Consider the following 144,179-nt stretch of genomic DNA (forward strand, 5'->3'; position numbering starts at 1 on the left):
TCTTGAAGTTTAAAAAAGAAGTTTTGAAAGGATGTCAAAACATCGATTTTTTGTGAAAGGTGGTGTGATACCAACTCAAACATTTTTTAGCAAAACTCCTAGGAGTCGGTTTACCGTATTCTCGTTACAATATGCTTTCGAATTAACCCTGCTTCAATTAGGACTTTTGAGGGTTGTAACGTGGCCAGGTTCACGGTTATAGGAAAAAAAAGATTTTTAGGCTCAAAATTTTATTGGTGCCCACCCCCTTCGTGATGTTCTCCAACCTAAGTTCAGTTAACTCGATGCGAGTATTCATCCTTCAAGAGGAGTTTCAGACGATTGAGGAATCAATTAGGTATTTGGACATGGCAGTCACTTTACCTTTCATTCTTGGCGTCTGATCACACGATCTTGAATTTATAGACACACGAATTTGCCCCTTTTGTTGAGGATCTTTTTTGTTTCCCTAACTTTTGCCTGGACAAATTCTTTTGAATTCTGAGTTTGAAGTCCAGCGGGATGCCCTAACTTTTGCCTTAGTCATTTATTTTCAAGTTATTGACTTAGCGGGCTTTCTTTTCTCTTTTTTTTTTTAATTCGTTCTTTTTATTTTTTGAGCAAGTCGTATGATCCGGAGACGTCTTTTTGGAAAGATTGTGACTACCTCATTTCTTGGTCGACGAGGGATAGTCGTTGTTGTATCGTCATATTTGACCTCTTATTACGCGAGAGGTGACCATTGCGGTCTCGACTTTTCCTGAACCTTTTGAAGGATAACCATTATTGTTTCCTTAGGTGCGAGGTCCTGCTGAATTTTGAACACCCAATCAGGTTAACTGAACACTACCCTGCCCCTAGGTTAAATGTGAGGGTTTTTTCGTATAGAAAAGAAACTCCTACTTCAAGGCTCAAAAGGGGTTGGCAAGGGATTAACTTCCTTATATCTCCAGTGTTTGGGAATCTGAAACAATGCCTGTACATCATCAACAGGGTTTTACTCGAAAGCACACCATTTGAGATTATTGGTATTATGTGTTCGTCATTCTCCCTTCAGAGTCATCATGCTTTATCATTGAGAGTTTGGTATCACAAGCAAATAAGAACATATTAGAGCGAGAGCGAATGAATTTTTTCAAGACAAACACATCCAATGCATCGTTACTATAGTTCAAAAACACACAAGTATTGCATATAGACAGTATTGAACAAGAACAAGAAAGATTACGCATGAAAATGCATGAGAAATTACGAATTGCCAACATTGAGGAGATTTTCTCCGTCTGGACTTATTGCTTCAGAAGATCCATTGAGTCGAAGGAGAACTTCAAATTTGGCTTTGATAACCTTTGTGTCGATCAGGCTTTGAACCTTATCTCAGAATGGCTGACGATCATCAATCAAATGGTCAAGTGCCCCAAAGCGGGAGACAAGCCAAGAGTTAGTATCCGAAACTGCAGGTTACTTATAAGAAGAAGAATTCGACGAAGCCACACAGGAGTTGTAAGTATCAAGCTTTAGGGATTTGAGGCAGAAAATGAGAAGCTCGTTGTCTGGAAACCTGTTATGCAATGATATGTATGCAAATGCATATGCAATGTTTTCAAGGATCTTTTTGGAACCCAGTTTGCAGCGTTAGATATCGAACTTGGTTGCAGCTTTGTTTGAAGAATTTTGACTTTCGTCTTTGAATATCCTTCTATAAGAATCAAGCTCACCATATCCAGTGGGTCATAGCCTCTGATTCAGGGTACGTTACTTTTGAGTTTAAAGGCGTATGGCTAAAGGAAAATAAATCCTCTTGCCCCTTGATAGGAACTGTACCTTTGAGTTTGAAGGTATCTGGCTAGAGGAAAATAAATCCTCTTGCCCCTTGTTAGGAATCTGGCTCTTGATGATGGCACCTGGAATTGCGCGCCCTAAATACTTGAGATCCTTGAAAATGGTTAGTTAGGTGATGAGGACGAGTAAGTCCTATAAAGAGTTCAAGTTGTTAGTGTACACACAAATCCTATAAGGAATTCAAGCTGTTAGCGTACACACAAATCCTGCAAGGAAACCAAACGGTTAGGGTATAAACAAATCCTGCAAGGAAACCAAACGGTTAGGGTATAAACAAATCCTGCAAGGAAACCAAACGGTTAGATAACAATCAAGTCACACAGGTGTCCTTAAGTTTTAAAGGCTTGCATGGAGTCCATAGGTAAGTACCCTCCCCACTGAAGTTTAGTTGGCTCGACCTGTCCTATATAAAGATCGGGTTCTAGGGAGCTCATATCATTGACCTTTCTCGAAGGCGCTTATCTCAGTTTGGCAATCGAATCGCCAACCGAAAAGGTCCCGAAAGTCCAGTCCATATGAGTGTAGCTTCGAGTATCAACCAACTTCAGTCGGAACCAAAGCCAGCCATCTCGCTACTTTCTAAAAGGCCAAAGTTTAGTTCAACTAAGGTTCTAGGGGCGAATTAGTGCTTAATGACACCACGCGGTAGCCAAGCATTTCCTCGAGTCGGATCCCAAGGAACACCAGGACACACCAGTGTGTCACACTATCAACCACATCAGTATACGCTGTGCAGTCTCCTTGGTCTCATGCCATTTACCTAAGGTACTCAGATCCGGGTTAGGATCTTTCACACAAGTAAATATCCAAAACAACCCTTAAGAATAAAGCATACAAACAAACAATTAAAAACATTTACAATGAACTAAGCCCTAAGGTAAACCCCTCTTAAAGAATCCCCAGCAGAGTCGCCAGTTCTGTAACTCGGTGAACTGACTTTTTATCGAAATGTGCAACAATGTTGCGGTGAGCAAGAGTCGCCACCGACTTTTATTTTGTCCAATGTTAGGAAAGGTAAAAAGTACAGAAAAAGACCTTTTTAAAAGAAAACGGGCTCGGGGGTAAGTTATGAAAAGGGAAGGTGCAAGCACCCTTTTCATCCGTAGTTATCTACGGGCTCTTAACTTGCTTAGCTCATATTTGTTTGTTTTGAGTTGAAAAGGAACATAAGGACTTTAGCGTAAATGCGTAGCCTTAGTTTTTTTGAAATAGTAGTGAAAAGATGTCTTTTATTGAGCCAGGCAGATTAAGAACACTACCCTAACTAATTGGTCCTTTTCTATACTTTTTACGGTTCCTAGGATTATCCATACTATATAGAAGTAGGAAATCCTTGTTTATATTGGACGTATGGGTCATCGAGGTCATTTGAAGGCAACAGGTAGAGGTACCTTTAGCAAATTTGAAGGGACAATCATCTTTCCGTAGGCAACAGTTCGAGGGACTAGATCATGTATTCGTAGGCAACATCATGGGTCATCGAGGGACTTATGATCTTTGCGATGATTTTTAGTCGAGGGACTTTTGCTAACAGGTACCTCTACATTTCGAGGGACATGACCTTTTAATCGAAGGCAACCAAGAGGGGCGTACCCTAAGGGTGAGTGCGTGCAAGTGTGTTGGATTCGATTTATAGTTTATCTTGTATTTTTACGTGATCTATCGTTTCATTTATCTTGCCATACACACCCTAATTATCATTCATCTAAATAGAATATATAAAAAATGCGGAAATTAAAAGTGCGGGAAAGTAAATAAGTTCACTATGGTATTTACATTCTTTGACCTATATACATTCTAATGCCTAAAAAAAACATAAAATAAATCAAACATGCGCCATACAAGGGTTTTTTAGAGATGAGAAAAGAAATCGGGAGAAAGTAAAATGATTTTTGGAGCTAATTAAATTAAAGAAATTAATTAATTAAATCCTAAATTTAAGTTAAATTATTAAATTAAATTACTAAATTATATCCTAAATTAATTAAGCCTAAAAACCCTAAATTATTAAGTAAAATGTTAATTGATTTTAATTTGTGTTTTTTGGTTATTGGTTATTAAATTAATTAAAAAAAAGCAAAAGCAAATAAAACAACAAAATATAATAAACAATGCTGAAACAAAAACGTCTGATCCCCTGTATCGCTTCCTTGTACGCCTATGGTGAGCCTTCATCTCTGTTCGTTAGATCTGAATCCGTTGAAATCCAAGGGTTGGATCTGAAGGTGCACCCAGGATGCATATGGGACGGGGAGCACCTGATCTGGGATTTATCATGTGTAAGAAAATAAGGGAAAAAGAATTGTCTCGCGTGAGGATCGAACTCACGCACTTGGGCCAATGCTCCTCGCCTTTACACCAACCCAGCCATGATGTTAAGTTGTTTTATAACTGAAAACGAAACAATAAATAAAAGAAAACAACGTGAATCAATGGAATCCCACGCGCGGCCAATCAGCTTTCAGGTTCGTGGGTGACTTTTTGACCGCCCAACTGCGCAGCGACACGCCTGTCTCCTTCAACCTCTCCACCTTCAAAAACCTGCAACTTAATTTGCTACGAAAAAGCTTCAATTTTGCTACGATTTTTAGGGCTTTTTCGTGGCTAATTCGGGAACAAATAAACCTGCATAAAAACGCGATTAACCAAAACAAAAAGGATCCAATCCTACATAAAATCATGCCCTGAGTTCATTGGAGCAATTATTTTGGCCTGAAAAGGCGTGTATATACGGTTACGAACAAAAAGCTCTCACGAACTCATCCATGGTGATTTGGATTTCTTGCGTTCCTGGCCCTATGTAATGGTTCAGATCTGTTCTAAATCACACAAGGAACTTAAATATGCAGTTATGTTCGATTGAAACACGTTAAATCATGCAAAACGAAATTCAAATGCGTATGAAATTGTATGAACATTTTACCACCATTCTACACGTTAGGGGACAGTGCTAATGCTTCAATAGCGACATATTTTACCTCTCGAGAAGCTTTGGATGGATGGTTGGTGCTGAGAATGGCTGCAAACTGTAATACGAAATTTCAAGCTTTTGGTTGATTTTTGAACTTTGAGTAAGGTGTGTTTGGGGCTAGGGTTTCGTCAGTGATGAGGCTGCAATGTTGTGTTTATATAGTAGATAAAATTAGGGTTGAAAAGGAATGGAAAGAATCAAGTTTTAAATGAAAGAAATATTTGATTTTTTAAGAAAAATATGAAACTTTCCAATTCAATCTCCCATCTATTTTCCACACTTTTTCTCACGTTCAAATTGGCTTTGTTGAGTGAACTTGGACATATTTTCATAAATGGAAAGTTTTGGTATGATTTTATTTTATTTTATTTTGATTTTATTTGATTTATTTTGATTTAATGTGAATAAAACCAAAAATAAATGAAATAATATCATAAAATAAATAAAACTTAGATCTTGGGCCCTCTATGAGTTTAAAATTTCGTGGATGATTCAAGAATTATGGCCCATTACCCAAAAATATAAATTTCATCACTTAGGTTTTTGCGCCTTTCTTGAAAATCGCCCACCTTGTACCAATCATATCTCCCTCATTTTTTATCACATGAAGGTGTTTTTGTACATTTTGGAAAGCTCAAAGAGTCTTCTAAAAGATGCTTTTAGTTTCACCTTTATTGAACTTACCATGCTCATTTACCATCCTTTGAGAAAAAACGTCTTCTTGTTGACTTTCAAAGGGACCTATAATGTATTAGCCTGTATCTTTCAACTGGTGCATTTCTTAACCTTGGGCCTAACATAAAAGTTGTAGAGAATTGAATTTCCTTGAGAATAGGCTTTGGTTGGGCAATTTTTGATGAACTATGCGAGAGTTATGATCGGTCAAAGTTCGGTTGACTTTCCCTTTAAAACCCTAATTTAGTAACTTCTTCCTTTGATGGTTTTGGACCTTTTTCTTGATGAATCATGATCAAATTTTGATCAAATGATGAATATAACATAGAAATGTTGATGTTACCCAAAAAATCGGGAGTTTTGACTGTATTTTGACCATAATTGACTTCTAGTTCAAAGACAGTCGACTGTTGATCGTTTGAGCGTTTAGATGAACAATCCTGTGGATCAAGGCTTGAAATTTGTCATGAGGGTCCTTTGAGGTACATGAGAGGCCATGGTGCCCATTCGGGGTCTCAGCCTTTGATTATCTTTGAGAAAGAATCAAACCCTAGTTGGAGGATAGTTGATTAGGAGAGGGTGTCTTTGAACATTGTACCTTGATTTGACTTATGAATAGGAGAAATAGTATGGGCAAATTTTGGGGTATGACACTAATCAAGAGAAAATATGAGGTATTTGAAGTGTTTAAGAAATTCAAGTCCATGATTGAGCGACAAAGCGATCACAAGCTCAAAAATCTCAAAGCAGATGGTGGAGGCAAATATATCTCAAATGACTTTGAGAAGTTTTGTGATGAAGAGGGGATAGTACATGAGGTAGTACCACTCTATAAGTCGCATTAAAATGGTGTTGTCGAAAGAAAAAATCGATCGATTATGAACATGGTAAGAAGCATGTTAAAAGGGAAGAACTTGTCAAAATAATTGTGGGGATAAGCGGTATCCATAACTGCCTATTTGTTGAATAAGTGTCCTACAAAGAAGCTTGAGAAGATAACCCCAAAAGAGGCATGGTCTGGATTCAAACCGAATCTGAACCATTTGAGAGTTTTTGGTTCTGTGACGTATCGACAGGTTCCGAGCCAACTTAGAAAGAAGTTGGATGACAAAGGGGACATGATGATACTTGTAGGGTATCACCCTACCAGAGGTTACAAGATGTTTGATGTTAAAAACAAGATGATTGTGATCATCTGAGACATTGTATTCGATAAATTGAAACAAGTAGAACAACCTGTAACCGGTTACAGACAATCAATAACCGGTTACATGCAGTCGTTAACTGGTTTCCAATAAGGCGTAAACAGTTACATGTTTGAATTTCCAAATTCTATAGATCTAGAAAGGCCCGAAAGTCCGCATGTCGAAGCCCGAACTGATTAAAATGAAAGAAGACCAACTATGAAAAGAGGTTTGCCTCAAAGACTCCAAGATTGTGAGATATTCTACAACAACAAAATCAAAGATGATGGAAATTTCGTCCATTTTACGCTTATGGCCGAATTCAAACCCGTTAAAACGGAAGAGGCCTTAAGTGATCCAAAGTGGATTTGTGCTATAAAGGAGGAGCTAGAATCGATTGAGAAAAATAATACTTGGGAGTTAGTTGGTCTTCCGGAAGGAAAGAAATCGATTGGTGTAAGATGAGTCTATAAGGTGAAGGCAAATCCCAAAGGTGAAATAATAAAGCTTAAGGCTTGATTAGTTGTAAAGGTATTTTTGGAAAGAGAAGTTATAAATAGACTTTGATGAGGTATTTGCATTGTTTGCTAGAATTGAAACCATAAGTCTAGTTGTTGGTATTGTGAATAACAACAATTGGATATATATCAAATGAATGTGAAGTCCGCATTTTTGAATGGTCCGCTTGAAGAAGAAGTGTATCTAGAACAAACTTCTGGTTTTGTTGTGAAAAACCAAGATGGAAGGTTCTACAAGTTGAGAAAAACGCTATACGGATTGAAACAAGCTCCAAAAGCTTGGAACAAAAGGATAAATGGTTTCTTAATTGAGGTTGGCTTCAAAAAACGTGTGTTTGAACATGAAATTTATGTGAAGACGAATTCAAATGAAGGGATGATAATTCTTTGTCTAAACGTAGACGGTTTATTTGTTGAAAATGAATTACAAGTGTGAGTGGTATGAGGAAGTCCCACATCAGTTAAAAATATGGAGACTATATCATATATAAGTGGGAGAACCCACACACCTGTCACCTTAAGGTTTTGAGTAAGTATGTGGTGTGTCTCTCACAAAGGTGTGTTGTTCAATAGAAAAGTTCCCAAAGTTAAAAAAATGATCCTCGTTTGACCCCCCGAATTGCGTTAACAAATGGTATTATGATCCTTTGGTTCAAGTGAAGGGACTGACTTGTATCAAAATGTCCATAGAAGGTGTCCCGTTGAAAAGTGTCAACGACGGTATACGTGTATGTGGATAAAAGATCTTCCACTTTAGGGGGAGAACTGTGGATAGACTCACACTTGAGGGGGAGTATTGAAAAAGTATTACAAGTGTGACTAGTGCAGGGAAGTCTACATTGGTTAAAAATATGGAGATTGGAGCATTTATAAGTGATAGAACTCACACACCTATCACCTTAAGGTTATAGGGGAGTATGTGGTGTGTCTCTCACAAAGGTATGTTTCTCAAAGGAAAGTCCCCAAAGTTAAAAAATACTCCTCGTTTAACCCCTTGAATTACGCCAACATTATTGATCACGGGAATCAACGAGAAGAGTATTTCTAAGTTCAAGAGTGATCTTATGAAATAATTCGAGATGAGCTACCTTGGTATCATGACATACTTCCTTGGAATAGAGTTCCATAAGTCCAAAAGGGGATAGCTTATGCATGAAAGGAGATATGCTCTTGAGATATTGAAGAAGTGTGAAATGGAGCATTGTAATGTTGTCATTACACATGCTAAACCAAGGTTGCAGCTGTCAAAGAATGAATAGGAGCAAGACGTAAACCCAACTCAATATAGAAGGTTGATTAGATTATTACGTTACTTGTGCAATACGCGACCAAATTTGGCATTTAGTATCAGTATTGTGAGTAAATTCATAGAGAGACCGAAGGTGTTTCACTTGGCAGCAGTCAAGAGAATCCTCAGATACGTCAAAAGGGTCTATTAGTTACGAAATTCTCTTTCCTGCAGCGGATACAGGAAGAAAATGCAATTTACTTGATTTTATCGATTCCAATTTGTGTGAAAATAAAGATGATCGAATGTCTATGCTGGATACATCTTTATGTTCGGTGGAACACCAATCTCATGGTGTTCGACGAAGGATCCAGTAGTTGCACTCTCGTCTTGTGAGTCCGAGCATATTGTCGCTTTGTTATGTGTGTGCCAAGTCATGTGGCTAATGAATCTATTGAAGGAGATGGGCAGCAATGAGGGCGGGGCTGTTATGCTCTTGGTTGACAATATTTTTGCTATTAGTCTTGCTAAGAACTCAATTGCACATGGGAGGAGCAAACACATTGAAATGAGGTTTCACTACTTGAAGGAGCTTGTTAGTGAAGTAAAGTTAAGATTGAGATATTGTAGAAGTGAAGACCAAGTTGGTGATTTGCTGATTAAGGGAGTCACTAATGATGTGTTCAAAAGGTTGAAGACGAGCATGAGCATGAGCATGAAAGACTTAGAGCACTTGAATTAATGTGGTGTGTTAAGTGAAAACTAAGTAATTCAAGTGTTGTAATTGGTTAACACGGAGGTGTAATCAGTTACATCTTGTTGAAAAGCGCTTTTGGAAAGGGAAAAGCACTTTTGGAGTTGACGTAACTGGTAACGCATTCGCAGTAATTGATTACACATAATGACATTTTTCTATTTTGTATCAACCGTAACCGGTTACATGCGCGTTTTTTTGTTGCTTTTGTATGCTTTTGAATTGTGTGTTTTGTGTCCCAATCACTTTGTAATATTTGTATAAATGTCTTTGAGGCATTCTCATCAATTGTAGTGAAAAATATCATTCCACCATTAATTCTCTCTCTCTCTCTCTCTCTCTCTCTCTCTCTCTCTCTCTCTCTCATTCTTTTCTCCCTCACTATCTCTTTCTCCACATACTTCATTGTTTATCAATTGTGTGATTGAATGTTCCATCACGAGAAGTAATTTTGACATGCTTGGTTTCTCTCTAGTAAAATTTATTATGTTTTTTAGAACTTAAAGTTATGATTTGAAGTTTTTAAATTTAAATGTAAATCTTATGCTGAAATTCATAATTCAACTTATTTTTAAAATTCTTTATCTAAACATATATCACATTAATTTCAATCCATTTTAAACCAGAATAGTTTTTACATAACCATTTCATTCAAAATCTATTTTCTTCACCGCTCAACCAAACACACACTTATCAAATTAATTACTCCCATTATGCAGAAGAGAGATAAAGAAATAATAAAGTGTGCGAGCGACATGGAAATGTTGGAATGTAGAACAAAAAGAGAAGGCGTGGCAACAGTGCAAGGCCAAACAAGACACGGGGCACATATGTATGTACTGTCTTTAGTTTGGCCACCTCCAACCAGGCATCAGAAAACGGTAATAACCCTATTGCCAGTCTCCTCTGACACATGACACAGTGTCTGATGAAGCCAAGACACTATTTGGTCTACATCCATTGTTCCTCATATCACTAAAATAAAATACACTCTTCCTTTCACCATTACCTATATAACTCCATACTCACTCAGTCCCTACTCATCTTTGCTTTTGTCTCATTCTTTGTCTAATCTCAATGACTTCAATCCCTATCCGAATCACACACAACATCACGTTTTACACCTACACTTTCATGTTTTGTTTGTTTTGTATCATGGATCATTGGATCTCACATTATATTATGCATGTGTCTGTGTTTCTTTCTTTTTTGAATAAAAGATGTAGCAGCATTAGTTTGGTGCCAAAACCTTGAGTATATGTGTATCAGAAGCTGTCTGCCATTAGATTGAACGATAATTAAGAATTAGCATAACAAAGTGAGAAGATGGAAATACAATTCTCATACAACCAAGCTAGTCAGATTTTTCTGTGCCATGACAATCAATAAGGCAAGAAAATGCATAGGGACAGTTGGCAGCAACTTGCATATGTTTTCTACTGTGAAAGGTTGATTGGTTCTTTTCCCATTTCTCGTTAAATTGGCATGTGAGAACACGTTTTATGATTGACTATGTATTTTTAAGAATCAATAATATAGTGTATCAATCCTTATTAATTGTATATATGTTATAAATTTGGAAGAAAAGGTGATAAAAACTGCAAAAGATAACTACTTTTATATGCACCTATTTTTTTTTCATTTTATGATACAATATTGAGACACTAATTTTTGTTGTTGATTTAACAAAAAATTTAGTTGTTATTATTTATAAATTAGAAATGTTTTTTTTTTTACACTAGTTTGTAGGATAAGTTATATCATAATCTAAGTATTACTTCAACTTCTATGTCTCTTCTTAACCATCAAGTCACTTTACCATTCCTATACACGTACCAGTATTTGGATAAGAATAAAAAATTGATGATGTGTTGCTGAAGTCTATTGTGGAAAACTTTGATACATTAGTGAAGTAGTGAGAGTCTCCGGTAAGTAGAGAGCGAGTGTATTGGTAAGGTAATCTTTTTTAATTAGGATGGTAAACAGGCATGCCCGCTCCGTTTAGGTTTGCTCTGCAAAAGAACGAGGCATGACGAGATGGACATAGTTGAGGGTGCGAGCCTAAAATCTTACCCCACCCCACACAAAAGTATGAACGGGACGGATATAGTTGAGGGTGCGAGCCTAAAATCTTATACCTCCCCGTACAAAAGTGCGGGCGGGACGGAGATTGCGCCCGCGGGCACTACACCTTTTAAGTCTTCAAAAACATAAAATTGTGTTAATTCACAGGCCCGCAAAAAAATGGGACGGGGCAGAATCGTCACATTAAAGGGTGATGGTCTAAATTTTTGATCTGCCCCGCACTAAAGTGCGGGCAAAACGGGCATGCCCAACGAGTCGAGCCCGTTTTGCCACCCCTACTTTTAACGTTTAAGTCAGCGAAATGACAAATGTGTAATTTAACAAGAATATAATTGTTCTGGACCCGTGCGACGCTAAGAAGCGGTCCAATTCATGTCCACCTCTGAGACGGTCCAATGACCTAGGCCCAATCACGCACGGGCGAAGAAGACATTCTCCCCGCGCCCGACACGCTATCTAACCGGCCAGATCAGCTCCCGCGTCCCTAGGCGTTCGTTCAGCTCCCCAGATCTCACCTCGTGTCGACCAGAATCGCCCTTCTACTCGCCTAACGACTAGTGTCGAGCAGTCCCCCAGAATTCTTAGGTCTACTACTCCTATAATTCTGACAGTTACGTGTTTTGGGCCTAAACTCATGGCTTAGCCCAAAAACTCGGACCGTTGGCCACGCGCTGGGGGAATTATATAAACCCTCTCCCTTGAGAGGGCCAGGTAACACATTTCTCATAACCCTAAACACTTACACGTATTTGTGACCGTACTGACTTGATAGTCGGAGTACCTTGCATGTACACCCTCCTATCCTCTTCCTCGACACCGTGCAAGACCTTCGTGGCCCTTTCTGGTTCCGACCCCGAGGTCGAAACAATAATAATCCGTACTTTGGTGCATTACAAAACCACACTTATATATGGTCAACCGTAAGAACCGCCTCTAGTGAATACGGTGCCAAATATGGGGATTTTGGGATCGACTCCAACTACTAAGATGATTGTGTTGCATGGCTTCAATGCACATTTCCTTTGTGAGAGTATACATGTTTGTCAGGCCGTCTGACTGGTGTGGAACAATTAATATTCATCTTATAACCATTTTATACTTCATTTATTCTAGAGATGAATAATTAATTAATATTCATCTTATAACCAATTTACATACTTAAATCTAGACGTCGATAGGTGGAAAAAATAATCATTTCGTTCTCACAATCATTCCATTCCACCACAGTTCTATAGGTTGTCTTAGACAAACCTTCTATTTTCTTTGCTCACCGCGGTCATGACTAAATCTCACTTGTCTCTATATCGTTGTCTCATTGGGTTTGTATCATCATCATGTTGTATTGTTGTCTCTGGCATCTCGACGTCATGAGCAAAATTCATTATTGTGTCCATAGTTATATAAATTTGTAATTCGCTTCGATACATAGTATGAATTCGGATGAATAGTTCACAACATTCAAATCGGTATATTAGGTTCGTGGTATGTTAAAATATAATAATTGATTGGCTATCATTAAAAAAAATTGTTTGATTAGAATGAGATAAAAATGGATAGAATTTGGGGGTGTTTGTTTTATCTTTAAAAAATGGATTTTTTTTTGTATTTTAAAAAATATATTTAATGAAATTGGTTTCAAAATATTACATGTTCTTTTATATTCGTTTTTTCCTAAATCGAAAGACTAATTTTGAAATCCTATATCATGAATATATATTATTGAAGATCAAAATATAGTCGAAACCGCAATTTTTTTCAAAAAGTTGTATTTTAAAAATTATTTTTATGAAAAGCTATTTGAAATAGCTTCAAAATTAAGTGATTTTTTGAAAATTTAATATCCAAAAATATTTTCATTAAAATGATGAAATATCTAAAATAACATTTTAAGAATAACTATTTAAACGAAAATTTCATTTAAAACTTTTATGAAATTTTTTTTACACAAAATTATATTACATTATAAAAATCATTTAAAAAAAACCAAGACAATTTTAATGCAAACAATAAATGATTTAAAAATTTTAATACAAACATTAAAACTTAACTTTTTCTAAAGAATAATTAACATCTCAAATTTCCTTTTTACAATAACTTTTAAGAGAATAACTTCATAATCCCTAATAGACTATTTTATTAACGTTGTTTTAAAAAAGACTAAATTACAGTTTTGGTCTCCCTATTTTGGCCAACTCATGAAATCAGTTTCCCTATTTATTTTTTAAACAGTTTTGATCCCCATGTCCATTTTTCATTCAAAAAACTATGTTGTGTACTATTTTTTAGATACATAGCATATGTTTATTGACTTAGAATAAGAAATATTAATTATTGACGATATTTTCTTCCTATAATCGTCTTCTCTGATCGTCGTCTTTTTCTCCCAGCTTGTTCGTTCATCTCTTTCATTCTCCAAAAAACGCTCTCTACGTTCTCTCTCGTTTAAAAAGTATCCCATGAATACAAAAAACTGAAAAATCAACATTTTTTGGACGAAAAATGGACATGGAGAACCAAAACTGTTTAAAAAATAAATAGGGGGACTGATTTCGTGAATTGACAAAAATAGGAGGACTAAAACTGTAATTTAGCCTTTAAAAAATTAGTTATAAATAGTTAATGTATATTACTTGTACTGGTAAAAAAAGTATAATATGTGATATTTTAATAAGGGAAGGAGATACTCATATGCCTTAGTAGGTTTATAATAATTTAAGGGGATTAAGACTTGTCTGCAGTGTTAAGAAGTCCTGTATGGTGGTGTTTTGATGTTTACAGTGGTTTTTAGATGATCTGTTTTGATATTAGCGTAATGCTTAAGTATGAGATGTAAGTTATGATCTCCCTTTCTACTGTTAGGGGAGAAGTATTTATAGGGACTCAGAGACCTATGGTTTAGGAAACCCTTAGAGGCAATAATTGTTCCCCCTTAACTAGGGAAGACTGTTGACTACCTATTTTCTAAGGAGTCATGGTATGATCCTTTCTTATATTAATTCTAAATTGACTAAAGTGAGGGTAACTGTATTATCCACATCCTTTTTCTCGGAGGCGAGCCCTCATATTCTATGAAGGTGTCTCCCGCGTGACGTTATGTTAAACGAGGACCCTGGAGTCTCCCCTGTTTGGGACTATCACAAATATAACACCACACAACCCTTCAAGCACGAAGGCTTATAAAGGGAGAAGTCTTTTAAGACACATTTTAGGTTCCACCCAATGGTATGGGGAGCGACCCTTTTGAACGGAAAGCAAGTCCTTCAGCTTGGGGTGAGCCCCTCAACTAAAGGAAACCTTTTTAATGGGAGGCAAGTCCCTCAACTTATGGATAGTCCATAAACTCAAGGAAACCTTTTTATGAAAGGCGAGTTCCCCCTCCCCCCTCTTAGGGTGAGTCCCTCAACTGAAGGCAATATTTTTAATGTGAGGTGAGTACCTTCTTTTATTTGCCTAAGCCACCAAATTAGGGGATGAGTCACCCCCCTTTCCAGATGTCTCCTAATTAACCAAAATGTCAGTGGGAAATGTCAATCAATCATTCAGACAATCATGCTTACTTCTATTTAATACAAGTAATAATGGCTTATTTGTTGAGAACTTAAACGCTAGTTTCCCGTGTCTGAAGCGTGTCGAGCGTTTCAAAAATAATTTATTGAATTATTAAAATATGTTGGATGAATTGGATCGTATATAAATGGATGAATTTAGTCCAATCTATTGACTTATTTTTTATGTAGTGGATGGATTGGATAAAATATCTTAGTGGATTGATTTGATGAATTTTGTCTAGATGGATTCAATTGATACCCCTATTTAAATATTGATAAATCCATTATTCCAAATAAGAATCTACAATCTAACTATAACAAATCAATTACATGTTTTGCCTAAATTGTCCTTTCTATTCAAAATTATTACAGTACTAAAAGGGCTTTTAAGTAGACAACAAGTTATCCTACAAGTGTTATTTGTTTATTGGCCTAGTTGATCAACTTTTCCTCCCAACACACACATTCTCTTTTAATTAAAATTTTAAATTTCTATCACATTTCTTTTTCCACACTTTCTTACTTTCATTTTAATTTTTTCTCTATTTATTAATTATCACTAAAAATATTAATAATTCATTTTTTTGATTTTAATAAAATAAAAAATATTTATCTCATGAGTAACTATCAATACAATATGTATTTTATTTTAATCAATCATTATCTTAATTTGAGAGACAAAATTCTTATTTCTAAATTTTTTTTCTTTCTCCATCTCATGATTCATTTGTTTTATTATTTTTGTATGATTATGTAATATAATTAAATTTATATGATTATTGTTCATTTTACAATTAAGTAAATCATTTCTAACTTTACATTTGTATTTAAATATATTGTATATCGTATCGAATAATTTTTTATTTCACGGGTAATTATCAACATAATATTTATTTTATTTTAACAACAATTATTTTTATTTCAGAGACAATTTTTATTTTCAAATGTTAGAATTTCATTTTTTCTCTCCATATTATGGGTCATTTTTTATATGGTTATTTAATACAATTGAGTTTATAATATTTTTATTCATTTATAATTAAAATCACTCATTTTAAATTTACACATGTCTAAATATATTTTATATCATATCTAGGGATGCAAATAGGCTAGGCTAGGCTTTAAAAGGCCTGAGTCTAGCCTACGATAAACTTAAAAGGCCTAAGCATGGCTTATGGCCTATCATAGGCTAATTTTTTTGCTGTGGTCTGACCTTTTTAAAAGTCTGACCTAACCTGAAAGGCTATTTAAAAGCCTGTATCTCATTAAAGTTTTCAATTAATTCATATTACTTAAGAAGTTTTATAGGTCGGCCAATATATATATATATATATATATATATATATATATATATATATATATATATATATATATATATATATATATATATATATAAGCCGATCTATTTAGCCTTTGTTCTAATATATATGCATATATGGGCCAACCTATTTAGCATATCTCTAATATATATGACAATATAGGCCGACCTATAAGACTAGGCTTTTTTAATAGCCTAAGTCTGACCTATTTAATAAAATAGGCTTTTAAAAAAGTCTAAGTCTGTCCTCTTTATTAAATAAGTTTGGCCTGATCTGACCTTAAGTAGGATAGGCTATAGGCCAACCTAGCCTATTCCCACCCCTAATCATATCTAATAAATTTACCCGTACATAGGACGGATATCTTCTTAGTAATACTTTAAAATGAAAAATGAAATGAAAAGAAAAATTATAGAAGCCAACTTACATAACATGTTTTATTGAATGCAAACGCTTTATTGAATCCTAATTTTCACATATCAACCAATTACACAAATTAGACCTTATATTTAGAAAATTTCTTTACCCACCTCTTATCCTTCTTGGTCACCTCTGGCGAATTTACGAAAATACCCCTTGTTTCGGAAGTTCATTTCCAAAAACGTACTTTTATTGGAAAAAAAGGTGTTTTCGGAAATGAATCTCCGAAAAGTTGAATATTTTAATGAAAAATATTGATTTCGGAGATGCATCTCCGAAATAAGGTTAATTTTCAGAAAATTGGTGAATTCGGAAGTTCATCTCCGAATTCACCCCCCTTAGAGAAATTCGGAAATGAACTTCCGAAATAAGATCTGGACAGAAGAAAAATAACAAACAAGAACGATTCGCTTTATTTAATCGGATGAAGATTACATCGATCACATTACATAAGATTAAAGTTACATGTTGTTAAACACGGGTAGGTGCGGATGAGTCAACATTTTGATAACGTCGGCCCCCGATCTTTGAAGTTTCGCGTCCAATTCGATCGGACCCTTCGAAGAAAATCGATCGAACATTGTCCACATAACCGCTAAATCTTCGTCGTTCTTGATCTCAAAAGGTGTGAATTCAATGCCTCCCTCGTCGTTAAGCGATGGCGAGCGGTACTCGAGCTTGACAACCTTTCGATTTTCGGGATATTGCAATAGCGTGTGGAGCAACGTTATCAACTCCGCAAACGGTGTGTCGCGCGAGAAGCGAAATTGGAACGGCATCGGGTAGCCGGTGGTGAAGTAGACGAATGCTAGGTGGGGGTAGGTTTGTGTCATTTGTGTTTTGTGGTGTGAAGAGGATGAAGAAGAGTGTGTTGTATTTATAGACTTATTGGAGCAATGATGGCCCAACAAACCTTATCCTGCCTCAGTGGACTTTTCGGAAATAAACTTCCGAAAATAGGAGGCAGACTAGCATATTTCGGAAGTTCATTTCCGAATTATGCATAAAACAGAACTAAATTTTGCATTTTGTTGATTGGTTAGTGTTTTGTGTAAAAAATACAAAAGGAATTCAAAATACACATAAATTAGCCAATGATGACATAAAACATAATTATATTATATATGTATTGAATCGGTCCGATTTTACATGATAATCAACAATACATACAAAAATGGTCATTACAAATAAAAAACGATCCGGAACAAACTAAAATTCACCGAACCAATCGGTGGATCCTAAGTCCAAAATAGGTACGTTCTTCGACCGCTCTCTATTTTGCTCGCGCTCTTGGCTCATCATTTCTTCAAACTCCGCCATTCTTGAAACGAACGGATCCGGCCAAGTCTCCGCCTCATTTGAACGATGTGCCGTCCATTGACAAGAAGTAGCCGGTATAGGACACCCCGGTTTCAAAAACACTTGGACGAAGTGCCGCGATCGTAGATACCCGATGCATATGATGCGGCTCGATGCGTCCAACGGCGGTCGACTATGAAGTGGAAAGAAAGTCTCACTTAGTCCAAACCTCGTCAAATCGACGCACACCATATCGTATGCACTTGCTATTAGATGACCCATTTCGGGGAATGACATCCATTTCGAAACCGGAGCGATACCGGTAAGTGATGGAACAAGTGCATCATGAATTTTCGCAAACTTTTCTTGATTTTCATATAGTCGGCCGTAGATGTCCCGATACGAAGTCAATTCCGCAATGAGTTCCCGTCGGACTAAAGTGTGATTATTTTCCCCTTTACCGAGCAAACCCGCAACGGCCCGATATCCACAATTGTCGTCGCCTCCAACATCAACGATGTTTTCGATATATTTGTGCATAAAAAGTGGCATCTCATCAATGTAGACAATCGGTGATTTTTTGATCGGCGGTGTGCGAGGTGGCTTCGAAATATGGGATCCTTTGTTACCACTACACTTGGACTTCGGTGTCGGTGAATCCGGGAATGATGCATCAACATGTTCAAAGTAGGAAGGAGATCGTTTTGTTGATGTGTCTTCTTGTGTAACTTTGGACTTTTTCGGCGCACCTTTCGTTTTAACCGGTTTAGATGGCGGTTTCAAATCGGTGGTCTCCGGAAATGCAATTTTTTGCAATTGTTCTTTTATGTGCATTTTCGTGGTGTCATCCGCTTTAGCAAACTTCTCCATTATCACTTCCAACTCGTCGGAGATGGTGATTTTGGAGTCATTTTCTTTCGGCGGGTCAAAATCATCAAAACGAAGTTTCTTCCAATGGTCGGCTACCTCATCCATGCGTATTGGTGAATTCAACTTCTTCTTTTTTGAAAGTATACAAGCACATGGAAGGCCGTATGTATTTCTAATGGTGCACCCACATAAAGAACTATCCGGCCCCGTGGTCTCCGACCGCTTCGCTTCATGAAACAAAAAATTCAAACCCGTTCGGGATATGTTGTAAATCAATTGGGAGAATAAAATTTGGCCCTTATACCAGTGTTCCATAACCGTCTTGCTCCGACCGAACGATGTTTGAATTTCATTGTGTTGATTTTCAAGCATTTGGTTCACGGTGTCCCATCCCCGACACAAATCTCCCTTGCTATCACCCAACCACCTCTTGAAGACCGCATGTGCGGATTCAACTCGGTTAGTCGTGGTGCAACCAAGATGTCTAACTCGATTTGTCCAAGCGCACACGACTTTTTCTCTTACTTTGTCAAGAATGGTGGATTTGACGTAATGACAAAAAGTCTTAATGGAACCACACAAAGACCTAAAGTGTACCAATTTCTCGGTATACACCTCTTCGGAGTATGCATCTAAAATTTCCCTCCATGCCGCCATTATCCTCTCAACCACAACACCAGCTTTGATAACTTTACCGTTTTCATCCGGCCTATCTTTTGTCCCAACCGCGGGTTTCAACTTACTTCTCACGTTGCAAGTTATGTGATACCGACAAAGTAACGCGGTCGATGTCGGGAAGACGGTATCAACCGCATTCATCAAAGCATTGTCCCGGTCGGTCACAATGACTTTAGGCATAACATTTTGATCAACCAACAAAGACTTGCATATTCCCAAAGCCCATGTAAAGTTTTCTTCTTTTTCACACTCCAAAAAAGCAAACCCGACCGAATAAGTCTTGTCCGTCAAGGTCACACCGACGATCTCTAGAAGAGGAAGCCTATACTTGTTTGTCTTGTATGACAAGAACGGTTGGAAATGTGTTGAACAATTTGATACTTTCGGGATGAGTCCAAAAAATATCACGCACCGTAACTTTGTCCTCGGACGTTCGGAAGCTTGACACATATTTGTTATCGCCTAATAGTTTCAAAAGTTGTTGCATTTCCGACCGAGGGCCCATTTTCAAAACTTTGAGATTGTGTCGTTCATTGTAAACTTGCTTGATATTTGAAACGCTATCCGGTTTTTTACGCTTCAAATCGGCAAGAATGTTGCGAGACGCCACTTTGACTATCGTTAAATCCGAAATCACATTCTTCTCTTCGCGGGACAAAAGACACGCCATTGGATGTCCGTGTAACTTGGAATCCAAGGCATGATTATGAATTCCACAAATCACGGTTAGATGCCACAAATCATCAACCCTCCGAGTTGCCCGCAACTTAAACGGACACCCGCACTTTCTCGATCCCGTGTCTTCGTGTTTTAGCACCCGATTTGATTGTGCATAACTCCCACCCCGTTCGCAAATCAAAACAACGAAAGCTTTCCGCCTACTATTTCCATTGTCGGACCGTAAAATTACAATTCCGAATCCAACTTTACTAGCTTCGTTCTGAACCCAATCAATCAAATGCTCGCGACTACCGAAGCTCCGATCATTGGTAAATTGTTGCCGAACATCAATCGCATTGATCATAGCTCGATCGTCGATAACCGAATTGTTTTTAACGTTGACAACTTCCGGAACTACTGCGTCATCGTCTTGCACAATGTTGTCCGGATGCACCATACCTAACATATGCAAAAATTAGCAAAATTGGCCAAAACTGTTTTTTTTGAACTGCCAGGGCATATTTCGGAAGTTCATTTTTGAAATTTGTTAGGTAATATATTTCGGAAATGAACTTCCGAACCATCGCAGGTTTCAGCATAAATTTGTTGAATCAATGTAGTGAAATAGGGGATGAAATGAGAGATGTTTACCTCAAATTGTAGCTTCCTATGCTCCCTTTAACGTGATCAACGGTTTGAAACTTGATTTTGAGACGAAAAATGGATGGAGATTGATTGCGTTTTGGAGAGGGTTTGGAGAAGTTTTGGAGAAAAAATGATGAAATAGTGAAGGAGGGAAAATTGTATATGCAGGAATATTTTCGGATATGAACTTCCGAAATATTCACGGTTTTGAATTTTTTTGACTTCGAAAATGCATCTCCGAAAACACCACTTTTTTGGTGTTTTCGGAGATTCATTTCCGAAAAGTATGAAAATTCAAAAAAAAAATTAACTTCGGAGATGCATCTCCGAAGCAGGGGTAATTGGGGATTTCACTGGGGGTGACCCCCATAGGGAGATGGGTAAAGAAAAATTCTATATTTATGAGAGTTCTCTCTAACCAACTTACACAAAAATAGTACTTTTGGTGGTTATAACAAAAAATAACTAACCACTACTTATAACTATCACCTTAACTAATTACAATAATAATAATCAATAAACTCTTTAACAAATAGACTTAAATTGTTTAACAGTTTTTACCATGTGTTATATGTGCAACAGCTTTGCATTAGAATGGAATAAATAGAACAAAACTAGATGTAACAAAGTTGAACTCATCATTGCCCTGCATGCTCCTGATTTTATATATTGCATCAAGTTTAAGCTCATATTGTATTTAAGGGACAAATGATAAATATTTTTTTATTAAAATATTATTTATTATGTAAAAACTAGATTAATTTGTATGTAAAAACCATTTCACACTAAGAAAATATGGTGCTTATAAAAAGAAAAAAAAAATAAGGGTTAATGAACTTTTTCGTCCCTTTAAATATTTCAAATTTCGTTTTTAGTCCCTCCAAAATTTTTCTTCAAGAAATCGTCCCTTCAAAATTTTTCTTCAAGAAATCGTCCCTTCAAAATTTTTCTTCTGAAATATTGGTCCCTAACGTCAAATTTCGTAGCTAATCGGTGGCTAAAGTCGTAGCTAATCTCTAGCAAATTTGATGTTAGGGACCAATAGTTTAGACGAAAAATTTTGAAGGGACGATTTCTTAAAGAAAATTTTTGGAGGGACTAAAAACAAAATCTGCAATATTTAGAGGACCAAAAAATTCATTAACCCAAAATATAATTAATATCATGTCATTTTAAAAACAGTTACATTAGTTGAACATTTTCAAACATACAGTCAAAATAAACAAAACTAAATCATATTAGAAAAATTATATATCTATGGTTTGGGATTTATGAACCATAAACATCCATGAGTTAACATCCAAATACAATACAGTTTTGAGCATTAAGAAACATGATTAGAAAAATGACAACCTTAAAGAAAAACATTGAAATGGAAAACATAACGAGATTGAATTGAAGCCATTTTGAAACTATGGTTATAAGTAGGGGTGATCGTATCCGAACCAATCCAAAAGGAAAACCGCAAACCGAACCAATCCAAATCGAAAACCGCAAAAACCGTGTTTGGTTTGGATGGTTTTGGATGATTTTTTGGCCAAACCGCACGGTTCGGTTTGGTTTGCGGTTTTCATTTCACAAAACTGAACCAAACCGAACCGAACCGCATATTTAACTAAAATTTTGAATTTCTATAATTAATTTATTATATTTCCAATCCAATTGCAATATTGTACACTCACGTCACGTGACTCACTATTCCTTCATTCTTCCTTCCTATTCAACATTTCAACTTCATTCTCTGATTTCTCTCTCACTCATTCTAGAGAAGCATTTGGTGTATACGTAGTACTGATAATATTTAGTCCTGAAGTTGTAATGTTGTATTAATATTTAGAACTGAAGTTATCTGATACTTGTATATGTAGTATGTAGTTTATTAGTATGAAAAACTGTATATAGTATGTAGTATGAATAACTAAAGTTATATTAGTAATTTAGTATGTAGTATATGTAAAATATATAGTATGCTACTGTAAAATACATGATACACTTATATGGTAGTAAATTATGTGTAAAATACATGTATGGAAGAATGAATTATTTTGGTGTAATTAGTATGAAAAACTTCTTTTTAATGTTATTTTCTTTTTTTTATTTTAGTACATTTTTATTTTAGTACATTTTTATTTTATGGTGTAAACCATAGCCCACCGAACCAATCCTAACCGCATTGGTTTGGTTTGGTTTGGTTTGGATGACTTTTTAAAAATTAACCGAACCAAACCGAACCGCATGCATTTTTATCTCGCGGTTAGGATGACTTTTATGCTCAAAACCGAATCAAACCGTACCGCGAACACCCCTAGTTATAAGAGAATATATATGCAAATGACATTACTACATAGGGGAGATATTTAAATTTCTTTGTTCCTCCTGCCATGCAAATGACATAACTACATATTGGAAATATTTGAATACTACAAAAATATTTAATTGTTGACAGCAAAAACCAAAATTTGCTTGAAACAACACTGAAGTAGAACTCTAATTAAATCACTATGCATTTCCCCACCTTGGATTTTCACATTCCAGTTCCATTTCTTAGCCAATACCTCCACTTTGCACTCATTACCTGTAGTGACCACGAAACCTGCTCCTACCTGCCAATATAGGCAATGCCACAACACTCCAATAAAAATTCTAAATTTGTAATAATGCATAATGAATCATTTAATTCTAGTATAGGCTATGTCACAACATTCCAAACAAATTGACATCTTGAGAAACAAAGAAAAAATTACTTGGCAATCAGGATTTGTAGGATACCCCTAAACATGGCCTTCAAACTCCATAAGCATGAATGAGTCAAAACCTACATATCATATAAGGTAATGCATAACCATTAAAATCAAGAGAAAAACAAACCATACTCATAATGTTAAATTATCTTCATTAAAGCATGTAAATTAGGTCCTCTCGAAATGATGAACAGATCACAGACTGTTACATAGAAGAAGTAATAATAGAGTATAGAACACCCAAGCCACATACATGTGGTGGTGGTGGAAACTTAGAAAAAAAAAAGATTTTTCAAACCTTACAACGCCTCTTTTGAGAAAGATGATGGTTGATATTATCCAACCTTTATTATTTTGTTAAATATTGGTCTTCTGTAAGGTTCTTCATCCCATCATTCCTCAATTAACCTATATAAAGAAAGAAAATTCTATGAATGATGAAAACATATTCCTTTAACCAATTCGACAATTCTATGTTTTGAAACATAACTTTCAATCAAATATGTTGCCAATAAAATATATTTAAGCTACTTACTCTTTTAATATTACACATATGCTTTAGGAACTTCATTTTCTAGCTTTCTATAAAATGGTGGACAATCTTCTTCAATCATCTAGAGTAACAAAAAAATCATGTTCTGGTCAATATTTTTCCAGTATCTCCATGAATAACAACAACCTATTCTATATATCTACATTTAAAATGGGCTCTAAACTATCCATAAACAAAACTATCCTAACACAAACAGTATAAGTAAAAGGCTTCATTTGAATAAATTTTTTCTTTCAATACATAAACTTTATAGCTTGAAAAATATGGATTTGATTATATGTTAAGATGAAAGATTAAGCATGTAATTGATTACAACTCTAAATTCTTAGCAGCTTGTTCTTGAATGCAAAAATGATTGCTCCTGCATGTTCAATTGCATTACCAGAGAAGGATTCGTCAGCATCGTACTCGAGCTTTCCTTCGTCGACATCACTACACCAGAAAATCAATAGACCAATAAGAAAAAAATGAATGCACAACACATACCAAGATAAAAGGTCATCAACAAATGGTAATTAACAAATTCAAGCAACTATTTCAAGTCACTTCTTTGATGAAACCACGCATTCAATAAAATCCATTAACATATAATGAATCTACTAAACTTGTGCTAAATGTAGTTAAACTAACTGAACCAATTGAATCATGATTTAGAAGTTTCATTGGTTCAATCTTCTGTGATGTTTTTAAACATTTATCTAAGGATGGTGAAAAGAAAGAAAGACACAAAATCAAAAACAACAAACATACAAAGTATGTTTCAGAACCTGTAAAGAAAAAACCTTTATTGAACCTAACTAACAAAACAACATCAACAAATACATCGATTGAGAGTAAGAACCCTTTCACTACTGCCCTCAAACATGTGAATGAGTTTATTTAGAAACAGATATAATTGTAGTAAAACCTAATACATAATACTCCCTCCGTCCCACAATGAGTGACCCATTGGAATAAAATGATGTCCCAAAATAAATGACTCATTTCAATTTTCAATACATTTTTTCCAATTCTACCCTCTAATTATTAAAAAGTTCACCATTCCCAATAAATGATAAGGGTACTATGGTAAAAACAATATTATCTCTCTTACTTTTTTACACTTTTCTTAATCGGTGTGAAATGATATGATGGGTCGTTCATTGTGGGACAAAGGGAGTAGTAATTAGGATTAGAATGATTCAAAACATTCATGAATACATTAATCGACTGAAATAACATGATGACTTTCCAATTGAATCGAAGTCCGACTGAGGTGAACATCTTTGTCGGAGGTCGGTATGGCAGAGGGAGGATCAAAATCAAAGACATGTGTGGTGTCTTTGAAGGACCCGTGATAGAGTAGGGTTATGCGTATGACAGAGGGCGGTCGACATGAGGCGTGGAGGTATGCGTTTGTGAAGGGTTATAGTTGCTCATGAAGATTATTTATCAAAAATTGGTTGGAATACACAATGGATTGATAATTATGATACCAGTAGTAAATTAGTAGCATTGACATTGACAGAACATGAGATAATGTGCTATCAGAACCTTGAAGAATGCAAAGAATCGTGTAATTAATAATTAGGAATTGTTTTGTAATTAATAAGATTTCTATGAAATGAAATGACAATAAGACTTAAGAAGAAAGATAAAATGTGTTTAAATGTTTTAGGCTTCTCCCAACAGTTATGTTTGAATTCCCAATTGATATCAATAATTTTACATCTCTCAATGTGAGATTGAATTGTCATGTAAAATGTATCTAATCATCATGAGTAATTGAGAATTAATAAAATAATTAATAAAATAATTAATTAAATATTAAAAACAATTAAAGATAATTATAGAAACATTTCTTCAAATAGCAATTATATAAATAATAAAGACTCTAAAAAGTTGACACGTGGCAAACTTGCCAAAGTATTCATCTAGTTTTATTATATTCTACTAGCGTTCAAACGGGCACTCCCGTGCCCATTTGTTCGCTTTTTTAATGTGCACACCGTTAAAACACAAACGTATTTTTTTTTTATTTTGATTTTAATTTAAAATATTTATTAAATAAATTTTAAGATAGAAATTAAAAATAAAATACATGAATTGTACTAAATAAATAGGTATTAAAGAGGAGTTAATTACATGCATATATTTTTAATTATCAAATGTGTTTTAAACTAAGATATATTCGTCTAAACTCACTTAATTATATGTCCGCTTTTTTTATTTCACACATTTGTATGCATTTTATTATTTTTTGGCATATGTTTCTTTAGTAAAATTTATTATTTGAACATAGTTATTAAAAATAAAAATAAGATGATAATATTCACTTTCAACATATCTTAACTTCTAATCCATTTCTCCTCTCTCTCTCTCTCTCTCTCTCTCTCTCTCTCTCTCTCTCTCTCTCTCTCTCTCTCTCTCTCTCTCTCTCTCTCTCTCTCTCTCTCTCTCTCTCTCTCTCTCTCTCTCTCTCTCTCTCTCTCTCTCTCTCTCTCTCTCCTCATTACTACAAAAGATACACTCTCTCTACGAAAAATATTCTCTCTTTACTAGAAATATAATTATATCTTTTTTCCTCTCTGTCTAACTTCCAATCTTTTAACTTGCAGGTAGTAGTTATTATAAGTGGAAGTTATTTAAATTAATGCCTTGAGTCGTAAAATATAGAGTTAAGTGAAAAGGTAGTAGGTATTATACGTGCAAGATATTTAAATTAATGTCTTGAGTCGTAAAATATAGAGTTAAGTGAAAGATAATTGTTATAGAAGTTATAGATATCACTTGTTTTATTATACAAAAAGAAAATAGTGAAGTATTAGAAACAAATGAAATTGTGCTGCAGAACCGTACATGAATAATTTCTTTTATATGCTTGCCTTCCTCTCCACCTTCTAATTTTATAGGTTGTTTATATTTAGAAGGTATACTGGAATTGATATTTTACCTTGGTAGAAATGAACGGTACGTCATTATGAAATACAAAATAGAACACCATTTTCTACGATTCAATGATTCTTTCACCAATTTATAAAAATAAATTATTGATGGATGAAAATTTCATTATCAACCGTGCCATCGCCATCTTTAAAATTGAAAATATATATCAAGCATGATTTGGTTGGTAATTGAAGCGAAGAGTAATAATAAATATCATATTTTATAAGGCAGTTAGAATGAAACATATAATACACATTAAAAAAAAAGTAACAAATTAAAGGAACAAAGTGTCGATAGTACCATAATTGTAGAGGAACAAAGTGTTATGGTACCATAAATGTCGGATTTGATACTCTAAATGCAATCGGTTTTCTTTTTCTTATGTTTATAATTTAATAGAAAGAATAAGAAGAATAATTTAATAGAAAGAATAAGAAGAAGTATGAGAGAAATATGTAAACAACAAACACTGAAAAAATAAAAGAAAATGTTACAACACTAATATAATGAATTTGAAAGAGACATTCTCTACGTAATTCTTTTGAATGCCCAAGAGATAATTGTTGTTGCTTCTTTTTTCTTTTTCTCTCTCCACTTTTATTTTTGTTTCTTCATACGATTATGTGTTTATATACTGTTTTATATGTTTAGCCGCTCTATGTTAACTTCTCTCACATAAATTTTTTAGTTTTTTTAAGTAGTTATTTTTAAAGTTTTTTAATTTATAATTAAAAGTAAAATTTATTTTAAATATTAAAATAAAAAAGAGTAGTTACGCAAAGAGCAATAATAAAATAAAAATGGGCTAGACCAAAATGGTGTATCCCCTTTATATATTGTTATAGACTAGAAGCAGTTGATCTTTTACAAAGAGTCTAAAAATTTATGAATAACAATGTTATATCTTCAAAATTTATAAATATAATTTTTAAAAGGATTGACATTATTATTTAAAAAAATAGCGGCACATCTTATTGTTTATTGTTTGTGTATCATTTATTTTTATAAACTCATTTATTACAATATATATCATCGATGTAAAATTAGAGCTCGTGAATTGTGTAGTCGGAGTACCCGAGATCCTAAAGAACTTCCACGCAGAGCTAGATGCTACTTTCTACATAGCAGACTGGAAGATCATCTCAGCTAGCTCCTGTTTTGCAGAAGCAACCTTTGGCTCTCCCCATTCCTTGGTCTTCTTCTCAAGGAAATCAAAGTCAGCTTTTCCAGCCTCTATTTGAGCCCCAATTTCTGTATCAAAACTTTGATATCGCTTGCGGACAAGCTCGGCCAAAGAACCGTCCTCAACTAGCTTGGCAGCATTTTTGAGGCCTCGGGCCATTGTATCCATTCCTACAATATGAGCTATGAACAAGTCTTCAACATCTGTGCTCTCTCTCCTTAATTTGGCATCAAAGTTGAATCCGCCTGGTGCAATTCCATTATTTCTGATAACGCTGAGCATAATCATTGTTGCCTCTTGGATATCTACGAGAAACTGATCCGTGTCCCAACCAACTTGAGGATCACCAGTATTTGCATCAATATTACCCAACAATCCATTAATTCTTGCAGTTTCGAGCTCATGATGACAACTGTGGCCAGATAGGGTGGCATGGTTGCACTCAATGTTAAGTTTGAATTCCCCTATAAGTCCATATTTTCGCAAGAAATTAGCTGTAGTTGCAGCATCCCAATCATACTGGTGTTTTGTAGGCTCTTGTGGCTTTGGTTCAATTAAAAGTGTTCCATTGAATCCAATCTTCTTTTTGTGTGCAATAGCAGCTTCAAAAAATCTAGCCAAGTGATTAAGCTCTCGTTCCATATTTGTGTTCAAAAGAGATTGGTAACCCTCACGACCGCCCCAAAAAACATAATTTTCTCCTCCCAAATAATGTGTCACCTCCATGGCTTTCTTCACTTGAGCAGCAGCATATGCATACACCTCTAACTCAGAACTAGTAGCAGCACCATGCATATAGCGAGGATGCATGAACAACTGAGCTGTTCCCCACAAAACGCTCTTTTTTCCCTTAATCTGAAGCTCTTGAGCAAGAGCCACCACTTCATCCAGGTTTGCATTTGTTTCCTCAAGAGTCGGAGCATCAGGTGCTATATCCCTATCGTGAAAGCACCAAAAGTCCACACCAAGTTTGTTTATGAACTCAAAATTCGCTCTCATCCTTCTTTTAGCCATTCTTAATGAATTGGTACCATCTTCCCATGGCCAATGTTTGGTAGGTGCACCGAATGGGTCACCACCTATTCCACGGAATGTATGCCAAAATGCAACACTAAATCTGAACCAATCCTTCATCTTCTTCCCAAGAACTTCCTCTTCTGCATTATACCATTTAAATGAAAGTGGATTCTTACTCAAAGGCCCCTCATATTTAATTTCGGAAATGCCAGGGAAAAACTCCCCTTCCCAATCATCCGAATCACCGCAATTACCAACATTAGCAGTAGGACAAGTCTCAGGTATAGCAATCACTACATAACAGAAAACACTAAAACTAATCAACAGTGATAATTTCCCAAATTTCATCATCATAGATTTACGAAACTTCTTATGAGATTTCTTTATAAAGTTTGAAATCTAAACTATGGTATACTGATCCCATAAATAATAAATAATAATATGTTTGTTTTAGAAGTAAATAACACGAAATATGCATGCAAGCCTCATTTAGTAATAGTTCTTTTTTAAGACCAACTGTTTACGCGGTTTTCGTTGAAGTTTATTTCAGTTTTCCCTTTTACATAAAACTAAACGCGTTTCCAGATAAGATTATTTGGTAAGATTTTTCAACAAATCTTTTTTCTTAGTAAACAAAAACAGTTGTTGTTTTAGAAAACAAAAACTGTTTTTTTTAGAAAACAAAATCAGTTATCTCACATTCTATAAAAAAATTAATTACCATATTAACAAAAAAATTAATTGAAATTCCCAACTTCAATTTTTTAGAATTTATTTTAAATAAAAATATATATTTTTTAGATATTAAATTGTAAATTAATTATATTTTATTTTTTCAATAAAATTTCGTCGATTAAATTACGAAAATTAAAATTAGTTATTAAGGATTTATAAATTTGTTGATATTTTAAATTATTTTCCATGCAAAACCAATAGAAATAAAAGATATTTGGTCATAATATTTATTTTTAATCAAGAAAATAATTTAAAAAATTATAGTATTTAGTTAAGAAAATAACTCTAGTAGTTATAATTTTTAGAACAATTTAAATAGTTTATTTTATCATAACTTAATTGATAGTTAAAGAGACATTCCAATATATGAGAGCAAGTTTGAATTATCAAAATATATATTTTTGGACATATAATCTAACATCAATTTTGCTTGTGTATAGTTTGCACTTTTCACCTTATATTTTTTTGGTCTCAATTTTTGATACCACATTGGTTTTGGTCTATTATACTAAATTATTGTGATCATATCTTATGAGAATGAATAAGTTATATGAGAATGAATTTGAACCATTAGATTTTAAAATAAATTAATAAGAAATCCGTGCGAGGTCCCCGTATCACATGTCTACCAAATCATCCTTTCTAAATTTCGAATTCATTCTTCAATTTGTTAGCATTGACATAGTTACAAATATATGCTAATAATATACACCAACTTTTAAGCATGGACAGCGAGAGAAATATTTAAAAGTTGGATATTAAAATGAATAGTCTAGTGCTGGTATCTCATAGATACGTTTACATCTACCCGTGAATACATATGAGTTAACAAAACTCGGAATCCAAATGAGTTAATTTTAAAACTACACTTGAATAAAATCATTTTTCCAATTCAAATAACATTAATTTTTTAGATATTACTCAATTTTTCCAAACCAAAAATTTATACCAGCTTCCCATCAAATATCAATTTTAAATCGTTCTTATTTTTACAAACCTGCAATATATGACAGCTCTCCATCAAATTTCAGTTCTAAATGAATATCTACATTCCATTGTAACTTGAAATTTCAGTTCTAAATGAATATTTTCTCTATCTTTTTTGTCTAAGAGAATTTCATAATAGAAGTTTAACTCTACAAAATTTTGTAAATTTCAAAAAAATTAAATTCTTTAATATTTCATTGAATAATTTTAAATAAAAATATAATAATTTTTTTAAAAAAATGTAATTAATAATAATAATTTTGAATTTATATAAAATTTAGTATGCTTGATAATAATATATAATGATAATAATTAGAAACTAAATTAATTGTTTATAATAACTTCTTAGAGATATTTTTGAAAATCAACGTATTCGATCACTATTAAAATTAGCGTTCAAACGGGCACTCCCGTGCCCGTTTGTCTGCTTTTTATAATGTGCACAGTGTCAAAACATAAACGTATTTTTTATATTAATTTGATTTTAATTTAAAATATTTATTGAATAAATTTTGTGATCGAAATTAAAACTAAAATAGATGAATTATATAATAACATCATCTGAAAATACCAAATGTGTTTAAACTAAGATATATTCGTCTAATGTGTGTATGTTAGTCTAACTCGTGTCCGTATGTCCGTTTTTCTTATTTTACAAATGTGCATGTGTATGTATTTTATTATATTTTCGCATATGTTCCTTTAAAAATAATTTTTTTAACATAGTTATTAAAAATAAAAATGAGATGATAATGTTCACTTTCAACATATCTTAACTTCTAATCTCTCTCTCTCTCTCTCTCTCTCTCTCTCTCTCTCTCTCTCTCTCTCTCTCTCTCTCTCCCCCTCCCTCTTACTCCATCCCACTCTCTCACTCTCCCTCTCCATCTCCTTCTCACCTCTCTCTCGCGCTTTTTTTTAAAAAAATTCTCTTCCACGTTAAAATATAGAAAGAGTATTTTTTGTGTAAATTTTGTGATATGTACTTTCGTGGTCATTTGTTCGCCCTTTTAACACACCTATCCAAAAAAATTATAAATATTTATCTATCTCTCTCCCATATCCTCTCTCTCTCTCTCTCATTCTAATAAAATATTCTCTCTCTGCTCTCCACCCCTTTTATACTAAAAATACTACCTCTCGCTCTATACTAAAAATACACTCTCTCTCTCTCTCTCTCTCTCTCTCATATTCCTTCAAAAAACACACTCCCTCTATGAAAAATATTCTCTCTATCTCTCTCCTCATTCCTACAAAAAATACCCTCTATCTCTACGAAAAATATTTTCTCTCTAATAAAAATATCTTCCCTCATTCTCTCTTTCTCCCTACCATTTCCTAATAAAAATATTCTCTCTTTCTCTCCATCCTTGCTCGTAGTTCAATTTTTTTAATGCGCACAACAGAAAAAAATAAATGTGTATATATTTTTTTATGAGGTTTTTATTATATGTCAATTTAAAAATAATATTATTTAAACACAATTAGTAGAATTAAAATCAAGATGATAAATGTATGTTCCAAATGGGCATGGTTGTCATCTTTTTTAATACACACGCGTCAAAATATAATCATGTATTTTTTAATTTAATTTTGATTTTAATTTACATTATTTATGCAATAAATTTTGTGATATACATCATTGTTATAAATAGGTCGAGGGTGAAAAATATAAACAATTTTAATTTTAATTTTAATTAAATTATTTAGGTGGAAAAAAATGTGATACGACTTCAAATATATAGTAAATTTTTGAATAATATGAGAAGACTTTAAATTAGAAAATATTTTTAAATAAATAAAATTCAATCATGAAAATAATATGCACATATATCATTAATAGGTTGATAAATAAGTTTTTATTGATTTCTAAAAAAAATAAAAATAAAAATATCTTATGTATTGAATATTTAATTTACCCTAGCATTAAATTGACCAGTCAATTAATTCTACAGAAAAGAAAATTAGAGAGCCGGTTACAAATCAGTTTATAGATAATAAGCACATGCATTAAAAATGGAAAAGAACATTGCATGAATTAAATTAAATTAAAATAATAAGAAATAGTGTATCTATATTCTCTCTGTCACCATTAGAATACATGGTCTAGTCTTGGATTTCAATTTTTCTCACTCGGTTTTCTCCCCGCTCCTTCTTTGATTTTTATGTACATCATCTTCTTTGCCTCATTGTCACTTTTTTATTGAATTATGTTTTTGACTTTGAAACTTACCAAATTAATGCATTAAGACGCATATGTCCAATAAATTGTGTAAGGCATCAAACATAATTAATATATACCATACTCTTATTATTTGTAACAAAATAGTGTTATTGTTTGCAAAACAAAAAATAAAATAGCAAACAATAAAGCAAAGGTAAATTTAAAGAAGAAATCGAGCAGAGAGATGGAAAAAGAGAGTTATTAAAAATCAACCAAAAATAAATAAAGATATAAAACAAACAATAATAGTTTTGAATAAATATCCAGTGGATTGTGTTGTTACCACATAAGTGCATATATACATAGTTATGTAGAGTAATTTTTTATTGTGTTCCGATGTACAACTTGTTGAATATACAAACACATCCCTAAACACAAATTAAAAAAAAAATTGAGAATTAATTATTCAACTAAAATTAAAATTAAAATAAATAGAAAAAAGAAACATATACCAATGAATTTATTATTTCACTGAAATTGATTTTCAAAACAAATAAACATGTCCTAGAGAATTCATTATTCTTTTGAAAATGAAATAAAAAGAAAAAAAATACCAGAGAACATTTGACGACATCCATAAGCGCAGTGTTTGTTTCTTCTTGATCATAAGAGCAATAGGAAATCTATAAAATTAACAAATGAACTCTATTGACAAATTAAAAATGTCCTAATCGACCGATTCTTTATGTTGTAGTAATGAATCAAAAGGGAATTCTATGTTAAACTATATAAAGTGCTAATTTATAAATTAAAAAAAACCATTGAGGAGGGAAATACGAATGACTAGCCAAAGTGAGAGAGAAAGAGAGAGAATATTAATATGCAATACATTATGAAATAGGGAAAGTAGTTATGGCAATTGTAGTAGCGTGAGAAGTTATATTGGACAGTTTATCATTTAGGATGTGTATGGTTGATTTCATAAAATAATTTATTTGAGATTTTAGTAGTAGTTAAAGGGTAAATATGGAAGTAAAATAGGCCAACCCATTTTCTTGTATCCTCTTTATATATAGGTATAGATGATATGTCTAAATTTTGAAATTCGGATTAACAACATTCGAAAATTGAAATCTGAACGCGTCTCAACAAACCACCACACACCCAATCTCAAAACCAGGAAAAATCAACTTTAAAAGATTTATCTAGATTTCAAAATTTGGATTTTACCTTGTTATCACAAAAACATAAACAATTTCTGACAAAGGATGAAGAAAATCATAACTTAACATAGATTTTTGTTATGACATACACAAAATACATAACATTACATAGAAATGTATAAACTTAAATATAGCATAACATTTCATCACTAACAAATGGTTCAAGAAGTTTCAACATCTTCATAATAACGTTGGTTTATCTTACAATTATCGCACCCACCTCGGTTGGACCCTTAGTTGTGTAACAATGAACTATACTCCACATAACACTTAAATTTGCATTCTTCTTCGGCTCAAAATTACCGAACTTCATCTTCCCTTCATTAACAATTGAGGGTAAAGGATTCTCGATCTTAACTATGTTGGGGAGTTCGGGAAAGTCGGGAGCACCAACGGTACCAATGCTCTAGGACCACAAGAGAGGGAGCCACCACATCTCAACTAAAAACTTCAAGGTGCTAGGTGAATGGGTCCTCTCTCTTATAAAGCTAGCATTCCACCCATTCAAAGGCAATGTGGGACTTTAATCACTCACACTCGCATATAACATTCTCCCCCACAAGTGTGAGTACCCCACATCCAATAATAGGATCCAACACCAGATCTAGCTACCGCTCCTCCACCAAGCTAAACCACGGCTTTGATACCATTATTGGGGATTCCGGGAAAGTCGGAAGCATCAACGAGACCAATTCTCTATAACCACAAGAGAGAGAGAGACATCACATCTCAACCAAAAACCTTAAGGCGATAGGTGAATGAGTCATCTCTCTAAGAAATCCAACATTCCTCCCATTCATAGGCAATGTGGGAATTTAATCACTCACACTTACATTCAACAAACCACTTTTTCGATTGTATAAGTAATACAAGAGATTTTCCAGTTTGGATTTCATATCTACAAAATGGGTGTCCTCGGTGACCCTAAATTCAAAAGTAGGTATCACGCTGTTGAAGTAAACAAATGCGATATACTGATATTTTTTAATTCTAGTGTGTTTTTGTTAAAATTTTTAGATCAATATAGACTATACAAAAGCTATCATGTCTCAGGGGTTTGTTTGGATTCCAATTTTTGAATTCACCCTATTATGTACGAAAATAACACAAAAAAGAGGATCGTGCAAATATTGAAATTTGAATTCACCCCATTTTCAGAACACATGAGATTTTTCCAGAGTTTGAAATTAAGATTCACCCTTATTGAGGCCAACTTCATACCATGTTTTAACAAACAAACATAAATAGTTTTATGACATGCAAAATGTATCTGAATTACATTAGTAAAAACAAAAAACTAACATTACATACAAAAATTATGCCACCACCTAAATAATTTGTAAGATAAAACTAAAATGCATCTAAATATGTATCACCACCTAAATCTATATCTATGGATGGTTACTCCTTTGAATTTTTCTGATTTGACTGTCTTTCAATATCGCTCAAGTTGGTAAACTCTTTCATTCTATCCAAAAAATTAATTGGCCAAGTTTTAGAATTTTTGTAGATGAATTGTCCACTCAAAGGATGTTCTTCTAATTGTAGAACCACATTTGGAGATATCTTGACCTATTTTCTCTACTCTGACAACTTCGTGAAAAATAAAGTTCAATCTCGCTTAAGATATATTATCGACCAATTGTGTATAAAGATTTTTGTTTTTAAATTTATGTTCTAATTCAGCAATGCTGCAACTAAATGATATTAGTATCTCATTATGCTAATTTTTAATCATTTGGTTCATGGATTCCCAACCCTTACACTAACCCCCTTTACTATTTCTCAACAAGTTATTCACTATAGTATGAGTATATTCAATTGTATTTGTTATAGTATTTTCAAAATGTCTAACCTAATCGATCCAAATAGAAAAAGTCTTCTCCTTCACCGGGTCTAAAGCATGCTTCCAACATATTTCAAGAAATTCAGATATCTCGTGCACACTATTATGAATTGTATGACATATTCAAAATATAACTCTTCATTAGAAGAATTTATGATGATATTTTAGGCATCCATCATGTTTTTCAATATCACACTAGGTTTGACCATTTTCTTGTGTTTACCCCTTATTTGTTTGGTCCCTCTCGCGAGCTTAAGTCTACCTCTTACAATTTTTGTTAAATGATACCTACACAGTAAAGTAAATGATGTAGGAAACACTTTTACAGCTGAATTCATTAGTGCAATATCCTGATCGGTGGAAATCACGTGTGACATGTTTTCTAGGTCTTTCAACATAGTTCCAAATCCCACGTAACTTAATCCTTTTTTCTACTTTCCAAAAATACAAACCCAATTGAAAAGGTCATCTATGTATACGTAACACCAACAATTTCCAAAAGTGGAAGCATCTACTCGTTGGTCTTATGTGTTAAATTAATTATCAACACAATGAGAAATATGTTAAACAACTTGATGGAATCAAGATGATTCCAAGAACTTTGTACCTATATACTCACACACTTTGTACCTAGATACACAATGATCATCATCCAAGAACTTCAATATTTGTTTCCTTTCAAATCTCGAAACTTTTATCGATGTGTTGCTTCGGGAATGAAAATTGTATACTTGCTTAATATTTGATACACTTTAGGGTTTTTTCCTTTCAAAGTGGATAATATGTTTTTGGGCTTAACCATGTTCAGTGTCATGTCAGAAACAAGTTTATTCTCTTCAGAATTCAAACGACATACAATTGGATGCCTGACTAAATTGTGACATAAAACATGGTCATGTGTACCACAAATCTCATTAAACATCCATGTATTATTCGCCTTGTGGTACTCGCGCAACTTAAAAGGATATCCACTTTTCCTCGATTTGGTGGCATTGCGTTTCAACTTACATATAGGCTCTTTATAATTGCCACTCCATTCGCATTTCATCGTAACAAATGCTTGTCTTTTATAGAATTAGAATTCAACCTCCCGATAACAATGTCAAATCCTAATTTGACACCCTTTGTGCGGACCCATTAAAGCATATGTTCACATTAAAAAAACTTTTGTTCATTGGTAAATAATTTTCCAACATTAAACTAGACATCACCTAGTTTAACATCTTTAGATGCAGTAGCTTTGGTGAGGACATCAGGGTGCGCCATAACTACAATCAGTAAAACAGATTTTCTCATTAATGATCAATGGAATACATGTATATTACATGTAATTCTATCTTCCTTTTACGCATTTTGATGTCTAAATACAGTAGAATAATGTTTGCAAGGAAAAATCTTGAATGCGAATGTAAGGAGATTTTGGTAGGTTTTTCAATATTGGTGTTATGATCATGAATACACCCATACATGCAAGGTTATGTAAACTTCGTTTTCCTGCTTGGTGTTTTCGGATTTCAATATCCAGAAGATGAGGGTATATCTGAACATCGAAATCCAGACTGTTTTTTTTTTGGGCAAAAATAAGGGTGTCTCTTTAATGAAGTGATTTTGTTTTAAAATGAATATGTCCAGATTCCAATCTTAAAAAGTTACTAATGACATTTCGAGTTTTGTGATATACATCATTTTTATAAATAGGTTGAGGGTGAAAAATATAAATAATTTTAATTTTAATTAAATTATTTAGGTGGAAAAAAATGTGATACGACTTCAAATATATAGTAAATTTTTTAATAATATGAGAAGAGTTTAAATTAGAAAATATTTTTAAATAAATAAAATTCAATCATGAAAATAATATGTACATATATCATTAATAGGTTGATAAATAAGTTTTTATTGATTTCTAAAAAAAATAAAAACAAACAGTATCCTCAAAAGGGCTTCATTTGAATAATTTTTTCTTTCAATACATAAACTTTATAGCTTGAAAAATATGGATTTGATTACATGTTAAGATGAAAGATTAAGCATGTAATTGATTACAACTCTAAATTCTTAGCAGCTTGTTCTTGAATGCAAAAATGATTGCTCCTGCATGTTCAATTGCATTACCAGAGAAGGATTCGTCAGCATCGTACTCGAGCTTTCCTTCGTCGACATCACTACACCAGAAAATCAATAGACCAATAAAAAAAAATGAATGCACAACACATACCAAGATAAAAGGTCATCAACAAATGGTAATTAACAAATTCAAGCAACTATTTCAAGTCACTTCTTTGATGAAACCACGCATGCAATAAAATCCATTAACATATAATGAATATACTAAACTTGTGCTAAATGTAGTTGAACTAACTGAACCGATTGAATCATGATTTAGAAGTCTCATTGGTTCAATCTTCTATGATGTTTTTAAACATTTATCTAAAGAGAAGAAGCATGTTAATAAGTGATTCTCTACGTAATTCTTTTGAATGCCCAAGAGATAATTGTTGTTGCTTCTTTTTTCTTTTTCTCTCTCCACTTTTATTTTTGTTTCTTCATACGATTATGTGTTTATATACTGTTTTATATGTTTAGCCGCTCTATGTTAACTTCTCACGTAAATTTTTTAGTTTTTTTAAGTAGTTATTTTTAAAGTTTTTTAATTTATAATTAAAAGTAAAAATTATTTTAAATATTAAAATAAAAAAGAGTAGTTACGCAAAGAGCAATAATGAAATAAAAATGAGCCAGACCAAAATGGTGTATCCCCTTTATATATTGTTATAGACTAGAAGCAGTTGATCTTTTACAAAGAGTCTAAACATTTATGAATAACAATATTATATCTTCTAAATTTATAAATATAATTTTTAAAAGGATTGACATTATTATTTAAAAAAATAGCGGCACATCTTATTGTTTATTGTTTGTGTATCATTTATTTTTATAAACTCATTTATTACAATATATATCATCGATGTAAAATTAGAGCTCGTGAATTGTGTAGTCGGAGTACCCGAGATCCTAAAGAACTTCCACGCAGAGCTAGATGCTGCTTTTTACATAGCAGACTGGAAGATCATCTCAGCTAGCTCCTGTTTTGCAGAAGCAACCTTTGGCTCTCCCCATTCCTTGGTCTTCTTCTCAAGGAAATCAAAGTCAGCTTTTCCAGCCTCTATTTGAGCCCCAATTTCTGTATCAAAACTTTGATATCGCTTGCGGACAAGCTCGGCCAGAGAACCGTCCTCAACTAGCTTGGCAGCATTTTTGAGGCCTCGGGCCATTGTATCCATTCCTACAATATGAGCTATGAATAAGTCTTCAACATCTGTGCTCTCTCTCCTTAATTTGGCATCAAAGTTGAATCCGCCTGGTGCAATTCCATCATTTCTGATAACGCTGAGCATAATCATTGTTGCCTCTTGGATATCTACGAGAAACTGATCCGTGTCCCAACCAACTTGAGGATCACCAGTATTTGCATCAATATTACCCAACAATCCATTAATTCTTGCAGTTTCGAGCTCATGATGACAACTGTGGCCAGATAGGGTGGCATGGTTGCACTCAATGTTAAGTTTGAATTCCCCTATAAGTCCATATTTTCGCAAGAAATTAGCTGTAGTTGCAGCATCCCAATCATACTGGTGTTTTGTAGGCTCTTGTGGCTTTGGTTCAATTAAAAGTGTTCCATTGAATCCAATCTTCTTTTTGTGTGCAATAGCAGCTTCAAAAAATCTAGCCAAGTGATTAAGCTCTCGTTCCATATTTGTGTTCAAAAGAGATTGGTAACCCTCACGGCCGCCCCAAAAAACATAATTTTCTCCTCCCAAATAATGTGTCACCTCCATGGCTTTCTTCACTTGAGCAGCAGCATATGCATACACCTCTAACTCAGAACTAGTAGCAGCACCATGCATATAGCGAGGATGCATGAACAACTGAGCTGTTCCCCACAAAACACTCTTTTTTCCCTTAATCTGAAGCTCTTGAGCAAGAGCCACCACTTCATCCAGGTTTGCATTTGTTTCCTCAAGAGTCGGCGCATCAGGTGCTATATCCCTATCGTGAAAGCACCAAAAGTCCACACCAAGTTTGTTTATGAACTCAAAATTCGCTCTCATCCTTCTTTTAGCCATTCTTAATGAATTGGTACCATCTTCCCATGGCCAATGTTTGGTAGGTGCACCGAATGGGTCACCACCTATTCCACGGAATGTATGCCAAAATGCAACACTAAATCTGAACCAATCCTTCATCTTCTTCCCAAGAACTTCCTCTTCTGCATTATACCATTTAAATGAAAGTGGATTCTTACTCAAAGGCCCCTCATATTTAATTTTGGAAATGCCAGGGAAAAACTCCCCTTCCCAATCATCTGAATCACCGCAATTACCAACATTAGCAGCAGGACAAGTCTCGGGTATAGCAATCACTACATAACAGAAAACACTGAAACTAATCAACAGTGATAATTTCCCAAATTTCATCATCATAGATTTACGAAACTTCTTATGAGATTTCTTTATAAAGTTTGAAATCTAAACTATGGTATACTGATCCCATAAATAATAAATAATAATATGTTTGTTTTAGAAGTAAATAACACGAAATATGCATGCAAGCCTCATTTAGTAATAGTTCTTTTTTAAGACCAATTGTTTACGCGGTTTTCGTTGAAGTTTATTTCAGTTTTCCCTTTTACATAAAACTAAACGCGTTTCCAGATAAGATTATTCGGTAAGATTTTTCAACAAATCTTTTTTCTTAGTAAACAAAAACAGTTGTTGTTTTAGAAAACAAAAACTGTTTTTTTAAGAAAACAAAATCAGTTATCTCACATTCTATAAAAAAATTAATTACCATATTAACAAAAAATTTAATTGAATTTCCCAACTTCAATTTTTTAGAATTTATTTTAAATAAAAATATATATTTTTTAGATATTAAATTGTAAATTAATTATATTTTATTTTTTCAATAAAGTTTCGTCGATTAAATTACGAACATTAAAATTAGTTATTAAGGATTTATAAATTTGTTGATATTTTAAATTATTTTCCATGCAAAACCAATAGAAATAAAAGATATTTGGTGATAATATTTATTTTTAATCAAGAAAATAATTTAAGAAATTATAGTATTTAGTTAAGAAAATAACTCTAGTAGTTATAATTTTTAGAACAATGAAAGTAGTTTATTTTATCATAACTTAATTGATAGTTAAAGAGACATTCCAATATATGAGAGCGAGTTTGAATTATCAAAATATATATTTTTGGACATATAATCTGACATCAATTTTGCTTGTGTATAGTTTGCACTTTTCACCTTATATTTTTTTGTCTCAATTTTTGATACCACATTGGTTTTGGTCTATTATGCTAAATTATTGCGATCATATCTTATGAGAATGAATAAGTTATATGAGAATGAATTTGAACCATTAGATTTTAAAATAAATTAATAAGAAATCCGTGTGAGGTCCCCGTATCACATGTCTACCAAATCATCCTTTCCAAATTTCGAATTCATTCTTCAATTGGTTAGCATTGACATAGTTACAAATATATGCTAATAATATACACCAACTTTTAAGCATGAACAGCGAGAGAAATATTTAAAAGCTGGATATTAAAATGAATAGTCTAGTGCTGGTATCTCATAGATACGTTTACATCTACCCGTGAATACATATGAGTTAACAAAACTCAGAATCCAAATGAGTTAATTTTAAAACTACACTTGAATAAAATCATTTTCCAATTCAAATAACATTAATTTTTTAGATATTACTCAATTTTTCCAAACCAAAAATTTATACCAGCTTCCCATCAAATATCAATTTTAAATTGTTCTTATTTTTACAAACCTACAATATATGACAGCTCTCCATCAAATTTCAGTTCTAAATGAATATCTACATTCCATGGTAACTTGAAATTTCAGTTCTAAATGAATATTTTCTCTATTTTTTTGTCTAGGAGAATTTCATAATAGAAGTTTAACTCTACAAAATTTTGTAAATTTCAAAAAAATTAAATTCTTTGATATTTCATTGAATAATTTTAAATAAAAATATAATAATTTTTTTTAAAAATGTAATTAATAATAATAATTTTGAATTTATATAAAATTTAGTATGTTTGATAATAATATATATAATGATAATAATTAGAAACTAAATTAATAGATTATAATAACTTCTTAGAACTAAACGTATTTTTTATATTAATTTGATTTTAATTCAAAATATTTATTGAATAAATTTTGTGATCGAAGTTAAAACTAAAATAGATGAATTATATAATAACATCACCTGAAAATATCAAATGTGTTTAAACTAAGATATATTCGTCTAATGTGTGTATGTTTGTCTAACTCGTGTCCGTATGTCCGTTTTTCTTATTTTACAAATGTGTGTATGCATTTTATTATATTTCCGCATATTTTCCTTTAAAAATAATATTTTTTAACATAGTTATTAAAAATAAAAATGAGATGATAATGTTCACTTTCAACATATCTTAACTTCTAATCTCTCTCTCTCTCTCTCTCTCTCTCTCTCTCTCTCTCTCTCTCTCTCCCTCCCTCTTACTCCATCCCCCTCTCTCACTCTCCCTCTCTATCTCCTTCTCACCTCTCTCTCTCTCTAGCGTTTTTTTTAAATTCTCTTCCGCGTTAAAATATAAAAAGGGTATTTTTTGTGAAAATTTTGTGATATGTACTTTCGTGGTCATTTGTTCGCCTTTTTAACACACCTATCCAAACAATTATAAATATTTATCTATCTCTCTCCCATATCCTCTCTCTCTCATTCTAATAAAATATTCTCTCTCTGCTCTCCACCCCTTTTATACTAAAAATACTCTCTCTCTCTCTCTCTCTCTCTCTCTCTCTCTCTCCCTCCTATTCCTTCAAAAAATACACTCCCTCTGAGAAAAATATTCTCTCTATCTCTCTCCTCATTCCTACAAAAAATACCTTCTATCTCTACGAAAAATATTCTCTCTCTACTAAAAATATCCTCCCTCATTCTCTCTTTCTTTCTCCCTACCCTTTCCTAATAAAAATATTCTCTCTCTTTATCTCCATCCTTGCTCGTTGTTCAGTTTTTTTTACAAATGTGTGTATGTACTTTATTATATTTCCGCATATGTCCCTTAAAAAATAATATTTTTTTAACATAGTTATTAAAAGTAAAAATTAGATGATAATGTTCACTTTCAACATATCTTAACTTCTACTCTCTCTCTCTCTCTCTCTCTCTCTCTCTCTCTCTCTACCTCCCTCCCTCCCTCTTACTCTATCCCCCCCTCTCACTCTGGCTCTCCATCTCCTTCTCACCTCTCTCTCTCTCTCTCTCTCTCGCTTTTTTAAAAAAAATTCTCTTCCACGTTAAAATATAGAAAGGATATTTTTTGTGTAAATTTTGTGATATGTACTTTCGTGGTCATTTGTTCACCCTTTTAATGCACCTATCCAAAAAAATTATAAATATTTATCTATCTCTCTCCCATATCCTCTCTCTCTCTCTCTCTCTCATTCTTATAAAATATTCTCTCTCTGCTCTCCACCCCTTTTATACTAAAAGTACTACCTCTCACTCTATACTAAAAATACTCTCTCTCTCTCTCTCTCTCTCTCTCTCTCTCTCTCTCTCTCTCTCTCTTCTCTCTCTCTCTCTCTCTCTCTCTCTCTCTCTCTCTCTCTCTCTCTCTCTCTCTCTCTCTCTCTCTCTCATATTTCTTCAAAAAATACACTCCCTCTATGAAAAATATTCTCTCTATCTCTCTCCTCATTCCTACATAAAATACCCTCTCTCTACGAAAAATATTCTCTCTCTAATAAAAATATCCTCCCTCATTCTCTCTTTCTCCCTACCATTTCCTAATAAAAATATTCTCTCTTTCTCTCCATCCTTGCTCGTAGTTCAGTTTTTTTTAATGCGCACAGCAGAAAAAAATAAATGTGTATATATTTTTTTATGAGGTTTTTATTATATGTCGTTTTAAAATAATATTATTTAGACACAATTAGTAGAATTAAAATGAAGATGATAAATGTATGTTCCAAACGGGCATGGTTGTCATCTTTTTTAATACACACGCGTCAAAATATAATCATGTATTTTTTAATTTAATTTTGATTTTAATTTACATTATTTATGCAGTAAATTTTGTGATATACATCATTTTTATAAATAGGTTGAGGGTGAAAAATATAAATAATTTTAATTTTAATTAAATTATTTAGGTGGAAAAAAATGTGATACGACTTCAAATATATAGTAAATTTTTTAATAATATGAGAAGAGTTTAAATTAGAAAATATTTTTAAATAAATAAAATTCAATCATGAAAATAATATGTACATATATCATTAATAGGTTGATAAATAAGTTTTTATTGATTTCTAAAAAAAATAAAAACAAACAGTATCCTCAAAAGGGCTTCATTTGAATAATTTTTTCTTTCAATACATAAACTTTATAGCTTGAAAAATATGGATTTGATTACATGTTAAGATGAAAGATTAAGCATGTAATTGATTACAACTCTAAATTCTTAGAAACTTGTTCTTGAATGCAAAAATGATTGCTCATGCATGTTCAACTGCATTACCAAAGAAGGATTCGTCAGCATCGTATTCGAGCTTTCCTTCGTCGGCATCAATACAACAAAAAACCAATATATAGAACAATAAGAGAAAAATGAATGCACAACATATACCAAAATAAAAGGTCATTAAAAAATGGTGATTAACAAATTCAAATAACTATTTCAAGTCACTTCTTTGATAAAACCACACATGCAATAAAATCCATTAACATATAATGAATCTACTAAACTCGTGCTAACTGTAGTTGAACTAACTGAACCAATTGAATCATGATTCAGAAGTCTCATTGGTTCAATCTTCTGTGATGTTTTTAAACATTTCTCTAAAGAGAAGAAGCATGTTAATAAGTGATTGATTTTGAATTACCTGCAAGAGTCGTTCTAGTAGTGGCCAATTTATTCTTCTGAACTTTAAATCAAAAGGATGGTGAGAAGAAAAAAAGACACAAAATAAAAATCAACAAACATACAAACAAAAATTAAGTTTCAAAACCTGTAAAGCAAAAACCTTTACCGAACCTAACTAACAAAAACAACATCAACAAATACATTGTTTGAGAGTAAGAACCCTTTCAGTGCTGCCCTCAAACATGTGGATGAGTTTATTGAGAAAGAGGTCTAATTATAGTAAAACCTAATACATAATAGTAATTAGGATTAGAATGATTCAAAACATTCATGAATACATTAACCAATTTAAATAACATGATGGCTTTCCAATTGAATTAAAGTTCGACTAGGGTGAACAACTTGGTTGGAGGTCGGTATGGCAGAGGGAGCATCAGAATGGAAGACGCGTGTGGTGTCTTTGAAGGACCCGTGACAGAGAGGGGTTGTGCGCATGGCGGAGGGTGGTCGACATGAGGCGTGGTGGTATGCGTTTGTGAAGGGTTATAGTTGCTCATGAAGATTATTTATCAAAAATTGGTTGGAATACACAATGGATTGATAATTATGATACCAGTAGTAAATTAGTAGCATTGGCATTGACAGAACATGAGATAATGTGCTATCAGAACCTTGAAGAATGCAAAGAATCGTGTAATTAATAATTAGGAATTGTTTTGTAATCAATAAGATTTCTATGAGATGAAATGACAATAAGACTTAAGAAGAAAGATAAAAGGTGTTTAAATGTTTTAGGCTTCTCCCAACTGTTATGTTTGGATTCCCAATTGATATCAATAATTTTACATCTCTCAATGTGAGATTGAATTGCCATGTAAAATGTATCTAATCATCATGAGTAATTAAGAATTAATTAAATAATTAATTAAATATTAAAAATAATTAAAGATAATTATAGAAATATTTCTTCAAATAGCAATTATATAAATAATAAGACTCTAAAAAGTTGACACATGACAAACTTGCCAAAGTATTCATCTAGTTTTATTATATTCTACTAGCGTTCAAACGGGCACTCCCGTGCCCGTTTGTCCGCTTTTTTAATGTGCACAGCGTCAAAACGCAAACGTATTTTTTTATTTTATTTTGATTTTAATTTAAAATATTTATTAAATAAATTTTATGATAGAAATTAAAAATAAAATACATGAATTGTACTAAATAAATAGGTATTAAAGAGGAGTTAATTATATGCATTTATTTTTAATTATCAAATGTGTTTAAACTAAGATATATTCGTCTAAACTCACTTAATTGTATGTCCGCTTTTTTTACACACATTTGTATGCATTTTATCATGTTTTCGCATATGTTTCTTTAAAAAAAACTAGTAACAAACCCGTGCGTTCGCACGGGTTCTGGTACGGGACGCGTATTTGTTTCAGATGTACACTTTTTAATAAAAAAATATTTGGTACCCGTGAAAAAAAATAATTGAATGTATAATTAATAAAAATATATTTGATGCACGGGTTCTGGTACATGACGCGCATTTGTTTCATATGTATATTTTTTAATAGAAAAATGTTTGGTACCCGTAAAAAAATAACAATTAAATATATAATTAATAAAAAAAATTGATGTACGGGTTTTGGTATGGACGCGCATTTCAGATGTATATTTTTAATAGAAAAATGTCTGGTACCCTTGAAAAAATAATAATTGAATGTATAATTAATTAAAAAATATTTTAATCAATAACTTTATGTTTTCATTACTAATTAATTAAAAGATATTTTGTAAGTGCAACTTAAATAAAAAAAGTGCGTACTGAAAATATATTTTCGATTTTATAAAAAAATGTTCTCGAGACCAATTTAACATAACAAATGATAGATTGAGATAATTAAACTTTATCAAATATATTATACTTCTAATAACTTGAATGTTAAATGTTTCATGTATTTTATTTAACTTCTCATCTCTCATATTTTTTAATCTTAACCCCCATATCTCTCTCTATATCTATATATAATAAATGTCGTAAAGATGAGATAAATAAGTGACATAAAAAATATAATAACATAGTATATTCTTTCTATTTGAAACCATGAAAATTTTAAATTTCTATTAATTTGAACAATTTAATTGACTTTATTAAAAGTTGACGAAATTATCCTTTTATATGAAGTTACGAAACAACATATTTTTTAATAAAAGACCAAGATCAGCAATGAGCAAGAATACACCAATCTCATTTTTTTTAAAATCATATCTACATCTTTCACTGTCCACATCCAAAACAAAATAGGTAGACATTCCAATCAGTTAGAGTATTTAAAAACAATCATATATGAGAAAAAAACCGACTCCTTTAGTTCAGCCTGATAAGACCACTGTATTAAAACAATGATAGAACTAATTATATTTTATCCTTCTTAAGATGTGTTCTTACCAGTTTTAATTTCTTTTAGTTTGAATTCATCATTAGTGTACCTTTAAAAAAAATAAAAGTTTTAACTTTTAAGAATAGAAGTAGCGTTTTAACCATAAAAAAAATAAACACCGCATTTCCTCATATTGGTTCAAATATAATAGTTACAAGTAGTGTCAAGATTTATAAGTTCATTTTATTGGTTCAACTAAAACACTCATCATTGCAAAATTTGTTTGAAGAACACCTACCAAAATTTTCTTGAGAACCAACAACTACATTAAAATCACCTATCATACATGAATGTTTAAGGTTTTTTCTTTACCCACCTTTATATGGGGTCACCCCCAGCGAAAACTCCACTTTACCCCTGCTTCGGAAATGCATTTCCGAAGTATTTTTTTTCTTCTAAATTTTCCCAGACTTCGGAAGTGCACTTCCGAAAACACCAAATGGGGGGTGTTTTCGGAGATGCACTTCCGAAAACACCTTTTTTCAGATTTTAGTGTAATTCGGAAGTGCATTTCCGAATTATGCAGAAGTCTCTTTTTTTTTATGGTTTTCTAATAGTCCCGTACGAAAGATATATTGGACGTATAATATATACAAAACGAAAAAGCCGAACAAAACAAACGACATATCAACGTAAAATACGAATATAATAAATAAAATTCAAATAATATATACAGACCGAGTCATAGTTTGCGAAATATATAATCCGAATACAAAAAAAAAACCCGAACCCCTACTGGGTATGCCTAACCCTCTCTCCCTGAGACCTCCTCTACCGCCTGTATGCCGCCGCATGGCCCGCATTAGTGACGATCCTCTCCATCACGGCGACTGCCTCTGGACCGCCATGATCAACGATACCTCGATCCAACGCGTCCCGCCCAAGCATCTTTATCCGCTGGCAGATCGGCAGGAGATCAATGGCGTGGTCATCCTCGGCCTGCTGGTTCTCCAGGATCTCCTCGTGTGCTGGCCTAGGAGCGCCGGGAGCGTCGGGTCTCATCAGAGGATGTGACACCCGATAGAACCATGTGACATAGCCCTCCACACTGTGCCAATCCTGGGTGACCCGAATGCGACGATACTCCTTCGGGACCACATGACGCTCCCAATCCTCAAATATGCCAGTGAGCTGCACTCGGGTCACTGTGTCGGGAGCAGCCTCAAAAGGTGACCTGGGTATCATCTGCACATATCCAAACTGCCGCATGCACCGCTCAGGGAGATACCGCACCATGGTGTTGGTCCCGCATGCCAACCAGCCAGAATATAACGATATGTCGTCAAAGGGGACAACATGAGTGTAGTCGCTGAATGGCCTCCAAGTGACGTCATCGTGCATCGTGCGGTCGAGGTACCCACGGTATGGTCCCACTGCATTGTTCCCCCTCTGGAGAACGTATCTGGCGGCCCTGGGCATGGCGTCCTCGTACCCAGGATCAACGCGGAAGCCGTGGATGCGGGAGAAGTAGGAGATGATCCAGCTCTGAAACACAAACACGATAATGTATTAAAAATAAAAACGAAACATAAATAAATGTGAAACAATTAAAATGAAACGTACCGTAAGTAGTGTGTAGGATCCGGTCAACTGCCTGGTCCTCCAGTTGAAGGCCTCATTCAGCTTCTGGTATAGGTATGTTAGAACAGCTGACCCCCAGTTCCACTGGTGAACGGTAGTCAAGTCCATGAAATAGCGGAGGTAGGTCACGTCGACGTACCTTGCAATCTTGTCCACAAAGAGTGCAGCGCCTACCACAAACATGTACCAGCACCGGAGAGCGCAGCCACGGTGATACTGCACAAATAGGGCGTTATCCTCCTCCTCGGATTCGGCCGCCGCCACCAGGTGGTGCTCGAAATAAGCGCTCAGTGTGGTGAACCAGATATGAGGCCCATTTGTCGTCATGCACTCAAAGTCAGCAACTTCGGGCTCCATACCCAAATAGAGCGCCATCCACTCACTGGCTTCGATCCTCTGGATCCGGGAGTGGTCCAACAGCGTCCCCCTGATCGGCAAGTGGAGAAGACACTACACATCGTGCAAGTTGATCGTCATCTCCCCAACCGGTAAGTGGAAAGAAGACGTCTCCCTATTCCACCTCTCCACAAAGGCCCCCTGCATGCCGTGGCTGATGGTGGTATACCCCGTCATGCACAGCCCACTAAGCCCTGAAGCTCTCACCGCGTCGTTAAACCACTCAGTATTCGGTTTAAACAGACTGAAAACCTTCCGGGAGTGGTTCACCATTTTCAAAGTCTCTCTCTCCTGTTACAACAAAAACAAATAAAAAAGTATGTTAATTAGACCGTTAAGAAAATATTGAATAAACGGCTAAATTATAAACGGTTAAATAATAAAGTCGGGCAAATTATAAAAAATACATCTCCCTCCCAGATACGCCGAGCACCGTGCTCGTGGTAGGTAATCAGCACGGTAGTGTCACTGGGCCCTCCCGGGTAGCCCTCCTCCTGCTCCTCCTCCTCCCCGTGTGGAGGGTCAACATCCGGTACCTCCTCTCCCTCGTAGTATGTCACTGCCTCCTCCTCCTCCTCTCGCTGGCGGGAAGAATATACCCGAGCCAGACGACTCCTCGATCCAGATGTAGAGGTACCCTCGTCCATCTGCACGGGAACTCGCACACGTCCCCGGCCCTGCCCCCGTCCCTGCATCGACGCCAGCTGCGCCGCCCGCTCGCGTCTAGCCAACGCAGCCTGGGTCTCTCTACCCTGTCTGATGCGTGCTTGGTTGCCAGCCATGTTCCTGAAAACAATTGAAATCAATAAATATGCGAGACAACAGAAAAAACTAAAAAAAATTTCATTTCTGATACACTTCGGAAGTTCATTTCCGAAACTGGGAATGAAGGTGTTTTCGGAAATGAACTTCCGAAACACCCCTGCGAAGAAGTTTTCTGCAACTTCCATGGCAGACCCCAAAAACCAACTTCAAAACTATGTTTAATCATTCTAAACGACCTAAATAGCAGTACCAACCTACCCCAATATAATTTTTGCTATTTCTAAACACCATAATAGAAATTTTAATCATAGACCTAAAAATCGAAAAGCTTACCGATTAAAGAGATTGGAGGACTTTTGAATGTAGTATAGAAAGGTTATTGGAGCCTTTGATGTAGCCTTAGAAGTGGTTTGCACAAAATCTCTCTGGGGTTGAGTTTGAACTTGAGTTAGGGTAAATGAATTGGGGGAGGGGGCTGTTTTGCTAAATCTGCAAAACGCGCATTATTTCGGAAATGCACTTCCGAAATGCTGTTTTCGGAAATGCTATTTTTGGAAATGCATTTCCGAAATAAGACAAATTTTGAAGAAAAAAAAGGCGCTTTCGGAGATGCATCTCCGAAAACACCTTTTTCTTGCATTTCGGAAATGCATTTTCGAAGGCAGGGGTATATATGGTTTTTCACCAGAGATGACCTAGAAGGTTGGGAGGTGGGCAAAGAAAATCTCATGTTTAAAATTGGCCAGTTGAAGATTGATAAATTTAGTCCATATCTGTCTAGATACATTTTTTCTTTATTATTAAGTTAAATTTCAAAATATGGATACATTTATAGTATTAAATAAATATATAAATCATATAAACAACCATTTTAAACTCTAGTTTGAAAGCCATACAAAAAACTATTCATAAGCCACAATATAACTTCATACACATTAGAAAAATAACATGAAATTTCAATGTTATGACATCTAAAAATACATTACCAAAAACAATTAGTGTTTTTTTTTTAAATGTGGGGAGGAGATGTTGGAAGGTGAAAATGCAAAAAGATTGAACTATAGTTGAACTTAAAAGAAACCATATATGGTAAATAACATATTTTACATTAATTTATACCTAGCATTATGACACAATCCAAAGTTCTTGTAAGTTTTATTTCAACTATTCCCTAACAATATGAAGCTAACTACTACTATTGCATAATCCTGATAAATGATTATGAACCTTCTGTACTACTACACTGGTTTGGTTCAAATGATTAACATGTATAGGACTGACAACAACAAAAAACCGAATTTGCGACGACACCGTTGGTTGATATTTAACTCATAAATTGTTAACCATCATCATTAATCAGCATTCTCATGGTTGTTCTCAAACTTGTGTAACTCTGACTCTATAGTCTTGGCAATATTTGCATATCTCATCGGTGATAATGTCTGCTTTATCTGTTGTTGATCTTAATACCAAAACTGATGCAGTTGCGATTATTGTTCACTTCCGGTATAAAAACAATAACCTAAACATTAGGAAAATGTCAACTGCTAACATTTATAAGAAAACCCTACTTTCTCCATTCAACTTCACAAAAGATTATAAAATTATAATAGTGGAGAAAAAATTTCATACATACGAAAGTCATTGCAACGTATTAGTCAAAAGATTCGGTTGCGAAGAAACAACATGTACATGTAATGAGCTGATTAGCCCATCAGAATCAATTTTTACGGGATACTTAAGAAGATGTCCTTGTGTAAAGCTCTCTACCATTTAACATAAATACTATTACTAAAACATAAAAGTATGGTTCAAAGAAAAACTTAGAAGTTTGGAACATAGAAGTATATCACAGTTTCACCATTTAACAATGCCCAATCATTAACTTTCGTAAAGTCTTTAAGAATTTGATAAATGTGCCTTTGAAGGCTATACTATAGGTGAGTAATTTACCACTGTTATGTATATACCAGATATTAAATATTTGCCACCCTTTCATTCTACAACATACAAAAACAACACAACAACTTCATGTTAACTATACCCAAGTGATCAAGACAACACACTTTCATTCTCACATCTCAGCGTAAAATTCAGCTTCACCGCTACGATATCGATATTTACACAAGATAACAAAAACAAAGACCTTTGCTTTAAAATGATACCGTCTCAGTTCCGAAATCTAGCGCTTCCCTCTTCTGATATTCTCCAATTCTTCTTCAGAAATCTTTTAACTTGATCACTACTGCATAATGGTTGATACGGTATTGTAAAATGTCTTGAAAATGATATCAGAGCATCAACACCATTAACCTGTCAAGAAAATGAATTAAGCGATTGTAATCCCACATGTTAGTATCGTGCGTCGGTGTTAAAGAGATCGAGAACACAACAACTTACCTCTTCTGGAAGAAGTGGCAGCTTGGTAATATTGAAGTCATCATAAAACATGTAAAACTGGTCCAAATACTTCTGTTGAATTTTCATTCTTGATTTAAGTAACTTGGATTCAACGTCTGTAGGAGAAAAAACATAATAACGGGCATTATTTAAAAGGACATGCAAAGAAACATATATGTCATAGATGTATCGAGCACGTTACCTTCATCATCGAAGATTACTTGATTAATGATGATGTTGTGTGTGTCAATCTCAAACTTTGTGAGTTCTTGAACCAATCTTTCGGTTTCATAAAGCGAGAGAAATTCGGGAATGCAAACACAGACAAAGGTTGTCATGTAGCCTTAACATGACATAGGATAACAGTTTCTGAAAATGTTTCTCCGACTACAAAGAATAGACATAAACATTTCTCTGCCAATCATTTCTCTCATTTATTTCGGCCAATCTCGATTGTTGAGCTTCAATCTCCTCAATCAACATTGAATGAAGATGTTCCCGACAATAATTAGCAACCTATGAAAACAACACAACATCAACAGTAATCAGTGAAACCACAGAGCAAAAAACGTAAAAATCAAGGAAGAAGAAAAAGAAGTCTCCGCCGCGAAAACACTGACGACGAAACCCACAGCTTGATATTACAGCAGCAGCAGCGAGAGTATGCTATAAGGTTGGTTTGTCGTAACCCACTTACAGTTTATCGCTAAATCTGAATAACTAATAAGGTTGGTTTGTCGTAATCCCCGTAAACTATGATAGATACAGAGCCAGAGCTAGAGTCAGAGTCAATTTGGGATCATTTGCGAAATCTTTAAACTGAAAAAACAAAAGAATCATAAAATCAGGAAAACAATTGATTCAAGCAAAACACCAAAGCCACAGATGATCTAAATCATATATATAATCTGGAGAAGAATTTTCTTTTCATAGTTATGCTTAACTGCATGCATAAACTCGTCTAGAAGCTCCGCATATCCCTAAACACAATGTTAGCAATATAGAAGTTTCACACCCAATGTACAAAATCCAGTGAGTGTCATTCATACAATTAAAAATTTTACAAATATGAATTTGTTCGTTCTAATCAGACATCAATGAAAGCATGTAAACCGATTCGCGTTTGAAACCCTAAAATCTCAATCCAAAAGATGCATCAACGTAAACCGATTCGAACACCATTCTTGTTTCGGTGTGATACCGAAATAACAAAAGAGATAGCGAAAGAGGTAGAGAAGGAAGAAGAACAACAAAAAGAAAATGGATCAAGAGAGATATAGAAGAAGAAAAATGAGAGAAAGAAAGAGATATAGTGAAAAAGGATGAGAGAGAAAGAGAAGATGATGAGTTTTTTTGAATTAAAGTTGATTTTGAAAGAAGAGGTTAGAGATAAGGAAGCTGAGAAAGAATGCAGAGGGTGTCCACGTGGAACAACATGGAAGAAAGGGGGCAAATCGGTATTTTCCAGAGCAGTTAACTTTCTTATATTGTAGATTATTATTTGAACATAGTTATTAAAAATAAAAATAAGATATAATATTCACTTTCAACATATCTTAACTTCTAATCCATTTCTCTTTTCCTCTCCCTCTTTATCCCTCTCTCCCACCCTCTCCCTCTCACTCTCACTCCCTCCCCATCTCTCTCTCTCTCTCTCTCTCTCTCTCTCTCTCTCTCTCTCTCTCTCTCTCTCTCTCTCTCTCTCTCCCTCTCCCTCTCTCTCTCTATATTAAAAATATTCTATCTCTTTCTCTCCATCCAACTTCATACTAAAAATACTATCTCTTGCTCTCTACTAAAAATATTTTCTCTCTCTCCCCATTCCTATAAAAAATACACTCTCTCTATGAAAATTTTTCTCTCTCCCTCTCTCTCCTCATTACTACAAAAGATACCCTCTCTCCACGAAAAATATTCTCTCTCTACTAAAAATATAATGATATCTTTTTTTTCCTCTCTGTCTAACTTCCAATCTTTTAACTTGCAGGTAGTAGTTATTATATGTGGAAGTTATTTAAATTAATGCCTTGAGTCGTAAAATATAGAGTTAAGTGAAAAGGTAGTAGTTATTATACGTGCAAGATATTTAAATTAATGTCTTGAGTCGTAAAATATAGAGTTAAGTGAAAGATAATTGATATAGAAGTTATAGATATCACTTTTTTATTATACAAAAAGAAAATAGTGAAGTATTAGAAACAAATGAAATTGTGCCGCAGAACCATACATGAATAATTTCTTTTATATGCTTGCCTTCCTCTCCACCTTCTAATTTTATAGGTTGTTTATATTTAGAAGGTATACTGGAATTGATATTTTACCTTGGTAGAAATGAATGGTACGTCATTATGAAATACAAAATAGAACACCATTTTCTACGATTCAATGATTCTTTCACAAATTTATAAAAATAAATTATTGATGGATGAAAATTTGATTATCAACTGTGTCATCGCCATTTTTTAAATTGAAAATATATATCAAGCATGATTTGGTTGGTAATTGAAGCGAAGAGTAATAATAAATATCATATTTTATAAGGCAGTAGAATGAAATATATAACACACATTAAAAAAAAGTAACAAATTAAAGGAACAAAGTGTTGATAGTACCATAATTGTAGAGGAACAAAGTGTTATGGTACCATAAATGTCGGATTTGATACTCTAAATGCAATCAGTTTTCTTTTTCTTATGTTTATAATTTAATAGAAGGAATAAGAAGAAGAATTTAATAGAAAGAATAAGAAGAAGTATGAGAGAAATATGTAAACATCAAACACTGGAAAAATAAAAGAAAATGTTACAACACTAATATAATGAATTTGAAAGAGACATTCTCTACGTAATTATTTTGAATGCCCAAGCGATAATTGTTGTTGCTTCTTTTTTCTTTTTCTCTCCCCACTTTTATTTTTGTTTCTTCATACGATTATGTGTTTATATACTATTTTATATGTTTATCCGCTCTATGTTAACTTCTCACGTAAATTTTTTAGTTTTTTTAAGTAGTTATTTTTAAAGTTTTTTAATTTATAATTAAAAGTAAAAATTATTTTAAATATTAAAATAAAAAGAGTAGTTACGCAAAGAGCAATAATGAAATAAAAATGGGTCAGACCAAAATGATGTATCCCCTTTATATATTGTTATAGACTAGAAGCAGTTGATCTTTTACAAAGAGTCTAAAAATTTATGAATAACAATGTTATATCTTCTAAATTTATAAATATAATTTTTAAAAGGATTGACATTATTATTTAAAAGAATAGCGGCACATCTTATTGTTTATTGTTTGTGTATCATTTATTTTTATAAACTCATTTATTACAATATATATCATCGATGTAAAATTAGAGCTCGTGAATTGTGTAGTCGGAGTACCCGAGATCCTAAAGAACTTCCACGCAGAGCTAGATGCTGCTTTTTACATAGCAGACTGGAAGATCATCTCAGCTAGCTCCTGTTTTGCAGAAGCAACCTTTGGCTCTCCCCATTCCTTAGTCTTCTTCTCAAGGAAATCAAAGTCAGCTTTTCCAGCCTCTATTTGAGCCCCAATTTCTATATCAAAACTTTGATATCGCTTGCGGACAAGCTCGGCCAGAGAACCGTCCTCAACTAGCTTGGCAGCATTTTTGAGGCCTCGGGCCATTGTATCCATTCCTACAATATGAGCTATGAATAAGTCTTCAACATCTGTGCTCTCTCTCCTTAATTTGGCATCAAAGTTGAATCCGCCTGGTGCAATTCCATCATTTCTGATAACGCTGAGCATAATCATTGTTGCCTCTTGGATATCTACGAGAAACTGGTCCGTGTCCCAACCAACTTGAGGATCACCAGTATTTGCATCAATATTACCCAACAATCCATTAATTCTTGCAGTTTCGAGCTCATGATGACAACTGTGGCCAGATAGGGTGGCATGGTTGCACTCAATGTTAAGTTTGAATTCCCCTATAAGTCCATATTTTCGCAAGAAATTAGCTGTAGTTGCAGCATCCCAATCATACTGGTGTTTTGTAGGCTCTTGTGGCTTTGGTTCAATTAAAAGTGTTCCATTGAATCCAATCTTCTTTTTGTGTGCAATAGCAGCTTCAAAAAATCTAGCCAAGTGATTAAGCTCTCGTTCCATATTTGTGTTCAAAAGAGATTGGTAACCCTCACGGCCGCCCCAAAAAACATAATTTTCTCCTCCCAAATAATGTGTCACCTCCATGGCTTTCTTTACTTGAGCAGCAGCATATGCATACACCTCTAACTCAGAACTAGTAGCAGCACCATGCATATAGCGAGGATGCATGAACAACTGAGCTGTTCCCCACAAAACACTCTTTTTTCCCTTAATCTGAAGCTCTTGAGCAAGAGCCACCACTTCATCCAGGTTTGCATTTGTTTCCTCAAGAGTCGGCGCATCAGGTGCTATATCCCTATCGTGAAAGCACCAAAAGTCCACACCAAGTTTGTTTATGAACTCAAAATTCGCTCTCATCCTTCTTTTAGCCATTCTTAATGAATTGGTACCATCTTCCCATGGCCAATGTTTGGTAGGTGCACCGAATGGGTCACCACCTATTCCACGGAATGTATGCCAAAATGCAACACTAAATCTAAACCAATCCTTCATCTTCTTCCCAAGAACTTCCTCTTCTGCATTATACCATTTAAATTAAAGTGGATTCTTACTCAAAGGCCCCTCATATTTAATTTTGGAAATGCCAGGGAAAAACTCCCCTTCCCAATCATCTGAATCACCGCAATTACCAACATTAGCAGCAGGACAAGTCTCGGGTATAGCAATCACTACATAACAGAAAACACTGAAACTAATCAACAGTGATAATTTCCCAAATTTCATCATCATAGATTTACGAAACTTCTTATGAGATTTCTTTATAAAGTTTGAAATCTAAACTATGGTATACTGATCCCATAAATAATAAATAATAATATGTTTGTTTTAGAAGTAAATAACACCTAATATGCATGCAATCCTCATTTAGTAATAGTTCTTTTTTAAGACCAACTGTTTACGCGGTTTTCGTTGAAGTTTATTTCAGTTTTCCCTTTTACATAAAACTAAACGCGTTTCCAGATAAGATTATTCGGTAAGATTTTTCAACAAATCTTTTTTCTTAGTAAACAAAAACAGTTGTTGTTTTAGAAAACAAAAACTTTTTTTTTTAGAAATCAAAATCAGTTATCTCACATTCTATAAAAAAATTAATTACCATATTAACAAAAAATTTAATTGAATTTCCCAACTTCAATTTTTTAGAATTTATTTTAAATAAAAATATATATTTTTTAGATATTAAATTGTAAATTAATTATATTTTATTTTTTCAATAAAATTTCGTCGATTAAATTACGAAAATTAAAATTAGTTATTAAGGATTTATAAATTTGTTGATATTTTAAATTATTTTCCATGCAAAACCAATAGAAATAAAAGATATTTGGTGATAATATTTATTTTTAATCAGGAAAATAATTTAAGAAATTATAGTATTTAGTTAAGAAAATAACTCTAGTAGTTATAATTTTTAGAACAATGAAAGTAGTTTATTTTATCATAACTTAATTGATAGTTAAAGAGACATTCCAATATATGAGAGCGAGTTTGAATTATCAAAATATATATTTTTGGACATATAATCTGACATCAATTTTGCTTGTGTATAGTTTGCACTTTTCACCTTATATTTTTTTGGTTTCAATTGTTGATACCACATTGATTTTGGCCTATTATGCTAAATTATTGTGATCATATCTTATGAGAATGAATAAGTTATATGAGAATGAATTTGAACCATTAGATTTTAAAATAAATTAATAAGAAATCCGTGCGAGGTCCCCGTATCACATGTTTACCAAATCATCCTTTCTATATTTCGAATTCATTCTTCAATTGGTTAGCATTGACATAGTTACAAATATATGCTAATAATATACACCAACTTTTAAGCATGAACAGCGAGAGAAATATTTAAAAGCTGGATATTAAAATGTATAGTCTAGTGCTGGTATCTCATAGATACGTTTACATCTACCCGTGAATACATATGAGTTAACAAAACTCAGAATCCAAATGAGTTAATTTTAAAACTACACTTGAATAAAATCATTTTTCCAATTCAAATAACATTAATTTTTTAGATATTACTCAATTTTTCCAAACCAAAAATTTATACCAGCTTCCCATCAAATATCAATTTTAAATCGTTCTTATTTTTACGAACCTACAATATATGACAGCTCTCCATCAAATTTCAATTCTTAATGAATATCTACATTCCATGGTAACTTGAAATTTCAGTTCTAAATGAATATTTTCTCTATCTTTTTGTCTAGGAGAATTTCATAATAGAAGTTTAACTCTACAAAATTTTGTAAATTTCAAAAAAAATTAAATTCTTTGATATTTCATTGAATAATTTTAAATAAAAATATAATAATTTTTTTAAAAAATGTAATTAATAATAATAATTTTGAATTTATATAAAATTTAGTATGTTTGATAATAATATATAATGATAATAATTAGAAACTAAATTAATTGTTTATAATAACTTAGAGATATTTTTGAAAATCAACGTATTCGATCACTATTAAAATTAGAGTTCAAACAAGCACTCCCGTGCCCGTTTGTCTGCTTTTTTTAATGTGCACAACGTCAAAACATAAACGTATTTTTTATATTAATTTGATTTTAATTTAAAATATTGATTGAATAAATTTTGTGATCGAAATTAAAACTAAAATAGATGAATTATATAATAATATCACCTGAAAATACCAAATGTGTTTAAACTAAGATATATTCGTCTAATGTGTGTATGTTAGTCTAAGTCGTGTCCATATGTTCGTTTTTCTTATTTTACAAATGTGTGTATGCATTTTATTATATTTCCGTATATGTTCCTTTAAAAATAATATTTTTTAACATAGTTATTAAAAGTAAAAATGAGATGATAATGTTCACTTTCAACATATCTTAACTTCTAATCTCTCTCTCTCTCTCTCTCTCTCTCTCTCTCTCTCTCTCTCTTACTCCATCCCCCTCTCTCACTCTCCCTCTCTATCTCCTTCTCTCCTCTCTCTCTCTAGCGTTTTTTTTTTAAATTCTCTTCCACGTTAAAATATAAAAAGGATATTTTTTGTGAAAATTTTGTGATATGTACTTTCGTGGTCAATTGTTCGCCTTTTTAACGCACCTATCCAAAAAAGTTATAAATATTTATCTATCGCTCTCCCATATCCTCTCTCTCTCATTCTAATAAAATATTCTCTCTCTGCTCTCCACCCCTTTTATACTAAAAATACTACCTCTCGCTCTATACTAAAAATACTCCCTCTCTCTCTCTCTCCTATTCCTTCAAAAAATACACTCCCTCTGTGAAAAATATTCTCTCTATCTCTCTCCTCATTCCTACAAAAAATAACCTCTCTCTCTACGAAATATTCTCTCTCTACTAAAAATATCCTCCATTATTCTCTCTTTCTTTCTCCCTATCCTTTCCCAATAAAAATATTCTCTCTCTTTATCTCCATCCCTGCTCGTTGTTCAGTTTTTTTTACAAATGTGTGTATGTACTTTATTATATTTCCGCATATGTCTCTTTAAAAATATATTTTTTTTAACATAGTTATTAAAAATAAAAATTAGAAGATAATGTTCACTTTCAACATATCTTAACTTCTACTCTCTCTCTCTCTCTCTCTCTCCATCCCTCCCTCGCTCCCTCTTACTCTACCCCCCTCTCTCACTCTACCTCTCTATCTCCTTCTCTCCTCTCTCTCTCTAGCGTTTTTTTTTAAATTCTCTTCCGCGTTAAAATATAAAAAGGATATTTTTTGTGAAAATTTTGTGATATGTACTTTCGTGGTCATTTGTTCGCCTTTTTAACGCACCTATCCAAAAAAGTTATAAATATTTATCTATCTCTCTCCCATATCCTCTCTCTCTCATTCTAATAAAATATTCTCTCTCTGCTCTCCACCCTTTTTATACTAAAAATACTACCTCTCGCTCTATACTAAAAATACTCTCTCTCTCCTATTCTGTCAAAAAATACACTCCCTCTGTGAAAAATATTCTCTCTATCTCTCTCCTCATTCCTACAAAAAATAACCTCTCTCTCTACGAAATATTCTCTCTCTACTAAAAATATCCTCCATCATTCTCTCTTTCTTTCTCCCTACCCTTTCCTAATAAAAATATTCTCTCTCTTTATCTCCATCCCTGCTCGTTGTTCAGTTTTTTTTACAAATGTGTGTATGTACTTTATTATATTTCCGCATATGTCTCTTTAAAAATATATTTTTTTTAACATAGTTATTAAAAATAAAAATTAGAAGATAATGTTCACTTTCAACATATCTTAACTTCTACTCTCTCTCTCTCTCTCTCTCTCTCTCTCTCTCCATCCCTCCCTCGCTCCCTCTTACTCTATCCCCCTCTCTCACTCTACCTCTCCATCTCCTTCTCACCTATCTCTCTCGCGCTTTTTTTTTAATTCTCTTCCACGTTAAAATATAGAAAGGGTATTTTTTGTGTAAATTTTGTGATATGTACTTTCGTGGTCATTTGTTCGCCCTTTTAACGCACCTATCCAAAAAAATTATAAATATTTATCTATCTCTCTCCCATATCCTCTCTCTCTCTCTCTCATTCTAATAAAATATTCTCTCTCTGCTCTCCACCCCTTTTATACTAAAAATACTACCTCTCGCTTTATACTAAAAATACTCTCTCTCTCTCTCTCTCTCTCATATTCCTTCAAAAAACACACTCCCTCTATGAAAAATATTCTCTCTATCTCTCTCCTCATTCCTACAAAAAATACCCTCTCTCTCTACGAAAAAATATTCTCTCTCTAATAAAAATATCCTCCCTCATTCTCTCTTTCTCCCTACCATTTCCAAATAAAAATATTCTTTCTTTCTCTCCATCCTTGCTCGTAGTTCAGTTTTTTTAGCAGAAAAAAGTAAATGTGTATATATTTTTTTATGAGGTTTTTATTATATGTCGTTTTAGAAATAATATTATTTAGACACAATTAGTAGAATTAAAATCAAGATGATAAATGTATGTTCCAAACGAGCATGGTTGTCATCTTTTTTAATACACACGCGTCAAAATATAATCATGTATTTTTTAATTTAATTTTGATTTTAATTTATATTATTTATGCAATAAATTTTGCGATATACATCATTGTTATAAATAGGCCGAGGGTGAAAAATATAAATAATTTTAATTTTAATTTTAATTAAATTATTTAGGTGGAAAAAAATGTGATACGACTTCAAATATATAGTAAATTTGTGAATAATATGAGAAGACTTTAAATTAGAAAATAATTTTAAATAAATAAAATTCAATCATGAAAATAATATGCACATATATCATTAATAGGTTGATAAATAAGTTTTTATTGATTTCTAAAAAAAATAAAAATAAAAATATCTTATGTATTGAATATTTAATTTACCCTCTATAAAAGAAAATAAGGAGCATTAAATTAACCAGTCAATTAATTCTACAGAAAAGAAAATTAGAAAATTAGAGAGCCGGTTACAAATCAGTTTATAGATAATAAGCACATGCATTAAAAATGGAAAAGAACATTGCATGAATTAAATTAAATTAAAATAATAAGAAATAGTGTATCTATATTCTCTCTGTCACCATTAGAATACATGGTCTAGTCTTGGATTTCAATTTTTCTCACTCGGTTTTCTCCCCGCTCCTTCTTTGATTTTTATGTACATCATCTTCTTTGCCTCATTGTCACTTTTTTATTGAATAATGTTTTTGACTTTGAAACTTACCAAATTAATGCATTAAGACGCATATGTCCAATAAATTGTGTAAGGCATCAAACATAATTAATATATACCATACTCTTATTATTTGTAACAAAATAGGGTTATTGTTTGCAAAACAAAAAATAAAATAGCAAACAATAAAGCAAAGGTAAATTTAAAGAAGAAATCGAGCAGAGAGATGGAAAAAGAGAGTTATTAAAAATCAACCAAAAATAAATAAAGATATAAAACAAACAATAATAGTTTTGAATAAATATCCAGTGGATTGTGTTGTTATCACATAAGTGCATATATACATGAGGCGGTTTTTCTTCTTCTTAACTGCTTCATAGTTATGTAGAGTAATTTTTTATTGTGTTCCGATGTACAACTTGTTGAATATACAAACACATCCCTAAACACAAATTAAAAAAAAATTGAGAATTAATTATTCAACTAAAATTAAAATTAAAATAAATAGAAAAAAACATATACTAATGAATTTATTATTTCACTAAAATTGATTTTCAAAAGAAATAAACATGTCCTAGAGAATTCATTATTCTTTTGAAAATGAAAAAAAAAGAAAAAAAAATATCAGAGAACATTTGACGACATCAATAAGCGCAATGTTTGTTTCTTCTTGATCATAAGAGCAATAGGAAATCTGTAAAATTAACAAATGAACTCTATTGACAAATTAAAAATGTACTAATTGACCGATTCTTTATGTTGCAGTAATGAATCAAAAGGGAATTCTATGTTAAACTAAATAAAGTGCTAATTTATTAAAAAAAAAACCATTGAGGAGGGAAATACGAATGACTAGCCAAAGTGAGAGAGGGAATATTAAAATGCAATACATTGTGAAATAGGAAAAGTAGTTATGACAATTGTAGTAGCGTGAGAAGTTATATTGGACAGTTTATCATTTAGCATGTGTATGGTTGATTTTTTCAAATAATATATTTGAGATTTTAATAGTAGTTAAAGGGTAAATATGGAAGTAAAATAGGCCAATCCATTTTCTTGTATCCTCTTTATATATAGGTATAGATGATATGTCTAAGTTTTGAAATTCGGATTAACAACATTCGAAAACTGAAATCTGAACGCGCCTCAACAAACCACCATACACCCAATCTCAAAACCAGGCAAAATTAACTTTAAAAGATTTATCCAGATTTCAAATTTTGGATTTTACCTTGTTATCACAAAAACATAAACAATTTCTGAAAAAGGATGAAGAAAATCATAACTCAACATAGATTTTTGTTATGACATACACAAAATACATAACATAACATAGATATGTATAAACTTAAATATAGCATGACATTTCGTCACTAACAAATAGTTCAAGAAGTTTCAACATCTTCAGAATATCGTTGGTTTATCTTACAATTATCGCATCCACCTCGGTTGGACCCTTAGTTGTGTAACAATGAACTATACTCCACATAACACTTAAATTTGCATTCTTCTTCGGCTCAAAATTACCGAACTTCATCTTCCCTTCATTAACAATCGAGGGTAAAGGATTCTCGATCTTAACTATGTTGGGGAGTCCGGGAAAGTCGGGAGCACCAACGGTACCAATGCTCTAGGACCACAAGAGAGGGAGCCACCACATCTCAACCAAAAACCTCAAGGTGATAGGTGAATGAGTCTTTTCTCTTATAAATCTAACATTCCACCCATTCAAATGCAATGTGGGACTTTAATCACTCACACTAGCATATAAAATTCTCCCCCACAAGTGTGAGTACCCCACATCCAATAATAGGATCCAACACCAGATCTATCTATCGCTCCTCCACCAAGCTAAACCACGGCTTTGATACCACTATTGGGGATTCCGGGAAAGTCGGAAGCATCAACGAGACCAATTCTCTATAACCACAAGAGAGGGAGAAACCACATCTCAACCAAAAACCTTAAGGCGATAGGTGAATGAGTCATCTCTCTAACAAATCCAACATTCCTCCCATTCATAGGCAATGTGGGACTTTAATCACTCACACTTACATTCAACAAACCACTTTTTCGATTGTATAAGTAATACAAGAGATTTTCCAGTTTGGATTTCATATCTACAAAATGGGTGTCCTCGGTGACCCTAAATTCAAAAGTAGGTATCACGCTGTTGAAGTAAACAAATGCGATATACTAATATTTTTTAATTCTAGTGTGTTTTTGTTAAAAGTTTTAGATCAATATAGACTATACAAAAGCTATCATGTCTCTGGGGTTTGTTTGGATTCCAATTTTTGAATTCACCCTATTATGTACGAAAAATAACACAAAAAAGAGGATCATCCAAATATTGAAATCCGAATTCACCCCATTTTCAGAACACATGAGATTTTTCCAGAGTTTGAAATTAAGATTCACCCTTATTGAGGCCAACTTCATACCATGTTTTAACAAACAAACATAACTAGTTTTATGACATGCAAAATGTTAAGTTCACTATTTATACAAGTAATGTTATATATATATATATTGAAAAAGATCAAAATGTATCTGAATTACATTAGTAAAAACAAAAAACTAACATTATATACAAAAATTATGCCACCACCTAAATAATTTGTAAGATAAAACTAAAATGCATCTTAATATGTATCACCACCTAAATCTATATCTATGGATGGTTACTCCTTTGAATTTTTCTGATTTGATTGTCTTTCAATATTGCTCAAGTTGGTAAACTCTTTCATTCTATCCAAAAAATTAATTGGCCAAGTTTTAGAATTTTTGTAGATGAACTGTCCACTCAGAGGATGTTCTTCTAATTGTAGAACCACTTTGGAGATATCTTGACCTATTTTCTCTACTCTGACAACTTCGTGAAAAATAAAGTTCAATCTCGCTCAACATATATTATCGACCAATTGTGTATAAAGATTTTTGTTTTTAAATTTATGTTCTAATTCAGCAATGCTGCAACTAAATGATATTAGTATCTCATTATGTTGATTTCTAATCATTTGGTTCATGGATTCCTAACCCTTACACTAACCCCCTTTACTATTTCTCAACAAGTTATTCACTATAGTATGAGTATATTCAATTGTATTTGTTCTAGTATTTTCAAAATGTCTAACCTAATCGATCCAAGTAGAAAAAATCTTCTCCTTCACCGAGTCTAAAGTATGCTTCCAACATATTTCAAGAAATTCAGATATCCCGTGCACAGTATTATGAATTGTATGACATATTCACCATATAACTCTTCATTAGAAGAATTCATGATAATATTTTAGGCATCCATCATGTTTTTCAATATCACACTAGGTTTGACCATTTTCTTGTGTTTACCCCTTATTTGTTTGGTCCCTCTCGCGAGCTTAAGTCCACCTCTTACAATTTTTGTTAAATGATACCTACACAGTAAAGTAAATGATGTAGGAAACACTTTTACAACTGAATTCATTAGTGCAATATCCTGATCGATGGAAATCATGTGTGACATGTTTTCTAGGTCTTTCAACATAGTTCCAAAGCCCACGTAACATAATCCTTTTTTATACTTTCCAAAAATACAAACCCAATTGAAAAGGTCATCTATGTATACGTAACACCAACAATTTCCAAAAGTGGAAGCACCTACTCGTTGGTCTTATATGTTAAATTAATTATCAACACAATGAGAAATATGTTAAACAACTTGATGGAATCAAGATGATTCCAAGAACTTTGTACCTAGATACTCACACACTTTGTACCTAGATACACAATGATCATCATCCAAGAACTTCAATATTTGTTTCCTTTCAGATCTCGAAACTTTTATCGATGTGTTGTTTCGGGAATGAAAATTGTATACTTGCTTAATATTTGATACACTTTAGGGTTTTTTCCTTTCAAAGTGGATAATATGTTTTTGGGCTTAACCATGTTCAGTGTCATGTCAGAAACAAGTTTATTCTCTTAAAAATTCAAATGACATACAATCGGATGCCTGACTAAATTGTGACATAAAATATGGTTATGTGTACCACAAATCTCATTAAACATCCATGTATTATTCGCCTTGTGGTACTCGTGCAACTTAAAAGGATATCCACTTTTCCTCGATTTGGTGGCATTGCGTTTCAACTTACATATAGGTTCTTTATAATTGCCACTCCGTTCGCATTTCATCGTAACAAATGCTTGTCTTTTATAGAATTAGAATTCAACCTCCCGATAACAATGTCGAATCCTAATTTGACACCCTCTGTGCGGACCCATTAAAGCATATGTTCACATTAAAAAAACTTTTGTTTATTGGTAAATAATTTTCCAACATTAAACTAGACATCACCTGGTTTAACATCTTTAGATGCAGTAGCTTTGGTGAGGACATCAGGGTGCGCCATAACTACAATCAGTAAAACAGATTTTCTCATTAATGATCAATGGAATACATGTATGTTACATGTAATTCTATCTTCCTTTTACGCATTTTGATGTCTAAATACAGTAGAATAATGTTTGCAAGGAAAAAACTTGAATGCGAATGTAAGGAGATTTTGGTAGGGTTTTTCAATATTGGTGTTATGATCATGAATACACCCATACATGCAAGGTTATGTAAACTTCATTTTCCTGCTTGGTGTTTTTGGATTTCAATATCCAGACGATGAGGGTATATCCGAACATCGAAATCCAGACTGTTTTATTTTTGGGCAAAAATAAGGGTGTCTCTTTAATGAAGTGATTTTGTTTTAAAATGAATACGTCCTGATTCCAATCTTAAAAAGTTACTAATGACATTTCAAGTTTTCATTCACACATGTAATGAGGACGACCCATAAAAAATCCATCCAATAGAAATATGTTGGGCTTAGATTAACAAAAGAATGAAATAAGCCCAATAAAAATAATACAAAGGATCTTAGGAAAACTAAGTGATTTATATTAAACTAACATCCTTTCAAGCCGGGCTATGTATGAAGAGCTTTTTTTCAGTATACAATATATATAAAATAGTAATTGGTAATTTTATTATCAAAACTTAATCTTTAATTTATTAAAACCACATTTTACTGGTAATTCCTAGTCTTATTATCAAATATGTAATTTATAATCTTTTGGTCAGATTAGTTTTTATTATATGATTTTATTTTATTTTAATTATTATAAAAATTTGACTTAGTGGCTGATTTTTTTAAGGAGAAAACTTATCTATAATTTATTAGATGTGGTTTATACTATTTTCCGATGAAAATATGACAAGTGTACTTAAATGTTATTTAAGTAAAAAGAGGAGAAAATTGCATATGTATAGGAGAAAATTATACATTTGTCATATTTTTATTGAAAAATAATATAAACCACACCTAAAAAATTGTATATAAATTTTCTTCTATTTTAAATTTGATTAAGGTTAGTGATGATGGTTGAAATAAGCGTGAAAAGTGAAGGATAGAAAAACACTTAGAAAGGGGGGGTTTGAATAAGTGTAGTCTAAAAACTTGAACGATAAAAACAATATGCACAGTTATTTTTATCCTGGTTCGTTGTTAACTAAACTACTCCAGTCCACCCCCACGGAGTGATTTACCTCACCTGAGGATTTAATCCACTAATCGCAACAGATTACAACGGTTTTCCACTTAGCCCACGACTAAGTCTTCTAGAGTATCCTGATCACAACCTGATCACTCTAGGAACAAATGCTTAGACACAAGCTAAGACTTTCTTAGAGTATCCTGACCACCACGTGATCACTCTAATTATAACTGCTTAGACACAAGCTAAGACTTCCTAGAGTATCCTGATCAACACTTGATCACTCTAGTTACTTACAAATTAATGTAATCAATTCTAAGAGTATTACAAATGCTTCTGAAAAGCTATAATCACAACAGTGATATTTCTCTTAACGTTTAAGCTTAATCTCACTAATATATTACAACAGCAATGTAGTGAGCTTTGATGAAGATGAAGTTTCTGAGCTTTGAATTTGAACAGCGTTTCAGCAAGTTAATTGTTAGCAAATCGTCAACCTTGCTTCTCATCAGAACTTCATATTTATAGGCACTTGAGAAGATGACCGTTGGGAGCATTTAATGCTTTGCGTGTTCCGTACAGCTTTGCATTTAATGTTTCACGCTTTTGTCAACTACCTCGAGCCTTGTTCACGCTGTGTCTACTGACGTTGCCTTTAATAGCTTCCAACGTTCCTTTTGTCAGTCAGCGTAGCCTGCCACTTGTACTTTTCTTCTGATCTGATGTTTGTGAATAAAATATTTGAATATCATCAGAGTCAAATAGCTTGGTGTATAGCATCTTCTTGTCTTCTGACCTTGAAGTGCTTCTGAGCGTGATACCATGAGAACTTCAGTGCTTCTGCTTCTGACCTCAAGTTCTTCTGATGCTTTCATAGACCCATGTTCTGATTCTGCCTTGACCATCTTCTGATGTCTTGCCAGACCATGTTCTGATGTTGCATGCTGAACCTTCTGAGACAAAGCTTCTGAGCGCTGATTTGTGCATACTCTTTATATATTTCCTGAAATGGAAATTGCAATGTATTAGAGTACCACATTATCTCACACAAAATTCATATCCTTGTTATCATCAAAACTAAGAATATTGATCAGAACAAATCTTGTTCTAACAATCTCCCCCTTTTTGATGATGACAAAAACATATATAAATGATATGAATTTGCGATCAGAAAGAGCAGACGGCTAAAGACAAATTACACAGCTATAGCATAAGCATGTGAATATGTCTCCCCCTGAGATTAACAATCTCCCCCTGAGATGAATAATCTCCCCCTGAAATAAATACTCGAAGAACTTTAATAATAAAAGACTTCCCTGATTATTTCGGTAGAGACGATTACATAAGCTTCTGTCTTCAGATAATTCATAGCTTCTGACTTCTGCTTCCATTGGACAGCTTCAGAACTTGAATTTCTTTAGATCCCTAGAACACTCACAGCTTCTGATTCCTGCTTCCATTTAGGACAGCTTCAGAACTTGAATTTCTTTGATCTTCAGAACATTCACAGCTTCTGATTCCTGCTTCCATTTAGGACAGCTTCAGAACTTGAATTTCTTTGATCTTCAGAACATTCACAGCTTCTGATTCATGCTTCCATTTAGGACAGCTTCAGAACTTGAGTTTTCTGGATCTTTAGAACATTCACAGCTTTTGATTTCTGCTTCCCTCGGATAGCTTCAGAGCTTTGAATTTCTTCTTACATCACTTCATGCTAGATTGTATCAGAACATTGTTGAATGTACCAGAGCATCATCAGAGCATCTCTACATCCTGAAATGTTACAGAACAAAACTAAACGACAAAAGTCAGCATGAATGAGTTAGAACATAAAATGTGTATCAGAACACAAAATATGTATCAGAGCCATATAAGCCATATAGAATATATCAGATCCAATAGACAATGTATCAGAGCAAATAGACAATGATTTGGATCATATTCTATTATCAGAATTTCTGATCATTCTTCCTTCTTGCTTCTGATTCTGAAGCTTCCTAGCACTCAGCTTGCTTCAAGAATCCAAGAGCTTGATTCATTTTGTTGCTTCTTATGTTGATCTTGAATTTTTGATTCCTGCAACAACACAACTTAAAAAGCATAGAACTTTGCAAGTTCTGTTAGTAAATGTGGAGCCTTTTTACTCGGTAACTGATAATATTAATCAGATCATTTATCATATATTTTCTCCCCCTTTTTGTCATAACATCAAAAAGCATAAAAGATTCAGATGTAAAGCAAGAGACAAAAGGAAAGAAACATAAATAACTTTTCATTGATTTCAACAAGAAGGATTACAAAAGAGGAATGCAGGAAAACAGATGCAACAAGGAAAGAAAACTACAAAGACTTAAGAACTACAACCCTAGCTTAGACATAATCCTAGCTAACATATCATGAATCCCAGCGTTGTTCTTGCTCTTGCTTGGTCATCAAATCTTAAAACTCTGCATGCCTGAGCAGCTCCCAGAGAAAGAAGTAAATGAATACAAAAGAGGAACTGAGAACAGTTCACCAGGAGAGAGCGTATTCTCAGATGGGCTTTCCCTTAACATAGAAGTTAAGTCCTTATTGGAACCTAACTTCATCCAATATCTCAAGAAAGTCTTCTTCCTTTGGATAAATGTGGATAACAGCATCAAAGAAGAGATCTGACTTGAGAAAATCTTGGAATGCCATCCCGAGAGATGTTTCTCATCCTGTAACCGATTAACCATTCCATCCGTTCTATTCAAATAGATCATCCACTTTTGAGACTTAGTTTCTTCAACAGGTTTAAAGTTTTGATGAAGGGAACTGGGCGAAGGATTCATGATGAATGCTAGATCGATGAAGAATGAACTAGGGTTTTCGCAAAAGATATTCATAGAAAAGTGAGAGGGAGCGCAAAGATTGATTGAAGAATGCAAAGAAATGGAGAAATAAATAGAGGGAATGTGGGGAAGGAAAACGTTCTAGGGAAGGGAAACGTTCGAGGAATATAAAAAAGAAAAGAAGGACAATAAAAGAAATGATGAATGGCATTTAATGTAACATGACGTGAGGAGAGATAATAATGACAAAAGACGAGATTTGCACAGTTACCTAAGTAGACGTCCCCTCAACTGCACGCACGCTTGTCCAGAAATAGTCAACACGTGTTTACCATCTGGATAGCCAGTTACAGCTGTTTTGCTTTTAAAGAGATTCTGAATCAACTTAGACAATGAAACGTTAGTAATAACTGAATCACAATTTCTAATTGATTTCAATCAGAACTTCTTAAAAAAAATCCAATTTCATTTCAGAAGATACTCATACATAAGATCTTCTCATCTTCTCATTCTGGGCATAAATCCATACTGATATTCTTCAGAATGAACTTAAACCTATCTTCAGCAAGGGGTTTTGTAAAGATATCAGCCCATTGATGGTCTGTATCCACAAAGTTTAAAGATATAACACCCTTCTGAACATAGTCCCTTATGAAATGATGTTTAATCTCAATATGTTTAGCTTTTGAATGTAAAATAGGATTCTTAGATAAACATATAGCAGAAGTATTATCACAGAAAATAGGAATGTTACTCTCATATATCTGATAATCTTCCAGCTGACTTCTCATCCAGAGCATTTGTGTGCTACAACCAGCAGCAGCAACATATTCTGCTTCTGTTGTTGAGAGGGCAATAGTAACTTTCTTCTTGCTGTACCATGAGATCAGATGACTTCCAAGAAATTGACAACTTCCAGAAGTGCTCTTTCTTTCTATTCTATCTCCAGCATAGTCGGCATCACAGAATCCTACTAAGTTGTAATCTTTAGATCTTCTGTAAACTAAACCAACATTAGTAGTACCTTTCAGATACCTTAGAATTCTCTTAACCGCTGTTAAATGAGATTCTCTTGGATCTGATTGGAATCGAGCACACAAATAAACACTAAAGAGAATGTCAGGTCTAGAAGCAGTTAGATATAGAAGAGATCCAATCATACCTCTGTACAACTTCTGATCTACCTTCTTACTTACCTCATCCTTACCCAGTACACATGTTGGATGCATAGGAGTTTTGGCTTCTTTGCTTTCAGAAAGATTAAACTTCTTCAGAAGTTCTTTCACATACTTCGTTTGATGAACATAGGTTCCATCGGAAGTTTGGTTGATTTGAATCCCAAGGAAATACTTGAGTTCTCCCATCATGCTCATTTCAAATTCAGCCTGCATAGACTCAGCAAACTCCTTTCCAAGTGTAGCATTAGATGTTCCAAAGATAATATCATCAACATATATTTGACAAATTAAAATATCCTTTTTAAATGTTTTACAAAAGAGAGTAGTGTCCACTTTTCCTCTAGTGAAATCATTTTCCAGAAGGAAAGAACTCAAACGTTCATACCAAGCTCTGGGAGCTTGTTTCAATCCGTATAATGATTTCTTTAATTTGAAAACATGATTTGGAGACATGGAGTCTTCAAAACCAGGAGGTTGGTGAACATAAACTTCTTCATCTATATAACCATTTAAGAAGGCACTCTTGACATCCATCTGATAAAGAGTGATGTTGTGTTGAGTGGCAAAAGAAATTAATAAACGAATAGATTCTAACCTGGCCACTGGTGCAAAGGTTTATGTATAATCAATCCCTTCTTGCTGACTATAACCCTGAGCAACCAGTCTGACTTTGTTTCTTACCACTTCACCTTTCTCACTTAGCTTGTTTCTGAAAACCCACTTAGTACCGATGATGTTAAATCCTTTTGGTCGAGGAACCAAGTCCCATACATCATTCCTTGTAAAATGATTTAGTTCTTCTTGCATGGCAATTATCCAGTCTGGATCTTCTAGAGCTTGATCAACAGAAGTTGGCTCGATCAAAGAAACAAGACCTAATTGACATTCTGCATTGTTCTTAAGGAATGCCCTTGTTCTGATGGGATCATCTTTCTTTCCAAGGATCACATCTTCTGAATAAGCTGAGGCAAGTCTAGGTGATCTTCTGATAGTTGGTTCTTCAGAAATCCTAAGATTCTCTAAAGATGCAGCAACTTGATCTTCTGATCCATTGCTTCTGAGACTGCCAGCTTCTGCAGCTTTGCTTCTTGATTCTTCAACTTCTGATATATCAATATCAAAATCTGCAAAATTCTCAAACTGCTTTGGTTTTTCAAGACCAAGCTTATCATCAAACCTGATATTGATTGATTCTTCTACAATCAATGTTTCAGTATTGTATACTCTGTAGCCTTTAGAGCGTTCAGAATATCCAAGAAGGAAACACTTTTGTGCTTTGGAATCAAACTTACCAAGATGATCTTTAGTATTCAGAATAAAACATACACATCCAAAAGGATGGAAATATGAAATGTTGGGCTTTCTGTTCTTCCACAATTCATAAGGAGTCTTATTTAGAATAGGTCTGATAGAGATTCTATTCTGAATATAGCATGTAGTGTTAATTGCTTCTGCCCAGAAATGCTTAGCCATATTGGTTTCATTGATCATGGTTCTGGCCATTTCTTGTAGAGTCCTATTCTTTCGCTCTACAACTCCATTTTGCTGTGGAGTTCTGGGGCAAGAGAAATCATGGGCGATACCATTTTCTTTGAAGAACTCCTCAAAGAATCTGTTCTCAAATTCGCCACCATGATCACTTCTGACCTTTATGATTTTACACTCTTTCTCAGATTGAATCTGAGTGCAGAATTCAAAGAACACTGAATGAGACTCATCCTTGTGTTTCAAGAACTTTACCCACGTCCAGCGGCTATAATCATCAACGATGACTAATCCATATTTCTTCCCTCTGACAGATGCTGTTTTGACTGGGCCAAACAGATCAATGTGCAAGAGTTCTAACGGCCTTGAGGTAGAAACAACATTCTTAGACTTGAATGCAGGTCTGGAGAACTTGCCCTTCTGACATGCTTCACAAAGAGCATCTGATTTGTATTTCAGATTTGGGAGTCCTCTGACCAGATTTAGTTTGTTAATCTGAGAAATCTTTCTCAAACTAGCATGTCCTAATCTTCTGTGCCAGACCCATTGCTCTTCAGAAACAGACATAAGACAAGTCACCTTCTGCTTCTCAAGATCAGAAAGATCAATCTTATAAATGTTGTTCTTCCTCTTGCCTGTAAATAGGATTGAGCCATCCTTCTGACTTACAGCCTTGCAAGACTTTTGATTGAAGATTATATCATAACCATTGTCACTTAATTGACTTATGGACAATAAGTTATGCGTTAATCCTTCAACAAGAAGTACATTAGTTATGGAAGGAGAGCTACCAAGACTTATGGTTCCAGAGCCAATGATTTTGCCCTTCTGATCTCCTCCAAACTTGACTTCTCCGCCTGGTTTAAGCACCAGGTCTTGGAATGTAGACCTTCTTCCCGTCATGTGTCGCGAGCACCCAGAGTCCAGGTACCATGACATTTTGCTTTCTGTCCTCTTTGCCGCCAAGGATATCTGCAACAGAAATTATCTTCTCCTTAGGTACCCACAATTTCTTGGGTCCTTTCTTGTTAGTTCTCCTCAAGTTCTGATTGAACTTGGGTTTAGCAAAATATTTAACAGGAGGAACAGTATGATACTTCTTATTCTGAGTTCCATGATATTTCTTAGGTTGTGTCACATGCTTCTTGGTGTGTGTTATGTGAAAACTTTGTGCATGTGATGTGTGCTTAATATCATGGGAGTGGCCAAATTTAAATTGATTATACTGAGGCTTGTATGATATTTTCATATCATCCACAGATTCAAGCTTGTATGGGATTTCACCCTCATAACCAATGCCAACTCTCTTGTTCCCAGACACAGCATATATCATAGAAGCTAGCTGACTTCTGCCAATACTTTTAGATAAGAACTTCCTGAAACTTAAATCATATTCTTTCAGAATATGATTCAGACTGGGAGTGGATTTTTCTGAATCAGAAGGAGATCCAACATTATTGGATAATTTTAAAACTTTTTCTTTTAATTCAGAATTTTCCAACTCAAGCTTCTTAGTTTCAAATTCAAATTGCTTTTTCAGCTTTTTTTATTTGATACTAAGATGAGCTTTTAATTCAAGAAGCTCTGTTAGACTGGAAACTAACTCTTCTCTAGATAGTTCAGAAAATACCTCTTCAAAATCTGATTCTGATGTAGATTCTGATCCATCATCTTCTGTCGCCATCAGCGCAAAGTTTGCCTGCTCTCCTTCAGAGTCTGATCCTGATTCTGATTCAGAATCATCCCATGTTGCCATAAGACCTTTCTTCTTATGAAACTTCTTCTTGGGATTCTCCTTCTGAAGTTTCGGACACTCATTCTTGTAATGTCCAGGCTCATTGCACTCATAGCAGACAACCTTCTTCTTGTCAGATCTTCTGTCACCAGAAGATTCTCCACGTTCAAATCTCTTTGAACTTCTGAAGCCTCTGAACTTCCTTTGCTTGCTCTTCCAGAGTTGGTTTACCCTTCTGGAGATCATGGACAGTTCATCTTCTTCTTCAGATTCTGATTCTTCAGGATCTTCTTCTCTAGCCTGAAAAGCGTTAGTGCATTTTTTAACATTAGATTTTAATGCAATAGACTTACCTTTCTTCTGAGGTTCATTAGCGTCAAGTTCAATCTCATGACTCCTCAGGGCACTGATCAGTTCTTCCAAAGAAACTTCATTCAGATTCTTCGCAATCTTGAATGCAGTCACCATTGGGCCCCATCTTCTGGGCAAACTTCTGATGATCTTCTTTACATGATCAGCCTTGGTGTAGCCTTTGTCGAGAACTCTCAATCCAGCAGTCAGAGTTTGAAATCTTGAAAACATCTTTTCAATGTCTTCATCATCCTCCATCTTGAAGGCTTCATACTTCTGGATTAGTGCAAGAGCTTTGGTCTCCTTGACTTGAGCATTTCCTTCATGAGTCATCTTCAAGGACTCATATATGTCATGGGCCGTTTCCCTGTTAGATATCTTCTCATACTCAGCATGAGAGATATCATTCAGCAAAACAGTCCTGCATTTGTGATGATTCTTGAAATCTTTCTTTTGATCATCATTCATTTCGCTTCTCGTGAGCCTTACACCAGTAGCTTTAACAGGATGTTTGTAACCATCCAACAGAAGATCCCATAGATCAGCATCCAGACCAAGAAAGTAACTTTCCAATTTATCTTTCCAATATTCAAAGTTTTCACCATCGAATACTGGTGGTCTAGTATAACCATTGTTACCATTGTATTGCTCAGCAGAGCCAGATGTAGATGCAGTTGGATTTGTTTGAGTTTCACCAGCCATCTTTTACTGAAGCGTTTTTCTCTTCCTGAATCTTTTCTAAACACGGTTAAGTGCTTGCACCTTAGAACCGGCGCTCTGATGCCAATTGAAGGATAGAAAAACACTTAGAAAGGGGGGGTTTGAATAAGTGTAGTCTAAAAACTTGAACGATAAAAACAATATGCACAGTTATTTTTATCCTGGTTCGTTGTTAACTAAACTACTCCAGTCCACCCCCACGGAGTGATTTACCTCACCTGAGGATTTAATCCACTAATCGCAACAGATTACAATGGTTTTCCACTTAGCCCACGACTAAGTCTTCTAGAGTATCCTGATCACAACCTGATCACTCTAGGAAAAAATGCTTAGACACAAGCTAAGACTTTCTTAGAGTATCCTGACCACCACGTGATCACTCTAATTACAACTGCTTAGACACAAGCTAAGACTTCCTAGAGTATCCTGATCAACACTTGATCACTCTAGTTACTTACAAATTAATGTAATCAATTCTAAGAGTATTACAAATGCTTCTGAAAAGCTATAATCACAACAGTGATATTTCTCTTAACGTTTAAGCTTAATCTCACTAATATATTACAACAGCAATGTAGTGAGCTTTGATGAAGATGAAGTTTCTGAGCTTTGAATTTGAACAGCGTTTCAGCAAGTTAATTGTTAGCAAATCGTCAACCTTGCTTCTCATCAGAACTTCATATTTATAGGCACTTGAGAAGATGACCGTTGGGAGCATTTAATGCTTTGCGTGTTCCGTACAGCTTTGCATTTAATGTTTCACGCTTTTGTCAACTACCTCGAGCCTTGTTCACGCTGTGTCTACTGACGTTGCCTTTAATAGCTTCCAACGTTCCTTTTGTCAGTCAGCGTAGCCTGCCACTTTTCTTCTGATCTGATGTTTGTGAATAAAATATTTGAATATCATCAGAGTCAAATAGCTTGGTGTATAGCATCTTCTTGTCTTCTGACCTTGAAGTGCTTCTGAGCGTGATACCATGAGAACTTCAGTGCTTCTGCTTCTGACCTCAAGTTCTTCTGATGCTTTCATAGACCCATGTTCTGATTCTGCCTTGACCATCTTCTGATGTCTTGCCAGACCATGTTCTGATGTTGCATGCTGAACCTTCTGAGACAAAGCTTCTGAGCGCTGATTTGTGCATACTCTTTATATATTTCCTGAAATGGAAATTGCAATGTATTAGAGTACCACATTATCTCACACAAAATTCATATCCTTGTTATCATCAAAACTAAGAATATTGATCAGAACAAATCTTGTTCTAACAAAAAGTTACATGGACTTGTATTTCATTGAACGAGTTTTTATTTGCTCAATGACAAGTCTTTGAGAAATAGTAAAAATACTAACCCCCCCTGTAATGTTAGCGAGATTATGTTTTAGCCCCTGTAAAAAAAATTTTTTTGATCCCCCCTTAACTTCTGTAGATTCCATCCCTAGACCCCCCTAATTGCCACGGTTGCACTCAGATTCCCCTAAGATTCTATATTGTATCATACGTGGAATTTTTTTCTTAATATCCACCATGGCATTTCACCATCATTTCAAATTACTCTTCATCTGGAACGAAGAAACTAGGGTTCCTCCATTGTTACTCTCTCCATCGTTCCTCTCCTCGTATCATTTCCTTCCTCGCTGCTTCATCGTTCATCTCACAACATGGGTAGCAAATATTCATCTGTAGGAAACTCCGGTTGCAAATATTCCTCGCTGCTTCATCGTTCCCAAGCTCCACCTCACTGTGGTTGCAACGTTACCATGAAGATGTGGGTATCAAACACCCTTGATAACCCTAAACGCAAATTCTGGAAATGCAGAAATGTACTGGTAAGTTCATTCACTTTTTTTAGTTTGCTCTGTTTGCTGTGCGATAAAGGTTACTTGTAATTTGCAAAATGATTGTGGTATGTTCATATGGGATGATGAGCTGGGTGAATTCAATAATACCGAGGTGATTCAATGTACATGCACTGAAATGACAAAAGATGCGTTGAAAGAGATATTGAAGGACATTGTCACTGACAATCTGGGAGCAGACACAAGTTATGAGAAGATTATGAGGTTGAAGAAAAAAGTTGCAATGGAGAAGAAAAAGAACCATAACATGATGGTTGCACTTGTTATGTCTTGGATGTTTTTTTCAGCATTTTATATGTTTCTGTAATTTAGTTTAGGGAAGTGTATGTTGTTTGTGATTGTATCACTTGTATCACTTTTGTGGTATCACTTTTGTGGTATGTAACAATTTGATCTTGAATAGAATGAGTCTATTATCATTTGTTTATAAAGATTTGCATACACCATAATATGAAGTAATTACGAGATTAGATAACATTTGAGGAAATTGATCCAAAAAACCATTACAAATGTTATAGGTCATTACCCTAAAAGTCATGTAGATCATCACCCAAAATACCATTACAAATGGCCACAAAATAAAATACCATCACACTAAATACCATAACACATAGTACCATTACTAGACCATTACAAGTTAACTTAATGTCAATTGCTACAAAATACACAAAATAATCAACTGCTCTTTTGGTTCTTCCATTTCTTCAAAGACCTAGTTGACACTCCAAGGTTTGATGATGTCTCTGCAAGGTCTATAATTGTGATTGGTTGCTCAGATGAACCTGGACCAGTAATTGGTTTCTTGAACCAACTTAATTTGACTCTTTCACTCCTCCTTATCTTTAAACCATGGTGAGGTTTGATTGTCTTCTTTTTCTTGGGCTGTGGTTGACTAGTGTCTACAACACATGACTGGGTCTGACTCTCCACATCATTTGGCACAGCATCATGAACATTCTCAGGCTCTACATCATTTTGCACAACATCCTGATCATCATTCTGAACAACCTCAGTCTCCACATTATTTTGCTCCTCATTTGGCACAACATCATGTACAACCTCAGTCACTTTAGCTTTGACCTTTCTCTACATCACAGTCACAAACAAACAATACAAATTAAGACATTGAGTGCAACAGAAATATTTATGAAGAAAATATAACATGTCTTACCTTTCTTTTGAGTGCAACAGGGTCCTGTGTGGGGCTCTTACATGTCAAAGCATTATGACCAAACTGGTCACATTTTGTACATTTGTATGCAACCCCAGTCCTTCTTTTCCTAGCACCCTCTTCACCACTTTCTCGAATCCTCACCTTTCTAGGTCTACCAGGCCCTTGTTTGTAAGCTAGTGGTAGCATGTCTTCAATCTCAGGTTCTGGCCACATGTCTTGGCCATTTATAGGTGACACAGAGAATCACTAACATATGCATTTTCTTCACATTTCTTATTGGGCCTAGTCAACAATCCAGCAACTACCCCCTCTTCCCTTAGTGGCAAAGTTACATCAATACCCTCAAATCCATCTAACAAGGCAGTGGCTCTGTCGTCCTCACTATCATCCAATCCCTCAACCACTTCATCTCCTAAGTCATCTACATCAGTGACTCCATTAACACAAGTAGGTTCCCTCACATAAAGTTCTATGTTTTCAGCATCATGTTCCAGATATAAGTCTCCCTCAGTACCATTTGCACAAAAATAAGAAGCAAAGTCATATGCATCATCATCCTTTCTAATCGGAATATAACCCTCATCTATTTCCAATATCTTCGCCCATACCCTATAGCTCCCTTTCTTGTACCCTCACTTATTCACTAGGTTCTCGACAATTTCCATGGTCCATGATTCTATGTGTAACCCAGAAATAGTAGAATCTACCCCCCTTTATAGATTATCTCATCTCTGTTTACCCTAATAAACTCACCCCCGTGGTGGAAAGTAACGTTGAAGTGTTGCATATCCTGCGTTTAATCATTCAAATCGAAATAAAAACCCCAACAGAGAAAAAACACGAAATGGAGAAGAAGAAGAAGAAGAACCATAACAACACTAACCTCTGACATTGCGCCGTCGTCCACCAAACCTTTCTACGCCGTCCCCGTCGTCACTGTTGTTGCTAACTTGGGAATGTCTGAAAACGTTACTAAACCTAATTTTTACAAGGGGGTAAAGCCAAATGACTTTATTAACTCTTTACAACAGTGTGGCATGTATATTTTACCAATATTGCCACGTATGTAACATGTTACAGCAACATGGACATTTTAATTTAATTTTAATAAATCTGATTTAACAAGTGGCATTGAGGGGTGTTTTGGCGTGGAATCTTTGCAAGTTAAGGGGGTGATGAAAAAAAAAACTTTAAAAGGGGCTAAAATAAAAACTCGCTAACATTACAGGGGGGGTTTGTATATTTAACCCAAAATACTATTAGCGCGAAAGTCTAGCATCAATTGGGGATGTAGCTCAGATGGTAGAGCGCTCGCTTAGCATGCGAGAGGTACGGGGATCGATACCCCGCATCTCCATTTAGTGCTCTTTTATGTTTTCGTTCTGCAGTGTTCATTTTATATGTACACACGAAGCATTTCTTTGTACAAAATCGTCTACTCCCACTACTTAAACTTTGTACAATCTCTTTATTTATGGTACAAAAATGTACTATTCAATAGCTACAAATTTTGGTTGTTAGCTTGTTTCTTCATGAAGATGAGGAAAGAACGAATTCACCATTGGACAATCGTAATTCAGTTCAGCAGGTCTTGCAATTTTATGCCTTCACACATCAACCATCATCATATAAGTAGACATAGGAATAACAATCTATAGAATAATTACAAACATAATCATCTTCTTACCATTCTTGATCAATCAACATTTCATCTGTCAATCCAAATTCTCTTAACTCTTGTTCATCATGATGCATCAGTAAACTATACCTGTTAAAAAGTTTATGCTTGTCACATTTAGTTATTAGATTAACATTGTCACAGACACCAAAAACACGACGCCAACATTGAGATATATTATAACATGTATAGAGACCACGACACGCCTACAATATAAAACATTGAGATATGTATAGAGACCAAGACACGCCTACAATATGGAACATTGAGATATTATAGAGAGGATTATTTCCATCAATTACCTTCCACCATAACCCTTTTCCATGACAAGCTCACCTCCATTGCCAAAGTTATTGAGACCTTCAAACTGTTCAACTGTCCACTTATACCACCTCATGAGAAAAACTCTAAGTGTTAAACCGTGCGACACGATCACCAAGTTCACATCAAAATTCTTCTCCCCCGGTGGCTGATATCGTCCAATATTAATATCGGCTCTCAGTGTTTCTCTAAATCCTAAATTTCAATATTAAATCCAACATTAGATTCAATGGTGTTTACTTCCGGTTCACATTGACAAGGTTTTTAACGCGACATTAGGATTTTTTATATATCGAGGCCTATTTGACATAACTGTAATTCTTAACAATGTCAAGAATTTTAACTACTATTTTAAAATTTTATTACCTGTGATTCTGTCATATACATCGGCCGCGGATTCTCCATTTGGAAATCGGTAAAAGAATCTACCATAAAGATTTCGTTGCGCCTTTTCAACTTTCATCAACTCTCTATTTTGAAAATTCCCTTACATAACATAAATCACAAAGAAATAAATAAATTTAAAAACACACAATTATATATACAATGCAAAGAACTAATTGATACCGAAATCTTGTTCACGAATGCGAGGCTCTTCTCGAAAACCAGCAATTCTGGAGCGTTCAAAAGGACGAGCTAAGCTTTGCAAAGTTTCGAGTGTTCTTCTATATGGAGACACATAAAAGTAGAGTTGCCAATTTTCATCACCATCTTTTTCAATCATGTTCTTGATTCTTTGACCACATTCCTCTGCTTGAACCTTTCCTTTGTTGGTGAGGCCTATTTTAGGATCAGGTACTCTTGTGTAGACACTTTCATCCACGTTTCCTTCACTTTCTCCATGCCTAACAAGGATTATTCTTCTAGGCCTTGGAGGTACTGCACCAATAGTGGAAGCTACTAAAGGGTTTATGAGAGGATTTTTCTCTGGAAACCTGGCATGTCCATTGTTGTTGTTAAGTGAATATATGGATTCTGTTTGGTTGTGACAACATTGGATTAGTACTAAGTATGTGTTGTTTGTCTTATAATACTTAGAAATAGGATTGGATTTGATTTTAAGGTGCTTTGGTTGAGATGCAGAGAGAGGTAGTGTTGCTATGGCAATGCTCATGATATGCTTGAATGCAATTCTACTCAATCTCACATATTTATTTTTCACTTCATCCAGTCATGAAGAGAGTGTGATATTTGTGGTTGACATGAATCCTTCCAAAATCTTGGATATCATGAATGATAGACCAACCAGGTAGTCCATATCTATTGACAAGTGGCGGTTTTCATGCGGTTTTAGATTGTTGACATGTCTTGTACCTTGGATTGGAATTTGAAAAACATTTTGATTTTTCTTTATAGTTTCAAAATTGAGGAATATGAAAAAAAAAAATTTTAAATTTATTAAATACTTTCGTTGATACTTTGATGGGCTTTATTAGGTAAAATATTATGGGAAATACAAGACATATTTTGTGAAAAAGATAAAATGTGAAATAAGATGTTTCAGCATGTGTGCAGCATCTGGCCTCAGTCTATCGACCAAAGTTTGTGAGTAAATCAGTGTGTGAATCTCATTGTTTTCAAGGAGATTTGTTGTTTATGAATTGTATCTTTTTGCAAATATATTTTTAGAAGGATTTGATAAAAAATTGTCCAAATCGAAATCAAATTAAATGAAGATTTATAAGTAAATGAAGATCAAATCAAAACAAATATAATTTTCATCAATATTAAATCTGGTTGTTCTCAAATCTAATGTTCATTGAAGAAAAGCCCAACATATGAATAATTATATAAAGACTCCTCCTAACAACATTGAAGACACGAGTTAGAGTTAAATATCTTGAGTGTTAGGTTTTGTTCTTGAGTCATTTTGTATTTGTTTTTATTTGTGCACCTCTGTAGCACATAAGTTTCAAATCAAAGGTATAAAGGTTATTTGTTTCAGTTTGTTTCTATAGCGCTTGTATTGTGTATTGATCATTAGGGTTATTGATTGAGAGAAAGTGAAATGGTCTCATATTTAGGGGAAGTCCTAAATAAAAAGACACTGGTAGTATTATGGAGTGGGGAATTAAACAAAGGTTGTTCATCTAAGACACTTTGTACAAATACTATTGAGAGTGAATTTCCTTTCTTGGGTTGGAAGCCCCTCAGACTTAGGTGTTGCACTAAACTGGGCTGTCAATTCCTTCATTTTCTTTATTGCTTTATGATTTATCATCTTGTTTTCTGTCAAACTGTTATAAGCTTGTTGTACACATATTCCCAGACATTTTTCCAACATTTATCTTGTGAAGAACAAAATTTCAATTGGCATCAGAGCAGGTTCCCTGTTCTGTTTGGGTGAGCTATAGGAAAAGTATATTTTGTTCAAATGGACAACACTAAGGATGGAGGATCAGTCAATAGGCCACCTATCTTGGATGACTACAACTATGATTATTGGAAAGTCAAGATGGTTGCTTTTCTTAAATCCATGGACAATAAAACATGGAAGATTGTTATAAAAGGTTTGAAACACCTTGTGATTACCTCTCAAGATGGAACATCAATCTTAAAGCCTGAAGCTCATTGTTCTAATGCTGAAGATGATGAAGCTCTTGGAAACTTCAAAGCCTTGGATGCTATTTTCAATGGTGTGGACAAGAATATGTTTAAATTGATCAACACATGCACTGAAGCCAAAGAGGCATGGGAGATCGCAAAATTGCATATGAAGGTACGTCCAAAGTTCGTATGTCAAGGCTGCACCTCCTCACAACAAAGTTTTAAGAGATAAGATGGCTGAAGAAAAGCTGGAAAAAATCCTCAGATCACTACCTAAGTAGTTTGATATGAAGGTTATAGCTATTGAAAAATCACAAGACTTAAGCAACATTAAAGTTTATGAACTCATTGGTTCTCTACAAACCTTTGATATGACTATCAATGACGGGTTTGAAAAAGAAGAACAATGTGAAAGTGAAGAAAGTATATCGGATGCTAACGCTCTTCTTAGTAGAAATTTTAACAAATCCTTGAAGAAACTGGACAGAAGATGGACGAAAAATGTCGAAGACAAAGTGTTAGACAACTTCAAGAAAATTGATCCTCAGTGCAAGAGCAAATATGAAGACAAACCAAACAAAGTCAAAGGAGTTCAATTTCATTAATGTGAAGGTTTTAGCCACATTAAATCTGAATGTCCTACATTTTTAAAGAAGCATAAAAAGGGAATGTCAATCACATGGTCTTATTATGATGATGAGAGTGAAGAAACAACTAGTAAGGTAATGACTTTCACTAGAAATATATGAATCTTGTAGTGAGTCTAGTGACGAAGACGTCTCTAATGAAGAGTTAGCTATAACATACCGACTTTTGTATACCAAATGGGAGGAAGCACGCATAGTAGGAGAGAAACAAAAGAGAACTATAAGTGCTCTATTTCAGGAAAAAAGAGAAACTTGTTTCAATCATCACTAATCTGGAAGAAGAAATAACTCTGTTAAATTTCAAGCTTGAAAATATAACAAAAATTCGTTCGTATGTTGAACAATGATTCACATATACTAAATGAAATCTTGAAAGTGGGGACGATGTCTAGGAATATGAAGGGAGTATGGTTTTACTATAGCTCCATGAACAAAGAAATCAAAGTTTCCACTAAGAAGCTTGTTCCCCTTGAGAAAAATACTGAGTTTTTATTGTTGGACCATATGTCATAGCATCTGGTTCGACACATGTATCCTCAAAACAAATCCTACAAGAACTCATGATGGAGATATCACTTTTATAGAAGATACGGTCATATAAGGCCCTACTGCTATAGATTGTATGAATATCCTTAGTCTTATAATCAACTAAGTCTCAATTGAAAAATAGACAAGAACATTCAAGCAAGAAAGTGTGGAAACTAAAAGAAACAACCACAAGTCTCATATCTCATGCATCTCTTAGAATTTTATCAATAGAATATTAGTATTTTGATAATGGATGTTCCAGGCACATGACTGGAGAAAAGAACTATTTATAAGAGGTAAAATCTTACTCTAATAGTTATGTTACTTTTGGTGATGGAGAAAAAGGTAAAATCAAGTGCATAGGCAAACTGGTTTGTCCAAGCTTTCCTGGCCTTGACGATGTGTTGATGGTAGAGGGATTAACTGCAAACTTGACCAATATAAATCAACTATAGGATCAAGGTATGAATGTGAGTTTCAACAAATCAAAATGCATTGTTTCTAGCAAAGATCAAGAAGTGTTAATGAAAGGATCAAGATCCAAAGGCAACTGTTATTTATAGGTATCTCAAAACAAAAGTCATTCCTCAAAATGTTTGATATCCAAGGTAGTGAGACCAAGATATGGAACCAAAAATTTGGTCATCTCAACCTCAAGAGTATGAAAAATATCATATCTGAAGATGCTATCAAGAAATTGCCAAAACTCAAGATTGAAGAAGGCGAAATTTGTGGAAAGTGCCAAATAGGCAAGCAGACCTAGATGTCCCACAAGAAGCTCAAACATCTTACCACCTCAAAAGTTCTAGATTTACTTCATATGGACCTCATACAACCAATGCAAGTGGAAATCCTGGGTAGAAAAAGATATGTCTTTGTGTTTGTGGATGATTTTTCAAGGTATACTTGGATTGACTTTATTAAAGAAAATCTGACTTTTTTTGATGTTTTTAAAGAGTTATGCCTTCGTCTCCAAAAAGAAAATGGGGGTGAGATATTGAACATAAGGAGTGACCATGGCAAAGAATTTGAGAGCTCTAAGTTTTATGACTTTTGTTCCTCTAAAGAGATTGGTCACAAATTCTTAGCACTTATCATACCTCGGCAGAATGGAGTGGTTGAACGCAAAAATAAAACCTTACAAGAGTCGGCAAGAGTCATGTTGCATGCCAAGAATCTACCTTACTACTTTTAGGCTGAAGCTATGAACACAACATGTCACATCCACAATCGTGTGACCATAAGATCTGGAACCAAAACATATCAGTATGAGCTTTGGAAAGGGAAAAAAAATCAAATGCTAAACACTTTCATGTCTTTGGTAGCAAGTGCTACATCTTGGCAGACCGTGAACAAAAATATCAGCTAAACGTTGCCAGGAAGCCATGGCGGTGGATCCTTTTTCCAAAATAGTGGTAAGGAGATCAAGGGAGATGGTGGAATAAATCTATCAGAGCACTGTGAAATCAAGGGTTGTCCATATTTTAAAATCAACATCACCGGAGGCATGTTTTTCTTTTCCTTGTTGCGGAATAATGTGATGGACCACTTTGAGAGCACAAGCGTGAATTTCAAACTGTTTAGCCCACATGGTGTAGTGATGTTTCTCCATCTCTAGAATAAAGAGAATGTTGTTTTTGATGTTAGTGACAACAAGGGCTAAGTGAAACTCTTGTCTATTGGAAGAAAAGGACGACTTGGTAGGGCTGTCGACCTTGGTAGAAGCATGCTCAGACTCATCACCGAAAGAGGAATAGATGGTGCTGGAGGCGCGACAGTTGCTAAACGCGACAGTGGGTGGCGCAACAGAAGTGGCGGCGGTGATGGAGGATGAGTTATGGTGGCGGCAGCGGAAGCTTTTGAATAGAAGCGGCGATGACAACAAGTCAACAACACTAGGAGAAGAGCTATTGCAACAGTCGAATATAACCTTTCGACAGAACATCGAATAACAACTTCTACCAGAGTCCATAACAGCTTTGGATATGAAAGTAAAATCTAAAAATGTCACAATGCCTTATTATATTTAGATGAGGAACACCCCAAAAAAGGTTAAGGTTTTTCAAAAAAATGTCATGCACTACTGCAGTGACTGTATTTTTAACATTAGTATGTAACGACACGCACAAACATTAGACACGATATAATTTTCAAAATGGGTAGCATCATGTTGGTCCCCTATCTATGATTTATTGTATTGAGGCAAAATTTAACAGTATTATTCTGCCATTAGAGGCCAGATACGGGAATTTTCCTTTTCAGTGTCCAGATTCCCCTCTGGCTCTGAATATCTATCATACGTGAACGAAAAGAATGAACTAGGAGACAGATTCTAAAGATGGCACCAAAAGAATTCTTTTGGCTGTATGCATTACCAAACTCTAAGGTGTTTTGATATAAGACAGATTTTTGTGACTGGCATGACAGGTATGCATGTACGCCAAAATCGTTTGTTTTCAATGTCATGAAAATATCTGATTAATTTTTATGTTTTAGTGCACGCACTGTCTCTGAATTCTTAAGAATCAAACATCAAAGTCAGCAAGAAAAAGAAAATTACAAATTGAACTTCTTTATTTCCAGTATATTAACTTACAATTTGTATCTATTATGATTATAAACTACAAATTTTTTGCCCATGTATCATCGTTCCGGAACCCATCCCATTCCAGGGAAATCACAAAATTTTACATATAGACTTAATAAATGAAGAAATAGAAACAAAGAATTAATATAGACAAGAACCTAATTTTAATCATTCACAAGTTACACTTATGGTTCGCTGACCTCGCCATCTCTACATATACCAACATCCATCACCATTCTTCCTTTCTTGTTTGACTTCATTACTCTGCAACAGTTTCTCCTTGGAGCCTGCCACAATTAGTTTTTGCATCTTAAAACTAAAAGCCTAAAAAACACTTAACAAGTTGGAACTATAAAGGCTAGTTATAAAGTTAGTTATGATTGAATGCTAATTGATATGACAAGAGAAGAAGAACATACCCTATCCCATAGATGTGGGTCTGATTTCTTATATACAATAATTTTATCAAGAGCAGAAGGATCAGCCATTTTCCATCGACATTCTGGATGAGGAACACGATGCCTTTCGTATTCACTCACTGTCTGATGTATTGTAGAATTGAATTTCGCCTTCGAAAGGTAAAACACAAAAGGCTTCTGACACGGATTTCGTGTAACAGGCCGTGTGTTGAAAGCATATGCAGTGTAATCGGCTCTTCTGTACCAATTAAGGAATGTTCTTGAAGGCATTTCAATTTCGCGAGGCGAAAATATCCCGCGAAATATCTGAACTGCAAAACCCCATGAAACTGAAATAGTCCATTTCTTTTCTTTATCGTAGCAGATGGATTGTTGAATTAGTCCTGCTGAGTCAAGCTTCATTGGTACTGTAAGGCGTTGAAGTGCTTCAACTCTTGTGGCATTAGGGAAAATCGGCTCAACGACATCAAGATGGTGTAGTGATACCAATGGAGTCACTGGATGAGCTGCAAGAAGCCCAAATAAGTTCCCATACACATCATACTGTATCAATAAACCATGGACCGTTAGTGTCAAAACTTGCACAATCGATAGCATGAATTCGTTGAATCATTTTTATTATTATGAACAAAACTTTGAGGATCATGTTCTAAAAGGTACTAATTCTTGACTATTTTATTCGATGCGAGACTTGTATTTTCAATAAAATTAAAGACACGGCTCTCCTAATTTTGCTAACATCCAATAAGACAGAACTGAGAAATTAAAATTAGTCTTTTTCCCCTACCTAAGTACTAAAGGAATGCTAAACTAAAGACCTAGTTTGGTGGGAAAACATTAAAAGACATAGTTTGGCCTTACCTGCTGAACTTTAGACATGGCAACTACTATAAAGAAATCTAAGCTGTTCAAAGTTAAAAATACTAAAACTCCTAAGATCCCACTCTGCATGAATTCCAATTGAAAAAGGAAAAATAAGTCAAAATTTAGAAACTAAGTGAATAGAAGAAGCACAAATAGGTAGTTTAGTTCACCATCCATCATCTATTAAAGGAGGTGTTTTACTAGTAATAATATGTTTGCATTTTGCAGTCAGAAACAAAAGATCACCATCAAATCAATCCCATTCCAACAACCAATTATCCGAAAAAAACTTTTTTTTAATAACAATAATCACAATAAACTCATACATACACAATCGCAAAGTTCCGAGATTGAATTTAGATGATAATGTTTGTTGGATAAGTCAAAACTTGCTGACGAAGAAACCTAATTAATAAGTTACTACTTCAATTATAATACCATGCATGTATAGAAACAATCTAATTATTTTGCAAATCCTGCCTCAACGGATAAATCTAGACAGTATTAAGTTTGACACCATCACTTGAGTTCAAATCCAAAACCTTACATTTGTGTAACATCTCAGATTATTTGTTGTCTGTAAGTCGTGCTATTTATATTTTGATTATATATAACTTATATCGATTTTTAAGTGAATAAAAAAATTGTGTATAATTATCACTCATCTACCTCACATAAGACACAACGCCAGCCCATCTCACACTGCAAATTCGGTGTTGCTTGGAGCCAAAGTTACATGGGGCCAAACATGTTTTTAGTGGGGGCAGTAAAGCAATAACACATCACCAACCAAATCAGATTTAAAAAACAAACAAAAAAGCCCATCACATAGGCCCAAAAAGTACCTTTCATTCAACTCAGTCATCATGACATATAATCCACACATGTCTTATTCAAAACACAAAAACACACATAAGCATAATCAAATAATCACATAATCAAATAACTAAATTCTAATTAAAATTAACTAATCAACAATTAACAACTAACCTGATGAAAACCGATTTCTTTGGTGAGTGGAACACCGAGTTCCGCCATACAAGCTTGCATTCGATCATCAGAACCATAAAGTCCAGGATACCTATGAATACAACGATCCTGCATTTTCACAAGCGCTTTCGCCAATCCATAACTAATCGCAAATCCACCCCCACCATAAGCCATTCCATAAGAAAAATATATATTCTGCAAATGACTCTCCGATAAGCTTCCAATGTAATAATACTCTTTATGATCATACTTATTCAAAACCCTAATCAAATTATCCGTTACAAAAACGGTGTCGTCGTCTCCCATTACAAACCACCGCACATCCTTAAGTCCTAAACGCACCGTTTCGGAAACGATTCGCGAGATGCGAATCGCGGAACGGTGGCCTTGTTTGTTTGTGTATGGAAAGTTGGATGTGTCGGTTGAGATTCTCACCATTGGAAGAGCTTCGTTTGGGTCTGTTTTTACGGTATCGTCGTCCACCCAAACTATTCCTCTCATTGTTTTGTTGTTGTACCAGAGTTTTATGTAGTTTTTTCTTTGTGGCCAGAGTTTTGAGGATGCTGCGATTCCGAAGACGACGTGTTTGAGGTCTGTTTTGTGGGGAGTTGTTGGAGTGAGTTTGGAAGTGGTGTTGATGGTGGATGAGTGGAGGTTGATGGAGAATGGAGGGTGGTTGCAGGTGGTTGAAGTGGAGACGAGTTTGAGAGTGTAGATGAAGTAGGTGAGAGAGACGGCGAGGATGAGCCATAGCATGAAGAGCTTTGGTGAGTGTGGATTTGAGGTTCGTTGTTGGTGTGTTGGAGTTACTATTATTTTGTCTGAGTCTTTCATTCTTGTTTATGTTTTGTGTATGATAATAGAAAAGATTATTTACAACAAGTAAGAGTAAGAAGAAGTGGTAGTATTTGAATAGAAAGAGATGGTGTTATAGAATGATTGAGAGTGTAGAAGGTATGATAGGGACCTATGCATTGAATTATGAGGATGGAATGAGAGTGAGAAGGAGGAAGTAGGGAGGTGAAAAAGGAGAGAAGAGAGGGTAAAGTGGAGACGAGAGCATGCAGAAGTGACAGGTTGCACGCACTCCTGTACTGGAAGTGTCCCAATACCAGGACTAGTATTTATATTATTGCTGCTAAAGTGCTAGCTATTGTTTTGTGGGGACTCATTTAAATTTATAGGGATTTAGGAGCAACTATATCAAGGGTTGTTAAAAGAAACTCCACTATACTATTATCACCGGTTACATTATAAAAAGAAAATTTATTCTTTAAATTTATTCAAATAATTAATGTATATGATGTTAGAATTTTTGGGGTCATACATGTAATAAATTGATGTGTTATGACCATTATTTAATTAGTCAAATTAAAGTGATCTATTGAATATAAAATTTATGGCTAAAGACGTAATTGTCATGAAAAATATTTTAGTGTAGATACCAAAAGTCTTATTTCTATTATTTGTGATGGGTAAAATTGAAATAATAAACCTTGAATAATCATGACCTTTTATGGAAGGGCATGAGATTCTAAACTTGAATAAACATGACTCTTCATGAAAGGGCATGCGATTCTTATAAATAAGGGATTGTGGTCCCCAATTGTAGACACTACTAAAAAGTATCATAAAATATTTATTCTCTTTATCCCATTGAAAGATAAACTAAGGAATTAAGGAATCTACAATTGGAATGTCATTTATCCTATCAAGATCACCATCTTCTCATCAAAATTCCATAGATCTTAAAGGTACGCTTCCGCTTAATATTCCATCATGAATTGAGTATGGATTAATAAAATTTTGATTAATTAGAAAATTTCCAACATATAAATTTTTTATGTTAAATATATGAATATTTAATAAATTTAAAAATTAAATTTTATAAAACTTGAGTGATTAGTCTCTTGCACGTGAGTATATTTAATTCATACCAATTTTTTTTTATTATTTCAAACATTTTAATTAGAGAAAAGGGGTGATGCACTGACAGTGTAAAAAAGTTTTACACTGTCAACCAATCACGACCTTGTTAAGCGCCAAGTCATACTGTAAATTTTAAGTTACTGATATGATATGGCAGAATAAAATGTTTTTATTGGATGACAGTGTAAAGATTTTTTACACTGTCAGTGCACTACCTTTTAACTCTTTTAATTATTTAACCAATTTAACTATATTTCTTAAATATACATATTGTATATTTAAAATTTAAAATGAGTTTTAATAAATAATAATTATATAATATGTACTATTATTATTTATTAAAAGTAAAAAGGTAATTCAAAAGTAAAAAAAGAGCAAAACATAGTTGTACTTGGCTTTGTGCAGAAGAGTTTTGACCACTCTTATTTTAAGGCAATTATTCTAAACTTTATGATACAATACTATTGAAAAATGTGTAAACACTTCTTTTATCAGGTAACATTGATGCTCTAAGTTATTAATTTTGCGTATGAATTATTCTCATTAGTTTTATACTCTTCAAATCTATGTCCTATAATATTGCACTTGTCAAATAATTCGGATAATTATTTATAAAAATATTTCAATTGTATTAGCTAGACAAATTTTAAACACATCTAAAAGAATAAAAATATGTCAAAACAATATTGATTAATAAGGAATTAAGGAAATTAGGTTTAATTATTATTTTTAGCTTTTTTAATACTAAATAAATAAATAAATGTTAATATATGTAGTGGTGTTACCGTTATATATATATATATATATATATATATATATATATATATATATATATATATATATATATATATATATATATATATATATATTATTCTTAATTATATTAGTCTATATCAGAGTCCATACTTTATGATTTTTAATTATTTTTAATTAAAATTAAAAAAAATCAATTTATTTGATTTTCGTCACACCACATATTTATAGATAATTCAAAAGACAATAAGATAGTGAGTAAGAGAAACGTTTAAATTTCCAATCTTTGAAAAAGTTTAAATTTCTAATATTTTTCTGTTTGGCTTTCGTGGGGCTACATTATAAACCATATAAAGAAATGTAATTAACTCTTGGCTATCTATTTTTTACATTTTGAGTAGGTTAACTTGTGTTTTCTATCCCTCACTTTGACAACATCACCCTAAACAACTCTTCATCATTATCATCTACAATTAGTTAAACTCCAATTTAGGTTTTTTCTTTCATTTATCTTATCCTCAATGACAAAATATAAATATAATACAAAACAAGATTACCATACAAATTCCTATTTTAAGTTTTGTTAATATGTACTAGAATATCTCGATAACTTTATTATAAATGTATAAAGCAATTTCCTTCTTAAAACTCTTATTTTAGACGAAACTTCTTTTTATTTGGCAATGTTACTTTAATTTGATAGAATTAAAAGACAGTTTCTTAACATATAAAAGAAGTCAATACCTTTTTAAGGAAAAAAGAAGAAAAAATTACACATTTCTATTCCGTACCATTGTGGTTGAAGTTAGTGTTTGGGATTTTCAATCAAGTAATTAAAATGGTAACTATATTGTCGTTGTTAAACAACATAACTTTACTTTAGTCAACGGTTGTTGGTGTTAATTGAATTTTTTTGTACGTATGTTGTTACGATGTTTTCACATGTTGTTACTTCTTTGAATCGGCTTCCAGAAGTTATTGCCACGTTACCTACTTGTTAGATTATTATTCAATTTGACATCATAAAGAATAAATCTAAAATACAGGAAACATAAATTAAAATTATGGTTGATAGGTCCACAAGGGTACGAAAATTGTTGGGGGAGTTTGTTCATTAGAAAGTATTGATATATAGTGTAGGATTAAGTATCTTTGTGAGAGACACATCATTTATTTACTTAAAATTTTAAGGTGATAGGTGAGTGAGTTCTCCCGTTTATAAATGTTCAATTCACCATTCTCATATTCAATGTGAAACTATTTTTCCACTTACTCACATTTATATCATTAATCTAACAAAAATAAAGAAGATGTCGAGTTCATATAGATTAATGTTAAGTATCGTCTTCTATTGTTATATTGTTCATCTAAGGCGATACAAATGGTTTTATTGTTATATTGTTCATCTAAGGCGATACAAATGGTTTGATATGTTTAAGCAGGAAAAAATTGCAGATGGTTATCAGATTATGAAAATGGGAGATTAGGATATGATTCTGATTGACCGTTAACACTCACAAAGTTGTTACTTTGTAATTAAAATGAGACAATATTTTTTAGCTCGTAGAAAAAGAATTAGTTTTTAAGGTACCGGCTGTTTTCGCGTGAGCCATACGGAATTTTAGCAAGTAATTTAAGTGCCCGTTTTTGAGTGTCAAACATGTTATAGTGCAAAATTCTCTTTAGAAAATAACTACTTTTAATTATTCGAAAAGTTGCTTAAGGTAGAAAAAATAATTTTAAGGTAATGTCTGCTATCGCATGTCCAGTATTAGACTTTAAATGTATAAGTGCTCGCTTTCGCATATCCCCTTATACTCTTAAAATCACCTTTTTGAAAATTAAATTTGTTCTAATTGACTAAAAAATGCGTTCACCGTGTTTGAAACCAAAAATTGAGTTTTCCTACCGTTCGATAAAGGTTTCGTTCTTTCAAATCAAAATCGATATCACTACTTTTCTACTTTTGTAGTAAACTTTAAAAATTAAAAACTTAAAATAATTTAGGCCAATATCAATTCTCAATTTATTTATAATTTGTAACTAGGATCGGCCTTGGGCTAGAAAAAACAAACTCATAAAACAGCAGGCCTAAAAAAATAGGACTTCAAAATATGAGTTTATTGATTTTGCAAATTAAATAATAACATATTTAATACTCCCTCTTGTTGAAACTGCTGTTTTTAGCACTTCAGTTGGCGTAACCGGTTACGCCTGTTACCGTAACCGGTTACGAACCCGTAAAACAGATTTACTGTAGATGTTGCGTTTGCGTAACCGGTTACGCTGTTTGCCGTAACCGGTTACACTGAAGCCCAACTGTTTTTCTGTTTGTTTTAGGGTGCTTTAAATCATTCCAATCATTTTGTAACTTGTACTATATAAGGAGCTCACTACTCCTATGTTGTGGTTAATGCCAATTCACTATCTCACCCTCAATTACTCTCTCTCTCTATTATTTTCTATTCATTCTTTAATCTTCATCTTCTTCAATTGATCATTTTCTCCATTAAAGAAACCTTAATTTGATTTGTATGTTCCAACATTTGGCATCAAGAGCTCTGGTTCTGATCCGATTCTGCTGCAACAATGAGTACCAATGATCGAATCCCATCCAATTTACCGATTCTTGATTCGAAGAATTACGACAAGTGGTCTAAGCAAATGAAGGTCTTGTTTGGATATCAAGAAGTTCTCGATATCGTCAACAATGGAGTCACACCTCTTGGGGCTGAACCTACAGCTGCACATCAAGCCACTTTCAGGGAAGAGAAGAAGAAAGATTACAAAGCTCTCTTCTTGATACACTCTTGCGTCGATGGTGATAACTTCGAAAAGGTCGGTGATTGCGAGTCCGCGAGGCAAGCTTGGTTAATTCTTGAGAAAGCATATGCTGGGGCTGCGAAGGCGAAGGTTGTGAGGTTACAAACTCACAAGAGGAAATTCGAGTTAACGCAAATGGAAGAGAAGGAAACGATCAACGATTATGTGACGCGCATTACGCGCTTAGTGAATCAAATCAAGTCGTGTGGGGAAACGATCTTAGAGCAGAATGTTGTGTCAAAAATCCTACGTTCGTTGACGTCAAGATTCGACAACATTGTGGTTGCTATTGAAGAGTCGAAGGACCTTACGTCGCTGAGCAAGGATGAGCTTCAAAGTTCCCTAGAAGCACATGAACAAAGAATGGACGAGAGAGGAAGCGATAAAGCAAAGGCGGAATTAGCTTTGCAAGCTCGTTTCAATGAAAGGAGTAAAGGTTCGAAAGGGAAATGGCCTTCGAAAGGGAAGCAAGGCGATGGTGAACCTAAACATTCGAAGGGACAAAAGGGTGAGAGCAGCAGCTCAAACGGTTATGGTGATCGAAGCAACGCGAGAGGTGGAAAACCAAGAGACATGAGCAAGGTACAATGCTGGAAATGCAGGAAACTTGGGCATTTTCAAGCAAAGTGTGGTGCTAAACAGCTTGAAACTAAAGGGGATGAAGCCAAGGTTGCTAGGCAAGAGGTGGATGATGAAGCCACACTCTTAATGATGATTACCGATGAGTGCGAAGGCATGACAGAGGTGCTGGACAGCAGCTGCAAGTCACGGGACAGCAGCTGCAGCAGTGCAGAAAAAGCGACAGTTTTGAGTTCGGAACAAAATGTGATGATTTCGGTTCGTGATGGAACTCAAGGCAAAGAGGAGTGGTACTTAGACTCCGGATGTTCAACGCATATGACTGGAAGAAGAGATTGGTTTGTGCAAATCAATCAAGTGGCGAAAAACAAAGTGAAGTTTGCGGACGATTCCACTCTCATGGCCGAAGGTGTCGGTGATGTGTTGATCGAGAAAAAGGATGGTGGACATTCTATGATCAAGGATGTGCTGTATATTCCAGGTATTAAGTGTAATCTTTTGAGTATTAGTCAATTGCTCGAAAAAGGTTACAATATACGATTGGAAGATAAGATCTTGCGGGTTGTTGATGCTAGTGGAGTGTTGATCCTAAAGGCTCCCATGGCTACCAATAGGACTTTCAAAGTTGAGCTGAAAGTATTGGAGCATAGGTGCTTAGCTACAGCTGCAAGTAGAGAGGAGTGGTTATGGCATTACCGTCTCGGTCACTTGAATTTTCGTGATCTCAAAGCGTTGCAACAAGAAGGTATGGTTACCGGGCTGCCACACATTAACATTCCAGCTGAGTTGTGTGAGGAATGTGTGAAAGGAAAACAACACAAAGGAAGTTTTAGCAAGGATGCGGGTCATAGGACCAATGCACACCTTGAGGTGGTGTATTCCGATGTTTGTGGACCTATGCAAGTGGACACATTTGGTGGCAATCGATATTTTGTCACATTCATTGACGATTTTAGTAGAAAGTTGTGGACTTACGTCATCAAGAGAAAGGATGAGGTGTTTGATGTATTCAAGAGGTTTAAGTCCATGGCGGAGAGGCAATGCGGTCGCAAGTTGAAAGTTCTCAATACGGACGGTGGAGGTGAGTATACCTCGGTTGCGTTTGGGAAGTATTGTGATGATGAGGGTATAGTGCGTGAGGTTGTACCACCCTATACGCCGCAGCAAAATGGTATTGCCGAGAGGAAAAATCGTTCGATTATGAACATGGTTCGAAGCATGTTAAGCGGTAAAAGCCTACCGAAGGAACTATGGGGAGAAGCGGTCTCTACAGCCACATACTTATTGAATCGTTGTCCTACAAAGAAGCTTGAAAAGCTTACACCGGAAGAGGCTTGGTGTGGATTCAAACCGAATCTAAGTCATTTGCGTGTATTCGGTTCGGTGGCTTATAAACATGTGCCGGGACAATTGAGAAAGAAGTTGGACGATAAAGGAGAAGAGATGATATTCGTTGGATATCACTCTACAGGCGGTTACAAACTGTTCGATGCGAGAAATCGGAAGATTCAAATTAGTCGAGATGTTATTTTTGAAGAAAATAACAGCAGCAGTCTCAGCGTAACCGGTTACGGCCAGCCAGTACAAACTGGCGTAACCGGTTACGGACAGGAAAAACAGAGTCAGAATTCTGCAGGGAACAGCGTAACCGGTTATGGCCAGGCAGTACATACAGGCGTAACCGGTTACGAGCAGAACAGAATCCCAACTGCTGTATTTTTTGATGATCCAGTCAGTCCCGAAACAGTTCCGCAGCCTCCGAATGATGTTCAAACTGAAGGACACCGTAGAAGATCAACAAGGCAAAGAGTGTTGCCTTCTAGACTCCAAGAATGTGAGAGATTCCAAGATAACGAAGTTAATAATGAAGGTGATTTCGTTCATTTTGCGCTTATGGCCGAATCCGAACCGGTGAATACGGAGGAGGCTCTAAGGGATCCAAAATGGATTTGTGCAATGAAAGAGGAGCTGGAATCAATCGAGAAAAACGGTACTTGGGAGTTAGTTGATCTACCTCATGGTAAGAAGCCAATTGGTGTCCGTTGGGTCTTTAAAGTGAAAGCAAATCCGAAGGGCGAGATAATCAAGTATAAGGCTCGATTAGTAGCGAAAGGGTTTTTGCAACGTGAAGGAATAGACTTTGAGGAGGTGTTTGCTCCTGTGGCTAGGCTTGAGACCATCCGATTGGTTGTTGGTATTGCAAACAACAACAATTGGAACGTTTATCAAATGGACGTCAAATCTGCGTTTTTGAACGGTCCACTTGATGAGGAAGTTTATGTTGGACAGCCCCCTGGTTTTGAAGTAAAGAATCAAGAGATGAGATACTACAAGTTGCATAAAGCCTTGTATGGTTTGAAACAAGCTCCAAGAGCTTGGAACAAACGCATAGATGGCTTCCTTGTTGACATTGACTTCAAGCGGTGTGTGTCCGAACATGGTGTATATGTGAGATCAAATGCTAAGGATGGAGTGATAATCCTTTGCTTATATGTGGACGATCTCTTGATTACCGGCAGCTGTGAGGAGAGTATTTCAAGGTTCAAGAAGGAACTCATGAGCGAGTTTGAGATGACGGACCTTGGAATCATGAAATACTTCCTTGGCATAGAGTTCCAAAGGTCAAAAACGGGACTGCTCATGCACCAAAGGAGGTATGCACTTGAGATCTTGAAGAGGTGTGAAATGGAACATTGCAATGTTGCCATTACACCATGTGAAGCAAGGCTACAGCTGTCCAAAAGTGAGGATGAGCAAGATGTTGATCCAACTCAATATCGAAGATTGATTGGATCATTGCGGTATTTGTGCAATACGCGACCGGACTTGGCATTTAGTGTCGGTATTGCGAGTAGATTCATGGAGAGACCAAAGGTATCTCATATGGCAGCTGTCAAGAGGATCCTTAGATATATTAAAGGGACTCTTGGTTGTGGAATTCTCTTTCCGGCATCGGATACGAGCCGAAAGTGTGATTTACTTGGTTTCACCGATTCCAATTGGTGTGGTGATAAGGATGATAGAAAGTCAACAGCTGGATACATCTTTATGCTAGGTAGAACTCCAATCTCTTGGTGTTCGAAAAAGGAACCGGTGGTAGCACTCTCATCTTGTGAGGCCGAGTATATTGCGGCATCGTTGTGTGCTTGCCAAGCCATGTGGCTTATGAATCTATTGAAGGAGCTTAATAGTAGTGAGGGTGAGGCTATTACTCTCCTTGTCGACAATGTCTCCGCGATCAACCTTGCGAAGAATCCAATTGCACATGGAAGAAGCAAGCACATAGAGATGCGGTTTCATTACTTGAGGGAGTTAGTGAGCGATGGAAAGTTACGATTGGGGTATTGTCGAAGCGAAGATCAAGTAGCTGACTTATTGACCAAGGGTGTGACCAATGAGGTGTTCAAGAGGCTGAGAAGGAAGCTGAGCATGGTGGACTTGGACCAACTGAAGTGAGGTGGTGTGTTGAAACTGCTGTTTTTAGCACTTCAGTTGGCGTAACCGGTTACGCCTGTTACCGTAACCGGTTACGAACCCGTAAAACAGATTTACTGTAGATGTTGCGTTTGCGTAACCGGTTACGCTATTTGCCGTAACCGGTTACACTGAAGCCCAACTGTTTTTCTGTTTGTTTTAGGGTGCTTTAAATCATTCCAATCATTTTGTAACTTGTACTATATAAGGAGCTCACTACTCCTATGTTGTGGTTAATGCCAATTCACTATCTCACCCTCAATTACTCTCTCTCTATTATTTTCTATTCATTCTTTAATCTTCATCTTCTTCAATTGATCATTTTCCCCATTAAAGAAACCTTAATTTGATTTGTATGTTCCAACACCTCTGGCGTGAATTATAAGAAAATATTTTCTTTTTAGATTCATTTAGTAATGAATGTATTATTATATTCAATATTATAATCTTTTACAAAAACTAGTTTAGGGTAAATTAACTTATAACTTATTATAAAAATTGGTTTCAGGTTATATTCCTTGACTTATATTATAAATGAATACGTAAAAAAAATTAATTTAATTTATTTTACAATATTAATGTAATATTAATAATTATTTTGTATTTTATTTTATAGTATATTTATCACTTCTCCTTCTGTTAATTTTTAATTTTTTTACTTTATTAATAAAAAATAAGTTTGTCATTAAAATTTATAGTGTAGTTTATTTTAATATTTTAATATTATTTTAGTTATTTTATTATTCTATTATTATTATTATTTAGATTTTAAAATATTACTTAAAATTAATGTTATTTTAAATATATTTTAGAAAAAGGATTAATTTTTATATATATCGTTTTAAAAAATTATTTGATTTTGGATATATAAATTTTTTAGTGATAAATGTTTAAATAACTAGATGTCAAATTTATTTTTTTATAAAAAATAATTGAAAATAACATCTAATATTTTTTAAAATTCTCATATAATCATAAAATATTCAAAAGATGGAATCAGAAACTTGATCTAATCTTAAATCAAAAGATGGAAGTGATTGTGATTTTTTTAAAACTAAATAGAAAAGAAGAGGTCATTGAAAAGCTCAACAAGTTAATTCAAATGTTGAAGGGTGAATGGATGACTTTAAGAATTTTAAAAGAATCATCATTAAGTTCATCAAAAGAGATTCTTTTATTGAAGAAATAGTGAAATCAACTTCATGGTTTCGTTTGAAAGAACCATTCCGGTAGATGAATGATCTTCCAAAGGATCACCGTCTGCTTATGAAGAAGCTTCATTAAAGAGAATATATGTTTCGAAAAATGAAGAAGCTTCGGTCAGCAGAATCTCTAAAACAAGAAATGATGGAGGATTTTATAAATAGCGTCAAATAAAGGCGAACCCATCCAATTAGGAAATACAAGTTCTACCATGACCAACCAAGCTAATCAAATTTTTTGCATGATGCGCTTTTAAATTTATATCTAATCGTTTCTTAATCATTAACCTTTAATGTAAAAAACAGAATAAAAAAAATCAAAAATCAAAGAGTTATATATGTAAAAACTAATGTAACTTGAATAAAATAATTTAACCAAAATTAGAGATGCATTATGTGTTAATATATTGTTATCTTATAACATATTTAAATTTTAAAAAAAATCATTTAAAAATAAAAGGTTAATATTAATATAAAAATAAAAAATATTTAAATATAAATCTTGGTTAAACATTTAAATTTTTAAACCCTATTTATATTCGTTTATTGTCTTGTTCGATTTTGATTACCATAATGTTATGTGTTGTAACTACTCTTCTACTGCTAAAAAGTGGTGTTATTGCTTTTGACTAGGGGTGGCGAAACGGGTCAGGTCCATCGGGTCGGCTCGTTTGACCCGCCATTTTGAACGGGCTGGGATGAGGTTTTCGGCTCGGTACCTTAACTTGGCCTGCCCCGCCTAACCCGCTTAAAAAAACGGGCCGATGCGAGGCGAGTTTTGCCCGCGAGATTTTTGTTAAAACTTTTTATTTTATTTTTTAGTTAGAATTAAAATAACTTTAATTATAAAAACAACAATCTTCTCTTAAGATTATGTTGATTGATGATTGAATTATAATTATAATGTTCTTTCTATAACTTTTTAATAAAAGTGTTGATTGGAAAAATTTGAAATAAAAGAAAAATTGTATGGCATGCATATTTATTAAATTCTCAATACATTAGCTTACATGTATTATTTAGAAATAGATATTGATTTTAAGAAAATGAAGGATTTGATTAGTGTATACGTGAGACAAATTTAAGATTTAACTATTAAGAAATCGGTCAATATTACAGTCTATATGATGTAAACATTGAAAAAGTTAGGTGCTGATATTTTAAGCAATACTATTTTATGCATTGTGATGTATTATGCAATGTAATTGTTATCACTGTTTGTCTTGTGTAAATTCTTAATTGGATTCTTTTAGTAGTTAGTTTTTAAATAGGATTATGATTATATGTATTGTTTATTTATTTATTTTGATACTTTTTTTATTGTGCTTGAATTTATTTCGTTTTTTTGTTGTAATTGGTCTTTAAGACAGGTTGAAGTTCTATTGTGTGTTGTTAAAGACAATCTTTTATCAACCTCTTTGGTAATAATTAAGAAATTTTAAAATTATGTAGTAAATCAAATTGTAAAATAAAAATAATAAAATTGACGGGCCGACCCGCCAACCCGCCAACTCGTTAGTAAACGGGGCGGGCTTGACTTTTAAGCTCGGACACCTAAGTTAGCCTGCCCCGCCCCGCGCCGCCCCGCTTTTGGACGAGCTTAAGCGGGGCCGGCCGTCTGCTTTGCCACCCCTACTTTTGACCAAAAAAGTGGTGTAACTAATATATATTTTAATAAATAATTATAATTTGAAATATTTTTTTACTAAAAAATATTCGTTCATTCTAATTGATAGAGTACATTATTACAATATAAATTAAAACGCCAAAAACAAAAAAGGATGAATTTGCAAACAAACTCACAACATCAATGTTACGTAAAACGGCACATTGCTTATGCCTACGATTATAACTATGACTATATTTAAATGTCCAAAATATTTATGTCTCCTGAAATATAGCGTTAATGGCACCAAATTTATAGATTTGGATCTGCACTAGATCGAAACTCATCTTTTAACCTGAAATAAATTATCACCGCACAAAGACGGAAAAACAAAATACAGCGCACAAACACAGGAAATCAAAACAAACAACGGCACACTAAAATGAATGACGAAATAAAAAAAACAAAATGTTAGGCATATTATTTATAACCAACTACTTACGAAAACAGTTACATATATTATTTATCTATTTTTTATTTAACAAGTACCTAAGGTTAGGCATATTATTTTTTTATTTTCAAATAAAAAAATTATACATTATCTATAATATAAGAAAACCAATTGTTCTTGAAATTCCATATTTACCCTTCTTTGCAATTTGGACTGACACGTGGATGTGCTCTTCTACCTCCTTCCAATTTTCCACTTTTTGTTTCCTTCTTTTCCTACCTTTCCAAAACAACTTTTTCTACCTTTTCAAAACAACTTTTTCTCTCTCTCACGTCCTTTCTCCTTTTTCTCATGTTCATTTACTTTTTTTTCTCTCTCTCTCTCTCACGTTCATTTTCTTTTTTCTCTCTTTCTGAGACTTCTTCCTTCTCCCACTCCTTCTTCCTATTCTTCTTTCTTCATCCTCTTCTTCTTCCTTCTCCCTCTCCTTCTTCATTGTTATTATTGAGTTTCAAATAGATTCAATTTTGATTTCGATTTTGTGTTTGTTGTTTCAGGTTTGGTGGTTTTGGCTCACGTGGAGGGGGAAGCTTCGCCGATAGTGCGGTTTCTGATGGCTCCACGTGCGGTGCCTCAGTGTGGAAATAAACCCTGGGAAGATGTTCACTATGTTTCATATTGTGTTTCCTTCGTGAAATTTTAGATTTATACGGTAAGCCAGTAGTGGAAGGTACGAATCACAACAAAGCTTTGGTTCATTTGTTTATTTATTCAGCATCTCTAACATTGTTCTTATGATTTGCGTTTGGTTCCGAAACTACGAACATGACTTATCTGAGAATAAGGTGAGCATCTTCTTCTTTAGATCTGGAGTTTTTTGTTGTTACTAAATGGTGATGAAGAGGGTTTTGATGTTCTCATTTTTTTTCCAGATCCAATGCTTCCATGGCTTAGGGTTTGCACTGAGGATGTGTCTTTTACAAATCATCTTTCTCCCGAGAAAGATGGAGTTGGCTCAAGTAAAAACAAGCACTGGGTATGTATTGATTTGTATGAGTTATGCTAATTTTTTGTTTTCAATATATTGATGACACTACGGGCGGTATCGGCATCATCACCCAGGTCATTATATAGATGGACATGATTTTTTTAGTAATCTGTTAAATATAAATTAAAATATTAGTTTTTGGTTTTGATATGCTTTCAAAAATTGTTGTTGAGATAGGATGGCGATGTTGGATGGTTTGAGGTTGAGAAACATTTTGAGATTCTTACGAATTCGAGGGAGGATGGTTTGCTTCATCGCCGGTATATTATTAGCTTGGTATAACTTTTATCAGAACCATCGCCGGTATGTGTGATTGAAAGAGATATGTTGTTAAAGCTTTTGTTGTGAATTAGTCACTTTTAGAAGTTTTTCTAACCTATTCAATCAAAATTGCTTTTATAATTACAATGTTTACCATTTTTTATCTTAACTATTTATCTTATTTTCTATGAAGATTTCGGTGTTCAATTTCCAATTGATATGAAGGTATTCAGGGTTCAATTTTTCCGCAGGTTCTGTAGAAGGACATATAAGAATTGGAGGTACCATAACAATGTTTTGTTGTGGTCGTAACGACTTCTTATCCGAGGTTGAACTGACAATTTATGTAAAAATTGTGCAGGTAATTATAGGCTCTTAAGATTTAAAAGCTAACCATGCTATAAAGCAATATGTTGATATTGTCCATGAAAATAAAAAATATGATAAAAGCTATAAAACACTCGACTTCAGGTTCTGTTACTTTATATTCATAACTTCTATTACACTCTTTTTCTTTTTATTATATAAAAACTTTAAAACACTCAAAATTGAAGTTTAATTTCAGGAAGGTGAACCGATCTTACCATCAAAATTGAGGTTTAAAACACTTAAAATGTAACATGTTTGTGCTGACTGCAAAGGAAGTGGTAATAGAAATTACATTTTCCATATATGTTTGATTGGACCGTAGAGAAAATCTTTTCTTATCTATTATTCTCGCTTTTGTTGATGCATGTGTATTGTTTGATGAAATACCACAGAGGAATAATGTCATGTGGAACACCATAATTTTGGGGTATTCGAGAAATGGTGATATGTATAAAGCATGTGATGAATACAGGAAGAAAGGAAAAAGGAAAGGCTAAAGCAAGTATGTATTTTTCACTTCTTCACCTAAATTTTATGCCAATGTTCATTTGCACTGCTTTTTAGCCCTGAGTCTTATTATTGTTGAATTTGTTTTTCTGCAACTGAAAGAGTTGGTCCATCCAATTATGGAGCAGATACAAAATCGGAGGCATTGGAGATCGAATTCAATATAAACATTGTGATTTTGGTGATTTGAGACATATCTGTCGGCTGCGATTCTGGCCTTTAACTAAAGTGCTCACCGAGAAGTATGATTTTAATGAGAAAGATGCAAGTGACATGAGTGACTTTTTAGTTTCTATCCCTGACTTTTTGGTGTTGGTGGATCATTAGAACATATGGTTGTTGGACTAGCCAGTTCACTTGGAAAAGGTAGGAAACCCTTAATTACCCTTATTATTCCATAATCATCCACGTGGATAGTCTAATATTATTCCTTTCATTTTGCTGCTGCATTACAAAAACGGTTATGTTATTATTCCACGACCGTTTCATTTTCACATGCCTTTTTCATCTTCTTCTTTTACTGGTGTCTCTCTTCTTCTTCATTGTTTCAATTCAATTTAATTATTTTGGTTTTAGAATTTGAAAGAATAAAATAGGGGCTTTACGGTACCACCTATTTCCTTTTCCATATATGTTACAGTTTATATCCTTCACAAATTCCACTTCTGATTCTGGCCATTGTAGAGGCTTGCGAAGGTTAGCCTAATGGGGATACTTTTGCTATGGACACAAACTGATATGCAATCGGAATCCATGGATACTTTTGAACTTTGTAGATCAACACAGGTACGAAACGAATGGGATTCCACATAATAATATCAGTTACTTAAATTCATTTGTATCTATTTTGTCGTGGTATTTGGATATATTGATTGATACATGAAAATTGTAAGAACCACATCTACGCGACCAACTCTAATAAGCTTTTAGTTCCATCTTTGTTTTTCTCATTCAGATTTCTTTTACATCATTCTCATAATTTCCAATGGTCCTGCAATTTTAAGGTACAAGTGGATGACATATGGAGAAGCAAGTACTGCTCAGTCAGCAATAGGTTCGTGTTTGATTAATCTTTGAATCACAAAGGTGAGTGCTAGATCATAATTACATCGTTGCTATTATTATTTGATATTTTTACATGGCACTTAACCATTGTGATTATATTAACATATCTGAGTGGCTCATTGTTGATCATGCCTACTCTGCATATTCATATATATCATTTTCTTTTTATGATACTCTTGGTATGTTGCATGTAATTTATCAGGGAACTTTATTTCATTCGTATTTATGTTGGCCTAACATGTGGTATTAACAGCAAGAAATTGTTTGCTTTGTAAGTTAGGTCCTGATGCCGTCAAATTTATTGTTAATCATGTTTTTGTACAAATTATATTCTCTTTAAAATAATCGTGAGAAACATGTTTCATTCCTTAAAGTTATAATGAAAGACATTGAAGATGCAAGGACACCTTCTTCAGTCCTATAACATGTTATTGAGAATGCTTTACTTGAAATCAATTAATGTGAGAGGGTTTACTGAGATTGGACCTTTTGTTTTATTTAGAAGCATACAAATATGTCCAAGTTGTCACCAAAATCAATAATGGTGCCTGAGAATGGATCTTAGTCAGTGGATTTCTCATCCAAACGAATGTATGGGATGGAAGATTTAATTGTCTATTTGGACGAGGTTTTGTCTTCATTGTGTGTGAGGAGAAAGTTGCTTTGTTCACTTCGGACCACCTCTATTGGCGAGGCGGCGGTGGATTCTCATTTGGTTTGGTACTGATGTTTCCTTGATTAAGTGTTGTTGAAGTTTTTGGTTCATGCAGTGGCCTGGCTGTTTATGTTAGGCTTTAGTATGGTGGTTAGATTGGTGGCGGATAGTTAGGTCGCAGTGCTGCTCGACGGATTAGTGAGCACTGGCTTTTCTTGATATCCTGTTTTCTGTATAGTTCGCAGTAGAGGTGGGATAGTCGGAAGCCTGAGTTTTGTACCATCAGCTTCTTTAACTTGTCAGTGGTTTTGCGTGTCTAGGTTGGTCTGTGCAGGCTGCTGATATTTTTGAGCTACCTCTGTTTCATGTCTTTTTGGAGTGGTTCACCCGTAGTGGTGTCGGTCTTCTAATTTCATGTTTTCTACTCTGGTATTGGTCGCTATTTGGGTCTTTTCTGGTTTTGCTACTGGCTGGTTTGAGTTGCAGTTCCAAGTCTATAATGAATAAAATACCTTAAGTGGAGCACACTCTAATGAATAGAAATAGATTTCCAAATACTTAACAGCAAATGCAATTCTGGAAACTCTCGTGCTATATATATTTCCCTTCTGTTCTTCTTGTGCATGTTAATTAAACTCTAATGTGTATTGAAATATATTCTTTTTGTTCTTATCTGATCATTTTAAAACCAGTTTTGTTGTTTTCCAGGTGTGGTGCTAGACAATCTAGAGATCTAAGTTATACAAAAGAAGAAGCACCTGATATAATTCTTAATATTACATACTATATGTCTAAATACGCTTAAAACTATTAATTACCATTTATTGTAAAATTGAAGAAAATATATGTTATTAAAATTTTATTAATACTATTACATTTTTTAAACAATAATAAATGTTTAGTGTTTGAATTAATTCAGTTTAAAAAATGGTAATCATGATGATGGATAAAAATTGATCGATATAAAAAAAATTAGATTCCAAAGCTTTTAATTACATTGCAATATATACTTTAACATTTTTAAGATGGAATATATATATATATATATATATATATATATATATATATATATATATATATATATATATATATATATATATATATATATATATAGTTTAATTGCAACTTTGGTCCCTTATTATTAATTTTTTTAGTTTTGGTCCCCCAATTTTAAAATACTGAATTTTTTTATGTTTTACTAAACCTTTTGTACATGGAACATGAAGTTATTGATCAAAATATTGATTATTAACGGGACATGAAATTACTGATCAAAATATTGATTATTAACGGGACAGGAAGTTACTAATCAAAATACTTTTTAAGGTACACGAGTACATGAAGTTATTGATAAAACTAATATTTGTACATGGGAACATGAAGTTATTGATCAAAATATTAATTATTAACAGGACATGAAGCTACTGATCAAAATATTTTTTAATAACTATACATTCAATTATTATTTTTCACGGGTAACTAAATATTTTTCTATTAAAAAATATACATCCGAAACAAATGCGCGTCCCGTACCAGAACCCGTGCGAACGCATAGGATTACATAATATGCGCCACATAGGATTACATAATATTCACATAGAATATTCTGTATCTGTTAAGTACAAACTGAATCTTTCTTCCAGTTCTGCAGGCGCGATGTCATGAGTTGATGTCATGACATTCCATCATAATTTTTTTAACTTTTATTTTTTATTATATTTTTTTATCTTTTATTATTCACATATTTTATATTAAAATTTTTTATTGATCTAAATGTTTTTACGGGTACCATAATTTTTTCTATACATTTAATTAATTTTTTTTACGTGTACCCGACATTTTTCTATACATTCAATTATTATTTTTTCACGGGTACCTGACACTTTTCTATACATTCAATTATTATTTTTTCACGGGTACCAGACATATTTCTATACATTCAATTATTATTTTTTAACGGGTACCAGACATTTTTCTATTAAAAAATATACATTTGAAACAAATGCGCGTCCCATACCAGAACCCGTGCGGACGCACGGGTTTGTTACTAGTTCATTGAAAAAGTTATGTATATCAGTTATGTATTATACACTATTTTTCTCTATCTACTGTATGGTCTTCACTCTCAGATACTGTATCTCAGCATATTCATTTTGTTCTATGTCTCTAACCGACCCATCTGCCACTGTCTCCGATCGCCACTGTCTTCCTTCGACTCCGATCTCTATCGTCTTCCTCCGACTCCGATTAACCTCGTTGGTTTCCGACTTTGATTATTCTAATTCCTCCATTTCGGATTGATATTGCCTTCCTCATTTTCCAATTGAAATCGCCAGCCCCCTCAATCTCCAATCGATCCCTCATCGACTCTTTGTTTCTGATGGAACTATGTTCTTTCATGCTCCTTCTCCCCTTAGTTTTCAAATTATTGAGTGATATCTTATCACAAGCCCCGACTCCAAACCCTAGAACATAGTTTCATCTTCTTGTTTACTTCAGCCTCTTTTGCATTTTAGGTACCAACAAGCATCCTTCAATTTTATTGTCATCACTTTCAATTAACATTATTAGTAAGAAACCCGTGCTATCGCACGCGTCCTGTTTGGATTCACATTACAAGTCTAAAAGATCATCATTTATAAAGTATGAATTTCATTCTTCAATTGGTTGTTATTCACATAATTATAAATATAGGATGATAATATACACCAATTTTTAAGCATTCATTCATACTAATAATAAATCGTACAGCCGATTCCCTGTTGAATTAAAAACCTAAAACCTTCTTATTAGATCATATTTACATTTTTTACAAACATAAAATGTATGACAACACCCCGTCAAAATATAATAAACTAATAATGACATAATATATGACGTATGTTAAAAAAATCGCAAAGTTTTATTATAATAAATGCAAAGTTTTTTTTTTAAAATTAATATTTTAATATAAATTATTATACTTTAATGATATTTGTAATTATAATTAATATATTATATATATTTTAAAAAATAATATGACAATTAAATAAAATTTATAAATACAAATTATTATATATTATTAGGAGAAAGATAACATAGGAACTTAATGTGTGAAAGAGATGTGATTGGAAAATAGGAGAAAGATAATACAAATAAAGAGAATTCAAATTTATGGTTTAGTCTGGATATTCTTCTCTAAGATTAGATATACTAAAGCTTTGAGAATAAACTTTCACTTTTAAGCACATGTTCTTGGTTAAGGATGATATCATTGGTGATATAACTCCTTCAAAACTGATTAATTGTTACAACTGACACAAACTTGAGTTCCTGCAATATACTTTTGATATCATCTCAATCTAGAACTCCAAAAACTTATTTTTAAAAATAACATGTGAGAATTCTGCACTACAAAGGAGCAGAATGACAATGAGTAACATGAACAACCAAGTCTCCAACAAAAATAGTGAAATAGGGAGAATCATCATACGCTTCTCACCAAAACTAAAAGTTTCTCAGTTCAATCTGAAGTTCTGCTCACCATTCGGTGTTCCTCTCTTTAATAGCAATTTGCCAAACAATAAAAATACACCCATTTCAGATGTTTTGATGTCTGTCAATTTCTTCAAATCAACCACTGAAAGCTCATCCAGGCGCCTCACAACCAAGTCTGCAGCCCTAAGATCATACGGATACTTGCTAGAAATAACAACACGCTTCATCGGTGCATCATATGCAGCTTCCACTGTCAGATTTGAGTTATACATAATGCACCATTCAAGTATGAAGTTCAAAAGCTGGGCTGCATACACACACATTTATGGATCGGGCTTTCCCCTATGAACATCCTCGGCTGCAATTCTCCATTCTGGTCTGCAATAAAATTGTTGCTTCTTTCACCAAAGAGGGATCAACTTCCAGAACTAATTCATCATGTACCTAGTTAACACTTAAATGATTAAAACAAAGAGAAAACATCAAACAAATTAGAGAAAACAAATCATATAAAACTAACATGTAACAGAATCCGACAACGATTTCTAAGCATGTGGAACTTGGTTGCACCTGAAGAACTTGACTCAGGGCTATCAACGCCAGTAACAATTTCAGAGTAAATTTTAATCATTGCAATTTTAATTATGTTGGCAACAAATCCCTGGGAGAAAGGGAAGGAGACAACATTATAAATGAATTATAATATCTATGAAGGAAACACTAAAAGGAACCCTGATATCTTTGAAGGAAACATATCCCGATTAGGAGGAGGGAAAAAATATAGTACACCTGACAAATGGAATTGACAGCTTACCTATGGGCTCTTGATTTTTCTGTACTACTGTCCATAAGTTGTTTTTTAACGTATGCCTCTATCTGTAGAAAGAGCACCAATTACTGAGATTGGAAGAAAAATAAATAAAGTTTTGAGAAGTGGTGATTGAGTAAAAAGAAATAAAATTGGACACAAACATTAGCATGCTTGTGAACTTACACTATTAAGAAGTATTAATCTAGTGCTATCAACTTTGCTTTTTTGTTGATATAGTCCAGGTACCCCTAGAAATTACCAACACATAAGTTAGATATATTTAACCAAATTAATTAGATCTGCACACAGCCTAAATGTAAAAATTATGATTCTATATTTCACAATAAATTTCAATCACTTGCAGATAAAGGAGGGTCTTATCAGTAAATTTAAGAAAAATAAGTTTTTATCCAGGTCCTACCAACAATTTTGCTTTCAATTAAGTCTGTCTCCATAACAAAACCTACAAAATCCACAGCATAAACCACATCAGTAACATGATCCAAAACATACAGTATATCAAATCTTCTAAGGTAGCAATAGGTTTATTATAACACATGCCTAACATTTCTATGCAACATCAACTCAAAATTAATACCTTCTATAAATTTCATCAAAACACAATTAATAATGTGGTATACAGACATATAATCAAGTGGAAAAAATGCTGCAGCCCTGCAATGCAACAGTAAAAAAACATAATGCAACACTTCACAGCCTAAAAATCTAATTGGTAGTTATTTTTTAATCATGAAGGGATGGTGATGCTTCCACATGTTTCCAGTCATGAGTGACTAACTGGACTAAGTTTCACTTATTTTTAAAGTTCCTTAATCTCATTCTGAATTGCCAGCTGTCATTCTCACCCCAATTACACTTCCCACAAAGTTAATCTAGGCAAGGCAAAATAAAACACTTAAAGTTCAATTAAGAAAAACTGAGAAAGATTACAGATATTTACGATGATAAAATGATGGAAGTGTAGAATTCACTCTAACAAAACATTTGAAGCTTTCACTGATTTGAACCCTATGTGATTCCTTTGATATAGGAGCAACTCTGCATACAACTTAGAAAGGAAGCCATATAAACATGGTATAGAATGATTTAGGAATGGGGTGAGGCCGAAGCAAGTGTATTACATGAAAAATACCAGATGCAATAGTAAACTGGGTTTGATGAAAGAACAATAAGGTGTTAATTTAAATTCTTTAGCTCTAGTTTGAGAAATACTAGATCAAAATACACTGATATGAGGCATTTTAAATTCTTTCAACACATTATTTACATTCTTAAGCTACACCATCCGAGCACACTGTAGAGTAAAACTAATCATGACAAAATGAAAAATAATGTTCAAATAAAGAAGTCTATTTCTAAGTGCATAATATAAGATGATCAACCCATATTTCGCTTAGGCTTCTTCACAAAACTCGCCAAATTTGTTTCAAGCGTCTTTTCTTCCAAGCCATTTTCTCAGGAACACGGTAAACATATCTAAAGAGATAAGAGAAGGTCACTAATCATTGTATTTTTCCCTTTCTTTTGAAATCTTAAGTCTAAAATACCTGCCAAAATAGAACAATCACAAAACATGATTATTATTATTATTAATCAAACATCAATTCAAATAGCTATGAAAAGTGAATTGATCAAAAATAAAAACTCACCTTCCAATCATCATTAGTGTAGCTTGAGGATTAGTTCCATGTGAAACACTAAAAACAAAACCATCCACAACTTTGAATCAATTCCAAAAGATGAGAATCAACAACCCAACCAACAACACATCCACCATGACAATGCCAAATAGTACTAATAGTCCTTCTACAAAACTCAGCCATTTCAACCTAATCTGTTTGATTATTAGGCAAAGCAGGTCCAATAAACCTAAAATCTCTAACCCCTAACCAATTCCTAAATTAAAGCGATGAAGTAGCCAATGATAGGTTGTACGCTCAGATTTCCTTGTATTATCCACTAAACTAAGTATGTTGAGTTTTTCAAAGAATACGATTACTGCACACTTTCACCTAACATTTACATTCATCATCCTAAAGTATTATCCATACCAAAATGGCTTCAAACAGTTTGAGGAAACAAAATAATCTGCAAATAAAGAGAAACAAAAAGATATTAAAAAGATATCAAAACCAATTACCTAACAATCCACAAAACAAAAATCGAACAAAATAGGAATCAGTTCATACTGATTCCAGATCCATGATGTAGAAGATTAAAATAAATGGTTGTTTAAGAGATAGTTCCCTCGATTAAGAAATTATTGCAAGTGATCTGAGTGACTCAATGACGACGGTGACTCGGTTGACATATTGTAGAAGAAACCCTTTTTGTTCTTAGAAAGCAAATTGGGAGCGTGAAGCGGATTTAGAAATTGCAATTAAATAGAGGGTTGTAAGTTATAATGGTGTGAAGAGAGTTTATGGAAAAATGAAAGGTCTGCAGTTATTGTAGTGGAGGTGTTTATGTTTTCAAAGAAGGTAGCCATTCATAGAACCTGGGATATCCAAAAGCTACCCTAATTTGACGTGTTAAATACATTAGGCACTTAGGGTTATTATTATGCAATGTAACTAGTAACAAACCCGTGTGTTCGCACGGTTTCTGGTATGGGACGCACATTTATTTTTAGATTTGTTCGCACGGTTTCTGGTATGGGACGCACATTTATTTTTAGATTTATATTTTTTAATAGAAATTAATATGTATATTAAAAGTAATTAAGATTTTATGGAAAAAGAATAAAAATAACTAACATTAAATAGTATCTAAAAAAGTCAGAATCAAAATTGAAAGCACCAAAATTAAATTGTGTATAACAACCTTATGTAACATGAAGTTCCTGTTAATTTCAAAATATTTTGACCAGTAACTTCATGTTCCCGTTAATATTTAATATTGTGATCAGTAACTTCATGTTCTCGTTAATATTCTATATTGTAATCAGTAACTTCAGGTTTCCGTTAATATTCAATATTGTGATCAGTAACTTCATGTTCCCGTTAATATTCACTATTTTGATCAGTAACTTCATGTTCCCGTTAATATTCAATATTTTAATCACTAACTTCAGGTTCCCGTTAATATTCAATATTGTGATCGGTAACTTCATGTTCACATTAATATTTAATATTTTAATCAGTAACTTCAGGTTCCCGTTAATATTCAATATTGTGATCAGTAATCTCATGTTTCCATTAAGGGTTAATAGGCATTTACACCCCTGTAATGTTAGCGAATTTTGCTTTTCCCCCCTCCGTTGCCAAAGACAGGTTTTGGCAACGGTTTTTCGTTGCCAAAACCTGCCTTTGGCAACGGAGGGGGGAAAAACAAAATTCGCTAACATTACAGGGGTGTAAATGCCTATTAACCCTTCCATTAATATTCAATATTTTGATCAGTAATTTCATGTTCCCGTTAATATTCAATATTTTTAATAAATAACCCCCATGTTCCCGTTAATTTCTTTTCAATAGGTTAGGCCAAAGTTTGGGATATTTTGGTTAATAAAGTAAACATCATTTTCTCGTTAATATTCAATATTTCGATCAGTAACTTAATGTTCTCGTTAATATTCAATATTTTGATCAGTAATTCATGTTCTCGTTAATATTGAATATTTTATTCAGTAACTTCATGTTCCCGTTAATATTTAATATTTTGATCAGTAACATCATGTTCCCGCTAATATTCATTATTTTGATCAGTAACTCCGTATTCCCGTTAATATTTCAAATTTGTTCTTGTTATTATTCATTATTTAATTAAATGTGTGAATATCAGTACCATATACGCGTACCATATAAGTACCCGTGTGTATCCATAATATATTATTTTGTATTTGGATGGAATTGACCCGTTAAAATTTTAATTGTAATATTTCAATTATTTTATATTATGAATATATATATATATATATATATATATATATATATATATATATATATATATATATATATATATATATATATATATATATATATATATATATATTATTAGACACATTAATAACTAATTTATTAACTAAAAATTAATAACTAATTTATCATGCGCATAACGAATCTTCTTTGAAGCAGTCATTTCTTTGGAAACATTGTTTATTGCATCAGTAGAGTCAGGAATGGACCTGCCAAAAGTAGAAAAAGGCAAGTGCAACATCATTTAATTAATTCGTAAAACCATGAGGAACAAATAAAACACATGTATAGCATACCTGATTAATTTTGCTTTCCTCTCCTGCTGTTCATTCCAGAGGAAAATGATATAAAATAAAAATGTCATGCAAAATCAAACAAAACAAAATGCCACAAGTAAAAATAAAACATAAGTGAAGAATCACTTGGAGGCAAAAAGTTAATAGAACTAAAAACTAAATGAAAGTTCACATTGAATTCAACTAACATTCAAACACACACAGACACACTAAGCACTAAAGAACTTAAGCTTTTTGTGTGGATCAACAATATAGGACCATCTTAAATTTTAAATAGATGCAACACAATCCATAAAATTCCAGAGAAAAACAATATAAGAGCATATATATATACCTGCCGAAGATCTTTTACTTTGCCGTCGTCATCATCATCACCATCATCATCATCACTGTCATCATCATGAGCTGAGAGCAGCATTGGGAAGTTTTCCAGTATTCGTGGTGAGGTTATTATGTCAAATATAATGCAAACAGATAACAATCTTTCATGCAGGGCCGAGATGAATTCTGTTTTCACCGAATTTAAAATATGATACGATCTTGGAATCTTATCGGTACAAAAAGAAGATCGCTAATGCCGAGGGATCGTAGAACCGAATTTGGAAAGAGTTCATACGCAATCGAAGCACGGAGGTCTAAGAGGTCATGGTTCGTATGACTCATATATGTAACTTAACTCGACGACCGGGTAGGAGAACAATAAGATTATGATGCAAATCAAACAAGCATGATAGAAAAGAATACAATCTCAGCCTACACCTACTAACAAAAGAATACTCCAGTTAGAATAACATATTTTCTAAACAATTTCAAACTACTAACCTCGATAAACTCCATTACTTTTTAGTACCTGAAAAGATAATCAAATAATTAACATCGAAATCTAGCATAAAAGTTTAACAGTTTTCAGAAAATTGGGTTAACAATAAGAGCACCGGCGAATAAAATAAAGGGTTAAATGCAATTCACCCCCTGCCATTAGGGCGCCCCTGTTCCTTGTTTGGCTGACTGTGCGTGAAGAATCTGGCTGATTGGACATTTGAATCTCTTGTTTAGCTGACTGGGCTTGCATTTGATTGAAATTTATTTTACTTATTAACCTTTTAAAAATGTTTTATTAGCGTTTTTTAATTAGCACTTATTATTTACTTTTAAAAACATTAATAATAAAGTTATATTTAATTATATATACTTTTAAAAAATTTGTTAATAAATTGTATAGTATTTAATTATATATACGTTAATATATATTTTTAAAAACATTAGTATATAATTAGTATAATATTTAATTAACTGTATATATTATATAAACTAATATTTGTTATATACTATAATAAAACATATAAACAAAATAATAAACCTATGATAGTTTATAAAATATTATTACAAAAAATATATGTTAGTTTATAAATGTTATTATAAATGTTATATAGTTTATAAATGCCAAAACCTTACTATAACATATATAACATTTTGTGTTTTTTTATTGTTAATATATAACATTTTATTTTTTTCATATACTGTTAATATATATATATATATATATATATATATATATATATATATATATATATATATATATATATATATGTTATATATATGTTATATATACAAAATGTTATATATATATATATATATATATATATATATATATATATATATATATATATATATATATATATATATATAACATTTTATAAAATTAATATAATTAAATATTAAAAAAACGTTAATTATAAAATTATTAACGTTAATAATTATAATTAATAAGATTAAAATGTTAATAATATAACTAATAAGAAAAATGTTAATTATAAAATTATTGAGTAATATTGATTTATAAATTCCTAACAAATATTAACGTTTTATATTTTTTATATAAATATTAACGTTTTAAATTTATAATATATATTAAAATTATATATATTAGCTATAATATATATTAACGTTATATATATATATATATATATATATATATATATATATATATATATATATATATATACATTAACTATAATACTAAAATTATGTAATGTACATTAACTATAATATATATCTTAATATAATACTAAATATACAGTATATACCTTTCAGTTTCATAAAATAACACAATTGACATAGTGGCCTAGTGGTTGTGGTAAGTTTGTGTTATTTGACTTGGGGGGACTGGGTTCGAGCCCTATGTTGGCCAATTTTTAGAAATCTCGGAAATGGAATCTGTGTTTTATAAGGGGGGAATCTAAAAAAAAAAATTAATAGGGGGGAAAATCAAAACGCCCTCTATTGGCAGGGGGTGAATAGGTATTAACCCTAAAATAAACAACATGATACTATATACACAACAAATAACAGTGTCCACCAAGTCTAAAAATCGCCAAAGCCTTTACCTGTGGACCTGCTACTCAATCAGCCTTGAACTCGGGGCAGCGTCACTCCCGACTCCGGGCAGCCTCATCACCGAACCTGTGCATACACATTCTGCAGTCAATACTTCCTGTCCAAAATAATACACTCTTATGGACATTCAATTCAAGGAAAAAAGCTACTGCAAGTTACAGAATAAACAACCATCCATACATCAAGTATTAACTTCCAACTTCCAAAATGTATCCCCTAACCAATTCCTTCATACATCTATGCCATTCAAGATAGCTATGGCATTCAATTCATACTGATATAGTTCCAAATAAAAGCAGTCAGACATCATAAAATCAAAGAAAAAAGAAGACAAGACATAAGCCTCATCACACCAGTTTATCAATGGAAAAATGATTAATGCAGTACATGAAATTGAGTCCCACCATTCCTTCAACCTTCTATTCCCAGTACATGAAGAGTTGCTTGTCTTGAATGCCATGCTGAAACTTTGCACAATGAGACATATTAGAAAGAATTTGAATGGTATTCTGCTAATAAGAATGTTGTAGCTCCCTTTCCAACCCATTCCCTGCATTGCAAAACTCAATCATAAACAATGTAACACCATTTGATAGGTATATAATAGTGTAAGAAAATAAGAACTTACACATAGGTGATTATAAGGGATGCAACAAGAACAACAAGAGTGGTTATTGGTTTTTCCCATGTGAATATTTCTTGTAACCAAGGGGCCACAATTTTAAGTGGCTTTAGTAGTTCCTGTACAATAAAATCAGCAAATTACAATGTGTCCAGCATTCTTCATCATCCAGTTAGACATGAAAAGTTAAATATCGATATAATAGAGCAATGATCGTAATTCCAAAAAAGGTATGTAATTTATGAACCTGTTGCATGAACACTCCATTATGCAGCTGACCAAATTGAGGATACTTTTTCCGCAATACTTGGAAAATGTCGAAACAAATCAGGACGATACCATTTCTTAATATGTAAAGCAAAAGTCAAACAGTATTACAATAATCAATCATTATAATAGATATCGAAAAAAAATTTACAATATACAATGGCAGAGAATAAAATACCCTACTCAAATGACAAAAGTAGTAAATAAAGAGGCACAAATTAATTACCCGTGCAAAAGAATCGTAACTTCATGTAGAAGGCCAATACAGTTGCTCGCTTATGTCTAAGGCCAATGTAAAACTCCTCATTCAGCAACTTCTCATTGTTTGTGCCAACATCGATCGTTATAGGCAAGCACTTAAATTTATAAATATGCAGAGAGTAATCCATTAATCGATTGATCAATTAGAAATCAAAACGAAAAAATAAAAGCATTTGGTCGTTCTTACCAATGAAGGGTGAACACCTCCTAATGCACTATATAGAGAAAGCTTCCCAACAGGAATTCCCATTCCCTAAAAATAATTGAAGAGAATCATGTTAATATGAAGGTTCACTTGAAATTTTCTAAACAGGAAGATTCGCAGTGTAACCACGACCGCAATTTACCTGGCAACCAAGATCTCCTAGTCTTAATGTACGTTCACCATCGGTCACAATAATAACTTGAATCATTTTATCCGGCCACCAATGCTCATTATCACATGAAAAGAGAAAGTGAAGTAATGTTAGAACAAACATGAATATGAATAAGAAGTCTCAAGAAGATTCATAATTCATCATTAGGGTTTATGTGAAGGAATCAGAATTTTTAAGGGGAATGATTCAAATCATGTTTGCGAGTTAAAGGCCTCATACAATTTCACAGAATAACCATGGGCCTAATCTTTACTACAAATCACAAATAAACTTTGGTTCACAGTAAAGAGAAAAATAATAAGTTAACAGCTGAGTCACATTTTTTCACTGCAGTAAATCAACAATAACATCACAGTTATGGTTCAGTACCAGGGGATTACAATTCACACAAGATCAGAATGAAACATTAGTAAAGCCCAATACAGAATTTCCCCAGGCCTGTTAACAAAAACAGAAAACCCTAAATTTGTTCATATAAAAAGATTCAATGCACAGTTCCCAAAGAGGAGACTACTGTTCACCAGCTGTAAAACCCAGCCGCAGAATACAGAACCAAAACCCTAAAATTCCATCATCATCATTCTCATCTATATAAATTTTCCAAAAACAATGAGAAGAAAGAAAAAGAACGCAGTTCATATTCAGTAAACCTGATACAACACTAACGTTCATGAAACCTTATTTCATCATCATCCTCCTCATTTTTTACACAAACCCTTCAGAAAATATTGAGAGAAGAAGAGAGATTATAAAACTCAAAATATGAAAAACAAAGAAAGATCTCACCGATTTGCTGTGACTTTCAGTGTCACCAACATCATCATCAATTTTCACGACTGTAACCCTCAGCAACAACCATTAACGGTTCAGAATCAACATCACGATATAATCAGGAAACGTGTAGAAGGAGAAGAAATAAGAAGATTTAGGGTTAGGGATTTGAGAAAATATGAGAACTCAGAGAAAGAGAGATCGTCAAAAGCAAGAGAGAGAAAAAGAAAGAGAAAATGAAGTGGATTATGTGTGAGAGAGAGAGAGAGAGAGAGAGAGACAACAAAATTTAGTATATTGGAAAACATAGCAAGTAAGATGTTCACGTGGAACAACATAGAAGCAGGGGGCAAATCGGTATTTTCCAGAGCAGTTAACTTTCTTATATTTTAGATATGGGTTTGGTTCATAAAAAAAAATAAAAATAAAAAAAACCAACAACTGTAATAAATGTCTGATGAATAATAGTGAGTTATTTTGCAAAACGACTAAGTTACCCATGGAATAAGATCAGATTAAGTTGTTTTGTCAAAGAGCTTGGAATGTCTTTTCCAGATACTTTAGTTTTTATATATTATAATAGATTAGGTATTTAATTTTGTGTAATTTTATTGGAATGGTTTTTTGACGGTTAATTGTTGAGGTTTTTGATGTTCTGTTTTAGCTTTTTCTTTTAAGTGTTTGATACTATTAACAAATTAATATGAGTACTTTTTATAGCTTATGACTCTGTATAGTTTAAGTTTCTATGAATGTACCCTTTGAATTATTGAGCAGAAAATTGTGTTGCTACTTCAGAATATCAATTTCTTTATTGTCTGAATATGAATGATGGAAAGACATTGATTTGTTTCTTACATTTCCAAGATTCAATGGGTGATACTATAAACTGATAAGAATCTCCTTGAATCAAGGAACATGCATCAAATACTGAATCACACTATTCTATCAACAACGTGTTGGAATTTGCTAGAAAAAATAACCATGTTTCTGGTTGTTGTGATTAAATTATGTGCGTGACACCATTTTCCTTCTAGAGCTATTTTTGTATGACTATTTAGGGAAAGTTTGGTGTAAATCTAACTAATTGATTAACATATGTATTTCATGAGCTTGCAGTGATGATTTTAGGGGCTATGCTGAATTTTGCTTCAAGGAATTCAGTGATAGGGTGAAACGTTGGATTACATTGAATGAACCAAGATGTGTGAGTAAGAAGGGCTATGCAAACGGAAGGTTTGCACCTGGGCAATGTTCAGATTGGTTGAAAATGAATCGCAAAGGAGGTGATCCAGGGACATAACCATATTTGACTTTACACTACCAGCTTCTTACTCACGATGCTGCTGCAAAACTGCACAAGACTAAGTACCATGTCCTTTGTATTATTGGCTATTCCGAGCTCTACAAGAGAGATTATATTCAGAATATGGTTTGTTCTCATTTTGTTTTGCCTTGATTTCAATGCTTTTTGGATGAGTAATGCTGTGATTTGAAGATGTTTTGGTAGGTTGGAATTGTGTCTCTTGATCAGGAAATTCAAATGGTTGAAGATGCCGAACTCAACTTGGTATGGCAACCTTTTCATATTATATATTTGGCCGTAGATGTTCTATTGTTCTACCGTTGAATTTAGTTTTGAAACAGAAACAGAGTTCAATTCCCGGCTGGTTCAAATATTGTGGAGCTGTGATGAATAATATTGTGATGTTCGGTAACATCACCTGTCCTGAAACATTGGATGCAAATATGTCTCTGAGCTCTTTTAATTTTTTATCATTAATTACCACCGGTCCAGAACCTACATTGTTTCTGTTTCTGCATATAAAAAAACAAAGGTTTTTGCATGTTCTGTTGGACACAAACCAACCAATGCCACTTACTACTTGGATGTTTGATTGTGTGCAAGTCATGATGTTACTTGAGACTCTCGCTGCTGCTGAGTTGTTAACATGCTTGCTTTCTTTTTTATGAAATGATGCCTACCTAACAAGGTTTCAAACTCTCGTTATTGCTTTGTTTTGTTTTCATTTTCAATATTTTTGTGGCTTTGGGGATTAGAACTATTGGTTTTGATATGCAGCTAGCTTTAGGTTCCAAAACTAAATTTGTTGGCTTTAACTGTGCCTTAGATATTGTATCTAAGCATTCTAACAGGATGAGAATTATGAACTTCCATTTAATTATCTATTAGATTATTAATGACAAACATAGCAAAATCAACGAGGTTTGTTGATACTCTTATTGCAGGGATCAAACAATCTTATTGCAAGCTTGCTAGAAGATTTAGCAAATTGTTCCAAAATGTCTAAAGCTAGATATGGAGGTAGTAACTAGTAGCAAAATTTTGTATGTTAATTGATGACAAACATCTCATTGAATCGCAGAGAAATTTTGGTTTTATTAAGCTAAGTCTCATTGTATTAGGAAGATCCTAAAGTCTCACATTGGTTGGAGATAGAGCATTGAAAGAGTATATATAGAGGGACACTCCTCACCTTACCAACCGGTTTTGTAAGGATGAGTTAGGTCAAACTCTAATACATTGTATTGTCTTTTTGTCTTTGCCAGGGAAACAAGTTTACAGTGATATCCGAAAATATCATTTCATAAATATCATTTCATTGTGGATAATGCTTACTGAATTAAATGCAGGTTAGGGCCTTTGTTCTCTAAATACTCAGTTAGCTCTTTCATTCTTATATGTAGATCCATTGTTTTGTTAAACTTGTTTTCATTGTTAACACTGTTACAACAAAAAATATGATGAATGGCATTCCAAGTGGGCATTGGAGGCCTTTCACGTTTAACCCGTCTGGATCTCCATCAGAACAGTGAGTTTTTTATCAATAAAAATCATACTCGGTACTCCAGGGTTCACAACACGCGCACCAACCACGTTGTGCTAAACCCCGGTGGCAACACCGAGTTCTTTAAATAAAGGGTCAGACATTTTTGTTTATTCCTTTTCATCTTGATGTGGAATTTGTACTTGTGTGTCTGTGCAGGAATTTCACATCAAGATAAAAGAAGATAGTGGCACAGGCATGGTGTACAGGTTAGGATAATTGACGATGGCATCGTCGTCCCGTTTATTTGGAACTATTTTTACCTTATGAGTTATTTGATTTAATTTCCCATATTTGTACTTGTGAGTTTCCCATGCTTGCTTTTCTGATGAATATTATGCTAATGATGGTGAAGAAGAAAAGAGGCAGCTCATTCAGGAGAAAAGAATCAACAACAATTATTCAAGCAAGGAATTGATGCAAACAATACAAGAAAACTTATTGAGGAACTTATGGAGTTTCAAACAATGCCGAGATGTGTGGCCCTGCTTTTGATTCTTTCCCACACTTTTCTGATCCACCTGCTACCAGCTCAACTTCAGTACCTTCAAGTGAAGGATTTCATGATAGGAGAAAAATTATATTTGTTGAGGCAGTCACTGACCTATAAGATTCTCATGATTTTAAATACTTTGTTGAAAACTGGAGTTGATATGAAACATGAGTTGTGATTTATGAATTAGACATAAAATTGAATATTATTGTGATGTATATTGTTTTAGTATCGTTAAAGATATTATAAAATTGATTTTTGATTATTTTAATGACTAGGGGATTAGTCCTACAAGAAGATATATGAATATAAAAATATTTTTTAATTTTATTTTTATTTTAGTAATAAAGTGAATTTTATTATTTAAAAAAATTAATTTAATTAAATATCAATAGTATAATTAGTTTTGATTTTAAATAATTATAAAAAATATGAATTAGTCTAATTAATATTTATTAAAAATCAAAATAAAAAATAGTTGTAAAATTGTTTCAACTATTTAGCTTGAGATTTGTTATGATTGTAGTTGTATAGTTGGAAAATATAAATTCAACCGGGATATTTTACTACAGTTATGTTGTCGTTTAGCTAGGCAATTATTAATATTAGTTGGAATTTCGCTAAGAAACTTTTGCCTAGATAATTAGCCACTCAATCCATGCTACAACATATATTTTAGTTAATCCCCAATAAATCTCCAACTAATTCTGTTTGATAGAGATTAGCTACAAACTAGCTAGAGTAGTTTCCCTAGCTAACAAGTGATTTTCTTGTTATGTCTCTTCTCCATTATTAAAATAAATGAGGAAGGAACGAGAAAAAAAAATAATTTGTTATTATAACTTACTCCACATCTTAATGGTTAAAAATAATAAATAATAGTTTTCTCTATCTACATTTAATTATTTACTATTTTTAACCATTAAATTAAAAAGAATTAATGGTTAAGATGTGGAGTAAATTATAATAACTTACTATTAGTAAGAATATCCCTCCCCATTTTAATAATGGAGGATAGAAAAAATAATTACACATAATCTCCACTATTTATTTTAAAATTTAATGGTTTAGATTCAATTTCATGTTTTCACATAAAAAATGTCATTCTCATATATATATATATATATATATATATATATATATATATATATATATATATATATATATATATATATATATATATATATATATATATATATATATATATATATATATATATATATATATATATATATATATATATGGTTATATCAAGTCGGAGGGTTTTTAAAATAAGAGATACGAGGATTAAATGTTAACTATTTGATTTGATAAATGATCTTGATCAACATTTATTGTCTATGCTATGTTTGACTTCAGCAAAACCATTTATTAAATCTGACGGTTAATATTTAATCTTCTGTTCTCTTATTTTAACTAATAAAGAATCAAGAATGATTTAAAATAGTTGTTAAGTATAATTTTTAGAAAAAAAATACAAGTTAATGTTTTATTATTAATTATCATTTATTAATAATTATTTTTAATGAATATTTAGTTAGTCAAATTATTTGGTAGTTTAATAACCTGCATTAAATTAATGATTTCATGATTATAATAATTTACAAATCTTTAATTATTAAATAATAAATAAATGAATATATTGATTGATAATAAAAAAACTTTAATGTTTTCTACAACGTACCAAAAGTAAAAAATTTATTGTCTATTTAAATTTTTTTAGGTTTTTATGTTAAAAAAATATTCTTGTGAGTTTTATATAGTGAAGACAATACCAAGAACATTAGGGATTGTGTTATTTTGTTAAATACTCAATACACGTGTTCTAATATTTTTAGAAAATTTCTTTATCCACTTTTCTATGGGGTTCACCCCAGCGAAATTTCCAACTTACATCTTTTTCGGAGATGCATTTCCCAAAAAAAGTGTTCATATACCATTTAGATTTTTTTTTAAGATTTTTTTTACTTCTGAAATGCATGAAAATTCAAAAAATACGTTGTTTTTTACAATCAGGTAATATTTCGGAAATTCATTTCCGAAAAAAAGTGTTCATATACCATTTTCCCTCCTTCACTATTTCATCATTTTTCTCCAAAACAAACTCAAACACTCTCCAAAACTTCCATCAAAATCAAACCATTTTTCGTCTCAAAATCATGTTTCAAACCGTTGATCACGTTAAAGGGAGCATAGAAAGCTACAATTTGAGGTAAACATCTCTCATTTCATTCCCTATTTCACTACATTGATTGATGAAATCTGTGATGGAAACTGCGATGCTTCGGAAGTGCATTTCCGAAATAAGTTACCTAACAAATTTCGGAAATGTACTTCCGAAATCATCCCTGGCAGTAAAAAAACAGTTTTGACCAATTTTGCTAATTTTTGCATATGTTAGGTATGGTGCATCCAGACAACATTGTCGATGATGACATAGTAGTTCCGGAAGTTGTCAACGTTAATAACGATCCGGTTATCGACGTTAAATCTATGATCGATGCGGTAGATGTACGACAACAATTTACAAATGATCGGAGCTTCGCTAGTCGTGAACAATTGCTTGATTGGGTTCGTAGCGAAGCTAGTAAACTTGGATTTGACATTGTTATTTTAAGGTCTGACAATGGAAATAGTAGACGGAAAGCTTTTATCGTTTTGAATTGCGAGAGGGGTGGGAGTTATGTACCAACAAACCGGGTGTTAAAACACGAAGACACGGGATCGAGAAAGTGTGGGTGTCCGTTTAAGTTGCGCGTGACTCGGAGGGTTGATGATTTGTGGCGTTTAAGCGTCATTTGTGGAATTCATAATCATGCCTTGGATGCTAAGTTACACGGGCATCCAATGGTGTGTCGTTTGTTCCGCGAAGAGAAGAATGTTATTTCGGATTTATCGATAGTCAAAGTGGCGCCTCGCAACATACTTGCCGATTTGAAGCAGAAAAAACCGGATAGCGTTTCAAATATCAAGCAAGTTTACAATGAACGACACAATCTTAAAGTCTTGAAAATGGGCCCTCGATTGGAAATGCAATAACTTTTGAAACTATTTGGCCATAACCAATACGTGTTAAGCTTCCAAACGTCCGAGGACAAAGTTACGGTGCGTGACATTTTTTGGACTTATCCCGAAAGTATCAAATTGTTCAACACATTTCCAACCGTTCTTGTGATGGATTCGACTTAAAAGACCAACAAGTATAAGCTTCCTCTTCTAGAGATTGTCGGTGTGACCTCGACGGACAAGACATATTCGGTTGAATTTGCTTTTTATGAATGTGAAAAAGAAGATAACTTTACATGGGCTTTGGGAATATGCAAGTCTTTGTTGGTTGATCAAAAGGTTATGCCAAGTGTCATTGTTACCGACCTAGACAATGCTTTGATGAATCCGGTCGATACTGTCTTCCCGACATCGACCGCATTACTTTGCCGGTATCACATAACGTGCAACGTGAGAAGTAAGCTCAAACCCGCGGTTGGCACGAAAGATAGGTCGGATGAAAGCGGTAAAGTCATCAAAGCCGGTGTTGTGGTGGATAGGATTATGGCCGCATGGAGGGAGATTTTAGATGCACACTCTGACGAGTTGTATACCGAGAAATTGGTACACTTTAGGTCTTTGTGCGTTTTCATTACGACTTTTTGTCATTATGTCGAATCCACTATCCTTGACAAAGTAAAGGAAAAAGTTGTATGTGCTTGGACGGATCGAGTAAGACATCTTGGTTGCACCACGACTAACCGAGTTGAATCCGCACATGCGGTGCTGAAGAGATGGTTAGGTGATAGCAAGGGAGATTGTCGGGGATGGGACACCGTGAACCAAATGCTCCAAAATCAACACAATGAAATTCAAACATCGTTCGGTTGGAGCAAGACGGTTATGGAACACCGGTTTAAGGGCAAAAATCTATTTTCGCAATTGATTTATAACATATCCCGTTCGGGTTTGAATTTTATGTTTCATGAACCGAAGCGAGAGGAGACAACGGGTCCCGATAGTTCTAAATGTGGGTGCACCATTAGAAAGACATACGGTCTTCCATGTGCTTGTATACTTTCTAAAAAAATGAATTTGAATTCACCGATACGCATGGATGAGGTAATCGACCATTGGAAGAAGCTCCGTTTTGATGATTTCGAGCCGCCGAAAGAAAATGATTCCAAAATCACCATCTCCGACGAGTTGGAAGTGATAATGGATAAGTTTGCTAAAGCGGATGACACAATGAAAATGCACATAAAAGAACAATTGCGAAAAATTGCATTTCCGGAGACCACCGATTTGAAACCGCCATCTCAACCGGTTAAAACGAAAGGAGCTCCGAAAAAGCCAAAAAATAAACAAGAAGACACTTCAACAAAACGATCTCCTTCCTACTTTGAACATGTTGATGCATTGTTCCTGGATTCACCGACACCAAAGTCCAAATGTAGTGGTAACAAAGGAGCCCGTATTTCGAAGCCTCCTCGTACACCTCCGATCAAAAAATCTCCCATGACCTACATTGATGAGATGCCTCTTTTTATGCACAAATATATTGATAACATAGTTGATGTTGGAGGCGACGGCAAGAATGGCGGAGTTTGAAGAAATGATGAGCCAAGAGCGTGAGAAAAATAGAGAGCGATCGAAGAACATACCGATTTTAGATTTAGGCGCCACCAATTGGTTCGGCGAATTTTAGTTTTTATCGGGCCGTTTTTTGTTTGTAATGACCAGTGCGTGTCTTTTTTTGTATGTATTGTCGTTTACCATGTAAAATCGGACCGATTCAATACATATATAATATAAGTATGTTTTGAAGGATAGAAAAACACTTAGAAAGGAGGGGTTTGAATAAGTGTAGCTTTAAAACTTGTAAGATAAAAACAATTTGCACAATGATTTTTATCCTGGTTCGTTGTTAACTAAACTACTCCAGTCCACCCCCTTGGAGTGATTTACCTCACTTGAGGATTTAATCCACTAGTCACACTTGATTACAATGGTTTTCCACTTAGAAACACTCTAAGTCTTCTAGAGTATCCTGATCACAACCTGATCACTCTAGGAACAAACTACTTAGACAACTTCTAAGACTTGCTAGAGTATACTGATCAACAACCTGATCACTCTAGAACTTACAACTTAATGTAAACAAATTCTAAGATTATTACAATGCTTCTGAAAAGCTATAATCACAACTGTGATATTTCTCTTAAAGTTTAAGCTTAAATCTCACTAAGATATTACAACAGCAATGTAGTGAGCTTGATGATGAAGTTTGAGAGCTTTTGATTTGAACAGCGTTTCTGTAAGTTGGTTTAGAGTTTGTAATTCGTTCGTTGTTGTGCAACCTTTGCTTCTCATCAGAACTTCATATTTATAGGCGTTTGAGAAGATGACCGTTGGGAGCATTTAATGCTTTGCGTAATCCGTACAGCATTGCATTTAATGTTTCACTCTTTTGTCAACTACCTCGAGCCTTGTTTCCGCTGTGTCTACTGACGTTGCCTTTAATAGCTTCTAACGTTCCTTTTGTCAGTCAGCTTAGCCTGCCAGTCTAGTACTTGCTTCTGATCTGATGTTTGTGTAAACAACGTTTGAATATCATCACCGTCAAACAGCTTGGTGCAGAGCATCTTCTTGTCTTCTGACCTTGAAGTGCTTCTGAGCGTGATACCATGAGAACTTCAGTGCTTCTGCTTCTGATCTCAAGTTCTTCTGATGCTTCCATAGACCCATGTTCTGATTCTGCTTGACCATCTTCTGATGTCTTGCCAGACCATGTTCTGATGTTGCATGCTGAACCTTCTGAGTCAGTTGCTTCTTGCGCTGATTTTGTGCATACTCTTTGTATAATTCCTGAAATGGAACTTGCATAGTATTAGAGTACCACATTATCTCACACAAAATTCATATCCTTGTTATCATCAAAACTAAGAATATTGATCAGAACAAATCTTGTTCTAACATGTTTTATGTTGTCATTGCCTATTTTATGCCTATTTTGTATGCATTTGGTATTGTTAACCCAAAACAGCATGCAATGCACAAAATTTGAAATTCATCTCTATTTCTGCATAATTCGTAAATGAACTTCCGAATTATACATATTTTCAGACCAATTTCGGAAGTTCATTTCCGAAACTTCCACTGAATGCAGGATAAGGTTTGTTGGGCCATTATTACTCCAATAAGTCTATAAATACAACACACTTTTATTCATCCTCTTCACACCACAAAACACAAATGACACAAACCTACCCCCACCTAGCATTCGTTTACTTCACCAGTGGCTACCCGATGTCGTTCCAATTCCGCTTCTCGTGCGACACGCCGTTTGCGGACTTGATAACGTCGCTCAACACGCTATTGCAATATCTGGAAAATCGGAAGGTTGTCAAGCTTGAGTACCGCTCGCCATCGCTTAACGACGACGGAGACGTTGAGTTCACACCATTCGAGGTCAAGAACGATGAAGATTTAGCAGTTTTGTGGGCAACTTTCGACCGATTTTCTTCGAAGGGTCTGATCGAGTTGGATGCGAAACTTCAAAGACCGGGGGCCGACGTTATCAAAATGTTGACTCATCCTCACCTACCCGTGTTTTCATAAAATAAGTAACACAGAGGGTATTTTGGGGATTTCACCAGGGGTGACCAAGAAAGTAAGGAGGTGGTTCAGGGGCGAGTTCTGGCATCAAGTGGTTCCATCCCCCTCCCGATCGCAGTTGCGGGGGGTCGAACCGTGGTTCTCCCTACCAAGTCCAGACCACTGGACCAACTAACGATTGGTAATTAAAGATTAATTTTAAGCGTATAATACCTTCTAGTAAACTATTGAGCTCCATCATACAATAGAAAAAAACAAAATGAGTATTTTGGCAAGTTTGCCAAGTGTCACCATATTAGACTACATGCTATTTTTAATTATTACTATATTAAGTAATGTTTCAATTATTATCAATCTTTATTAATTTTTTTTTATTGTTATTTATTTTTAAAATATTTTAGTGATGATATATTGTAACCAGTTTTCTTTGCATTTTTTCTTGGGGTCATGCCAAAATTTTAAATTCTGCAAATGACGTTGAGAAATGAAAAGTCATTTGCATTTTTTAGGTAAAATATTCATTTCTCTTCGCTCAATTATTCATATTAATAATATTGATCAATTATTTTAATCAATTTAATAATTCAATATAATTATAAACTTTTTATATTTATGAATCTACTATAATAATAAGAAAGTTAATACTTAATTATTTTTGATTTAAAATTATTATTAGTTACAACATAATTAATAATGTAGATTAATTATATAATTTTATTATTATTTTGGCCGTTTGGGTTAGCCAATACTTGTTTCACACGTTGAACCATTGGTTGATCATAATTCAAAACTTCATTAATTAATATTGAGAAACACTTGTATTTTTGTTGCTATCATTATTCTCACTCAGGTATTGAAAATAATTATAAATAAAAGAGCAACATCTCACATTCACGCTCACGCGCTCAAGGATCTGAAAGGGAGGGGTTGAAGAAATCATATTAACTTTTGCAAAGTAAGTTATCCATGAATCTCCTTCCGTCCTCCTTTCAATCTTCGATTTCTCTTTCTATTAAAAAAGCTACTGCTATCATTATTCTCAATTATTCTCACTTTAGGTATTCTAAACAATTACAAATCAACCTCATATAATCGATGTTCGGTTTCTCTTTCTATTAAAAAAATTGATGCTGAAGCAGAAGGTTGTTGAAGACAAAACTTTCGGTCTCAAGAACAAAAACAAAAGCAAAGTAGTTCAGAAATATGTTCAGAATCTTAAGTGTCTTTCGTGCAACCCAAAATTGACCCGAAAGTCGATGCAAATGCAGTATTTTTAATTATCGTTAATGGGTTTTGTTTAATTGTAGAGTTTGTAGTAACTTCTTAACCAAAAAAGATGGAGAAAGAGAAAGAGCAGACTAATTTACTTTGCACGCATGTTGTATTTTAACTTCTCAAAAATGTCTTCGAAATCTTAATATTAAATATTTGCTAATAACTTTAATATTTATTTTATAAATATTATATAAACTAATTAATAAAATAAAATCAATAATTATATATTTTCATAATTGTATAGATTTATTACAGAATTATTATCTATAAATGTTTTATATATAGAATAACATGATTTATTGGAACATTTTCATAATTATGCTTTTAAAATTTTCATAGCTACCTCAATTTTTAAAATAATATATCCTTCAATAATTAATATAATAATTAATAAGATTTACTTTTAAATAATATATTAGTTTATAATATCTCCTTCCATAATTAATTTACCCTTCAATATATATTTTGTTTATTTAAAAAACAATAAATTTTCCTTAGTAAATATATATATTCTTCAATAATATATTATTTTTTAATTTCTTCTTCAATAAGTAATTTATTTTTATTTAGTAATAAAAACACAATGATATTCATAAGAAAGGAAATTCTTAATTTAACGGCAATTATAAACTTATCATTTAATTCCAATAACAAATACCTATACCTATATTATTTTATAAAAAAACAATAATTGAATGACAATATGAAATATTAATTGAAAGCACGGACAAAAGACCATTTTGATAATTTTTATTGATTCAATAAATTAAGTAATAATAATAGGAGAATAGACAATTTTCACAAGACCATTTTGATACTATAAAAATTGATTTGATAAATTAAGTATAAATTAAGTATGACTTTCATATGATTAATTTTAATTTCAAAATAATAACAAAAAATATTTATTTAATATTTAATCCAAATTATCTTAAAATAATTTGAATATTATTACATTATCAATAATAAATTTATATTAGAAACAAATTATGTTAAAATATGCACAGTTATAGGTAAAGGTAATATGTTATAGTCCATTATTTTTTTTATTTTCTTATATATGTAATTCATATAAGTACTTATTAATAGAACATCAAATTAATTTATTTTATTTAGATTTTCAAATTTGTTTTTTATTTAGAAATTTAATTTTTTAGACTAGATCAATTTGCTTTTAAAAAAATTGATTCAATCAATTAAGTATGATTTCTTTTATAATTTTTTTAAACAAAAATATCATATATCTGATGGAAAATGATATATGATATGATAAAAAAAAAATTGACATGAAAAAATGTTAGCATTTTTTATGATAAAATTTTAGCATTTATTCTAAATTTATATTCAAATCTTTATATTCAAATATCATAAGAGTCATTTTTTATTTGTGTTAGTAAATTATTTTAGAGGCTAATGTAGTTTGACATTTTTATTTTGTTTTAGTAAATGAGATGATATAATTTTATTACATAAAACATATATTATTGTATATTGTTATTGAATAGATTCATATTAAAAGGGATTTTAGTCTAAAACTAAAATACAACTTAATATTTATGATATATTTAAATTTATTACTAGCAAGACATAATTATATACCTATGCAAATTGTATTTATTCTTAAAATTACTATAAATATTTATTTTAGACATGAGACAATTATGATGTATGAAAAACACAAATTTGTCATTCTTTTTATTTAATTTATTTTATTATATATTAAATAAAAGATCTATTTTATATATTTTCTACGGGTCAAGACTACTTAAAATAGACATGCCCTAGGGATTGAGACTTCTTAAATTTTTTATTATTTAATTTATTTTTTCTACTAAAATAGACAATACAATGGACCGAGCCTATTTAATTTGTATACCTAATTTTATTGAACTAACACAATTTCCCTTTAAAAATTAATAAAATAATTCTGCACTATACAATTAATTCATATTTAGATTACAAGCACAAATTGACATATTTTTATTTATTATTTTTAATAGCATATTTTTATCTATACTTTTTTAATCATTACTTTAACATAATTATTTACTATTTACAATAACGTTGCATGACCCGTCGTCCTCCAAATAGATTTGATGTTTCTTTATCTTTTGATTTCCTTCTTCTGCAAGCTTTCTCAGTATCAATACATATTTATTAAACTCTTTTATGTAATTTAAAGATTTATACTATGTTTTTTTTTTGAATCAAATGATGTATACTATAGTTTTAATTATTATTCAATTGATAATACTCATATTTAATTTTATGGGAGACATTTAAAATTAAGATGTTTTACTTAGAAAATATTTAACCCGTGCCTCGCACAGGGTCTAAGTACTAGTATTACTAACATTATAACTTTAATATACATTCAACCAAAAAATCAACAAGCACAACAATAGAAAAAAACCCATAAAATACTGCATACTTCAGACAACAACAAAACCCATAATATACTGTTTATTTCACAACATAACAAAACACTAATAGAGGCAAAAGAACATCTTTTCATATGAATAATATAGATAAAATATAATTGATCATCATATTAAAAAATAACTTGAGAGTTTAAACTTAAAATGCACAAAAAAACCAATGACTTGAATTGTAGTGAAAATATCCAAAAATGTAATTATAGAATCTCCAACAAAATTTCAAAAAAAAAAAAACATCTAGGAACTAAGAACTGAAATAAATATAAAAGCTCTGAGAATTATAAATAACTTCAATTCTTCTATTCTGTATCCTTTACTTTCATGTTATCATGTTTGTGTTCCAAAGACTTCTTCACCATTAAATGTCTTATATTGTTAAAAGGATGTAGTATCAATTGTAATGCAATTTTTTGTCTTGAATCTTCATACACCTAATAGCATAATTTTACAAATATCATTAGTGAAAAATACACTTAATAAAATGAAATTGAACAATGTTATGTAAAAAAATTCATACTTCAATCTTATATTCACTCTCTCCTTGTTCTATCATCCAGTGAACCACCCAAACCGCACAATCATTTCTAAGAAAAAATTTAATTAGTAACTAAGGTAAAAGAAACCCATTTTAAATAAAAAAATATGATGAAAACTTAGGATCCTTCCACTTCCACTTGACGTCCCAAGAATTTTGGAGTGACTAACTTAAACTCTATTATTTTTTGGGTTAAATAAGTTTTTGATCCCTATAAATATTGCAGTTTTCATTTTTAGCTTCTCTACCTTTAAGCAATCAACTAAAACCGTTGCCAAAATTTAGAAGGTACTAAAAATAAAACTGCAATATTTATAAGGAGCAAAAATTTATTTAACTTTTTGTTTTTGGCCATAGTTTAAATCGATATCATAGAAAGAATAATCCATCAACATCTCTTCCATAAAAGTTGACTGACATCATACTCAATTTATTAGTGGTCTTTCTATCATAGTTGAACATATAAGATAACAACAAGATTGTATCTATTTGGTTTTTTCTTTGGCCACCTCCCTATGGGGGTCACCCCCAGCGAAAATCCCAAAATACCCCTGCTTCGGAAATGAACTTCCGAAGCGCTTTTTTATTTTAAAAAATTTCCTTAATTCGGAAGTGCATCTCCGAAAACACCCCATGGGGGGTGTCTTCGGAGATGAACTTCCGAAAACACCTCATGGGGGGTGTCTTCGGAAATGAACTTCCGAATTATGCAGAAACTGTGTTTTTTTTAATATTTTTTCATAACAGTGTCGCATTTTAATTAAACGCAAACGCCAAATAAAATAAGCAATAGATAAACTGAAAATACTAATATGATAAATAAACAAAAAAAATACTAATCCGATGAAAATAATATATACAAACCGAAAAAAATAAAAATAGTGTGCTAAAGATACAATCCGATAACAAAAAATATATAAACCCGACCACTACTGGGTGTGCCTAAACCTCTCCCCCTGAGACCTCCTCTGCCGCCTGTATGTCGCCGCACGGTCCGCATTAGTGACGATCATCTCCATCACGGCGACTGCCTCTGGACCGCCCCGCTCCACGATACCTCGATCCAACGCGTCCCGCCCAAGCATCGATATCCGCTGGCAGATCGGCATGAGATCAATGGCGTGATCATCCTCGGCCTGCTGGTTCTCCAGGATCTCCTCGTGTGCTGGCCTAGGAGCGCCGGGAATGTCGGGTCTCAGAAGAGGATGTGACACCCGGTAGAACCATGTGACGTATCCCTCCTCACTGTGCCAGTCCTGGGTGACCCGAGTGAGACGGTACTCCAGCGGTACCACATGATCCTCCCAATGCTCCCATATGGCAGTGAGCTGCACCCGGGTCACAGTGTCGGGAGCAGCCTCAAAGGGTGACCTGGGTATCCGCTGCACGAATCCGAACTGACGCATGCACCGCTCAGGGAGATATCGAACCATGATGCCGGTCCCGCATGCCAACCAGCCTGAATATAGAGCAATGCCGTCAAAGGGGACAATCTGACCGTAGTCGACGAACGGCCTCCAGGTGACGTCGTCGTGCATCGTGCGGTCCAAGTACAGACGGTATGGTCCCACCGCATCGTTCCCCCTCTGGAGAGCGTATCTGGCGGCCCTGGGCATGGCGTCCACGTACGCAGGATCTATGTGAAAGCCGTGGATGCGGGAGAAGTAGGAGATGATCCAGCTCTGAAACAGAAACAAGATAATGTATTAAAATTAAATACGAAACATATATAAATAAATAAATATGATAATGTATTAAAATAAAACGTACCGTAAGCAGTGTGCAGGATCCGACCAACTGCCTCGTCCTCCAGTTGGAGGCCTCATTCAGCTTCTGGTAGAGATATGCCAGAGTAGCTGACCCCCAGTTCCACTGGTGAACGGTATCCAGGTCCATGAAATAGCGGAGGTAGGCCACGTCGACGTACCTGGCACTCTTGTCCACAAAGCATGCAGCGCCTACCACATGCATGTACCAGCACCGGAGAGCGCAGCCGCGGTGGTACTCCCTGAATAGGTCGTTATCCTCCTGCTCGGCCTCGGCCGCCGCGTCCAGGTGGAACTCAAAATAGATGCTCAGTGTAGTGAACCGGACATGAGGCCCACAAGTCGTGACACACTCAAAGTGAGCAACCTCGTGCGGCAGGCCCAAATAGTGCATCATCCACTCAATGGCCTCGACCCTCTGGATCCTGGAGTGGTCCAACAGCGGCCCCCTAATAGGCAGGTGGAGAAGACACTGGACGTCATGCAAGGTGATCGTCAACTCCCCCACCGGCAAGTGGAAAGAAGACGTCTCCTTGTGCCAGCGCTCCACAAATGCCCCCTGCATGCCGGTGCTGATGGTGGTGTACCCGGTCATGCAGAGCCCGCTAAGCCCTGAACCTCGCACATGGTCGTTAAACCACTGAGCTGCTGGTTTAAACAGACCGAAAATCTTCCTGGAGTGGTTCACCATTTTCAATGGCTCTCTCTCCTGTTACAAAAAAAAACAAATAAGCGAGAAATAAACGGTAAAATTATAAAAAATGGTGACAAATAAACGGCTAAGTTAAAAAAATACCTCTCCCTCCCAGATCCGCCGAGCGACGTGATCCTGGTAGTGAATCAGCAGGGAAGTGTCAAAAGGCCCTCCCGGATAGCTATCCACCTCCTGCTCCTCCTCCTCCCCGACTGGAGGGTCAACATCCGATATGACCTCCTCCTCCTCATCCTCATCCTCCTCCTCTCGCTGGCGGGAAGAAGATACCCGAGCCAGCCTACTCCTAGAGCCTGAAGCAGATGAACTCTCCACCAAGTCCTGTGGAACGTGCACACGGCGTCCCCGGCCCCGCTCGCATGTCGACGCCAGCTGCGCCGCCGCCCGCTCGCGTCTAGCCGACGCAATCTGGGACTCCCTGCCCTGTCTGATGCGTGCTGGTTGGTTGCCTGACATGTTCCTGTAAACAATCGAAATCGATTAATATGCGAGACAAATGAAAAAACAAAAAAAATGCACTTCTGATACAGTTCGGAAGTTCATTTCCGAAACTGGGATGGAGGTGTTTTCGGAAATGAACTTCCGAAACACCCCTGCGCAGAGCTTTTCTGCAACCTACAATGGCAGACCCCAAAATCAAACTTTAAACCTATGTCTACACATTCTAAACATCCTAAATACCAGTACCAACCTAACCTAATACATATTTTCCTATTTGTAAACACCCTAATATCAATTTTAAGCATAGATCTAAAACTCATAATGCTTACCGATTGAAGAGGTTGGAGTGCTTTTTAATGTAGTATAGGAAGCTTGTTGGAGCATTTGATGTTGCCTTGGAAGTCTTTTAACAAAATTTCGCCTTTGGTGTTGTTTGATGTTGGATTAGGGTAAATGAATGGGGGAGGGGGAGTGTTCTGCTTAATCTGCAGAACGCGCATTGTTTCGGAAGTTCATTTCCGAAATGTTGTTTTCGGAAATGAACTTCCGAAATGAGACAATTTTTTTTAAAAAAAAAGCGCTTTCGGAGATGAACTTCCGAAAACACCTTTTTTATGCAGTTCGGAAGTTCATTTCCGAAGTCAGGGGGTAGTTTGGGTTTTTTACCAGATGTTAACTAGAAGGTTGGGAGGTTGGCAAAGAAATTTTCATGTAATTTCATTACCACTTTTTTATACTTGTCATCCGGTCGTTAAGCCGAAGAATTTTAGTACGAGTCAAGATAAACCAATTCTTTTGTCACAAAGTCAACTACCAAAAAAAACGTGCATATTATCCATAATTTGAAGGTACGTGTAAATAGATTATGATTCCAACCATCAAATAATCTACTAAACTCTTTGCATTACTGGTTAGATTGTTTGTCACTATAAATTAAATAAAAATTGAAATAAATAAGAAACTCTCTATAAAATTATTTTTCATATGTAATAAAAGATCTAAAGATTTATAAAATATCTGGCTGTTATAAGATTCATGAAAGAACTATTCTCTACTTCCTTTTTTGGGGACTCTCTAATACATTTCTTTGTAAAAAATAGTGGAGAAGTAATTGACGTAGAGCCATTTTTCTCGTTATTCCGTTTTAGTCTCCATTATGATATTAGTGTCATGTGAAGGTGAATGAATGGTTTTTTTAAATGTTGTTTGAATATATAATAGATAAGATACTCTCAAGACCTTGTAATATAAGAATGGAAATAAAATAAACATGATTAATATCGGCATTAAACATTGTTAGTGGAAGAAAAATATTTGCATCCAAAAATGAAAAGTTTCATGAAGAAATGGTGTTTGTAATTTTGGTCTATAAACTCATAAAGTTCGTGAATCTTTAGATTAAAATAATATTAAAGGTTAATATTAATGGGACTGTATGAGTATTGATATTAACATTATTATCAATAATTAATAAAAAAATGCATCCACTTAAAATATTAATATTATAATTTAGTGGAATTGTAATAGTTTATCAATATTAATATTATTACCAATAATTGATAATTAATAGATTTAAAATAATATTAAAGGTTTTGAAACAATGAAAGCTCGTGCGAAACGGGGTCGACGGCGGCCACATCTGGGGTAACCATCTCTGGTGAACACCTGTCGCACGCTCGCGAAAAATGAACAGAGTCGCCACCAATATATTTATCCCATAAGGGAAAGGAATATCAGAAAACCTAACAAAGGAAGGAACAGGGTCTTGCGACCAGAGAATCAAGGTACGGGAGTCGGTTACGCAAGGGGAAGGTATTAGCACCCCTCGCGCCCATCGTACTCGATGGTATCCACCTATGTTTGTTTCTATCTAAAGGGTGTGTATCTATGTCTATGTCTATATGCGAATGAATGCAAAAGAAGTACGGGGAAAAGAAGGAAATATTTACAAATGTGCTCGTTCAAGCCCCGCGACTTGATGCCTACGTATCCCTTTCAGGAATCAGAGCGCCGTAGTTCGGCTCCATAGTTTCTGTTTGTTTTTGTGTTTTTTAGTTGGGCGGAGTTAACGTTCGCGCTCTTGCACAAGGGGACAGCCTAGGATGCAATGGAGCGGAAATAACGGTTCCCTTAAGAAAGCGAGAGAAGAGAGAGAGAGTTTGAGTGTTTCGAGGAAATCCCTTAAGCAAGGGAAACTCGAGTTACTCTTTGGTTTGGGTTTTTTAGAGGTTGGGAACTTACGCCTGAATGGAACCCTTAAGCAAGGGAGCCACAAGCACTCGAACATCCCTTAAGCAAGGGAAGTTACAAGCCATCATTCCCTTTTTATTAGTCAAAGTATTTATTAGTCATTTTTTATGCGTTTTCTTGGTATTTTTTAATGGGAGTTTATTCAAGTATTTTTAAATGGATTAAGATTGTAAAAGGAAAAGAGAAACTAGCCTAAGTATGAAGGGAATTTCTACCTAATGTTATCATGGTTTCTACCTAAGGTTAGGAGAAAGAGAAACATGAAAAATAAAGCGCTAAGTAGAATATTGAAAATAGCATAAAAGCATGAAATCGAACAAGTCAAAAATATAGCACAAAGGTGAATTAAAAGTACTATTATTTTTATGAGTTTTTTCATATGTCAAAAATTGTATTAAAGGTCTAAAACAATAGTAGAAAAATCAGCATTTTTATTACTAAAAGAAATAACAAAAACTAATTAAAATCTAAATTGTTAATGAAAATAAAAGGAAACAGGGGGTGAATACTGAAATTGATGGTGAAAAACAATTCTACGCGCAGGGCCCAAAGGTATTGGCCCAGCCATTATTTTTGTTGTTCAATTTTTCTTCATGCCAAAAAAGTGTGGAATGGGCCATGATGGAGGGGTATTCAGCAGTATGCTCATTTGAGGCCCATGGGGATTGATCCAGATTATTTCAGAAAATAAAACAGAAATTAAAAACTAACAAAAAGAAACGGTGCGTTTCATGCTGGGTTAAGAAAAGTGGCCGTTCGACTCCATTATCCAAACTCAGACCTCCTTCATCTCTCTCGCCGGAAATCGCTCCGCCGCGCCGGAGGCGGCGGAGCTCACTCAAACTCAAAATCAAACGTATCAAAACACTCGTCTCTGCTCCCTCTCTTCGTTTCGGCCTCAGCTCTTTCAGAAACTCATTCCCTCTCCCTAAATCTGAGTGAAGAACAAACCCTAGATCTAGCGATAAATCAAATTAGACGATAACAACTGCGAATCATGAAGCGAGGCCATGGGGGAAGGAATCGGAGAAGACTAATCTAACATACAACAAGAAGAAAGTGAAAAAAGATCAAAGGATTGCTTACCTACCGGAGTAGCTCCGGTGGCTCTTCCCTTCGATGATGGCGTATTGGCGAAATGAACGCGAGGGAAAACACTTTCAATTTCAGGTAATCTTCTGTGACTCCTCTCTATCGTCTTCTTCTTCTACCTTTCTGTTATTCTTTCTTTTTGAATTCCGGTCGTCTTGCGTTGTTGTTGTGGTGCGGTGAGAATGGAGCGTGGAGTTGATAATTGTTGGGGAGCATACGGCTGAGGCTAAGCTCAACCAACCGGAGCTCCGATGCGAAGCTCCGATGGCCACTGAATATGAGCGTATGAGAGTTTACGGAGAATTGGGGGCGACTGATGATGAAGATTATGGAGAAGATTAGAGTAGAATTGAAGATGGTGAAGCTTGTGGAGGGGAAGATGGTATGTGATGATGAATGATGATGAAGTGGTGAATGGAGCGTGTGAAGGTTGAAGATGGAGGGAATGGCGTGAGTGAGAGTGGTTGAAGGTGGAGAATAGAGAGTGTGAATTTGCAGAGAGTGAGAGTGATTGAGAGGTGTGAAATGGCGTGTAGAGAAGAAAATGGTGTGTGTTTGAATCGTGGAGGGAAGGGAGATTTATATAGGTTGCAGAGGGAGAGAATCAGTTAGAGGTGAATGGATGAGAGCCCTTAGATTGAGAAAATCTGTTATGAGATGGAGGGTAGAGATTGAGTTGGTTAGAGCTTGAGTTGTGAGCTGGCAAGTTAGTTATAGGGCTGTTAGAATCAGTTATAGTTAGTTAGAGGTTGACTGAAATGTGGGCCATTGGACTGAGAGTTCAGTTAGAGGATCTGAGGGTAGAGATTAATTCTGACTTTGGGTTATGAAAGTTAGTTACCAAGGGATTTTGATGATTATGAACTGTTTTGGGATTTTTAGAAGTTAGTGAAGTGAATTGGGGTGTGGTAATTCTGTTTTGACAGTTAAGATTTGGTTGGGGGATTGTTAGAGTATGGTTTTGAGTTGGTTAGAAAATTGGAAAAAGTTTGTTATTTCTGTTTTTTCTAGATGTAAAGGACTGTTAATGATAATTTTTGTGAATGCCATGGCTGTATTTCTTTTTGAATTTATGTGTGTATGTATACTGTTATGGAGAGTTTGTAAGTTTTCTTCTAGCTTCATAATGTGCATAGCTGGTAGTTAGTATATGATGAATCGTATGGGACCATTTGATATGCAGGGCTGATGGGTTTGTGGGGTTGGATGCTGTTGTTGCTGTATGGTATGGAGCTGTTATTGTTGTATGCCGAATGTGTGATATGCGGGACTGGTTTTGGACTTTCTAAAGTTGTAGAGCTGATTTTCGGTTTGCCGCAGGGACTATTTTATGGCTGCAAGGACTGTTAGCGGGGACTGTACGAATTTGTGGATAATGGTATGAATGATGAGTGTATATGTTCTGAATTGGCTGCTAGTTTTTTATTTTACTATGCAGGGTGATGGATTTCTTGTGTATAATGCTGGTTTGTATGATATTTGGGATCTTGATTTATGTAGATGTATATGGGTAACTTATTGTAGCACTGTGTTGATGCAGGGTGATTGCTGCTTGCTGTGAAAGAAGTTTTGAAGAAACAATGGTGCATTGGAGAAGACTTGAATTATTTTCTTTTATGTAGATCCCTTTGTAACAATGAATAGAATGATCTTTCCAGCTTGAATTTGTAAATGGTGTAGACATTTGTTGTAATGAATTTCTCTTTTCCATGAGCTTGTAATGGTAGAGGATCTTTGTAACAGTTTTAGATTTGAATTATTGGACTTTGTATATTGGCTTGTAGTCATGATTTGAATTTTGTATCGACTTGTATCTCAAGCGAATGAAGAAGTTTTCCCTCTTTAAAATTTTCTTCATGCTCCAATATCCCCCACGATTGTAATGTCTCTTAAAAGAGATTAGTCACGGTCTATCTTGAATGAGGAAGTCCGCATGACTTGGTCAACAAAAGTCAACTTTTCAAGGTTGACTTGTTGACCAAAAAAGTCAACTTATGCCAAATGAGACCGTCTTTAGTTTTCTTTCCTTTCCTAAATTCGAAAACCTTCTTCAAGTACTTCGGTCCAAGAATGATCCAATGCTAACTATCTCAACGTTCAAATTCAAACCTCCTTAATAAACCCCCCAAAGTAACTGAAGTGATTCTCAGGACACCTTGTTTCACACCCAAAACTTTTGCATAGAGTCCAAAATCGGCGGCTTGTACTTCAAAGAACCAAAGTGAATCAAGTGATAATGAAGCCACTCTGTAAACGATGAATAACCCAAGTGCTTAGCAACCCCTTGATGATCATAAGGCCCAACCTTCAAGACTTATCCGATAATCCTCAACATATAGAGTACCTCAATCCATGATCAGTGAAAACCCCTGTTACACAAGCCTGCATAGTGTAGAAACCTTGTACCTTGTGAAACCCTAGATTTTTCCATGACCATTGATCCAATGCCCCAGGTGCCTTATTGATTAATGATGCATGTTATGTTAATGTCCTAATGGAGGTATGCAGATGAATGCAAAGCCTAAGCCAGTTAAAAATTAAAGGGTAGGACAAATTTGGGGTATGACAGCTGCCCCTATTTAATCGTCTTAACCTGAAGGTGAGATTGGCACCAGCCTTTCGAACCTTCGAGGTGGAAGAAGATTAAATATCAAAGTACCAGAAATTTGTCCTAAAGAGAAGATGGTGTAAGTGTTATCTTTAAATTCTTTATTTTGATATCTGCTGGGGAAAGAGAAATTTTTGTTTTTAGGTGGAATGATTTATGGATGCTATGGTCGAATGGGGAAAGAGAATAATGACTTGTTGGGGATGGGGAATTGGTTTTACGGTAAGAAATTATGGATGAATGGTGATTGTCAGGCGAGAACTGACTTCACCATAAGATATCAGACGAGGACTGAAAATGATGGAAATGATTTGCCAGGGCGAGAACTAGACTTTGAAAAAGTTTGCCAGGGCGAGAACTGGACTTTGAAAAGGTTTGCCAGGGCGAGAACTGGACTTTGAAAAAGTTTGCCAGGGCGAGAACTGGACTTTGAAAAAGTTTGCCAGGGCGAGAACTGGACTTTGAAAAAGTTTGCCAGGGCGAGAACTGGACTTTGAAAAAGTTTGCCAGGGCGAGAACTGGACTTTGAAAAAGTTTGCCAGGGCGAGAACTGGGCTTTGAAAAAGTTTGCCAAGGCGGGAATTGGGCTTTGAAGAATGATTATCAGGACAGGAACTGGGTTTTGAAAGGTGATTACCAGGTATTGGCACCATGGTTTGAGGAGATTTGTGATGTAGTAGCAGATATCAATTGGAGTTTGTAAGGACAACACTTTATGTGGGGAAGTACCATCGTCTTGATTGAGTGCGGATTTGTATTATCTGGCTTATGCTTTGCATGTTTGAATTTTTCTATGGCGTAATGATCCGCTTTGACGGATATGCTATGCTTTTGAGGATGCAATGTTATATGCAATGAAAACTATATGCAGAGTGCCAAATAAAGGCCTTGGTGAGATAGAGAAGCAGGATCATTGGGGTCCGTTGCTTGTTGTCTTGAGATGCCAATATGAATCGGTGTTGGAAATCTTGCAGTACCAAAGATCATTGGAAACTGCACTGAGGGTTGAAATGTAGCTTTGTCGGGGAGGAAGTGACTTCATCTGACTTTCCCTACATCTTGAACTGCTTGGGGATGGTGAGTTTGAGGAGATTCCCTCGATTCACCATGTTGGGATGAGAAATCCAGATAAGGAGACTAGGTTTGGGAAGTGGAACAACTCTCATGAGAAATAAACTCATGTGCTTGGGGAGAGGCCAAAGTTCCAGGAGAAATAAACTCCTATGATCGGGGAGATACAATAAAACTCAGAAGATTGTGCCCCAAGCTTCGTGAACTTCGAAGGAATTTGCCCCAAGGGATCCTTGGAGAGATTTGTCGAATCTCGACGTAACTGCCCCAGATTGGATGAACTCAAGAGAGATTCCTCGA

General features: G+C 33.9%; 7 protein-coding genes, 1 non-coding gene and 1 pseudogene across 19 annotated transcripts; 2 read left to right on the forward strand and 7 right to left on the reverse strand.

Moving 5' to 3' along the window:
• Positions 1 to 27,988: 27,988 nt before the first annotated feature.
• On the reverse strand, positions 27,989 to 29,448 carry LOC131647057 (xylose isomerase-like). Its single transcript, XM_058916973.1, has one exon. The coding sequence runs from the start codon at positions 29,446 to 29,448 to the stop codon at positions 28,012 to 28,014; it is 1,437 nt and encodes a 478-aa protein (XP_058772956.1). The 3' UTR covers positions 27,989 to 28,011.
• A 9,593-nt stretch (positions 29,449 to 39,041) lies between these two features.
• Positions 39,042 to 40,536, reverse strand: LOC131647058 (xylose isomerase-like). The gene has a single exon (XM_058916974.1). The coding sequence runs from the start codon at positions 40,534 to 40,536 to the stop codon at positions 39,100 to 39,102; it is 1,437 nt and encodes a 478-aa protein (XP_058772957.1). The 3' UTR covers positions 39,042 to 39,099.
• An 11,477-nt stretch (positions 40,537 to 52,013) lies between these two features.
• Positions 52,014 to 53,140, reverse strand: LOC131647059 (ATPase GET3A-like). The gene is made up of 3 exons (XM_058916975.1): positions 52,801 to 53,140; positions 52,599 to 52,714; positions 52,014 to 52,443 (listed from the first exon to the last, which is right to left on the reverse strand). Exons 1-3 carry the CDS (start codon positions 52,934 to 52,936, stop codon positions 52,441 to 52,443), a joined length of 255 nt encoding a protein of 84 aa, XP_058772958.1. The 5' UTR covers positions 52,937 to 53,140; the 3' UTR covers positions 52,014 to 52,440.
• A 2,869-nt stretch (positions 53,141 to 56,009) lies between these two features.
• LOC131647060 (xylose isomerase-like) lies at positions 56,010 to 57,461 on the reverse strand (annotated as a pseudogene).
• Positions 57,462 to 78,503: 21,042 nt separating this feature from the next.
• Positions 78,504 to 80,491, reverse strand: LOC131652467 (uncharacterized). The gene is made up of 3 exons (XM_058922322.1): positions 80,110 to 80,491; positions 79,224 to 80,016; positions 78,504 to 79,138 (listed from the first exon to the last, which is right to left on the reverse strand). The coding sequence occupies exons 2-3, from the start codon at positions 79,437 to 79,439 to the stop codon at positions 78,728 to 78,730; spliced, it is 627 nt and encodes a 208-aa protein (XP_058778305.1). The 5' UTR covers positions 79,440 to 80,016; positions 80,110 to 80,491; the 3' UTR covers positions 78,504 to 78,727.
• Positions 80,492 to 80,510: 19 nt separating this feature from the next.
• On the forward strand, positions 80,511 to 80,583 carry TRNAA-AGC (transfer RNA alanine (anticodon AGC)). The gene has a single exon. It is a non-coding gene; the product is annotated as a tRNA-Ala (tRNA).
• Positions 80,584 to 80,642: 59 nt separating this feature from the next.
• LOC131652466 (phosphoglycerate mutase-like protein AT74H) lies at positions 80,643 to 82,395 on the reverse strand. Its single transcript, XM_058922321.1, has 5 exons — positions 81,793 to 82,395; positions 81,592 to 81,711; positions 81,207 to 81,420; positions 80,914 to 80,994; positions 80,643 to 80,831 (listed from the first exon to the last, which is right to left on the reverse strand). Exons 1-5 carry the CDS (start codon positions 82,337 to 82,339, stop codon positions 80,744 to 80,746), a joined length of 1,050 nt encoding a protein of 349 aa, XP_058778304.1. The 5' UTR covers positions 82,340 to 82,395; the 3' UTR covers positions 80,643 to 80,743.
• Positions 82,396 to 87,503: 5,108 nt separating this feature from the next.
• LOC131652468 (uncharacterized) lies at positions 87,504 to 90,965 on the reverse strand. The gene is made up of 3 exons (XM_058922323.1): positions 89,808 to 90,965; positions 87,954 to 88,496; positions 87,504 to 87,821 (listed from the first exon to the last, which is right to left on the reverse strand). The coding sequence occupies exons 1-3, from the start codon at positions 90,639 to 90,641 to the stop codon at positions 87,720 to 87,722; spliced, it is 1,479 nt and encodes a 492-aa protein (XP_058778306.1). The 5' UTR covers positions 90,642 to 90,965; the 3' UTR covers positions 87,504 to 87,719.
• A 12,028-nt stretch (positions 90,966 to 102,993) lies between these two features.
• On the forward strand, positions 102,994 to 107,367 carry LOC131647062 (uncharacterized). 12 transcript variants are annotated; one of them, XR_009297725.1, is made up of 11 exons: positions 103,005 to 103,469; positions 103,557 to 103,660; positions 103,850 to 103,975; positions 104,127 to 104,214; positions 104,295 to 104,404; positions 104,499 to 104,580; positions 104,695 to 104,804; positions 104,912 to 105,175; positions 105,494 to 105,595; positions 105,814 to 105,895; positions 107,238 to 107,367. XR_009297725.1 is itself a non-coding variant. In XM_058916976.1 (6 exons), the coding sequence occupies exons 1-5, from the start codon at positions 103,419 to 103,421 to the stop codon at positions 104,797 to 104,799; spliced, it is 453 nt and encodes a 150-aa protein (XP_058772959.1). In that variant the 5' UTR covers positions 102,994 to 103,418; the 3' UTR covers positions 104,800 to 104,804; positions 107,222 to 107,302. The 12 variants fall into 12 exon arrangements, 2 of the variants coding, with proteins under 2 accessions (XP_058772959.1, XP_058772960.1); XR_009297724.1 differs by having other exon boundaries at positions 103,006 to 103,469; positions 104,185 to 104,214; XR_009297721.1 differs by lacking the exon at positions 104,295 to 104,404 and having other exon boundaries at positions 103,006 to 103,469; positions 104,127 to 104,294.
• Positions 107,368 to 144,179: the final 36,812 nt, after the last annotated feature.

Source organism: Vicia villosa, linkage group LG2 (genome assembly GCF_029867415.1).
Source record: "Vicia villosa cultivar HV-30 ecotype Madison, WI linkage group LG2, Vvil1.0, whole genome shotgun sequence".
Lineage (NCBI taxonomy): Eukaryota > Viridiplantae > Streptophyta > Magnoliopsida > Fabales > Fabaceae > Vicia > Vicia villosa.

What these genes read in the sequence shown, in the direction of transcription:
- LOC131652467 (XM_058922322.1), bottom strand. Translation starts at nt 79,439, where the DNA reads ATGTGGCCAGAACCTGAGATTGAAGACATGCTACCACTAGCTTACAAA. An exon ending in CTGTTGCACTCAAAAGAAAG is followed by an intron (nt 79,139 to 79,223) that starts GTAAGACATGTT and finishes ACTGTGATGTAG; the next exon opens with AGAAAGGTCAAAGCTAAAGT.
- LOC131647057 (XM_058916973.1), bottom strand. Translation starts at nt 29,448, where the DNA reads ATGATGATGAAATTTGGGAAATTATCACTGTTGATTAGTTTTAGTGTT.
- LOC131647058 (XM_058916974.1), bottom strand. Translation starts at nt 40,536, where the DNA reads ATGATGATGAAATTTGGGAAATTATCACTGTTGATTAGTTTCAGTGTT.
- LOC131652466 (XM_058922321.1), bottom strand. Translation starts at nt 82,339, where the DNA reads ATGAGCATTGCCATAGCAACACTACCTCTCTCTGCATCTCAACCAAAG. An exon ending in CATTCGTGAACAAGATTTCG is followed by an intron (nt 81,712 to 81,792) that starts GTATCAATTAGT and finishes ATGTTATGTAAG; the next exon opens with GGAATTTTCAAAATAGAGAG. An exon ending in GAAAAGGGTTATGGTGGAAG is followed by an intron (nt 80,995 to 81,206) that starts GTAATTGATGGA and finishes ACTTTTTAACAG; the next exon opens with GTATAGTTTACTGATGCATC.
- LOC131647059 (XM_058916975.1), bottom strand. Translation starts at nt 52,936, where the DNA reads ATGACAACCTTTGTCTGTGTTTGCATTCCCGAATTTCTCTCGCTTTAT. An exon ending in AGTAATCTTCGATGATGAAG is followed by an intron (nt 52,715 to 52,800) that starts GTAACGTGCTCG and finishes TTTCTCCTACAG; the next exon opens with ACGTTGAATCCAAGTTACTT.
- LOC131647062 (XM_058916976.1), top strand. Translation starts at nt 103,419, where the DNA reads ATGATTTGCGTTTGGTTCCGAAACTACGAACATGACTTATCTGAGAAT. An exon ending in ATGACTTATCTGAGAATAAG is followed by an intron (nt 103,470 to 103,556) that starts GTGAGCATCTTC and finishes TTTTTTTTCCAG; the next exon opens with ATCCAATGCTTCCATGGCTT. An exon ending in CAAGTAAAAACAAGCACTGG is followed by an intron (nt 103,661 to 103,849) that starts GTATGTATTGAT and finishes TTGTTGAGATAG; the next exon opens with GATGGCGATGTTGGATGGTT.
- LOC131652468 (XM_058922323.1), bottom strand. Translation starts at nt 90,641, where the DNA reads ATGAAAGACTCAGACAAAATAATAGTAACTCCAACACACCAACAACGA. An exon ending in AAGAAATCGGTTTTCATCAG is followed by an intron (nt 88,497 to 89,807) that starts GTTAGTTGTTAA and finishes TTATTGATACAG; the next exon opens with TATGATGTGTATGGGAACTT. An exon ending in ACCCACATCTATGGGATAGG is followed by an intron (nt 87,822 to 87,953) that starts GTATGTTCTTCT and finishes TAATTGTGGCAG; the next exon opens with GCTCCAAGGAGAAACTGTTG.